Source organism: Neomonachus schauinslandi, chromosome 10 (genome assembly GCF_002201575.2).
Source record: "Neomonachus schauinslandi chromosome 10, ASM220157v2, whole genome shotgun sequence".
Taxonomy (NCBI): Eukaryota; Metazoa; Chordata; class Mammalia; order Carnivora; family Phocidae; genus Neomonachus; species Neomonachus schauinslandi.
Genome location: NC_058412.1, coordinates 107,370,962 through 107,513,396, shown reverse-complemented (window position 1 = coordinate 107,513,396; position 142,435 = coordinate 107,370,962). Strand labels below are relative to the sequence as shown.

General features: G+C 45.0%; 3 protein-coding genes, 1 non-coding gene and 1 pseudogene across 6 annotated transcripts; 2 read left to right on the top strand and 3 right to left on the bottom strand.

Moving 5' to 3' along the window:
• Positions 1 to 29,862: 29,862 nt before the first annotated feature.
• TRNAE-CUC lies at positions 29,863 to 29,935 on the bottom strand. Its single transcript has one exon. It is a non-coding gene; the product is annotated as a tRNA-Glu (tRNA).
• A 14,986-nt stretch (positions 29,936 to 44,921) lies between these two features.
• On the bottom strand, positions 44,922 to 52,846 carry TMEM230 (transmembrane protein 230). Of its 3 annotated transcripts, XM_021689041.1 has the most exons (5): positions 52,758 to 52,836; positions 52,252 to 52,342; positions 50,687 to 50,807; positions 49,242 to 49,364; positions 44,922 to 45,993 (listed from the first exon to the last, which is right to left on the bottom strand). In XM_021689041.1, the coding sequence occupies exons 3-5, from the start codon at positions 50,783 to 50,785 to the stop codon at positions 45,853 to 45,855; spliced, it is 363 nt and encodes a 120-aa protein (XP_021544716.1). In that variant the 5' UTR covers positions 50,786 to 50,807; positions 52,252 to 52,342; positions 52,758 to 52,836; the 3' UTR covers positions 44,922 to 45,852. The 3 variants fall into 3 exon arrangements, with proteins under 3 accessions (XP_021544716.1, XP_021544718.1, XP_021544717.1); XM_021689043.2 differs by lacking the exon at positions 52,252 to 52,342 and having other exon boundaries at positions 52,758 to 52,846; XM_021689042.1 differs by lacking the exons at positions 52,252 to 52,342; positions 52,758 to 52,836 and adding an exon at positions 50,241 to 50,319 and having other exon boundaries at positions 50,687 to 50,765.
• Positions 52,847 to 53,456: 610 nt separating this feature from the next.
• Positions 53,457 to 59,865, bottom strand: PCNA (proliferating cell nuclear antigen). The gene is made up of 6 exons (XM_021689067.1): positions 59,464 to 59,865; positions 58,503 to 58,600; positions 58,281 to 58,348; positions 57,347 to 57,541; positions 54,824 to 54,947; positions 53,457 to 54,738 (listed from the first exon to the last, which is right to left on the bottom strand). Exons 1-6 carry the CDS (start codon positions 59,682 to 59,684, stop codon positions 54,659 to 54,661), a joined length of 786 nt encoding a protein of 261 aa, XP_021544742.1. The 5' UTR covers positions 59,685 to 59,865; the 3' UTR covers positions 53,457 to 54,658.
• Positions 59,866 to 70,014: 10,149 nt separating this feature from the next.
• Positions 70,015 to 127,917, top strand: CDS2 (CDP-diacylglycerol synthase 2). Its single transcript, XM_021688923.1, has 13 exons — positions 70,015 to 70,167; positions 113,445 to 113,581; positions 114,827 to 114,923; positions 115,684 to 115,781; positions 117,696 to 117,835; positions 119,358 to 119,416; positions 120,473 to 120,555; positions 122,495 to 122,582; positions 123,100 to 123,168; positions 124,079 to 124,231; positions 125,783 to 125,902; positions 127,051 to 127,154; positions 127,410 to 127,917. Exons 1-13 carry the CDS (start codon positions 70,111 to 70,113, stop codon positions 127,540 to 127,542), a joined length of 1,338 nt encoding a protein of 445 aa, XP_021544598.1. The 5' UTR covers positions 70,015 to 70,110; the 3' UTR covers positions 127,543 to 127,917.
• Positions 85,984 to 86,492, top strand: LOC110579327 (annotated as a pseudogene).
• Positions 127,918 to 142,435: the final 14,518 nt, after the last annotated feature.

Sequence of the window (142,435 nt, the reverse complement as noted above, 5' to 3'; positions counted from 1 at the left end):
CTCAGTCGGTTAAGCGTCTGCCTTCGGCCCAGGTCATGATCTCAGGGTCCTGGGATTGAGCCCCAAGTAGGGCTCCCTGCTTTTGGGGGGCCTGCTTCTCCCTTTCCTTCTGCCATCTTCTCTCCCTGCTTGTGCTCTCTCTCTCTGTCAAATAAATAAATAAAATCTTTAAAAATATATATATATATTTGTTCATAATAAAGAAAGATTTAGAGAAAAAGAAGAAAAGTGAAAGAATTGGTAAGAAAGCACACAAACAAAAAACCTGTTACTATCTGCAGATAATATGTGAGTAATGCTGTGTCACAAGTTATCCCAAATTTTAGCAGTTTAAAACCACAAACACTCATTATCTCATACAATTCCTGAAGATTAGCAGTCCAGAGTGACAGAATGGTCCTGGCTCAGGGTCTTTCCTGAGGTTGTAAGCAAGTCGTTGGCCAGGGTTGTAATAATATGAAGGGAGGAAAATCCACTTCTAAGCTTATTCACATAGCTACCAGCAAGAGGCTTCTGGTTTTCACCATATGGAGCTATCCATAGAGAGGGCTGCTTGCACAACATGGCAGATGGCTTCTTTCAGAGTGAGTGATTTGAGAAACTGAGAAAGAGATAGAAAGGCCAAGATGGGGGCGCCTGGGTGGCTCAGTCGGTTAAGCGTCTGCCTTCAGGTTGGGTCATGATCCTGGGGTCCTGGGATCGAGCCCCGCGTCAGGCTCCCTACTCAGCGGGGAGTCTGCTTCTCCCTCTCCCTCTGCCCCACCCTGCACTTGTGCTCTCTTTCAAATAAATAAATAAAATCTTAAAAAAATCCAAAAAACAAAAACATGGTGAGATACAATTTACATCTTCAGACTGGCAAAAACTAGCAAGCTTGCCTGTATTAATCAGGAATGCATTAGGCTGCAAGTAACAGAAGATCTAACTAACAGGATCTCAGACAATTACGAGATTCTTTTTCTCACATAACAAGAAGTCTGGAGAAATCTGGAGGTAACCACCCGTGGGCACCAGTTCAATAGCTCAAGCACATGATTGTAAGGTACCTGGTGTGCCTCCTGGAATCTCACCCAGTTTTAAAGCCAGAATCAAGGAGAAGAACAAAGCTAATGCACTGATCCTCTTTGAGAAGCAAACGCTTTAACGTCTGTCCAGCCGACTTTTGCCATATGAAGGATCTCACACATCCACAAAAGAAGAGAATGATATAACGACACTCTTGCACCTGAAATCAATTCTTCATGGTGCCATTTTGCCAATTTTGCTTCTGCTTCTTTTTCTTGAATAAAGCATGGGAGGTACAGGATCCAGAGCTATGTTCCATGACTACCACAGACGAAAGGGAGATGAGAAGGTGGGTATTTGCTTGTCCCATCTCTGCAATAGAGAGAAAGCAGGCAGAAAGGGCTAGAACACGACCCAGTTAGCCAGCCCACAGTGTCTAAAACAGCAACGCAATCAAAGGCGGCAAGGACTTGAGTACAGAAGAACACTTGCATACGGTTGGCATGAGCACAAACTGGCTTGGAAAACCCTCTCCTCGGTGTTTGCCCTTGTGAAACACTCACACGTGTGTGCAAAGACCTGCGAATTTCATTTCCACTTTTCTTTGGCTCACAGCAAAAAATTGGAAACAGCCTAAATGTCACTCAGTAAGAGAGCTAAGAAATACATTTCACAATATGCCATCAAAGGAATACTACACAGCTATTAAAATGAGTGAACTCAGCTGCAGTCTATCAGCACAGATCAACCTTTAAGACTCAATGCCGAGTTCTAGGGGCACCTGGGTGCCTCAGATGAGCGTTGGACTCTTGATTTCATCTCAGGTCATGATCTCAGGGTGGTGAGATCAAGCCCGGCATTGGGTTCCAGGCTCAGCAGGGAGTCTGCTCAAGATTCTCTCTCCTTCTCCCTCTGCCCCTTCCCCTCCCCACCCCCCTGTTCCTCCCGCCTCAAATAAATAAATAAATCTTAAAAAAAAAAAAAAAGACCCAATGCTGAATTACAGAGGCAAGTTGCAGAAAGGTACATAGAGTATACCATTCATGTAAAATTAAATGCACACAAAATGATTGTGTGTTTCTGCATTCCTGCATCTGGAATAAAGGTGTACATAAAATACAGGGGAGGAAACACCAACTTCATAGCAGCTGCTGGCTCCAGGAAAGGAAAGAGAACTGAGGTTGGGTGGGGGGGGGGGGGGGGGGGGGGGGGGGGTAGCGTGGGAGGAAGAAACCATACCTTTCTTGTTTTAAGGAAAAAAAAATAGTTGTGAAGCAAATTTGTCAAAATGCTAACATTTGTTATATCTGAGTTGTATGTTCCGAAGTGTTTGCTGCATTATTTTTATACTTCTTTGGAAATTTAAAATACTTTGTAAACTAAAAATTGAGGGAAGAAATGTGACATTTCTTACAAAGCAGCAGGGCTCCCTCTTTCCTGTGTTAAAATGCAGATGCTGAATCAGGAGGCCTGGGCTGAGGCTTGGGGCTCTGCATTCCTGACAAGGTCTGGTGATGGGGTGCCACTGGTCAAGGGCCCCAATTTGAGAAGCAGTGTTCTAGAAAATTCTGCCCCAGGTCTCCTTAAGTGGAAGCGAGGGGCCCAGCCCGGAGATCGGAGGCTGCAGAGTCAGAGGATGCCTGAGGCTTTCCTGCCTATTTTAGGACAAGCTAGAAGCTTGACATGTCCTAGAAACCCTCTTTTAGCCTCCGCTCAGCTGCCTCCAGAGACTTTCCCACCCTCTCTCCTTTTTAACCTGCTCATGGATTATTTTTTCGTGCATGGGTTTGGCTTCGGTTTCTTTTATATCTTTGTAAACCACCCTCCTTTCATTGTGCTTTGTGTTTCTCCCTTGATTGTTCTTTTTTAAAACTCCTAATCTTACTTTGCAGGATTTTAAACTATAGTCTTACCCTGCTTTGTCTTCTTCCCTGGCCTTCTTCAGCTTCCGTTTTAAAACCACCCCTGTTTTATTGATCTACTCTATCCCTTTATTTTCACTCCTTTCTCTCCCTCACTCCCCGCTTTCTTTTTCCTGTTCTATTTCTTTAGGTTCCCTTTTCTCTCTAGCTCTTCTGATTTAATCCTCACTTTTTTCATGCCTACCCCTGGTGCCCCATCGAGGCAGTGGGTTCACTGGGTGACAGACAGCACCAGGTTACCTGAGTTCAATTTCTGCCTCCATCCCCACTGGCTGTGAAGCGTTGGGCCAGTAGCTGAACTTCTCTGGGCCTGTTTCCTTGTGTGCGAAGCAAGAATAAGAACACATTTACCTTACAGGGTTATAGGGGGGACTAAAGGTGTTACTACATTAGGACAGTGCCTCGCTCTGAATAAGCACTGTAGACACATTACGTCCTCTTTGTATTTACGTAGTCTGGCATTCAGGCTCCAAGATGGTCCCCAGTGATCCTTCCCTCCTGGTATTCCAGCCCCTGCGTGCTCCCCTTCCTATGGAATGGGGTGCGTGGTGACCTGGGTAACGAATAGAACGTTATAGGAATGATGGTGGCCGGCTTAGATCATCTTGGACACCTTGTGTCACTCCCTCTGGAGGACGCCAGCTGCCATCTCCTGGGGGACTGAGGCCTTGCGTCAGTCACCATGGGAACCATGAAAAGGTGGATCTTCCTGCTCCCTGAAGACTTCAGAGGGCCACAGACCCCTGAGAGACTGAGGCAGAAATGCCCAGCTAAGCTGCCCCCCAAATTCCTGGCCCACCCACAGAAACTATGTGAGATAATGAATGTTTATAGTAGTGTTAAGCTGCTAAATTTTGAAGTAATTTATTATGTATTAACAGATAACCCATATATGTAGCTTTTAAAATTTCTCATTGGACTCAATTTTTAAATGAAGATTATTTTCTGAACCCACATTTTACTTATTTAGGCCTCGTTTTTTTCAATTTCTCAACTTTCGTCGTGGTTTGAACCCCCTTTTCTTTTCAGGACTTACTTTCACAATGACTGGAAGGGAACGGGGGACAGAGACTTTTTCATTCCCAGCTGCCCTCTGGCTCCCTGCAACTCCTCAGCTGGGGTGAGGACAGTCCTGAGAGCCTCTCCAGGTCTCTCAGAAGACTGGGGAAAGTGACCACTTCAGTTCTCCATAGGACCACAGGCCCCAACACGCACATTTGTTTTGCCAAGACAATGTTAGGGGCCTCGAGCCCACAAGAATCCTGTGAAGAACTACACACCAAGAAATCCATGAACTTGGATCGGGGACGCCCAAGGTAAGAGCCCACAGGGGCCAGGGAGGAGCCAGGTGGCCTGGGATCGCAGCTTAGGCGTCTCTGGGAGGCAGCACAGGGGTCCGGGGTCATATCCTGGGAGGGTCCATGCAGGAATTGGTCTCAGGAGCTTCAAAGACTCTTGGTTCTCTTTTGTAACCTTGGCTGCCAGACCAGTCTAGCATGGCTGGACATATCCCTGCCTTTTAGAGTATGGGCCATCTTTCCACCCAGGGGAATCTTGAGGCAGGATTAATGGCTGAGACTGGCAAGTGACCCTTGGCAGCACAGCATGGTAATAGGGGCATGGGCTCTGGAGTTCAAGTGGAGACCCTGCCACTTGGCGACCTGCGTGTCCTTGGCAAGTGCTTAATCTCTTTGTGACTCGGAGACCGCTCTATATATGGGAAAACAATAGATCAATCACATCAGGTTATCATGTGAGATTTCAAGGATGTCAAACGTACAGAATGGGGCTTGGCTCAGCGTGAGGGCTCAGTCAGTGTAAGTAAGTTCTTCCTTACTCAACCTTGGATGCACCTTAGGAGCACCTGTGGATGGGTAAAAACCCTCCGTGCTCAGGCTGCACTTACATCAGAACCCCTGGGGGTTGGGGCCCAGGCTTCAGTGTTTTTTAAAACTCCCCAGGTGATTCCATTGTGAAGAGAGAGCCTGAAGAGAAACCCTCACATATATAGGCAAATGATTTTGACAAGGGTGCCAAGATCATTCAATGGGGGAAAGGACAGTCTTTTCAAAATATGTTGCTGGGACAACTGGATATCCACATGCCAAAAAATGAAGTAGTCCCTTACCTAACACCATATACAAAAATTAGTTCAAAATGGATCCGAGACCCAAATATAAGAGCTAAGGGGGCACCTGCGTGGCTCAGTCAGTTAAGCTCCGGACTCTTGATTTTGGCTCAGGTCATGATCTCAGGGTTGTGAGATCAAGCCCCAGGTCAGGCTCCCCGCTCAGCGGGGAGTCTGCTTCTCACTCTCCCTCTGCCTCTTCACCCAGCTTGTGCTCTCTCAAATAATAAAATAAAATCTCTCTCAAATAAATAAATAAAATCTTAAAAAAATTTTTTTAACTTAAATAATCAACCCTAGAGAGAACATATAAGGTACTGTAAATTGATTTTTGGTGAATTATGTGAAAGGAAAAATTAGATATATCCCCCCATTACTGATCAGTTATCCTAATGTGATTTATTGGATAAATCCTTCCCTGTTCTTTGTGTTATGTTGTTGAATGTGTTATTTCCGTAATTAAAAAAAAAAATTCTTCTTTGGGTTGCCTGGGTAGCTCAGTGTATTAAGCATCTCGGCTCAGGTCATGATCCCAGGATCCTGGGATCGAGTCCCACATCGGGCTCTCTGCTCAGCGGGGAGCCTGCTTCTCCCTCTGCCTGCCACTCCCTCTGCCTGCCACTCCCCCTGCTTGTGCTCTCTCTCTCTGTCAAATAAAATAAAGAAATAAAATCTTTAAAACAAATCTTCAAAAAAAAATTCTTCTTTGAATCTGTGGATTCTTTTATAATTCCCTGGTCTTTTAAATCTTTAATCTTTAAAGTCTTGGATATTTATGTGATCACTCCTTAATGATACACTTGCCAGAGATTTGTTTGTTCTATTAATCATCTCAAATAATTCATTTCTTTAAGTTTATTTATTTTTTTAGTAATCTCTACACCCAACGTGGAGCTTGAGCTCATGATCCTGAGATCAAGAGTCTCATGCTATTCTCACTGAGCCAGCCAGGCACCCCTCAATAATCCATTTTTTGAAGGTCTGTTTAACAAGCTTCATTTTTTAAAATATTTTTTTAAATAAGAAGGTTCTGTAGCTTCAACCAAGCCTCCATCCTTAATTCAGACCAGTGTGAGGTAAGTGATAATCAGATAATCTAGGTGACCTCGTGCTGTACCATCCCGACATAGCCCCTGAAAAAGACCATCATAATAAATATTATTTAACAGTGGCAAAGTTTGAGCCAAAATTTTATTTTATTTTATTTTTAGATTTTATTTATTTATTTGACACACAGAGAGAAAGCACAAGTAGGCAGAGAGGCAGGCAGAGAGAGAGGCAGAAGCAGGCTCTCCACCGAGCAGGGAGCCCGATGTGGGACTCGATCCCGGGACTCCAGGATCATGACCCGAGCCGAAGGCAGTCGCTCAACCAACTGAGCCACCCAGGCGCCCTAAAATTAATTTAAAAATTAATTCAACAGAAATGAGTTTATTTTGTATCTACTATTTTATTAGGTGATGCTTTTAACTGATCGATTTCCTTTATTTGTGTTCCCTAGTTTTATCTCATTGCAGTTTTCTCAACTTCTTGAATTATATTAATTAATTTATTTTCATTATGTCTTTTTAATGTTGAAAACTTTTTAAGGTATGAATTTTCCTCTAACTACAGTTTTGGCCCTATTGCATAAATTTTGATGTATAATTTTGTCATTTTTATTTTCTCAAAAGTTGTGATTTTTCTTTCTTTGTTGTCTTAAAATGTTACTTAGAAGGGTACCTTCTAAAGTTTCCCAAGTAGTTAACTTTTATTTTTTTAATTTAAACTTTTATTTTTCATCTGCAGATTTGATTGCTTTATAGTCAGAGAAAATGGCCCAGATGTTTTCTGCTTTTGCAAATATACTGACTTTTTTTTAACCTCTTTTTTTTTTTTAAAGATTTTATTTATTTATTTAAGAGACAGAGAATGAGAGAGAGAGAGAGAGCACATGAGAGTGGGAAGGGTCAGAGGGCGAGGCAGACTCCCCGCCAAGCAGGGAGCCCGATGCGGGACTCGATCCAGGGACTCCAGGATCATGACCTGAGCTGAAGGCAGTCGCCCAACCAACTGAGCCACCCAGGCGCCCCATTTTTAAACCTCTTTAATTTTCTTTTTTGTAGTCTAATAAATAATGCATATTTCTAGTGTCCTTTGGGTGCTGAATATAATGACCCAGTCTATGTTTCTAGGAGACATGCTTTGATTTACAATTAGTAAATCAATTTTATTAATTGTATTATTCAGAACCTGTTTAGTGTTATTTATTTCTTATCCTCTTTGATAGGCTAATACTGAAAATAAATAAAATTTCTATAATGACTGTTTTGTTTATTTTCTCTTAAGACTTTGAACAACTTTTTTAAAGATTGTATTTATTTATTTATTTTAGAGAGAGAGTGGGAGCAGGGGGAGGAGCAGAAGAAGAAGGGGAGAGAATCTCAAGCAGACTCCAAACTGAGCAAGGAGCCCTACACAGGGCTCAGTCTCAGAACCCTGAGATCATGACCTGAGCTGAAACCAAGAGTCAGGCGCTCAACTGACTGAGCCACCCAGGTGCCCCTAAACAATTTTTATTTCCAATATTTTAATGCATAGAACTAAAATTTTGAATTTTATCAATGTCACCTTGTAACCACCTTGACTCTTCCCTGATTGATGTCCGTTTACTACCTTTCTTTCTTTTTATTTGTATTTCTCTGGTATAATTTTTACTTTTCTTCCATTTTTACCTTTTTGTTACTTCATTATAGATGTAGCTTATAAACAGCATATAGTTATGGTTTTGTGTCCTAATCTGCAAATCATTGTCTTTTAATAATAGAGTTTAATCAGCTTATATTGTTACAACTGATGCAATTCATCTTATTTACGTATTGAGGTTTTTTTCTTATGCTTTTTCTTTATTTTCTACCTTTTGCTATACGGACCGCATTTTCTATTCTTTCATAATGTCTATTATCATAGGAAGTGCATATCCTATTTTCAGTCCTATTGGTGGTTGGCTTCATATTTTTCGAAAGTTTCATTAATCTATGGTCCTCTGCCAGAGTTAGGAGTGAAACTATTTTGGGGGACCATCCTAAAATTAATAATATAATCCATGTTTTTTGATCAACATTATTATTACTAAATTAGTGTATTTCATATTGTATATATTCTTTCCATTTTTTTTTGCTTTGGCATTTAATGTTGAAATCAGCTTTATAATAATTATGAGGATATTTGATTTGGAGTGCTTGTGCAAATCCACTCTATACCATGACTTCTCCATTTCTGAGACTTTAATTTGCTTCCTCTTTCACCCAGCTGCTGTATTTCTTTAAAGATTTTATTTATTTATTTGAGAGAGAGAGAGATTGAGAGAACAATTGGGAAGAGGGGCAGAGGGAGAAGCAGACTCCCCACTGAGCAGGGAGCCCGACTTGGGACTCTATCCCAGGATGCTGGGATCATGACCTAAGCCGAAGGCAGATGCTTAACTGACTGAGACACCCAGGTGCCCCAAGAATGTTCTTCTTTTCCTCTCACACATGTGAAATCCTTGAGTCACAATGTATGCCTTCATAAAATTCTACAGATGCTGCTATTAAGACCAGGTTGATACTTATTTCTTTGTTAGTATCCCCATCTTTTTTTTTTTTTAAGATTTTATTTATTTATTCATGAGAGACAGAGAGAGAGGCAGAGGCAGAGGGAGAAGCAAGCTCCCTGCTGAGCAGGGAGCCCGATGTGGGGCTCGATCCCAGGACTCCGGGATCATGACCTGAGCCAAAGGCAGATGCTTAACCATCTGAGCCACCCAGGTGCCCAGTATCCCCACCTTTTCTACCTGGATCCTATCTTTTTCCTCACAGTTTAGGTACTTTAATGGGATGTCTTTAAATCTTCTTGCTGATTCTATTCAGTAAACAGTAAGGTCTTTAATCTGCATATTTTTCATCTCAGGATAATTTTATTCTCATATGACTTCAGTTATTAGGTCTAATTCACTTGTTCTGCTCTCCTCCTGAGAAACACTAATCATATCCATGATAGCCCATCATGCTAGGGATTTAGGGCTCATATTTCAGAAAACCCAGATTATCAATGGCTTAAAATAGAGGTGTATTTTGTTCACATAATGAAACATCCAAGGGTAGGCAGTTGCTAGTCTTGGTTCAGTGTTTTAAGGATGTTGGAATCTGAAGCCCTGATTCCCTTGGCCTTTCCCCTCATGGCCAAAATATGGCTGCTCCAGCACCAGCCATCACATCCATGATCCAGCAAGAAGAAAGATGAAAGAAGACAGAGGGAGGAAAGGATTTCCTGTATCAGGAAAGCAAAACTGTCCCAGCAATCCTCAGCAGAGTTCAGCTTAATATCTACTGGGCAGAACTATGTCACAAGTCCACTTTTGTGTGCAAGAGAGATGGTGAATGTTGTTTTTAATGCCACTTCCAACAAAACTAGGACCATGTCAGTACAGAAAAGGAGAGCATGGATATTTCTGTTGTGTCTCTGGCCCAGCCTTGTGTTCTCCCACCTCTAATCCTTTGTAGCTATCATCTTCTTGGGTCTCTTTTCCTACATTCTAGGTGAACTTTTAAAGGGCATCTTCCAAAATAGATTTTAATTCTATTCTTGCATTTTCGTTTTTTTGGTCATAATCTCTGATCTTATTATCTTTCCCCTTCTAACTTATCCTACTCTTTTCATCTCAGTCCTTTCTCTCTGTGTGACTTTTTGCTTGCTTTTCAAAGAAGCCAGAGTTTCTCTGTGTCTCCTGTTATGGTGGACACTTCTGTGGGATGCCTGCTCAGCCCATCAGCCTGCCCTCTTCTCTAAGAATAGGCTCCTGGCCTTGGAGGATGATTTTAATACTATGACATCCTGCATCCTTGACTTTCGCGGAGTGGACCAAGGGCAGGCAATTGACGCACACTACCAGATTAGTTGATCTCCCCTGGGAATATGGAATTGGAATTTAAAACAGTATTTTAATCTGGGTGGAAATAGGAGATGTTATTTTAAGAGTGTGAGGCAGCCATCCAATGGGATGCTGGTAGATGTTTAACACCCAACTCCTCATGAAAATAAATGGGTAGATATATATAACAAATCTTAATGATGTGTAGCATACAATTTACATATAATAAAATACATAATACTTTATTGCAAATCTCACGTAGCCAATTGATTCTAACAGAAAGCTTTCATTGATTTTTCCTGAATTCTTATATTTGTAGCAAAACTCTAGTCACGAATGAGGAATTGAAGATAGTTCCAACATGACTGTTATGAACATAAATTCTCATTTATGTTATCTTAGGAAGACAAAAGTAAAACAACAAAGACATATATCAAAACTTTTCTTGTTAGTCGGATATGAGGACTTCTTTGCTGAAAAGGGTAATTGTTTTTGAACACTGAATGAATATTCCCTCAAATTTTTGTGCTATTCCTAAAGCAAAGGCTAGGGTGTGTTTTTTTTATTTTATTATTTTAAAAAATATTTTCTTTATATATTTGACAGAGAGAGACACAGCGAGAGAGGGAACACAAGCAGGGGGAGTGGGAGAGGGAGAAGCAGGCTTCCCGCCGAGCAGGGAGCCCGATGCGGGGCTCGATCCCAGGACCCTGGGACCATGACCTGAGCCGAAGGCAGACGCTTAATGACTGAGCCATCCAGGCGCCCCACTACGGTGTATTTTAAAGTCTATCCTGCATTAGTGACATTTCACCATTACTTTTTAAGTTTTGGACAGTCAACAAAATAATAAATCAAGGCTTGATTTATAATGTCTGCCAATTTCTGTGGTGTAAATATTCCCACCATGGCTGAGTTCAAACTCCGAACGTGAGGTAACCAAACGCAGAGTTAGAAAGAGATGCCCAACGGTATGCCATTATACACTATATCCCACATATGGACGCAATAGTCATACACAGCCTCCGGATAATAGAAAATGTAGTAAAATCCATAATTAAGAATTGATGACTTTTGAGTATTTATTACCCTTTGTTTTTAATATAATTTATTTAGCTTGAGTTTATCTAATTTTATTTTTAATGATAGGCATGCTTAACAGCTGGCCTACAAAATTCTTGCAAATAGGGTGCCTGGGTGGCTCAGTCGTTAAGCGTCTGCCTTCGGCTCAGGTCATGATCCCAGGGTCCTGGGATCGAGTCCCACATCGGGCTCCCTGCTCAGCGGGAAAGCCTGCTTCTCCCTCTCCCACTCCCCCTGCTTGTGTTCCTGTTCTCGCTGTCTCTCTCTGTCATATAAATAAATAAAATCTTAAAAAAAAAAAAATTCCTGCAAATAACAGTCGGCTTTCGAGAGTCTGTAAGGACCAGCTCCCACACCTTGCAGCCATCCTCCACCATAGGCCTGGGCAGCAGAGAAAGCCAGTCTGCAGAACCAGAGGGAGAGAGGGAGGGGTGGGAGGAGGAGGGAAAAGAGAAGGAAGAGGAAGAAAAGGAGAGTGAGAACAAAGCAAGAATACTAAGAAAGGCCAAGAAGAGCATTGCTGGGGGATCATGGCCCACATTCCTGACTTGTCCCACTGCTTGGTTCCAGTGCCTTCTGCAGCCCAGGCACTCCTGCATTTCTATATCATAAAGCTGTACTCCATATCCTTGTCCTAAATTCTCTTTTCTTGTGTTTTTCATACTTTATTAAGAACAATTTGCTAGGGCGCCTGGATGGCTCAGTCGGTTAAGCATCTGCCTTCGGCTCAGGTCATGGTCCCAGGTCCTGGGATCGAGCCCCACATCGGGCTCCCTGCTCAGCAGGGAGTCTGCCTCTCCCTCTCCCACTCCCCCTGCTTGTGTTCCCTCCCTCGCTGTGTCTCTCTCTGTCAAATAAATAAATAAAATCTTTTTTTTAAAAAAACACTTTATTGGGGCGCCTGGGTGGCTTAGTCGTTAAGCGTCTGCCTTCGGCTCAGGTCATGGTCCCAGGTCCTGGGATCGAGCCCCGCATCCGGCTCCCTGCTCTGCGGGAAGCCTGCGTCTCCCTCTCCCACTCCCCCTGCTTGTGTTCCCTCTCTCGCTGTGTCTCTCTCTGTCAAATAAATAAATAAAATCTTTAAAAAAATAAAGAACAACTTGCTAAATCCAAACCAATTTAAGATTAAGACTTGCTGTTAGTGCGCTGAGTTATATGTTGAGGATTTTTTAAGGATTTTTTTTTTTTTAAGATTTTATTTATTCATTCATTAGAGACAGAGAGAGAGAGGCAGAGGGAGAAGCAGGCTCCCAAGGAGCAGGGAGCCCGATGCGGGACTCGATCCCAGGACCCTGAGATCATGACCTGAGCTGAAGGCAGACGCTTAACCGTCTGAGCCACCCAGGCGCCCTTTTTAAGGATTTTTTGAGGATAAAATATTTATATCAATTAATAGTTGGAATTACAGTGAGAGCAACCTGGGGTATAAACGTCCTTAAATGTGTTTGACCCAAAGTGCTCTGCGACATGTGGAGTGCTTGACCTTAACACCATGCTTCCTGCCTGTGTGTTTGCTTGATATTGAGTTATGGACTTTTTTTTAAAACGTAACATTTAAATAAATCTTTCTGGTCATGAATTTTTCTTGATTTCGACTGAAGTACAGAGGTGAATGGAAGGGCGGTGTAGAATGAGGTCGAGTTTTCTGGTTTGTTTTTTACGTATTTTTGCAGTTACCTTTAGTGACGATTATAAGGTGTTACACTTGATTTTAGCCAAAATTGTGTACAAATTACATTGTCAAAATTCGAGTCTTTCCTTTAGAAGGGAGATGTCGGATTCATGTGGGAAGATAACAAGGTGAGGATGTTTTTGTTCTTTTTTTTTTTTTTTAAAGATTTTATTTATTTATTTATTAGAGAGCGAGCGAGAGAGAAACAGCATGAGAGAGGAGAGGGTCAGAGGGAGAAGCAGGCCCCCCGCCGAGCCGGGAGCCCCATGTGGGACTCGATCCCAGGACCCTGGGACCACGACCCGAGCCGAAGGCAGTCGCCCAACCAACTGAGCCACCCAGGCGCCCCGAGGTTTTTGTTCTTAAGTGAAAGACTAGTTTAATGAGCACACCCCCCCCCCCAATGTGTGCACATCATCCACCTTCAACAATTACTAACTCCTGGTCCATTTTGCTTCATACGGACTCTTTACCCACTGGATTATTGGAAAGCAAATGCCAGACAAAATGTCATTTTCATCCACAAATAAGGACATTATTTTAAAAATGTATTCCTAGTCTTAATTTGTTTTATGTGGTTGCATTTAATATTAGCATAATATTCTTTTTACAAGTTTTATTTATTTATTTAAAGATTTTATTTACGTGACAGAGAGAGACACAGCGAGAGAGGGAACACAAGCAGGGGGAGTGGGAGAGGGAGAAGCAGGCTTTCCGCCAAGCAGGGAGCCCGATGTGGGGCTCGATCCCAGGACACTGGGATCATGACCTAAGCCGAAGGCAGATGCTTAACGACTGAGCCACCCAGGTGCCCCTATTTATTTTTAAAGATTTTATTTATTTGAGAGAGAGAGAGAGAGAGCCCAAGCAGGGGGTAGGGGCAGAGGGAGAGGGAGAAGCAGACTCCCCACTGAGCAGGGAGTCCGACATGGGACTCAAACCTAGGACCCCGGGATCATGACCCCGAGTCGAAGGCAGATGCTTAACTGACTAAGCAACCCAGGTGCCCCTATTTATTTATTTATTTATTTTAGTAATGTCTACACCCAATGTGGGGCTGGAACCCACAACCCTGAGATCAAGAGTCAGGCTCCTCCCACTGAGCCAGCCAGGCATCCTTAGTATTCTTAAGCTTCCTCTATTGAGAAATCCTGGGGGGCCTTGGTGGTTATGAATGAATTAAGCCAGATGCCCAGGAAAGACCCCTTTCCTTGTTTAAGCTGTTCAAGTTTGCAACCAGAACAATGTGTAACACGAATGCGGTTTCCTTTGTGTGGTGTGCCCAATTCCAGTCAGGCTTTTTCGGAGTCCCCCAGAGTCATTCCCTTTCCTCAGTTTTATTTTTCATTGGTCCAGCAATTTCTTTTCTCCTTACTACTTTTTGAACACCAGGTTCAGAGTAGATTCCAGGAATCTGTATTTTATATTATTAATTTTTTTAAAGATTTCATTTATTCGTCAGGGATCAATATTTATTTATGTATTTATTTATTTATTTTTAAAGATTTTATTTATTTTAGAGAGAGAGAGCGAGCACAAACAGGGGAAGCTGCCGGCAGAGGGAGAAGCGGGCTCGATCCCAGGACCCTGGGATCATGACCTGAGCTGAAGGCAGATGCTTAACTGACTGAGCCACCCAGGCGCCCCCCAGGAATCTGTATTTTGATAATCATCTGGGTAGTCCTGACATCTGATACATTTAAAAAACACCGAGGTGGAAGGTCTTTAGTGCTCGACCAGGCTTTGGACGGACTCTCAAGGATTTCTCTTTGTGTCACCCTCTAGGCCATCAGCATATCCTCTCAGGTTTATCTTAAAAACGTATTCAGGGGGGCGCCTGGGTGACTCAGTCGTTAAGCGTCTGCCTTCGGCTCGGGTCATGATCCTGGGGTCCTGGGATCGAGCCCCGCATCGGGCTCCCTGCTCCGTGGGAAGCCTGTTTCTCCCTCTCCCGCTCCCCCTGCTTGTGTTCCCTCTCTAGCTCTGTCTCTCTCTGTCAAAAAAAAAAACAAAACACGTATTCAGGGTCTGATCCTTCCTCACCAAATCCACTGCTACCCCCCTAGCCGAGACACCCTCTTCTGTCTTCTGGATTATTGCCTGAGCCTCCGGACAGGAGCCCCTCCCCACCGTTGCTTTCCTACCGTCTATGCTCCACACCACAGCCATACTGGGTCCTTAAAAAAAATCAGAAACCATCTTTCTCCTGCTCAAAATCCTCTGTTAGGGACTGACTTGTGCCCCCTCAAAGTTCCTATGTTGAAACCCTAACTCCCAGTGCATCAGAATGTGACTGTTAAAGAGGTAATTAAGTTCAAATGTGGCCGTTAGGGTGGGAAGAGGACATTTGGACACCGACACACACAGAGGGAGGACCATGGGAAGTCAGAGGGAGAAGACAGCCGTCTGAAAGCCAAGCAGAGAGGCCTCAGGAGAAACTGATCTGCCCACACCTCGATCTCAGACTTCCAGCCTCCAGAATTGTGAGGAGATCCATTTTCGTTGCTTCGGGTCCCCCGTCTATGGTACTTTGTTGTGGTAACTGCAGCAAGCTAACGTACCATTGGAGAATGGCTCCTGATCTCACCTCAAGAAAAAGCTTACCAGACTAGGTGCCCGCTACTTGGGAACTCGTTGTTTCAGCAAGCTGGCAGGCCGAGGAATTGCCATTGTTACACGGAAATGAGGTCAACACGGTTACTGTTGCCACAGGAAAAATCCAGCATTGGAGGGAAAATTAGTCACCAATAAATATTAACCTTAATGATGGTCAAATCAATTAAAGGCTCATCGTAGAAAACTTAGCCAACACTGCCTCCTCCCCCTTCATTGCAGATCTTGGGAACAATTCTTCAGCTTTTTGTAGACCAGCCAGGACCACACGCATCGCCCTTAGTCATCAGACCTGGCTATTGATGGCAGATTAAGAGCTGAAATACAGCAACACTTGTGATTGCTCATTTTAACTGAAGGACCATAAATCTCTAGCCTGGTTGCACTGTTTCCACCCGAGATGTCACAACTGCTTCAAGGAGGCCAGGAGAGCAGGTGGCCGGTATCCCACCCAGGAAATCAGCTGGTTCTTGCCATGGCGGCCGTTGTTCTTAATGACGAGAGGGAAGACAGATTTAAGTGAACTGTTTTGGGGAGGGGGGGGGGGGGAAGGAAAGGAGAGACGGTTTGGGTGAAGAGCATAAATGAAGATGTAGCGAATGTTGCTGGTGCCATCCAGATCCTGCTGACATTCTTAGTTTGCTGGTGCAGCAATAACAGAATACCACAGACTGGGGGGATTCCGTGATAGAAATGTGTCTTCTCACAGCTCTGGAGGCCGGGGAGTCTGACATCAAGGTGTCAGCAGGATTGGTTTCTTCTGAGGCCTTATCTCCTTGGTTTGCTGATGGTTGCCTTCCCACGGTGCTCTCACAATGGCTTCCTCTCTATGCGTGTGCACATCCCTGGTGTCTCTCCGAAGGTCCTAATCTCCTCTTCTTATAAGGACGTCAGTCCGATTGGACTAGGGTCCGCCCTAATGGCCTCATTTTAATATAATCACCTCTTTCGAGGCCCTATCTCCAAATACAGTCATAGTCTGAAGTCCTGGGGGTTAGTGCTTGAGCATATGAATTTGGGAGTGGGATACAATTCAGCTCATAACACCTGCCTGGTGCTTCTCATTCCCAGTTGCTCTGAGTGTCTGTTGCTAATGACTTCCAACTGTCCCCTTCTCCAGGGAATTTTTCTTGGCCAATCGGGGTCCCCTTGCCTGAGTGGTTACTCTTACCTGGTTGTATAAAAGGCTGGCCCTCTTGGCTTAAGGTGAGACCAACACAGTGGTGCTAGCCTTGCTACAGAGCTGTCTTTGGGGTCACGCTAAGGCTAGATTCCACCTGAAACCACAACTTTCTCAGCTTCTTCCTCTGCACCATTCTGCTTCCCTCACTTCCCTTCTTCTGGTGGCACTCCTCCAGTTAGTCGTGTACACCTGAATCCCTGCCTCAGGCTCTGCTTTCTAGGGGACCTGATGTAAGACAGTGTTATCTTAGATCTTCTTTAAGATTATTCAAATTTTGACCCTAGAATCTAAGAATGGAAAAAAGAAGTCACTGCCATTATATTTTGTCTCCTTCATCTTTGAAACAGCCCCTGAATCTGGCCCCTCCTCTTCATTCCTACAATCACAAACCTAAATCAGGGCATCATCACCTCTTGCCTAGACAATAGCTCACAACAAGGCTCCCTGCCTCTGTTTCTCCACATTTTCTTCACAGTGTCTTCTTATAAAACTATTAGGGTTAAATTTGGTCTGGCTTAAAACCTTTTCATACCTACCCAGCTTTCTCCTAATACCACTCTCCATCACTTACCCTTCTCTGCCTGCAGGAGACAGTCCATATTCCTTAGCATGGCCTTCAAGGCCCTTCCCACCTGGCCCCTCCTCACCCTTCCAGTCCCCAGACTCAGCAGATGGGGTGTTAATTCATGTCACCTGCCCTCTCTACCTAGAATGAATGCTTTTTTCCTACCCTTGCATCTTCACTGGGAAAAATTTTGCTTTGTTCCCAAGGACCCACCACCTATCTATGCCCCCTTCCTTGTCTGCACCCTCTGTTTCACTGCTCTGTTATTCGTTGTATGTGGGGCCTCTCCTGCTAAAATGTGGGCTCTCGGGAGAGGAGAAGCTGCATGTTTTGTCCTTGAACTCTCAGAACCTAGCACAGGGCCTGACACATAGCAGGTACTCACCAAATTTCGGATGAATTGAGCTGAACGTGTCTTAGTGGCAGAAGGAACCTGATTAGATATCACCTCACACTGGTCAAAATGGCTAAAATCAAAAACACAAGAAATAACAAGTGTTGGCAAGGATGTGGAGAAAAAGGAGCCCTGGGGCACTGCTGATAGGAATGCAAACTGATTTCAGCCACTGTGGATGACAGTATGGAGGTTTCTCAAAAAATTAAAAATAGAAATACCATATGATCCAGTAACTCCACTAGTGGGCATTTACCCAAAGAAAACAAAAACACTAATTCAAAAAGATATATGCACCCGTATGTTTATTGCAGCATTGTTTACAATAGCCAAGATATGAAAGCAACCCAAGTATCCATCCACAGATGAATGGATAAAGAAGACATGATATATACGTATACAGTGGAATGTTACTCAGCCATAAAAAAAAAGAATGAAATCTTGTCATTTGCAACAACATGGATGGATCTAGAGGCTATAATGCTAAGTGAAATAAATTAGTCAGAGAAAGACAAATACCATATGGTTTCACTTACATGTGGAATTTAAGAAACAAAACAGAGAAAGATAAAAAGAGATAAGCCAAAAAACAGCCTCTTAAATACAGAGAACTGGTGGTTACCAGAGAGGAGGTTGTAGGGGGGATGAGTGAGACAGGTGATGGGGATCTCAGACCCCCCACTTTAAATTCATTGAATCAGATTCTGCATTTTAGCAAGAGTACACTTATCATGATGACTACTGAAGAATGTATAGATTGTTGAATCACTATATTGTACACCTGAAACTAATATAATACTGAATGTTAATTATACTGAAAAAATTTGTAAAGATTTTATTTATTTATCTGACAGAGAGAGAGCACAAGCAGGGGGAGCAGCAGGCAGAGGGAGAGGGAGAAGCAGGCTCCCCGCCAAGCCGGGAGCCCGATGCAGGGCTTGATCCCAGGACCCTGGGATCATGACCTGAGCCAAAGGCAGATGCTTAACCGACTGAGCCACCCAGGTACCTCAATTATACTGGAGTTTAAAATATTAAAAATTAAATTAAAAGAATTTTAAAGTCATCTAAATGTGGAAAAGAAAAAAATAAGGTGTACATAGAGACTTAAAAAAAAAAGCTTTAGCACCTGCCTATATATCCCTAAGTGATATAATTTAGTGTTTCCTGTTTTTGAAACTTATGGAACAGAAGGATGCATGTATTCTCTTTGTCTTGCTTGTCAGTCAGCATTTTGTTTGTGATATTTATCTACACACACCTATAGTTTTGTCATTTTTATTATCATGTAGTATTTCATTAGGAATTTACCACAATTTATCCATTTCCCTCTTCAGAGATGTTTGAGTTGTTTTCAGTTTGGAGCTAGCATAAAATGCTGCTGTGAACATTCCTGTCCATGGGTCTTGGTGCACAAGTGCGTGAATTTCTCTCTTATGTGTACCCAGAAGGATACAAGGATGGAGGATGAACGTCTTCAATTCCAATAAGATGCCACACAATCTTCCAAAGTGGTTATACCTGTTTACATTCCCACCAGCGGTGTAACAACGTTCCTGTTTTCTATAGCTTTATCAAGTCTTCGTAACGTCAGAGTATATGATTACTGATTATTTTACACAAAGGGGAGAGTAGTGCATAGTTTATTCTCCAACCTTGCCTTTTTTAAAAATATAACAATATGTCTTGGAATTTATGCCATCTAGAAGACATAGACATCCATTTTCATGCTTACATAACACTCTATGGTATGAATGACCTTTTTTTTTCCATCTAGTCTTGAATAATACATCATTTTCTACATAGAGACTTACAGGGCAAAGATGGCCTGTATTCACAGCTCACCCCTCTGCCCATGGCAGACATTATTAGTTGATCACGGCACTCTTTCCCACTGAGCACAAATGTAGCCTCAGATTCTTTCTTGGCAAAGTACTCTAATACCTTCCTATTCAAAGTGTAGTTCCAGGTCTGGCAGTATCGGCTTCACTTGGGAGCTTTTGTTGGAAATGCAGGATCTCAGACCCCACTTTAAATTCATTGAATCAGATTCTGCATTTTAGCAATATTTCCAGGTGGTTCGCCTGCACCAGGAAGTCTAAGATGTGCGGGAGTAGGCAACCTCAGCCAATCAAAGTCGTTGGATGAATATGAATGTCCTCTTTAGTCCAGAGGCACACTTCAAGGCTCTGTCCTTGGTCCTTTCCAAGCACTTATCTGTGCATGGCATGAGCACACAGGGGCAGGCTGCTCTGATCTGCTGAGAGTAAGAAACACTGGATTGCAGAATCAGAGACGAACACACTGAGAAGTCAAAGTGAAGGACTGACTCTAACCATGGAATAAATAAAATAAAATTTGACCAAGACAAAAGACTTCATAGGAGTATATTTGAGAATAGGGCAGCATGGCATATGCGATCTGTTCTGGAGCATTAACCCAGAGTCCCACAGAAGGGTTCCATTCCAGATTAGTTTGGGGAACACAACCATGCTTTTCCCTCCTCTTATAAAGTCAGTTAACACACTAGCAGATACAGAGGCTCTGAGATACCACAGTAGTCAGTTATCTTTGTTTAATTCAACAGTCCCCAAACAGAACCTTTTCTGCGTATCACCTATTAATGCCTACAGAATTGGTGTTCCATGGAACCCAGTGTGGGGAACTCCGGTTTGGGGCTTAGTTTACAGTCTATGAAAAAGACAAAGCAAGCTTGGAAACACATAAAGGGAAGTACGTTTTCAGGGAGAGAGGGGGTGCACAGCTCCCTACAGTCTGATGAGCACCATGTTGACTTCAGAGGTTTGCTAAAGAGGGACACTGAAAGGTTCAAACATCTCCAGAGATGAGCCCCAGGACAGAGTGGGCATGCCACAACAGTCCTACTGTGAATGTCTAACTCAGAGCAGACTTTCCTTTCCTGTCTCAACATGTGATGACAGTGATGAGGTGAGGTACAGAGGGCAGGACATTTGAACAGCTTTAGAAGCCCCTAGAAGATGGACAATGCTTTGAGGGAAATCCCCTCCCTCCCCAGGGATTGCTAAGTAACTGCTATCAAGTTTTTACTGGAGCATCCCTCGAAAGAGGAATTAAAATGTCTTTGAGAGGGACCAGAGAACAGACCAGAGACAGGTGAATGAGCATTACAGAAAAGTGGAAAGTCATACAAGTTGTATCCTCTGACCACTAGGCAATAGAATTACAAAATAATAAGAAAAATTTAACCAAAAATTTGTTAACTTGGAAAATCTTATGAAAGCTTACTCAACGATTCTTGGTTTCAAAAGGAAATTTTTAAAAAAATTATAAAGTATTCAGAAATAAACAATAATTAGGGAGCTACATGTCAACATCTGGGAGATGTGCTCAAAGCAGGACTCGGGGACAATTCATACCCACAGGTGCATTGATAACAAAACCAGAAAGACTGATATTAGGTGAATTGAGTTTTCAACCTAAGAAGCTGGCAGGTGAACAGCAAAATAAATCCAAAGAAAGTATAAGCAGAAATTATTCAAGATAAAAGCAGAAATAAAAAAAAGAAAAGCAAATGAAACACAATAATAAATTTGATCAAATAAACTCAATGCTAATTCACTGAAAGAATCACAATAAAATAGACATTTCTGAAAAATGTTATCAAAGAAAAAAAAAGACAATAAAAATCAATATTTGTAATAAAAACAACAAAGCATAGATATTTCAACAGATAAAAAATATTAGGTATAACTTTATAGTAATAACTTTGAAAGTTTAGACAAAAGCTATGAGTTTTGTGAATGAAATACAAATATTCAATAAACATATGAAAAGATGGAAAATATCATAGGAAAGCAGGTTTGGTTTCTTCATATGCAATAATTTTCTAACGAATTGGAATGGTCCATGAACCTCATGACCTAGGTTTCCAGGAAAGGAATATCATAGGCTTAGCTGCAGGTTGACCAGCTGTCAGGAGTGATGAAGGTGGTGCTGTTAAGAGGGATTGGAATAGAGAATTTTCTTTCTTTGATTTCCATGATCCACCTCCCGTAGCTGTTTGTTGTTTTTTTTCCAGTGGCCCTTGTTATGGGCAGCAAAGTTGCTCTGACAATCTCTTAGAGACTAGTAGGCAGCTGAGAGGCAGTGGGTATGGCCAGGAGGCCAGAGCAGAGGCCCCTTACTGCCACCAGCTTCCCAGGTTCCCATGTGGGGATGCTTCTGGAATAATTGGGTTAAAGTCAGGGACTGTGTAATGACTGGGCTCGGAGCAGGGCTCTGGCGTAAAGGGCAGGAAGTGTCCAGCCCACAGACCAGACCACAAAGGTTGTGACTCACTGGTTGTGTGGGATGCAGGTCACGCCCTGATAGGCCGGATACCACAACTGTAGGTCAGATTGGAGTTGCACTGGAGATGGGCAGAACCAGCATGAGGGGTGGGCTGTGCTGGAAACCCCCATCCCTGTGAGGACCAGAGAAGTGGGAACTGATCTGAGCAAGGGGGAGAGGGACCACTGTGCCATGGACGGAGCCTACAGAGTTTCCTGTCTTTGGCCTCTGCCCTCACCCCTAGCTCTGTTCTGCCCACACACCCACACTGACCCAGACTGGGAAACCTCACAGCCTTGCCCAGTCATGGTCAAGCCAATCATGGCCAGCACACCAAGTCGGTGACATGTCACTGCCACCCTGACGGGCCTTCTGGACTGGGCTGGGACTGGCCAGCCAAGTCCTGGGTACTGGCCTTGGGCCATTTCGCCAGCCTGTCAGGAGGAGTCATTCTTCCCTGAAGGACACTGCCTTCCCTGATGGAGGATGTGAAATGCTTCTCTGTCCTCCTGGAGTTCTGAAGGCCATCCCAGCGGGGGACAAGCCTGGGGAGTAGAGACAAGAACATTTGTTTAAAAACAAAAAAATGCCAAAACCCCAAACATGCCCAAAGAACCTTCTTCCGGTGTTACTCACACCTGTGATTCATGGAGTTGACGCCTGGAACGTTTCTGGGATCCAACAGAACATCACCGACCTGGGTCAGCTCGCAGACAGGAGTGTGCTCATCTCCCCACTGACTTCTTTGTTTCCAATCTCCGCCCCCCCTACCAGGGTCCCCAGTTGCCAGCCCATACAGATCTGAGCCCCCATTTACAGCTGCTAGGCGTTCCCCGGTGACCTCAGATGGAGCTAATATTTCAGCAAGTCTTGGTTTGAGTTCCAACAGAAGTAGATCTGGGGGGCGCCTGGGTGGCTCAGTTGGTTAAGTGACTGCCTTCGGCTCAGGTCATGATCCTGAAGTCCCTGGATCGAGTCCCACATCAGGCTCCCTGCTTAGCAGGGAGTCTGCTTCTCCCTCTGACCCTCCCCCCTCTTGTGCTCTCTCTCTCTCATTCTCTCTCTCAAATAAATAAATAAAATCTTAAAAAAAAAAAAAGAAGTAGATCGGGTATAGGTAATTTGGAAGTGATTCCAGGAAGCAGTGGGGAAGTGATCCAGGGAAGGAAGGAATTCCAAGGAAGAGAAGCCCGAAGAAGTGGTCTTGACACCCAGAACTCTCACTGATGCGGAAGAACAGACAACCCCCCCCCCCCCCCCGCCCCGCTCCGCTCGGCCATCCTCTTGTTCCAGGCGAGCCAAGGGCCGTGGCAGGTGGCGCGCTTCCACCACAGCGGTTCCACTCATCCAGGTGTAAGCGGAAAGCAGGATTTAATTACTGAGTGGGAGAAGAGTCAACAAAGATTTGCATGAAAGCATTTTTGTCCACTCCGGGCAAACCCGACAGGTTTCGTTAGTTTGCTGTGACTGGCGATGGCGGCTGCTCTGGAGCAACAGAGGAAAACAAACAGGCTTCTCAGAAGATGCTGGGTTTTTTGGTTTGTTTGTTTGTGTGCTTGTTTTCCTTATTTGCTAGGAGCCGGCATTGGCCCCGTTTCCAGGTGAATGGCAACAGGGTGGTTGTCAGGAGGTACTTAAAAGTCAGACGATCGGATCCTTAGATGCCCCAGAAACGACAGGAAAACTCGGAAGTGAGAATGTGTTTGGCTCCCGTCATTAGTGAATGTCTTGGCTCCGGAAATACGCATCACTGGGCTCCATGTGGCTTAACGCAGGGCTGCGGCTAGTCAAGAATACACAAACGGGGGCGCCTGGAGGGGCGCAGTCGGATAAGCGTCAGACTCTTGATTTCGGCTCAAGGCATGATCTCGGGGTCGTGAGACTGCGTCCCACATAGGGCTTCATGCTGGGCATGAAGCCTGCTTAAGATTCTCTCTCTCTCTCCCTCTCCCTCTGCCCCTCCCCATCACTCTCTCTCTCTCAAAAAAAAAAAAAAAAAAAAAGAGTACACAAACACACTGACCGAAACAGGTGTGGGTATGGGGATATGGGGAGCTGGAGAAAGATGGGGACATAAATAGGCATATAAGGATGTATGTTTTTAATTACAGTGATATATATAACAAGATCAATCTAGACACCAATATGTGCATTTAGAGAGACACCCAGAAAAATACAAAGAGGTGTTACATATATATATGTATATATATATATACATATATATATGAAAGTTTATTACCTGTGTGTGGTGAGATTGTTCATGGATGTTTTCCCTTCCTGCTTATCTAATATATTAGATATAATATAATATATTATCTAATATAATACATTATCTAATATATTCTGCTTTTCCAAAAGGAACTTGCATCATTTGTCCAAAAAGAAGCATTGTTTTGTTTTGTTTTTTGTTGTAAAGACTGGAAATATGGAAAAAGTCTACAACAGTGTGTAGGAAGGCTTCAGACTGGCAGACACCTTCACTTATCTCCCATTTAGTTGGTGTTGAGGCAACAGATGGCTTCCAGCGTTAGGGAGGAGGGGAACTGGTTACCCTGGAAAAAAATTAAAGCTATGTCTGTGGTCCAAACAGCTAATAACGTTCCTCGCTCTGTTTCTTTCTTTCCAAGCAGCAGGCTTTGATGACTATCCAGTGTGCGACTGAGCTGTTCCAGGATTCTCCATGGTGTTCCTCATCCCAACAGCTCTTCACATGCACGTTGCTTCCAGAGCCTGTGGCATGTCCTTTAAATAAATCACACAAATTTGTGTGATAGGTCCGTAATTACATGGACCCATTTTACTGTAAACAACTTTTCATCCTTTGAGGGAGGATTTGAAAGATGAAGCATCAAATGTTACCGCTAACCGTATGTGGGGACTAAGATGGTTTAGAAGAGGCATGGTATTCTTTGTTCGGTGCTGTGTAAAAATTATCCTAAACTTAGCAGCTAACACCTACAACCTGTTTTGGGGCATCCGTCTGGCTCAGTCAGTAGAGCATGCAAATCTTGATCTCGGAGTGGTGAGTTTGAGCCTCACGTTGGGGTAACGGTTACTTAAAAAAAATTTAAAAACTACACATATTTATTATCTCATACTTCTTTTTTTAAAATTTTATTTATTCAGTCATGAGAGACAGAGAGAGAGAGAGAGAGGGGCAGAGGCAGAGGGAGAATAGGTCCTCTAAGAACAGGGAGCCCAACGCGGGACTCGATCCTGGTAGATCCCAGGACCCCAGGATCACAACCTGAACCGAAGGCAGACACCCAAGCGACTGAGCCACCCCGGGGGCCCCTATTATCTCACACTTCTGTAGATAAGGCATCTAGGCAGGCTTGGCTGGGTCTTCTGCTCAGGGTCTCACAATTTTGACATCAGAGTATGGGTAGGGATACAGTCCTATCTGGAAGCTCTACTGGGGCAGAATCCACTGCCAAACTCTTGCAGGTGTTAGCAAAATTCAATTCCTTCCTGTTGAAGGACTGAGGGTCCTGTTCCTTACTGGCCATTGACTGGGGGCCTCTCTCTTAGTTCCTTAATGCTGCCCACATCCCTTCTCATGTGGTCCTCAAAATCTTCAAGCCAAGAATGGCACATCAAGTCATTCTCATGCTATGAATCTTTCTTCTGCCTCTTTTTTAACGAAGATTTTATTTATTTGTTTGTTTATTTGTTTATTTGAGAGAGATTGAGAGCACTGGAGAGAGAGAGCAAGCATGAGTGGGGGGCAGAGGGAGAGGCAGAAATTCTGATACCTGCTACAACAGGGTAAACCTTGAGGACATTATGCTAAGTGAAATAAGCCAGCCACCAAAGACCAATCTTGTCTGATTCTTCTAATCTGAGGTACTGGGAGCAGCCGAATGAACAGAGCCAGAAGGCAGAGAGGTGGGTGCTGGAGCTGAGCAGGGAGCCCAATGTGGAGCTCGATCCCAGGACTGCGGGATCATGACCCAAGTTGAAGGCAGACACGGAAGGCTGAGCCACCCAGGTGCCACTTTCTTCTGCCTTCTGCTGCTGCTTTGTAAAAGGCTCATTGTGATTAGATCAGAGAACCTCCTGTGTGTTAACATCTACGAACTGGGAACTTTCATTACAATTGCAAAATCCCTTGGTGTGCCTGGGGGGCTCAGTCGGTTAAGCGTCGGCCTTCAGCTCAGGGCATGATCCCAGAGTCCTGGGATCGAGCCCCATATCAGGCTTGGTATGGAGCCTCCTTCTCCCTCTCCCTCTGCTGCTCCCCTTGCTTGTTGTGCTCACTCTCTCTCTCTCTCTCTCTGTGTGTGTCAAATAAATGAAGTCTTAAAAAAAAATTGCAAAATCCCTTGACAGCAGTACCTAGCAGTACCTAGGTTAGTGTTTGACTAACTAGGGGATGAGAATGTGGTATGGAGAGAATCCCATCTTTAGAATTCTGCCTACCGTAGGCATAAAATAGGCAGTTCAAGATGGACCAAATGCCCCACTTGAAAACATAACTTGAAATGTTATTTTCAGCATACTGAGAAATTATTAAAATAATGTTAAATAATATTGAAATTTAAAGTAATATATATTATAATTTAAATATTAATATAAATTATAAACATTATATATCATTTAAATATTAATTATACTTTTAAGTAATGTATTTGTCTGCTGTTAGTTCAACAGATAAATTTCTTTTTTAAAAAATGAGCTTGGGGGAGGGCCTGGGTGGCTCAGTCGTTAAGCATTTGCCTTCAGCTCAGGTCATGATCCCAGGGTCCTGGGATCGAGTCCCACATTGGGCTCCCTTCTCAGGGGAAAGCCTGCTTCTCCCTCTCCCACTCCCGCTGCTTGTGTTCCTGCTCTCGCTATCTCTGTCTCTGTCAAATAAATAAATAAAATCTTAAAAAAAATAAAAATGAGCTTGGGGTGCCTAGGTGGCAGAGTCGATTAAGCGCCTAACTCTTTTTTTTCAGGTTTTTTTTTTTTTTTATTTGACAGAGACAGAGAAAACACAAGCAGGGGGAGTGGGAGATGGAGAAGCAGGCTTCCCGCTGAGCAGGGCGCCCGAAGCGGGGCTTGATCCCAGGATCCCGGGATCCCAGGATCCCAGGATCCCAGGATCATGACCTGAGCCGAAGGCAGACGCTTAACCAACTGAGCCACCCAGGTGTCCCTGGGGGTGTAATTTTATTCTCAGCCTGGATGGATCAAGCTGGGGCTGAAACTTCACCCCAGTGGCATCCTTGCTGGGCCCTCCTCCCCTTCCCTGTCTTGCTCCCCCTTCCGCATTCCCTTACAGGTTTCACCTGGGAGCACTTTCTTCATAAATCACTTGCACCTGAATCCTTGATTCGGGGACAACCTGATCTACACCCAAAAGGCTCATCAAGATGCTCATTTCGTTACTGGGACTCACTGAGTACTGACTGATTGACTGATCTAGTTATATAAAATACATATCAGTGATGACATCATGATGTTGCCCCAGCATCCATTCCCCCTTTATCACCTGCACCCAATTTTCTTTGGTTAAATTGTCACTCTCCCATTCTCAGGCATGTAGCTTTGGGAGATCAACCCCTACCTGAGCTCCCACATGGACCCCAATTGATTTAAGACAATCAACAGACTCCATTCCTCTGGTTATAGAGATTAGTTGCGTTGTGGGCAAGTAACCCTAGCTGATCCAGTGGGGACCTGAGGAGGCATCTGCTTGGGTTGCCAGGAAGGAAGGGGCTCCTTTTCAGAAGGTCCAGAAAGAGAGGGTGGGCTGGTGGTGCTCTCCCCTGTCTGGGAAGGGACACAACCCCCAGGGACAGAGCTGAGAGGCGAAGAAAGAGAAGCTAGGGCAGGTCACACCATTTGAGCCCTGGATAGAAGAATGTTCTGTTACGGGAGTCTCCAAATTCCCTTTTATTATTTAGCCAATTTGAGTCAGATTGTTTTTCTTTTATTTTCATCCTTAAGAGTCCTTATTTGCACCTTAATGATTCATTGGCTTTTTCTGGAAGTGGCCCTATTTTGAGATTATTTTAAGAAGTTCCTTATACATTCTGAATGCTCCATTTATAAGGTTGAAGTAAAAGGAAACTTTTCTCCTGGGGGAATTGGTGTTTAATGGTCTAGAGTTTCAGTTTTGCAAGATGAAAAGATCCTAGTGATGGGTTGCAAAATGTAAATATATTTAACACTACCAAATGGGACACTTAAAAATAATTAAGATGGTAAATTTAATGTTATGTAATTTTTTTACCACAATAAAAAAATCATGCAGAATATGAGCTTATAGGGGTGCCTGGTTGGCTCAGTCTTTAAGCGTCTGCCTTTGGCTCAGGTCATGATCCCAGGGTCTTGGGATCGAGCCCCACATCGGGCTCCCTGCTTGGCGGGGAGCCTGCTTCTCCCTCTCCCACTCCCCCTGCTTGTGTTCCCTCTCTCGCTGTGTCTCTCTCTCTGTCAAATAAATAAATAAAATCTTTAAAAAAAAAAAAAAGAATATGAGCTTATATATTTATCTAAATGCTGCAAGCTGTACAGTTCAAATGAATGCATCTTATGGCATGTAAATTATGTCCTGGTAAAATGGATTTTTATTTAATTTTTAAATTTTTTTATTTTTAAAGATTTATTTATTTTAGAGAGAGAGAGTGCGCAGGCGTGCTTGCGCACAAGTAGGGGGAGGGGCAGAGGGAGAGAATCTTTAAGCAGACTCCCCACTGAGCAGGGAGCCCAACACGGGGCTCCATCCCACGACCCGTGAGATCATGACCTGAGCAGAAACCAAGAATTGGTCGCCCAACCAACTGAGCCACCCAGGCACCCCATGGTAAAATTGATTTAAAAAAAAAATCATTTCCCTACAGGGGCCCAGCCTCATGACATCCTGTAAGTGTACCTTTCATAATCGTTATCAGGATTTCCAGCAACGGCTCAAGCACCCAACTCCATCACCGGACAGGCAGTGCTGTGGTTTAGTTGTTATCACGCCCCCGGAAGATAACATGATGCAGTGATTTGAGGGGCAACCATTAAATACTGTTGAATGGATATACCCACCAATGTGTGGATGCCTGTTCCATATTCTCTTTTTTTTTTTTTTTTTTTAAGATTTTGTTTATTTATTTGACAGAGAATGACACAGTGAGAGAAGGAACACAAGCAGGGGGAGTGGGAGAGGGAGAAGCAGGCTCCCCGCTGAGCAGGGAGCCCGATGCAGGGCTCGATCCCAGGACCCTGGGATCATGACCTGAGCCGAGAGCAGACGCTTAACCGACTGAGCCACCCAGGCGCCCCTGTTCCATGTTCTCTTATTGATACCCTTTAATTCATTTATTCGGTCAACAAATATTTACTGAGCAGTCACTGTATGACACGTACTGTCCTAGGTGTTGAGGATTCAGTAGTGACCAAAACAGACAAAAATCTGGGCCCTCATGGGTTACATTCTAGTAAAGGAGATACACATAAATCGTATAAAGGAGCAAATGTATTCCACGATGGATGGTGATAAGTATTAAGGAGAAAAATCAGTCAGGATAAGGGGTAAGGAACAAGGGGGTTGAGGGTTAGCATCATTGAGAAGGTGACATTTGAGGGAAGACTTCACAAATGAACCACAAATGTCCACCTTAGTGTTTGATGGACGTGTAATGTGAGGCAGAGTAGGGAGAAAGTTGCAGCGCGAGGAAAGGGAGGATGCAGACGCATCAGTTACATATGGCGGGGGCAAGCTTCACGGGTGTGCGTTCTGTGTGTGTAGTCACAGGGACCCAGGCTCAGAAGGACCCCATGCACGCTTTAATGCTCTGCTGTCACCATCTTGACCATTTTTAATAGTTTTTAAATAAGGGACCTGTAGTTGCTTTCTTTCTTTTTTTTTTTTAAAGAATTTATTTATTTATTTATTAAGATTCTATTTATTTATTTGACAGAGAGAGAGACAGTGAGAGAGGGAACACAAGCAGGGGGAGTGGGAGAGGGAGAAGCAGGCTTCCCGTGGAGCAGAAAACCCGATGCGGGGCTCAATCCCAGGACCCTGGGATCATGACCTGAGCCGAAGGCAGACGCTTAACCGACTGAGCCACCCAGGTGCTCCCCAAAATAATTTATTTTTAAGTAATCTCCACACTCAGTGTGGGACTCGAACCCACAACCCTGAGATCGAGAGTCACATGGTCTACCGACTGAGCCAACCAGGTGACCCTCAAGGGATCTGTATTTTCATTTTGCACTGAGGCCCACAGATTACGTAGCTGGTCCTGCATACAGCACTTTATTCTTTCAGATAGGCAATGCCTTTTCTCCAACACTCCCTTTGAAAGCACAGATACTCCCAGAAAACATGAATGATTTGCATTTCTAATACATGGGTGTGAACTGTTTTTCTTCTGATGGTTGTGAAGTATGAAACAACAGTTGTACTAGTCACGGTAGCTGCGTAACAGAAACCCCCAGACCCAGTGGCTTAAAGCAGCAAAGGTTTATTTCCCTCTCCCACTATGTGTTCCTTATGGGTCAGCTGGGGCCTCTGCTGTGAGTCATCCTCACTCCCAGACTGAGGCAGAGGGTAAATGAAAACATGGGAAATTGTGTAATGGCTCTTAAACCTTCTTCTCAGAAGTGACACCCATCTTGTGAGATCAAGCCTGTGTCCCATTGGGCTCTCGATGGGCCTGGAGCCTGCTTAAGATTCTCTCCATCTCCCTCTGCCCCGCCTAAAAGAAGTGACCCCCATCACTCAAACTCACATTTCAAAGGCCAATGCCAATCACATGACGACACCCAGCCTGAAGAGAGGAGGAAATCTAATCCAAACAGGGGACCAGGAGAATTGGGCAGATTTGTTAATCGGTTGTTCTAACACCATTTTTTTAAAAGATTTTTATTTATTTATTTATTTGAGAGAGAGAATGAGAGAGAGAGCACATGAGGGGGGGAGGGTCAGAGGGAGAAGCAGACCCCCTGCTGAGCAAGGAGCCCGATGCGGGACTCGATCCCGGGACTCGAGGATCATGACCTGAGCCAAAGGCAGTCGCTTAACCAACTGAGCCACCCAGGCGCCCTCTAACACCATTTATTAAATAATCCATCCTTTCTGTCTTAGTTTTCATTGTCCATTTATCGTGTACGAAATTTTTATTGATCTTCAGGCCTCTCTTTGGGTTGTTTTTCTGCTCCACTGATTTCCCTTTTGAGGTCTGTGCAGAGTTACTATTTTAATTTCCGTAGCTTTGTAACGTCACTGAATATCAAAGAGGGTAAGTCCTTCTTCAGGGTTCTCCTCTGACATTTTTTTCTGGCTATTGTCATCCTTTAATTTCTAGACTGATTTGAGAATCACTTTGTCAAGTCCTCTTGCCCCTCCTGTGTGATTTTGATTAGAAAGGGATTGCACTGGAGACAAATTTACATCTCCTCACAATATAAAGTTACTAAGAATAAAATCTAAGCATCTCAGTAAGGTCTTATGATGTTTACCAAGTATATTCAGTAACTGCCTACTAATTTGACCTCCAAGTATTTTGTTTCATAGCCTTTGTGAATGACACCCTTGCTGTATTGTTTTCTAGTTTTCATTCTAGCCCAGGAGAAGAGCTCTTGATCTTGATCTTCTTTGTAACTGTTTTATCCTACTGAACTTCCTTATTACAAATGTTTTGTAAGTTGTAGTCTGTTTATTTACAAATTATGATTAATCTTTCACTTTCTTCATTAAAAAACAACCACCACCGCCCAATCTTTATACTTCTCATTTCTGCAGCAAGAGTGAAACTTGCGGGGCGCGCCTGGGTGGCTCAGTCGTTGAGCGTCTGCCTTCGACTCAGGTCGTGATCCCAGGGTCCTGGGATCGAGCCCCGCATCGGGCTCCCTGCTCTGCACGAAGCCTGCTTCTCCCTCTCCCGCTCCCTCTGCTGTGTTCCCCTCTCTCACTGTGTCTCTGTCAAATAAATAAATAAGATCTTAAAAAAAAAAAAAAAGAGTGAAACTTGCTGTGTGACTGATGCAATTTTCATTTCCATTATTTTCTGTGACCTCGTGACCACTTCTCTCCAGCCTGGCAGCAGCCAGGGTGGTCTGTACCCCCTGGCTTCGGGAAGGGGTGACACAGCAGAATGCACAGGAAAGGGAAGCCAAGTTCTTGGAGTTTTTTTAAGACTTTATTTATTTGAGAGAGAGAGAACGAGCGCGTGAGTGGGGGGAGGAGCAGAGGGAAAGGGACAAGCAGACCCCACGCTGAGTCCAGAGCCCGACACTGGACTCCATCCCACGACCCTAAGATCATGACTTGAGCCCAATCCAAGAGTCCGACACTTAACTGACTGAGCCACCCAGGCACCCCACGTTCTTGGAATTTTTCCTTTTTGAATGTCTTTACCGGATTTAGAAGACCGGAGGAGGAGGTGACAGCCTTTACACCAGGTTCCTCAACGCAGCCTCTGACCTCTGCTGGCCCTTGAGCCGTTTGGCCCTGGCCCATGCTGAAGTAAGTACAGATTTGGAGAGGACTCATTTAGAAACTTTCCTAGCAATTTGATGTCGCCACAATATCCAAATGCATGATCAGCCGACTGGCTTCACTGAACGGTATGTGGACCAAAAATATTGCTCCATGACAACTGGAAATGAAATCAAAGTCCTTCACCACAGACTGATCTTTAGATTCGCTTCTTCGGTTGATGTGCTTTAGTTGAGTGCTTCTTTAGATTAACCAGCAGGCTCTGGATTGAGAGGAAAGAAGAGAGTTAGAAGGAAGCAAGCAGGTCTGGGATGTCCCCCGTCCCCGTGTGGCTGCATCCTGGCCCCCACCCCCAGAAGCATGGCCATAAATGCAGGGCGGGGGCTGGGAGAGGAAAGCTGCCAAAGGGAGAACAACAGCTATCCTTGACAGACTGGGAAACTGCAATCGGAAGGGGCCCATCCCTTTTTCTAAGTAGAGCCTGGGAAGCAGCAAGATTCTGTCATTTCTTTGAGAAATGAAAGGGCTCTGGGCAGAGCTGGACGGCTGGATTGGAGGCGGTCCACACAGTTCCCACGCATTCCAGCACGTGGCGGGGAGCAGCAGAATAATTTGCTGGGTGTCCAGAAGGAGCCCACAGGCAGCGAAGAACCTTGGACACTCCCAGTAGGTAGGCACCGGGGCCACCTGATGTCCTCATGGGCCCAAAGGGGGTGCAGAAGGAGCTGAGCGACAGAGCCCTTAGGAAAATGTGCAGCTGAGAACAAGGGACACCGCAGCTGCATGTGTGGACCAACACCTAAGGTCTAGACCAAAGTACATCTCGGCAAATACTGGTGTAAAAACACAAGGGCCAGCTGCTTCCCCTCCCCGGAGGCCTTGGCACCACTGGACACCCCCCTCCTGCAACCGAAATGACAAACCGGGCAGCGAGGGGACACTCCCGTCCTGACCAAGAGTACATTTCAGTCGCCTGGTGGCCTGGTGACTCACGGTTGGAATTCAATAGAATTATTTAAAAAGCAGAAAAAAAATCTAACACCTTACCTCTTGCAAACTTCAGTCAACGAACCGAGATTCAAGCCTACTTTTGCTTTGTTTAACCAGAATGACAGGTGTTGAGGATACCTTTCCCTCGCTTCTGATTTTAATGGGAATGCATCTGGTATTTTACTGTATGGCATTTGCTATTGATTCCTCATGTATTTAAAGATCTTATTCTGAAGTAATCTACACCTAACGTGGGACTTGAACTCACAACCCCGAGATCAAGAGTTGCACCCACTGAGCCAGCCAGGCCCCCCTCTTTAATGTTTATCTATGAAGATGGCTACAGAGTTTCGTTATTAAGTCAGGAATAGATGTTGAATTTTGTCTAATGTCTTTTGAGCATCTATCAAGAGGGTCCTATGATTTTTCTCTTCTAACCTGTTAAGGTAATGTAGTACACAACAGATTTTCTTAATATACCTTTGACTTTGGGGGCGCCTAGGTGGCTCAGTCGGTTAGGTGTCTGCATTTGGCTCGGGTCATGGTCTCAGGGTCTTGGGATCGAGCCCCATGTTGGGCTCCCTGCTCAGTGGGGAGTCTGCTTCCCCCTCTGCCTCTGCCCCTCCCTCCGGTCATGTGTGTTCTCTCTCTCTCTCTAATAAATAAATAAAATCTTTAAAAAAAAATTCACCTTTGACTTTGCCTGTTCATTTTAACTCATAGCTGAATTTGAGCTTATAATTTATTTACAATTTTCAAATCAACATTTATAAGTGAGTTTTGTGTGTACTTTTTAAAAGCATTCATTTGGACAAGCTGTGATAAGGGGGTTATACTACGTTTATAACATTTTCTCATGCTCTAGATTATAGAATGTAAAAATTATGGGCAGCCTTTCTTGAAGGTTAGCTAGAAAATTTCCCTACTATTGTCTATCTGTGTCCCACATTTGAGTGAGTAAGACCTTTGAGGGCCTTCTTCCTATTCTCTAGAGTTAGTGGGTCTATTTGGGTTCTCCATTTTTTACTGAGTTGATCTTAGTAACTTGTTTTTTAAGATTTTTTAAAAAAAATTTATTCATTTGATAGAGAGAGAGAGAGCTCATGAGCAGGCGGAAGGGCAGGGGGCAGCGGGAGAGGGAGAAGCGGACTCCCCGCTGAGCAGGGAGCCCAACAAGGTGCTCTATCCCAGGACCGTGGGATCATGACCTGAGCAGACGCTTAACCAACTGAGCCACTCAGGCGCCCCCAATTTTAGTAACATTTTATTCTAAAAGAACATTTCATTTTCATGTTTAAATCTCAGAGCAAGTTGTACGTCACATTCTTGGGGCGCCTGGCTGACTTAGTCAGTAGAGCATGTGACTCTTGAGCTTGGGGTTGTGAGTTCTTTAGTAATCAAAAGATTACTTAAAAAAATAAACTTAAGGGGCGCCTGGGTGGCTCAGTTGGTTAAGCGACTGCCTTCGGCTCAGGTCATGATCCTGGAGTCCCGGGATCGAGTCCCACATCGGGCTCCCTGCTCGGCGGGGAGCCTGCTTCTCCCTCTGACCCTCCCCCATCTCGTGCTCTCTCTCTCTGTCTCATTCTCTCTCTCAAATAAATAAATCTTAAAAATAAATAAATAAATAAATACACTTAAAAAAAAAAAGTCGTCCCTAACATCCTCTTCTCTGAGTGTTTACCCCTAAGTCCTGAGTTCATCTGAAAGCAGTGTTTGTGGACTCCAGGTGGCCCCTCCGATGTCCTCTCCAATCTCTCCACAAACATGAGTCTCTTCTTGGCACACATTTCCCCTGTTACTGGAAGCAACGCTCCTCTCATTTTCCTCCTCCATTTTCTTTTGTGTTCCTGAATCTTTTCATGTGCCTCTTTTCATCTTTACCCAAAAGAGTCTGTTCTTATCCAGTGTCAGGAGTTTTATGGGCTTGATCAAAGGCTGGGATATTCTGTTCTAATCTTGTAGCCTACAAGAAGGAAAGTCATACTTTCTGTGGGTTATTTAGCAGATTTAGAGGATGAGCTGAGAGTGAAGAGAAGGGCCAGACCCCCAGCTGGGGTGGGGGACAGGAGGCTGGCCTATTTCCCCTGGCACAGAGGGCTCTCCAAGATCTCACCTGTCTCCCTCCTCTCCCAGACCCCTCCTGTCACAATGTACTGGCCAGAACCAAGTCAGGCAGCTCTCAGGCGACATCTGCTTTGTCGCCTCTCGCCTCGCTGCCCGTGCCGCCCCATCTGCCCAGGATGCCCGTGTGGTACTCCCTGACTTGACAGGCGCTTCCCTGAGTTTTCGATTTCTAATTATCTAAGCCATACATGTATGTTTTGTGTGCTTTTCTGTATATGTATTCTACTTCACAATGAAGACAGCTGAAAAAGAATCTGTATATGGTTTTATATATGCACTTTTTTTTCTGAAAGAATACAACGGCAAATTCGTAATGGAGGGCGTTTAATTTTTTTTTAATTAGTACAGTTCCATATTTAAATAACTGATTGTTCTTCGAAGCCTGGGAAATGACCAGGTAGCAGGGAAACCCCAGGTTGACCCCAGGTGACCAGAGACACTCTCCCAGTCTTGGCTGTGTCCAGACAGATTTCAACATGCAGCTGTCTCCTTCCTAGACCACAGACAACCGCGCCTTTGACCTGCTGCCTTCTACCCTCATTGTAGACCGTCAGTTACTCACCGCGTTTTGAACCTCAGGACCTAATCTTTGCCAGGTCTGGTTCTACCGGGCTTTCTAAGGATCTCAAAGAGCAGCAGGATGGTCTTAAAAAACAAAACCAAAAAAACCTTTCAAACACAGTTCGTTCTTTTTTTAAAAATTTTATTTATTTAATTTTTTTTTTTAAAGATTTTATTTACTTGACAGAGAAAGACACAGCGAGAGAGGGAACACAAACGGGGAGCGGGAGAGGGAGAAGCAGACTCCCTGCTGAGCAGGGAGCCCGATGCGGGACTTGATCCCCGGACTCCAGGATCATGACCTGAGCCGAAGGCAGTCGCTTAACCAACTGAGCCACCCAGGCGCCCCAAACACAGTTCGTTCTAATCCGATTTCCCTTAAAAAAGAAAAACGAGTCTTTTCCAGGGTAGAGATTTGAAAAAGAAGGAAGCTATTCCTGTTTTGAGAGTGTCAGAACATGTACTTCTTGAGCAGTTTTGGTAAACAAGTCAGTGAGTGAAGCGGTGCTTGGGTCTCCTGATTTGGCGAGGTCAGCAGAAGTGGGAACAAAGGCTGAACAACTGGGGCTAATCATAGAGAGGGCAGGGTGATTGGAGGTCCAAGCAGCAAGCTGATGACGCTGTGGATGACACCAGCTTATCTGAATGCGGGTGGTGGGAAGAAGGCAGAATTCAGGCCCTGAAGGGCTTGGGGGGAAAGAAGGAAACATGGGAGCAGCAAAGCCCCTGAGGTATGGGAATCCATGCATAAAAAAATGAGTTAACTATCTCTCCTCCCCAACTCTAAGCCACAGGGCAAAATTTACCCCAGTACCCTGGCAGGAATCTGGAAGTCTGATCTTTGGAGAGAGTTTGTGAAATCAGGCTTTTTGACTGAGAAGCTGGGAGATACCATTTTATAGCCGAGGTGCGAGCAGCCAACTGAGAACAGGGGGCTAAGTAGAAGTCGAGACTCCCAGCCTTTGTTGCCAACTTGGTTCCCAAGTGCTGGTGGGCAGCCCTGCTATCTGGGAAAGACCAGCCTCAGGGAAAGATCTGAAGTCACTGACCATGAGTTCTCCCCAATGAATGGCCCAGAGAGATTGTCACGCAGAGGATCCATCCCATGGTCAACAAGGCGGTTCCACAGGCACAGAGCTGTGCTGGGTTTTGTGTCCTCACTCTTTAGCATGAGCTGACAGCCACGGATCACCTGAAAGGTCGAGACTGAAGCAAAGAAATAGAAAAAGCAACCTAGAGAAAAGCCCGGCATGCAGGGAGAAGTTTTAAAGTTCACCAAACCAACCATGAAAATCCTCAAAGAGATTCATCCATTCGTTCATCCTTTCACTCAGCGAAGACTACTGGTGCCCAATGTACCAAGCATCATTCCAAGGTGCTGGGAACATCAGTGAACAAAACAGAGGTCTGCCCTTCTAAGTGGGGTGGGGTGAGGGCGTGGAATGGAATGATGAAGAACACACAGAGTAAGTAAGTAAAATTAGTTAGAAAGTGACAGTTGCTATGGAAAAGAAGAGTTAAGCAGGAAAAAGGAGGCCAGGAGTGTGGGTGCTCTAGGCATGGAGGGACAGGAGTGTGGGCAGGTTGTAGTATTACTCATGGAGGCCACGGCAGGCCTTACTGAGAAGATGCAATCTGAGCCAAATCTTGAAGGAGGGAGGGATTCTGGGCAGAAGGAACAGTCAAGGCCAAGATGCTAAGGTGGGAGTGGGCCTGGAGAAGTCAAGGAACACTGAGGAGGCCAGTGTGGCTGGAGCCGAGTGAACAGGAAGTAGAAGAGCCAATGACAGGGAGGCCAGGGGGAGGACAGATCACGTTGGCCTGCATCAGTCACTGCAGGGACTCGGGCTTTTCCTGTGAGTCAGATGCAGAACCACTGTGGTGTTTTGAGAGGAATGACATGATATGATGTATTTTTAAAGGACCATTCTTTATTTTTCTTTTTTTTTTTTAAAGATTTTATTAATTTATTTGACAGAGAGAGAGACAGTGAGAGCAGGAACACAAGCAGGGGGAGTGGGAGAGGGAGAAGCAGGCTCTCCGCTGAGCAGGGAGCCCAATGCAGGGCTCGATCCCAGGACCCTGGGATGACCTGAGCTGAAGGCAGACACTTAACGACTGAGCCACCCAGGCGCCCCGTCTTTTAAAAATATTTTATTTATTTATTTATTTTAAAGATTTTATTTATTTGAGAGAGACAGAGACAAAGCATGAGCAGGGGGAGGAGGCAGAGAGAGAGGGAGACGCAGACTCTCTGCTGAGCAGGGAGCCCGACCTGGGGCTCAATCCCAGGACCCTGAGATCTGAGCCGAAGGCAGACACTTAACCAACTGAGCCATCCAGATATCCCTCTGTCTTTTTTTTTTTTTTTAAATAAGCTCTACACCCAATGTGGGCTTGAACTCACGACCCGAGGTCAATAGTCACATGCTCTACCAACTGAGCCAGACAGGTGCCCTGATTAAGTGAATATTTACATTGATAATATATTGAGATAAGAAAAGATTTTATGGCCACAAAATAAAATTTTATTGCCATAAAAAGAACACCCAGAACATTAAAGAGAGTGTCTGGACATTAAAACCATGATAGCAAAAAACTAAAAAGTATGACAGAAGTATTGGAAGACAGAGTTAAGTAAACCTTCCATAAAGGAGATCAAAAAGACAAAATATGGAAAAAGACAAAAATATGAAAAATCGGAGAGAAAAGATAAGGACCAACACCTAAAGAAACAATTCCAGAAACAGAAAGCAGAGACCCTAGAGTGAAGGAAATTATCAAAGAAATTAATTTCAGAAAATTCCCTAACACTAAAAGACACGAGTTTCCAGAGTGCCTGTGCTGGAGAAAAATAGGCCAACAACAAGACATGTCACTGTGAAATGTCAGAACACTGAATGCCATCCTACAAGCATCCAGAAAGAAAAATAGTAGCAAAACGAAGAACCTGGAATCAGAGTGGTACCAGACATCTCCACATAAGTCCTATGGGAATGCTGAAGGCTCTGCAGTCACATCCTCACCTCTGGGGGACAAAAAGGAGGTAGAGAAAGGGCAGCAGGCTCCAGAGAGAGTTCCCGATGACATGGACAGAATACCAGGGGATTCATATAGAAAAGGCGGAGCCTGATTTAGTGACAGCTACATAGAAAATCACATAAACAAATGAAAAAAGATTGTCAACTTCAGGGAAAACTAAAAGTTGTGCCTGAAGGGAGAAGTAAGTCATAATATATGTCCTGCCTAAGCTGCAAATAGGGTTTATATATTCTTAGTCACATCACAATGTTTAATATTGACCCATTCAAAACCACACAATTACATGGAGAAAACAGGGCTTGCACGTATGTGAGTAGGATAGGAGACAGTGAGGGCATGGGGCAAAATCTCCATTTTCTACCAGATAAAGTCAGTTGATTAGGCTTGAAAAATTGTGAAGTGGTAATATATCATGTGGAGAGCTCAAAGTCAATGCAAAGAGATTCAGCTGGAAGAACCTAAGGTGGGTGGTTTGTCCCTTGGGGAATGGGGGAGAAGGCGTTGCTAAGAACAACTGATTTTCGTAATAAGCCTGGTTTAACTAACTTTTTATGATATGTGCACTGATCGTTTTGAGAAAAATAAAAAGTTTAAAAAGAAAACTACCATAGTTTCTTGTTCTTTAGCTGGTCACAACCTAGTCCCATGTAACCTAGGCAACCTTAATCCCCAACTCTCCCAATGCCCTGCCTGGACACAACACCCATTACCAGTGGGGTGGGGAGGGGGGCAGCCCAAGTTCACCCAAGTTCCCTCCCACCTGCCCTAGGTCTAGCTTGAGTCCTGTCTCCACCAGACCCTTTCGGAGCCTGCCGAACCTCCTTTCCTCTCCAATCCACTTAGCAGAGCAACAATTTTCTAAATTATTCATGGATGAATATTACTTTTTACATTGGTTTAGCTAGTTCAGATATGGAGCTCTCCTCCCTAAGTAAGTTGCAAACTTCTGGCAGAAGTAAACGATTCCTTTTTGATGTCTGGCAAATGTCCATAGTAGGTGCCCAAAAAACACTTCATGAATAAACTTAAAAGTAGAATTCAAGGTGAATTAACAGACAGATTTCAAACAAAGTCTGGAGATAAAACTAAGGTTAGATTAAAGCTGTGACTGATAATGGCTAAGGCATCTAGAGGACCTAATTGTATCAAGATAGAGCGGCCTTCAAAGCTCTGTGGTCTACTTTTTTGGTTAATGTTTAAGTTGAGTTGTTTTAATAAAGAGATATTTTGCCCCCAAAGTACTCTCAAGTTCCAAGTTTTGGTGACCCGGGCCTTGGAAAATAAATGTACTCTATTCTGCCAACAGCCCTGGGAGAGCAATACAGCGCAAGACCATCTTGAGTCAATGTTCAGAATGAGCAGGAGTCCTTAATCTTGGGCCCATTCAGTCCATGCTCCTCTGGTCCCACTGTGGTTTCACTCCCATTAAATGGAGAAAATACCTGGCATTTTCTGACATCCCCAAGAAGGGCAAACTTGGCGCTCTTAGCAAGTACCCTGTCAATATGCTCTGAAGTCTTAAAACGTTCAGATCATGGCTGAAGGGACAGGAGCCCGCAGCTATATCCAGAGATCTGACTCAGCCCCAGCTCCTCGTGCCAGTCATCTCCACTCTGCCAGGCCACGAACCCTGCTAGCTGTGTTGGTGATTCGGCTATTGCCACCTTTTCAGTTGTGGTCCTGAGGGTGGTGGTCTCAGAGCAAACTCGGTGGATATTAATCCTAGAGAAAACCCTCTCGAAGGACTAGAACCTTAGCCAAGACTGGAGCACTTTCTAGTTGGCTCTTCTCCCGTTAGGGAAAGGAACGAAAGAATGGAGGCATTGGAGACCCACAGAGCCAGGGAGGAAAGTCAGCACCTCCAGTGTTCAGGGGCAGCTCCTGAGCCGCAAGGCCTGCCTCCCACAAACGCAGGAAAACATACCCTGCCTCTCACTGGGTCCTAAATTACACAGCTCCTTTCCCCTAGCCTTCAGAGCACTTGAATGTGCTCTCACTCCTGCCATGGACCTTCGCCATCTGTGGGACTTGTTTTGGTATCTCACTGCTCACACGAAGCATCTTCACAAAGCCTTCCTGTGTTGTGTCCATGCCGTTTCTGTGAAGCTTCCTCGAGACACTGGGAGTTACTGGGTTGGCTGGAGAGTAACAGGTGGATCAAGGAGGAGGAGCTCTAAATTCTGGGTGCCCCCCACCCTCAGCCATTGGTGCTGCCAGAGAAGGTCCAGGCCCAAAGGGAAGAAATGGATTAGGAGGCACAGGGAGCCCCAAACCAGTGCTTCTCAGGCACCGACCTTACAGGTCTTGTTTAAACGCAGGTTTGGATTTAGCAGGGCTGAGGCAGGCCCAAGATTCTGCGTTTCTAACAAACTCCTGGTCCGCAGGCCACGCTTCGAGTAGCAAGGGGCAAGACTGAGGAGGGAAAGTGGAGAAAGAGGTGAAAACAGGGCCCATGGGAGGAGAAGTGAGGGAAAACAAGCTCCAGGAGAGGCGGTCTGCGAGGGCTCCCTGCAGGGCCTCCTGCGGCAGGGGCCTCAGTGGCCCGTGAGGGCTACAGTGGGGTGCTCTGGTCCTCTCCCTTCCCCTCTTGTTCCACGGGACTGGAGCACATAGCCTCCCAGGTGCATGCTGGGGGGGTGCCAGGGGCTGGAGACCTTCTCATTCCCTCCCTTGCCTTGGCTGGGCCCGACTGCCATGCTAGCTGGGGTGCCCAACTCCATGGGACAGCAGATTCTTCAGGTTGGCCCCAGGGATAACAGATGGGTTCTCTCCCCTCCTGAGCTTCACCCGAGGAACTACTCCCTGAAGCCAAGGGACTGACCGTCTTCACTTCCTCAAACAGCAGCTTCCATTAACTGAGCGCTTACTGGGTGCCAGTCTGTGTGTGAAGCGCCCTCCGACACGGTTTTATTTAATCCGCACATTTACCCTCGCAGATGGGAACTGGCTTATCCCCACCTTAAAAGGAAACTGAAGCTCCAGACGCGATTTGCCCAACGCCTTACAGCTAATAGGACTCTACCCTCCCCGCCCTGGCACTAAACCATAACTGAACGCGTGAGGCCAGGAGCCTGGGGGATCATGTCTAGGAGAGAAGCCTCGAGATAGGAGTTTAGATGACACAAGACAACTATGGCGAATTAATTTGGTTTATAACCCTTTGAAGGTCAAAACTGACTGTCCCTCGACCAGCTTCCCTCATTGAACCAGTAACAGAAGGCTCTTCTGTGTCAGCCGGCAGGGACACCCCAGGGCCCCGCCGGATGGAACGTGCAGGTGGTTGCGAACTGGGCTCAACGGCCTGAGCAAAGGGTGCCAGGCGGAGACTGGACTCACCAGGTGGCACCAACCAGTCTGAGGAGGAGCCGGCCTGCCAGGCAGCTGACGAGAGGGTCATTCAGGACCATCTGAATCGAATAGTTCCAGCCCAACTGTCCACACCTCGAAGGAACATTACATAGCATCCTGGGATGGAAATGCACTTCGAACTTTGGTTCATTTAATAAACTGAAGTGCCCCCAAACACTGTGCTGGACTTTGTGCAACCCTAAGACGCACTCTTGCCCTTAACAAAAACAGTTAGCAGATTGGGCACACAAGCAGCCAAGCAACGGTGAGGACTGTGGTGAACTGGACAATTCTGCTCAGACGAAGCTGCTTTACTACCTTGCTCCAGGTGGTTGTAGCGTCTCAGTACAGAAGAAAAATCTAGTGATTTTTCAAGAAAAGCCCCAAATCAAAATGCGAACCCTTCCATTTTTAAAAACAAAATGCAGGCCGACATCTGTGTTCACTAGTTTGCAACCTCCGCTCCTCACTGACCATGCCCAATTTTTCCTGTTATGCCTTTAGCACCTCACACGACGGGGCAGAAGGAATCAGTCAGTATGCGGCGAGCGCACTGACCAGGGGAAGCCTATCCAGAGGCAACGGGTCTGAATCTCCGTCATACATAAAACATTTGACGCAACCCCAGAGGATTTTTAGCCTTGGAAATGATGAACGAGAGGTCTAACAGTTGTTGCAAGTAAGAAAATCCTTATAAAGCTAGAGCACATGGCTTAACCAACATTGGGGCGGGGAGAAGACTGCTTTTACATAAAATATACATTTAACAATTGACTTAGGTCCCCACTACTGTCTATGGCTCTGCCCATCCCCACCCCTTCTTTACTTGCCCGGCCCTTAAAGGCACTTGGGCTTTCATATTTGGTAAGGGCAATTCAGGCTTTGCCTTGAGTCCCGAATGTCCAACCTATTACCTAAGAATATTATCCAACTTGGTTTTTTTTCAAGGATTAAAATCAAACAGTATGCAATAAAGGTGCTTAGCACATCTGGGCAAAGGTTTCAAGAAACATTCACCGTTGTTACAAACGTTTAGATGTTTTCTATAAAGAACCAAAATACACACTTACTGTCAATGCAGTTACAGGGAGTCTGATTTTGTCTTAATAAACAATACTTGAGGGGCACCTGGGTGGCTTAGTCAGTCAAATTTCGGACTCTTGACTTCAGCTCAGGTGGTGATCTCAGGGTGTTGAGATCGAGCTCCACGTTGGGCTCTGCGCTGAGTGTGGAGTCTGCTTGAGATTCTCTCTCCCTCTGCCTCCTCCCCTCCCCCTGCTCGCTGTCTCAAAATAAATATATAAAATCTTTAAAAACCCAAACAAATAATACTTGAATAAACAATCCCACTGGAATGAGATTATGAGCCTGAATGTTCACATAGAACAGCAAGGGCCATTTGTTAGGGGACATCAGAGGGGAGGATTAGGACTTTTATGGTCTCTGCTCTTGGGACCCTAGGACTACATGCACAGCTTGGAAAACTATATACTAGTGTAGATTTTTAAAAAGAATGTGGCTGATCTCCATGGATATGGAAAGAAATAGCAAACAGAGTAAGTGAAAAAAAGGAAAATTATAGAAATATACAATGGAAGTCTGAGTTTTAAAAAGGATGGGTTTATGTGCTTAGAACACTTCTAGATGGGTGTATAAGAAACTTCATTAGACAACCTTAGAGAATGGGTTGGGGAGCAAATGTTTACCTTCTATCGCAAGATGCTTACTTCTCATTTTATGGCCTTCAGTTCCATTTTGAGCATTCTCCCCTTACCAGAAGCATCATTATCCTTATAACAAGGACCAAATAGGGGTGCCTGGGTGGCTCAGTCAGTTAAGCATCTGACTTCAGCTCAGGTCATGATCTCAGGGTCCTGGGATTGAGCCCTGCTCAGGCTCTACGCTCAGTGGGGAGTCTGCTTCCCCTCTCTCTCTCCTTGCTCGTTCTCTCTCCCTCCTTGCTTGTTCTCTCTCCAATAAATAAAATCTTAAAAAAAAAAAAGACCAAATAATTTGGTTTGGCCAAAACCTTCTGGTCTGAGTTTTGCCTTACAAACAGTTCCCATGATAAAGCTTTATAGATCTCTTTACATCTCCAGTGTCAAGGCCCAGGAACTTCAATAGAGTACTGGGCTCCCCGGCCTCCTCTCCCATTACCAAATGCACCTAACTCTGGAATTTGCTTCAGGTCACCCCCCCGTCCCTCATTTCCTGAGTCCTAGGTGTTTTTCTCATATGCACTCACTCTGTGAGTGGTATCATTCAGCTTTTAGATATTGTCCCCATAATGACTCCCTAATTTCTAGCCCTGGCCTAGACTCTCTCCTGAACTCCAGATCCATGCTTTCCAATTGCCTACTCAACAGTTCCATGTGAATGTAGAGTACACATCTACAATTTAACACACCCAAAAGTGAATTCACCTTCCCCAATAAACTTGTTCCACCCACAGCCCTCCAAATCTCAATTGATGGCCCTTCCAGGCTTCTAGTCGCCCACGTCCATAAGCTCATAGTAAGAGGACAACTGAAAAGCAGTCTGACCCACAAGGCCAGTTATCTAAAAATGAAGATGGCCCTGGGTACTGGGATCAAAGATCTCATATAATCATTAAAATGTTTTCTGAAATATACTTGAAATTAACTCACTTTAAGTCTAGGTTTAGATTTTGGCATTTTAATTTCTTTTGAGTATGTCACTTTGTGCAAGCTAGGAAACAGAATCAAACTAAGGCAGTCTAGTCCATCTAGGGATCCAGGTTGAGTCTTGCAGTCTTCAGCAGAATGACATCATAATGCAAGGTGCTAACAACAGGTTTATAATCTCTAAATAACAATCACTTATCTACATTTTTTCCTTAGGAAACAGCCAAAGTCCAGTCCTTAAAGGCATGATATACAGAACATCCTGATCTATAAAGAACAGAATAACCCAAATTATGTTGGCCAACTTACTGGTGGACCAAATCAAAGCTGACCAAGGATTGGTGAACAGAGAAGGCGTTTACCTTCTGCAAACTTGCTCTGAGATTTTAAAAAAGTCCTGGCTGCTGTTAATAAGAAAGCAAGTAAAAAATATTACAGATGCACCCACACTGACATTTGATTTGCCAAGGTCTTCCATTAGCACACACAGTGAGAGATGAGTGTAGGGGTAAGATACTTAGATGTTTTCAAGATAAATTACTAGTAATATGAAATCTGACATATTAAATTTTTCCATTTGCTACCAGAACTGACAATAAGGACTATTTAAAAGAAATGCTGAACTCCAAAAAGGGTGGCAGCAGTAACACTCTCCACTACAGGATAACCTCCTGCTTTCCCACACCATTAACACCGCTACTCTTCCAAGATACATACTAGTGTGGAAAAACTTGTCAGCTTTTGCCAGAGCCAGGAGATGAAAAATAGAGCATGTCCTAATTAGTTAATTTGTAATTGTAAGCTCTGTTGACATCTTGAGGATGGCCATTCTTTTGTTTAACATCTGCAAACTGCAGAACTCCTTAGCCCTTAGCCAGTTTCTGCTCAATATCTTAAAGCTGGTCTCAGTCCCATCTGTGACTCTTCTCAGGGTTGAGGGTTGGTGCTAGTCATCAAAATCTGGAATGTCATCGTAGGAGTAACCCCGGTAGCCTTTGGATGCATAGTAGGCGATGCGAAGGTGGTAAAATCCTGGCAGGAACACCAGGATGCCAATGATCAGGACGGGAACAGCCCGGTCTGCCCCCTGGTGGCAGAAGGTGGCAAACACATTAGTACCATACAAATTACCAATTTTAAAATAAAACAAAGCCATAGGTTCAACCCATACATCAGTATTTTACACTCTTCAGAGCATTTCCTTTGGGTAGTATGCTACCAACGGAACAGGTTTACACCTCTTTTCCTCCTGATTATAAAATGTAGAAACTCTAGGGGCGCTTGGGGGGCTCAGTCGTTAAGCGTCTGCCTTCAGCTCGGGTCATGATCCCAGGGTCCTGGGATCAAGCCCCACATCAGGCTCCCTGCTCCGTGGGAAGCCTGTTTCTCCCTCTCCCACTTCCCCTGCTTGTGTTTCTGTTATTCCTATCTCTCTCTCTGTCAAATAAATAAATAAAATCTTTAAAAAAATGTAGCAAAACTGCAAAGCACTAAAAATTATAAAGTAAATAAATTGTCCATCTTCATCCATAGATATTTCGTTTGTTTCCTTCTTTTCTCCATTCTAGTTTCTAGTTGTGAACACACCATACCCTGTGCCTTGTTTTAGTTTCTTAGTGTAACAAGCAATTGCCAAAATATTATGAAAAGTTCGGCACTGGGGGTGGGAGATAGGCAAAATGGGTGAAGATAGTCAGAAGGTACAAACTTTCAGTACAAAACAAGTAAGTTCTGGAGATGTAATGAACAGCATGGTGACTGGAGCTAATAATACTGTATTGCGTATTAGCAAGTTGCTGAGAGTAGATCTTAAAAGTCCTCATCACAAGAAAAAAAATTCTAACTATGTGTGGTGATGGATGTTAACTAGACTTATTGTGATCATTTTGCAATATAGACATATATTGAATCACGTTGTACACCTGACACTAACATGTTATATGTCAACTAATGGTGTCTATCATTCCACTGTAATGGATGCACCACAGTTTTACTTAACCACCCCCCTACCGACTGTTGGATACTTTGTCTCTCACTTTTTGTAACTGTACAGAATACCACAATAAACTTCATTGTTTTCCTTGGCCTTTCAGATTCTACTGTATATTCCCAGGAGCACAATTCACAGGTCGAAGAGGAAGAAATGGTGTTAAGTGTTTTTATCAATAGGGCTTCAACTATTTGGGGAGTTCCAGGAGGGCAGGGACTTTGTTCATCCCTGGATCCCCAGCTGTGCCCAAAATATAAATGTATTAAATGAATGAATCCACTCATAAAATTGCTCTGCCTTGTTTTTAGGTACAGTTTTAAATGTTTATACAGTTAAATTTATCCTCCTTTTCCTTTGTGATTTTTCCCATTAATTTTAAGCTTTCCCTCATCTAAGGTAAACCCAATCTAAAAATCTCTCTTTTTTTTTCAAAGATTTTATTTATTTGTCAGAGAGAGACAGAGAGAGAGCGAGAGAGAGAGCATGCGTGCATAAGCAGGGGGAATGGCAGGCAGAGGGAGAAGCAGGCTCCCTGCTGAGCAGGGAGCCCAATGCGGGACTAATGTAATGTTACAGCAATGATTCTCAAAATGTGGTTGATGGACCACCAGCATTACTGGGAACTTGTTAGAAATGCAAATTCTCATCACCCACCTATAGACCTGGAATCTCTGGGAATGGAACCAAGGAATCTGTGTGTTAACAAGTCTGCCAGATGATTCTGATTAACATCGAAGTTTCAAAACCAACCTGCCTTAACAAATACACAGCACCTCCTATGATATATTTTTTCTAAAAGAAAACTAAACCTGAATCTAAGTAAGTCTCTAAATCTAATATGAAGTCAAGGTCAAAGATATTAATACAGCACCCATAAACTTATATAAAAACTGTTACAGATGCTACTTGAGAATACCAGCAAAATAGAGGTGCCTGGGGGGCTCAGTCAGTTAAGCATCAGACTCGATTTCGACTCAGGACATGAGCTCAGGCTTGTGAGACTGGGCTCCATGCTGGGTATGGAGCCTGCTTAAGATTCTCTCTCTCTCCCTCTCCCTCTGCCCTCCACCACTCTCATGAGCTCTCTCTCTCTCTCTCTCTCTCTCAAAAAAAACAAAAACAAAAAGAATACCAGCAAAATGTAAATCTGGTATTTGGTTTCATACACAGGAAAAAAAGGTGGGGGAATACATGAAGCAAAATGTTTATAACTGTTGATGATGAGTGGTAGACACAGAGGGGTTTAATACATTATTTCATTTACTTCTGTTTTGTTTGAAATATCTGTAATAAAAAGTGAAAAAACTCCAAACCAAAAAAACAAAACTTATTAGTGATTCTCTTAACATCTTTATTTATAAAGCAGTCTTTTATAAACCACACAAGGTAAAATGATATTTGCTGCATGTGGATGTCACCTCCACTCTCAATATTCATATCATTAACAGAGTCCTCTGGAATTGATATTGTATACTGCAATGAAAGTTAACTGAAGGCACAGTCCTGAAGCTAGATGTTCAAACACAGATTGCACCAAGTAAACACCTGGTGACCATATAATAATTTTAAATAGATAAGAAACAAAGGCAAATCAGATTCACTTCTTAAAAACCACATGCAGCCATTTTATTGCAACAGTGCTACTATTCCCAATTTCTATAGTGTCCACAGTTTTTCAGATGTTGGCTGTGTTCCCTCTGCAGAACAATATGACCATCATCCCCTGGCCTGGTGTGTGTTGAAGAACAGACATGACTTGTGATCATTATTAGTTCAGATCAACTTGGGCACTGTCTATTAGTGTATGTATATAGCCCGAGAAAAAGAACCACCAAATACCACTTTAGGTTTTGAAGATAACACTCGGAAGCATAACAAGAACTCCAACCAAACCCAACGTAAGAAGGATCAGACTCATGAGTCACAAGCCCTGGTTTGGTCAGTGGCCCCAGACCTATAGAAGCCTCACTGTTTCTCCCCAAACCTGGAATGTCTGTGGCACTGCAAAATTGCAGTAACACATTCTACTCCAGGTACAGCCGTTATCAATCAGGAATCCTCAATGCAAGGCTCGGCTTTGCTGTTCTAAACTATCACAGTGGGAAGATTGCTCGACATCTCAGAGGGAAAATGCGCCTACCTGCCCCCACACACCTCACAGAAACCGTGGGACAAGCATGTTCTTGCTCAAAAAAAGAAACATATGCTTTGTTATCAGAGAACAAAATCTGAAAGAACACTCTTTTCTTCTTTCTGCTGGCAAATCCTGTACTAGATATGAATATAAAACAATAGAGCCCACTTTAAAGATTTCATGGCACATTCCCACAAACCCTTCAACTTACCCCTTTGCTGATATAGCCAGCCAGCAGAAGGGAGCCTATGATTATGAGAAAGGCGCCAATCAGAAACAGCACTGTAGCAAGCGCAATGGCCTTATATGGGATCTTAGGAGGGCTCTTCTTAAACTGGAAGAGAAATAAACAAAAAAGGCACAGCATTATGAAAATACCAGGACTGAGACACTTTAAAGCACGGAGAATAATAAGAACCAAGGTGGATGCTTTGTGTGTCTTGAAGGAAGTCCTACTACCCACTAGAGCTCCGGGAGAGAACGGCAAGGGACAAACAGGAAGTGAAGCTCTAGTTATTGCTCTAACAATCACTCAGAAGAGTTCCAGCAGAATGTTACTCTTTCTACTTCTAATCTCATTCCACATACCATTCACCATAAGAAAATATCTTCTTACAAAAACAAAAGACACTTTAATGGTCACTCATTGATTAAACATGTATTTATTAAATGCTTGGCACATGGAAGGTTGTACTAATCTATAGGGATTCAAGAGTGAATATCATGGTCTGGAGAAGTAAACAAAACTAGTTATTTCTGGCATTCAAAGTTAAGTTAGCATACAGTCAAAGGTTTTAGAAACAGCTTTTTCTAAAGCACTAGTTGCCCACCCCATGGATCAAGTAACCTAACTTGTTAATAAGTTCAATTCAAAGTTAAGATTCAGAGACAAGCTTTCTAAGGTTTGCCTCATTTCTGTATCTGACCTAACTGGCTGGAAGCTTCCCAGATGTCCTTTCAAAAGAAAAAAACAAAAAACTTCTCTCCTTCAAGTATGGGTCCGAAGAGTGCAAAGAGTCACTGATTTGTTTATATTTAAAGGGATGGGTTCCTGCCTCTTCCTCCTTAGCCCTGGTTCCACCTAAACTATTCTAAGGGGAAGTGGTCAAAAGGAGATGCTACACATTAAGTATTTTATAAATAATGAATCAGGGTAGAATACAAACTTAACAAATATTCTGTTTTACTTACTGTTTGCCACAAAGAATACCTTTAATAAATTGGATCTCATGACATCAGGAAAGAAGGAAGATTCCCACAATCTGCTGGCTTTAGCAGCTAGTTTCTCCCTTAAAAGACGAACTGGCTTTGACTAAAGTGTAAACGAACCAATGACACAGTCCTTAAAAAAATTCTATTTAACAAAACACAATCTGAGTATTTTCCAGAAAAACTAAATAAAATACATAACTACTGGGCTCTGGCGTTACAACTAAAAATTCTTAGAAATGAACAATATTTATATTTGTTTGAAACTGCTCTACCAAGGCCCCTCCTTCTGCAAACTATGGTTGAAAGGGTCTCAGAGATAAGTTTCCTTCTTGCTGCTCCTTCTGATCCCCATGGACAGTTAGCAAATCCTCCACCTGGAAGGTCTTCCTGCTAACTCAAAAGAAACAGAGCCAGCCAGTCTCATCAGCTCCCTTTGGCATTTACCTGAAGGTCAATGTAGCCATCGTCTGTGCTGGAGAGCCTGGAGTATTTCACTTTACTACTGGGGATTCCAGTAGCCAGGTTGGTACGGGATGGCATCATAACACACTGACACAGCTATAGTCTGAAGACAAAGAAAACTGTCATTGTATGCAAGTGACATCAGTGTGTTACATATATTGGGAGTTTTGGGCTGAGATGTCATACTAAGCAACTGGCAATTTATACTCCATTGCACTTAAAATCAGATATTCCTTTGACAAAGTGAAAACATTCTCATTATGTATCTACTCTGGCTTGTCCTGGTAGAACGAGAGTCAAGACATTTGCCAAGAAACAGACCTCATGTTTATCTTGGCACCAATATTCCTGTGCCTCCTAATTTTTCCAAAGCCTCACACAGAGCAGGTGAGGAGTGGTGACTTAAATCTGAGTCTGACACCTAAGTCCACATTTTCAGTCATTCTGCTATAGTACTGCCTGGCCCCTGTCCCTGTTTCAGGAAAAAGCAAAAAGAGCATATGCTCAAATGATTCTCTTACTTGCCAGGGACGGAGAATGGGTAGGATATGGAATACACTCACATCAGCATTTTGTTGATCCCCCTTAATGGGTATCTTTCTTTTAATGCAAAAAATCTGTAGAGCTTCCTGTAAATTTGGCTATCAGCACTATCAGTACTGGTAATCAGCACTGTACCAGTGCCAATTTCCCTGCCTCTCTGCCCCACCCCAAGCACTGAAAGTAGTGATTTCATTTTCCAGATTACGTCTATAGCTTCCTAAAAAAATAAATAAATAAAATAAAATCTGGTTTTTGTTCAAAATATTCAAAACCAACTTCAGTAATGAAATCATGGCTATTTTGTCACTAGTTGAAGAGATAGTAGATAAGATTAAAAAACAATGACATTTAAATGGGGGAAAAATTTGTAATTTGTGCACTTTTCTGCCATAAAATCACAAAGTTATATGAATAAAACAAGTAAATCTATTTTGATTGTGAAGCTAATTCTAAAGGTGAAGTGGATCCGTAAAAAGGGAAAATTAAGTATTTCACAATAAGGACAACATTAAAAAAAACAACAACAACAGAAACCATAAAGACTTTGCCTTCCTCTGGTATGATACTTTGTAAATAACCATCATCATTATAATAATGTCAGTTAATAATTACCCAGTGTTGGTGAGATACCAGGTACTACTCTAAGTGCTTTCTATATACTTTATCCCAATTATTGAGCCGTTTTAAGTGGCCCGCAGTCAACCTAAAATAACTAGCATTATGATGGAATTGGTGCTAAATGCAAATGTCCCTTTTTATATTATATACCAGTGCAGAAATCAAGTACTGAATCCACAATGCTAATTTATATGCTTTTTTGAAGTTAGCTCAAACTGCATCAAATACTAGGTTTTTAAGTGTTGCGATCCCGATTACATGATAACCTAAATTTAATTCTACAAAATTTAAAGTCCAAACTACCGGTATGTGGGGGTTTTGAGGGCATTTAATCACCTCTGATTTGTATCGTCTTTTTAAAAAAAGTTTACATACTCTGCCATTACCTATTCATACACCCGTATCAAAACATAAAAAATCGCAGGATGTCAGGGAGAGGAGAGACGAATGCTTACTGGCGGCAAAGAGTTAAGAATTCTGCAAGAGGAAGGAAAAACGTAAACTGAGTACCAGTCCAAGTTCCCAAAAGGCTTTTTTTTTTTTTTTTTTTTTACCGGTTCCACCGCAACCCCCAAACTCCCTAAACACGCGAGGGTTGCAAGACTTTAAAAGCATCAGTAAAGCATTCAGCGCAGTGCCTGGCATTATGCGCCTCCACACACACTACCTTCCTGCCCGTCTCCAAGCCTAGCCAGGAAGACAAATAAAAACCGACGTGAATTTAGACGGAAACAAACAAAACCGGTTTCTGGGAGGAGGGCAGCGGTGACCCGGGCTGGCGAACGCTCCACACCCAGACGCGAAGTGGATTTCGGCAGGGAGCGCAGTCTCGGCCCCGCCGGGCTCCTGAGGGGGGCGCTTCTGTTCCCGCCCCGCCGCACACACGCCTTACCGGAACGCCGCGCCAGGCCGCCCGCGCGCCGACAGCTCGCTCACGGTTGGCAGCAGAGACGCCCGAGGCCTCATGGCACGCCTCACCTAACGGCCACCCACCCCACCCACCCACCCAGCTCGGCGCCGGAAGTGGCACGCCGAGCGGCGGCGCGCCGGAAGTGGCGTCACCGGGAGCGACGTCCTCTTATTCCACTCTTCGAAACTTCCCGTTTCGGTCCTGCGCTAGTGGGAGCGTCCTGCGGGCGGCATCGGGGGCTCTCGGGAGGCGCCGGCGGAGTCCCGCCCTGTGGGGTTGCGGGAGTCGCTGCGCACTGGGTTTGCTGCCGGTCACCTCCGCTGGGTTGTGTAGGTGCCTTGGGTGACCGGCCGCCTGGGTCACAGTCAAGACTCCGGGTAAACCGGCTACTTGTTCCCTTCCCTGATCCCTCCGACAGTGCTGGGAGCTCAGTGGCACCCATGGGAGACGGAAGCCAAGACAGTGAAGCTGTGGATGACCGGAACGGCCGGGTCTCCCAGTCACTGCCCAGGGCTGTGGGCCTTCCCCGCAGGCGCGCCGCGGTCTCTGCTGGTCAGTACCCCACCACTAGTCTCGAGTGGCCCCACATTTTTGTGCTTCAGTTTCCCTCTTCACCATCGGGCCTGACCCAGGTAAGAGGCCCGCCCACAAGGGACATTTTGCAGCACGTGAAGCTTTGTAAATGTCAGATTTATTGAAGTGTAATTTACACACAATAAAGTACAATTGGATGAGCTTGACAAGTGCATACAGTCTTGGACCCATCACCAGTCTCTATTAATGTTACATCATTCCCAAAACTTCCATCAGGCTCCTTTGCAGCCAATATCCTTCCCGACCCCCAGGCACACAGAAGGTAATGAACCTACTGGGTACAGGGAATTCTACCGTCCAGTAACTAGAACTCAGTCCAGATACTACAAAAAGAAACCAGTCATTTAAACCACCAAGCACAAAACACACCAGGATAAAGAACTTTAATGAAGCAATTCTCAATATGTACTATGCCAGCTTGTGGCTTTGTGGCACAATTAGTAGGAACATTTAAACAGTCCGTTTCACAACCGCTAGGATTAAGTCCCCAAAAAAGGCTCCTTATATTAGAAAAATTATTTTTGCACATATTGCTTGGGCCCTATCACAGATCTACTAAATCTTGCAAGATTCTTTTAAAAGGCTCCCTAGGCCAAAGAAACACTGCCCTATAGCAATGCTAGTCTTCTAAAGTCCACACAGCTTCGGGTACATAAAGCTTCTGAAAAAAGTGTTAGTTTTTGCTAACAAAATTGACAAAATAACAATATATCTAGGACTTGGTCTACCCTCCTGTTCATTTCTTGAACTCAAGTTAGAAGAATACCAAAATAAGTTTGACAAATGAATCCCCAAAAATATCTTGTCACCTACTGTATTTGGAATACTTTTTATTGCTATATCTAATGTATTTTTATCAGGCTGCTCTAGACTGGAAAAATAAGCACATTTACATGAAATGGTAGCTTGAACTGAATTCCCTAGGATAATTGCAATAGTCATGGTCCAAATGAAGGCACTGTCTTGTGATGTTTGAAATTCAAATAACTTTTATTTAAATTGAAAAAAATTCTTAAAACTGTATTTAAGAATCAAAACCCTTTTGTTATGAAAATCACAAGTATTTTTGGGTAAGGCAGAAATATTCCTAGGTTAACAAGACCAGATTTGACTTTGGTCTTTATTCTTTAAACAAATTGTAAAGAATGAAGGAAAAAATAGGTTATTTACAGAAGATATCTACATATGTATTCAGAGGTACAAATTTGGTGACAGACTCAAGTACATGCTGGCATCTCAGAAGCAGTTCTTAAAGAGCTTAACTTTCTTTTCTTGGATTTTAAGAATACCTAAGATCCTTCTTCATCCTCGATCTTGGGAGCCAAATAGTACTTTAAATGTCCCATGTCAGCAATTTTATACTCTACAACTGAAAGAAGACAGGAACATAATTAATTATTGAGAACTCCACTATACCATCTACAAAACAAGATTCAACAAACCAATTATCTTACCAAGGGGTACATCTGCAGACATACTGAGTGTTACTGTAGGAGAGAGTGGAGTGGCTTTTGTAAAGAAGTTCAGGTATCTCAGTGCAAAAGTTAGCTGAACTGGCTCATTCATCTCTATGGTAACCTGAGACAAAACAAAAGATTAATCATATTGAAAAACATCAAGAAAGTTGCAACCCATTAGTTTAGAATATATTTAAAGATTTATTTATTAGAGAGAGCGCATGGGTGCACGCAAGACGGGGAGGGGGGCAGGTAGAGGGAGAGAAATCTTCAAGCAGACTCCAGGCTGTGTGTGGAGCCCAAGCAGGGTTCGTTCCATGAGATGACCTTAGCCAAAACCAAGAGTCAAACACTTAACTGACTGAGCCACCCAGGCACCCCTAGAATATACGTTTAAAAACAAAACCAAAAAACCCTTTATTGCTTACTTTGGAGAGTGATATGAAACTAACTTTGAGGACTGGTAAATCAAAAGAATCAAGTATTTAGGAAGGGAAAAATGAAACAAGATGAAACCAGAGAGGAGGACAAACCATAAGAGACTCTTAATCTCAGGAAACAAACTGAGGGTTGCTGGAGTGGGGGGGTGGGGTGGGGTGGGAGGGATGGGGTGGCTGGGTGGACACTGGGGAGGGTATGTGCTATGGTGGGCACTGTGAATTGTGTAAGACTGATGAATCACAGACCTGTACCCCTGAAACAAATAATACATTATGTTAATTAAAAATAAATTAAAAAAAGAATCAAGTATTTAGTCTGCCTTTCCCATATGAACTGTAGCTCAGGTACAAATTGTAAGAGAAAGCTTCTCTTTATGGGAATGTTCCTAATAAATAAATCAGATAATAAATGAAGGAATAAAATGTATTAATACATTACAACCCTAATGACCTAATGATTCTAAATGATTATTATGGCTGCTAAGAAAATATACGACACTTCATCCCTACTAGAGGTACACATACCACCATCTGTAAAGTATTTTTGGTCTCTCATTCCCAAAACAAAGGAAACACTGAGTATCATCAAGCCTCTTAAAGCTGTAGCTACCAGTTTCTAGGAAATACAGGTTAGAGGAGCGTATTTATTGACATAAGGAATACAATGGGCAAAATCCAGACTTCGGTAAAACTCAATGACAAAGGATTTGCTTCAACAAATTGTAATGGAGGGGGTAAAAAAGAAATTGAATGGAGAACCAATAGATTAAAAGAATTTGAGGGCCTATCATCGAACTACAATGTACAGAGCTTATTAATCTTAATTCAAACAACTTTGAAATACCCAAGGAAATAGGAAAACACTGAAAAATTCTTGATACCAAATAATGTCATAAAATGCTCATACTTCAGATATAAAAATATTTATAGAAGAACTAATTTGAGGGGCGCCTGGGTGGCTCAGTCGTTAAGCGTCTGCCTTCGGCTCAGGTCATGATCCCAGGTTCCTGGAATTGAGCCCCACATTGGGCTCCCTGCTCAGCAGGAAGCCTGCTTCTCCCTCTACCACTCTCCCTGCTTGTGTTCCCTCTCTCCTGTCTCTCTCTCCGTCAAATAAATAAATAAAATCTTTAAAAAAAAAAAAAAAAAAAGAACGAACTCGAGATTAAAACAAAAATCCAGAATGGCAGCAGAGTTACAATATAATTTAGGAGACCAATAATTCAGAATTAGCCCCTGGACTTTTGCTACTAATATTTTTAAGTCTTCATTTAAACTAAGGATTGACTACTCACGCAAGGGACTAGAATATCTGATATTTACTATAAACTTAAAATGTCAGACACTATGTTATGCACTTTGTTACCATATTTAATCTTAATAATCCTATGAGGTTAGAACCTTCAACTGTCCTTAATTTACAGAGTTAACTGATGTTTATTTAAAGGCTAGCAAGGCTTTTTTTTTTTTAAATATAATTACAAAATATTAGTTTATAAATATTATTTAAAAACACTTGATTATATAGGAAAACCTTAATTTAAGGATATTTAGTAATTAGAGTGTTCTTTATTTTGTCCCTAAATGGGGTTCTCTGGGCCCCCTACTGGGCCTACTGTATAGAAAGTTAATATAAAGATTACATAAGAGCTCCTAAAGTAAATTTTTACCTCCAACTAGATCCTTCTGTTGAGTTGCAATTACCTTGCTATAGACTGAAGTCTGTGTTCCTGCAAAATTCATGTTAAAACCAAATCCCCATGTGATGGTACTTGGAGGTAGGGCCTTTAGGAGGTGCTTGGTGCTAGTACCCTTCTAAAAGAGACCCCAGAGAGCTCCTTTGAGCCTTCTATCAGGTGAGAAGCCCACTGTCTGTGAACCAGGAAGCAGGTCCTCACCAGACATCGAATCTGCCAGCTTCCTGGCCTCCAGAACTGTGAGAAATAAATTACAGTTGTTTATAAGTCATTGTCCATGGTACTTTGCTATAGCTGCCTGAATAGACTAAGGCACAACCTAATGTTAAGAAGGGTTACAATGCTCTTCAAAGTATTTTCTGTTTACTTAAGAAACTACTTACAGCTTCCTCCTCCTTATCGACATTACTTGTTTGTGACAACTTAATATTTCCATTTCCTAGTTCTCCACTTGCAGAAAATTTCACTCCATCTTTTGCACAGGAAATTACAACAGCATCTCCAATATGACTGAGATCTCGGCATATACGTGCAAATTCGCCAGAAGGCATCTTTACTACACAGCTATACTCTTGTTCCTATTTAAAAAATAAAATAAAGTTCAGTTGCTGGAAATTAAAGATTTGGCATTCTCATTTTCTGAAGACTCCGCATCTAGACAAGAATTCAGAATTTAAGATTTCCTGATTACTTTGAAATATCACTCATTGTGTAATTTCCTAACATACTCTAACACTCAAAAAAATAAATGTAGATATAAAACAAGTATGTCATAAGAATAATCATACTAAGAAAACTAAAATTAAGAGTTTAAACCTTTAATGATAAACGCACTATTCAGGGAAAAGAGCCTCCCCCTAATCACCTTCTGGGCTAAATCAAGAGGACATTCATGGCATACAAATGATGATGGCTGTTCAAGGAGGCCCAATTACTTACCAAAACAAAACAAGAAAATAAGATACTAAGGATTTTAAACATCTCAACATCTCTTCTCTCCTTTTATGTTGATAAACTTAACCTTAATGAATTTCTGCTAACACAGCTTTAAAGTCTACTCTTAAAAAGGGGGGGGGGATGGAGGTTAACGCAAATACACATTTAGCGCAATGAATTCAACCAATGATTCATTTTAGAGTACTGCAGTTTAATGAAATTATAAATGTCAGTATAAATACTAAAACCCCACTTTGGAGCATGTTATCAGCAGATATATAGAAGTTCTGTTTGAAACTGGGCTTTAAATGGTATTATTAACATTATCTTATGTAACTATCATGACTTGTGTACAGTACAGTCAGAAACTTTGATACTCACTGGAATTCCAAGTTGTTCAACATCTAAATCCATTAACTTCATTTCATAGTCGGAAACCTTTTCTTGATCTACCAAAAGAAAGCAGATTGAAGAAAAGCATTTAAGTTTATGATGTTAAGTTCTACGATCATCACAAACATTTTCTTAAATTTCTCACAACTTTGAGAAATGCACTGCATTTAAATTTCCTCCAGGATAACTTAGTAGAAGGGTATGACTTACTTGGAGCTTCAAATACTAGTGCCAGGGTGTCCGCATTATCTTCGGCCCTTAGTGTAATGATGTCTTCATTGCCAGCACATTTTAGTATTTTGGACATGCTAGAGCACAGAAGACACAGGATTTAAAATCAACACAATGTTCTCAAGATCGATTTCTGACGCAATTAAAACAAGGAGTTGCCATTTTTACCAGGGTCGTCTGAGGAATTGGGTGAGTTAGGTAAACTGATCCGGCCATTTTGTAATGCAATTTTGCAGTATTTATATTTTAACAAGCACACACCCTACCACGAGCAATTTCACTTCTGGATATCAACAGAAGACTATGAATTGCAAATCCCTTTGATGGATGAAACAAATTATTCGGTCGCGACGATCATGAAAGATGATCTAGGATACTCATTAAAACACACTGCACGTAGTCGGGGTATTTCTCATAAGCCTTAAGATTTAAACATGTTTATATACTAGACAAGTAGTAATAAAAAGTTGAAAGCCACTGCCCTGGAGAAATTTTAAGTCCAGGAACTCCGGGTGCTCACTGCAACTTTATAATAATAAAAGACCAGAACCAACCGATTGTCCCTAGGTAGGCTGACAGAACTAAGGCACATCATAAAGCAGTTAAAGTCAATCAAGCCAAAGGTTTCTCATCCAAGGTCGGCAGCACTTAATGGCCAAAGAGCTGTGCAAGGCTTTTCCTGGCATTGCGAAGAAGCCCGTCATTTTCCCGCCACCACCCGCTTTGTGACTTTGGCGCGGAAAAAGCCGGTTCGCGCGGCTGCCAGCGCGGGCTTTCCGAACCGCGCGCTCCGCTAGATCCCGCCCCTCGGCGTCGCAGGCCAATGAGATAGCGCAGGTCGCCCATGCCAGCCAATGAAGGCCTAGCTAGCAGGCGCTCCCGCCAAGAGCAGGAGGTGGGGGTGCACGAGAGCCCGGCTCTCTGCTACCCCGGGGCTCACCTGGTGAGGTTCACACCCATGGCCAAGTTGCGGTCGCAGCGGTACGTGTCGAAGCCCTCGGAACGCAGGGTGAGCTGCACCAGGGAGACGTGGGAGGAGTCCATGCTCTGCAGGTTTACGCCACTCGAGCTTATGTCCCAGCAGGCCTCGTTGATGAGATCCTTAAGCGCCTCCAGCACCTTCTTCAGGATGGAGCCCTGGACCAGGCGCGCCTCGAACATGGTGGCAGAATCACAACGACGCAGCTACAGGCGGAGATGAGGAAGTTGTAGCCGGCTTGGGCGTCAAACGATAAGAGCGAGCGAAAGTCTGAGAGGCAGAAGATCACACCCAGCCCGCGGAGCCTGCAACCGTTTAATAGCGCCGCGTCTGGGAGCGCGCGCTCTCCGCCTCTGCGCCGCGTGTGGATACGTCACCACGCTGCCCCGCCCATTGCCTGGCGGAGAGACTCTAGGGCCAATAGTGTCCCTGATCTGCATGTAGCCCGTCCTCCCTGAACATCCATTGGAGGGTTGGATGCAGGGGCGGGGCCTCCGCCTCCTGTAGGACTGCCTTCTTTTCCCTGTTCTGAGAACCCGGACGCTAAACAAGTCTAGGCTTGTGAAGGCCAGACCCGGGTTGGGGTTCTTAGAGTTACAGTTTTGTGCTGCCTCCTCCACCTCCCGCTTCAGGGATAGAAAGATTTTAGCCAGTGAAACGCAAATCCAACCTACCAGGAGGAAAACGCCTTGCAGCCTGAGTATAGCTGTTTTAAATATGCATTTTATTTTTGCTATTATAGAAGTGATGTGCTCCTAAAAGTCAAAAGGTAAAGAGGTGTACAGTTATGATTACAAAATTATCTGCCCCCTCCCCGCCCACACGCACACCAAGCTCGTGTTGTTTACTGTATACAACTTTCTAAGCTTTCTATTCTCTATACAAATTTTTTTTTAAGATTTTATTTATTTATTTGACAAAGAGAGAGCGCGAGAGCGAGACAGAGCAAGCACAAGCAGGGGGAACGGCAGGCAGGGGAGAAGCAGGCTCCCTGTTGAGCAAGGAGCCCGAAGCCGGACTCGATTCCAGGAACCCGGGATCATGTGCAGGCGCCCCTACACAAATACATTTTTAAAAAACAAAATGGGTTCATACCAGAAACACTTCTGCGATGTATTTAATAAGATACGTTTAATTTTCTGTCACATACCGCCTCTATATAAGCACCTCTTAAAACAATGGCATAGTATCCTATGCATGTAACCAAATTTACCAATTTCTTGTAATTACAAACACTTTTGGGCACTTAGTTGATTTTTGTGAGATCGACTCCTTGAAGTAGCATACGCATTAAAGTTTTGATAAATGTTACTAAATTGGCCGCTGAAAGATTGCAATTTACCTAAGACTGTGGACGTGCTCATTTCCCCATATTTTCCTAACTATAGATATTACCAATCTTGTTTTAAAATCAATGCTTATTCGGGGCGCCTGAGTGGCTCAGTCGTTAAGCGTCTGCCTTGGGCTCAGGTCATGATCCCAAGGTCTTAGGATCTAGCCCCGAATCGGGCTCCCTGCTCAGCAGGAAGCCTGCTTCTCCCTCTCCCACTCCCGCTGCTTGTGTTCCCTCTCTCGTTGTGTCTCTCTCTGTCAAATAAATAAATAAAATCTTAAAAAATAAAATAAAATCAATGCTTATTCGTGTGAAAATGTCAATTTGCATATTAAAATATTTACAGGGGGCACCTGGGTGGCTCAGTAGGTTAAGTGTCTGCCTTGGGCTCAGGGTCCTGGGATGGAGCTGCACAGGCCGGCTCCGCTCAGCGGGGAGTCTGCTTCTACCTCTTCTTTTCCCTCTGCTCCTCCCCCTGCTCATGCTCTCTCTCTCTCTCTCAAATAAATAAGTAAAATCTTTAAAAAAAATTGTTACAGGTTGGGTAACTTTCATATATATATTTTTAAGAGTGATCATTGTATGTTTATCTTTTCTATTAAACTCTTTCCTGTTGATTACAAGGAACACTTTATATATTAATCATTTCTCTATTACATATATTTTCCCTCCCTCCATTTTGTTATTTTTCTTTTGCTTTGGTTATAGCATTTCCCTTTAGTTGTATTTGCTATCTTAGCTTGGTCTGTAGAATTAGTTTTTCTACTATGTATCTTGATGTGGATTTAGTTTTATTTATGCTGTCTAGAGAGTTTAGTGTCCCCAAGTCAGAAGATTTAAATATTACATCAAGTCTAGAATATTCTCAACTATTATTGTTTCAAATATTGCCTTTCCCTAATCTATTCTTTCTCTCTGGCAATTCTTTTTTTTTTTTTTTTAAAGATTTTTATTTATTTATTTGAGAGAGAGCACATGAGAGGGGGGAGGGTCGGGAGGGTCAGAGGGAGAAGCAGACTCCCTGCCGAGCAGGGAGCCCGATGCGGGACTCGATCCCGGGACTCCAGGATCATGACCTGAGCCGAAGGCAGTTGCTTAACCAACTGAGCCACCCAGATGCCCCCTCTCTGGCAATTCTAACGGATGAATCTGTTTCACTGAAAGCAAGATAACTTTAAGTTAAGATGCACCATTGTTTTCATGTAGCACAAGAAAAAAAATGTCAAACCGTCACACATTGCTTTATCATTTAGAATTTCTATTTTGTAATTACTGAAAGAACTTTTAGATTATTTAAAATATTTGTATTGTATATTACTCTTTAGCATACATAAAAATATAATCAAAGTGAATTAAGGCATTCTTTTCTTTTTTTTAAAAAGATTTTATTTATTTATTTGACAGAGAGAGACATGGCGAGAGAGGGAACACAAGCAGGGGGAGTAGGAGAGGGAGAAGCAGGCTTCCCCGCGGTGCAGGGAGCCCGATGTGGGGCTCGATCTCAGGACCCTGGGATCACGACCTGACCTGAAGGAAGACGCTTAACGACTGAGCCACCCAGGCGCCCCAAGGCATTCTTAATATTTCTCCACATTCAGTTTTTCACAGTTGCTGATACTGCTGTGTTTCCATATGCTAGCATACTCTTATCACAGGTGTTGATGCAGCTTTCTCAAGAGTGCTACACTCTTGTCTCTGGAATCTTTTCCAAGTCTGTGCCATCCACTTGTAAATTAAAAAAAATTTTTTTAAGTCTTTAAAGTCAATTTAAACAAAAACACACAAGAAAGCAGTTCACTTATTTCTCCCACTCCCACCCCCTACCTCTGTTAACCACCAATCTGTTCTCTATCTGTAAGCTCAGTTTTTTATTTTTGTTTTTGTTTTTGTTTTAGGTTCCACATAGAGATTTCTTTTAGGTTCCACATAGGTATTTGTCTTTCGCTATCTGATTTATTTACTTAGCATAATGCCCTCAAGATCCAACCATATTGTTGCAAATGGCAAGGTTCATCCTTTTTTGTGGGTGAATAATATTCTGGTGTGTGTGTGTGTGTGTGTGTGTGTGTGTGTATCACGATTTCTGTATCCATTAATTCATCAATGGATACTTAGGTTGTCTATACCTTGGCTAGTGTAAATAATGCTGCAGTGAACATGCAGATATATATATCTCTTCAAGTTAGTGTTTTCATTTTCTTTGGATTAATATCCAGAAGTAGAATTGCTGGATTACATGGTAGTTCTATTTTTAATATTTTGAGGAACTTCCATACTATTTTCCATTGTGGTTGTACCCATTTACATTCCCACCAGCAGTGCACAAGGGTTCCCTTTATTCATCTCCTTGCCAACATTTATTTCTTTTCTTTTTTTTTTTTTTGATAATAGATGTGAGGTGATATTTCATTGTGGTTTTGATTTGCATCTCCCTGATGGTTATTGATGTTGAGCATCTTTTTATATGCCCGTTGGCCATCCGCATGTCTTCTTTGGAAAAATGTCTATTCAGGCTTTTTGCCCAATTTTTGAATTGGATTGTTTGGTTTTTGTTATTGTGTAAGATTAGCCCCTTATCCTTAACATGATTTGCAATTATTTCCTCCCACTCAGTAGGTTGCCTTTTCATTCTGTTGATGGTTTCCCATTGGTAAATTTTGATATGAGCACCTTCTTGCTTTATGTATGATCAACTATCCTTTGCATACATTTTAATATCAAAACATAGTAGTTTTATCCATTTGTGAGTATTTTGCTTTCTTAGTTGTCTCAGAGTCTTCATTCCTTTGCAAAATGTGGGATTGGCTCACTCCAGGGAGGACCGTTTGCTTCACTAATAACAAATGTATGCTTGGCTACTCTGTTTCTTTACTTTTTGCTTACATAATAACATTTTGGTTTAATGCCAGATAAAGTGTAATCAATTTGAAGACATTTTAAATGGCAATTAAACTCCACCCAGGTGGCACCCACATTACACACAATCAGTTGAAATGAGGGCATATGAATGGCAATGACCTGCGGTCAGAGAAAGCCTTCCAAGGTAGTAGAATTTTATCAGAAAAGCTAGCTGTTTGGAGAACGGAAGAAAGAGTATTCTAGCCTGAAAGAATAGTATGTTGAAAAAGGACAGCATATATAGAAGATGTTCAGGTAGTAGTTTGTTTTACAATTCAAAGATTTTTTTAGGGTAATTTCCCCCAGTTTTATTGAGATATAATTGACATATAATAGAACTAAAATTTGATATGTCTGGGACACATTGATAAAAGGAGAGACTGGTGCAAGGTGAGGTTGCATAGGAAGCAGGAGTGGGAGCTCATAGGACTTCGCAAGTGCAAGGGAAAATTATCAGATCTTTGACATGATCTAATTTGTGTTTTAAGAGGATCACTTTAACATCTGGTAAAGGTGCTATTCCAATCAGCGAGAGAAACAATCTATTAAGTAAACTATCAAACTTGATTAAATGTCTAGGAAATGATAAAGCTATAGACTCTTCCTAATAACTGTTCACCAAAATAAATTCCAGATAGATTAAATAATTAAAATTGAAATAAATAAATTCAAAATTCAAATCAATACTGGCTCAGGGCATGGGGCTCTTGACCTCGGGGTTGATCCCCATGTTGGGTGTAGAGATTATTTAAAAATAAAATCTTTAAAATTTTTTTCAAGTAAATATAAACCCAGTAAGATGTATAAAAGTCTTTTGATAAATATTTATGAGATCTTGCTATGGGCTTTAAACATAAAAGGAAAATCCCATAAAACTAAGGAATGACTACGTAAGTTTTAAAAACTTCAGTATGGCTAATGTTTCCAGGACAGAGAATCCAATTCAAACTGATCAAGAGAAAAGGGGACTTTATGCCTCCAAACAAAAGCCAGAAGTAGCTAGCTTGCAGGGTCCACGGCTCTGTCTTAGTAAGTATATGAACAAAATGGTTAGCCACATTAATAGACAAAAAAGTAAATTAAAGGGTGACAGAATTTTAATCTACCAAATTAGTGAAAATTATGTCACCATTCCTTATTAGGAAGAAATCAAGGAAGTGGGCACTTTCATACATTTAAGATTAGAGTATAAATTGTATAATTTTTCTGGTGGGAATTTGGTAATGTGTATGAAAGCTTTCCAATTTTATTTATTCTTTGAGACCCAAAATCAATCTCTAGGATTTTTTCCTAAAGAAGTAATCAGAGGGGCGCCTGGGTGGCTCAGTCGTTAAGCATCTGCCTTTGGCTCAGGTCATGATCCCAGAGTCCTGGGCTCGAGCCCCCCATCAGACTCCCTGCTCAGCGGGCAGCCTGCTTCTCCCTCTCCCACTCCCCCTGCTTGTGTTCCCTCTCTCCCTGTGTCTCTTTCTCTGTCAAATAAATAAAATCTTAAAAAAAAAAGTAATCGGAGGTACTTACCAAGATGAAGCATGTTTAAGAGTATTTCTTTTTTTTTTTTTTTTTAAAGATTTTATTTATTTATTTGAGACAGAGAGAATGAGAGAGAGAGAGAGCACATGAGAGGGGGGAGGGTCAGAGGCAGAAGCAGGCTCCCTGCCGAGCAGGGAGCCCGATGCGGGACTCGATCCCGGGACTCCAGGATCATGACCTGAGCCGAAGGCAGTCGCTTAACCAACTGAGCCACCCAGGCGCCCTAAGAGTATTTCTTATAGAGGGGCATCTGGGTAGCTCAGTTGGTTAAGCATCCAACTTTTGATCTCAGCTCAGGTCTTGATCTCTGGGTTGTGAGTTCAAGCCCCATACTGGATTCCACACCAAGCCTGGAGCCTACTCACATTAAAAAAATAAATAAATAAATAAAACAATTTATAGAATTATTAAAATTTCCTCTAAAGTTGGAAATAACCTTGAGTTCTAACAAAATACCATTAGGTAAATTATGATAAATTGTAAGATGGCATACCAAACAGCCTTTCAAATACCATTCTTAAAGAACATTTAATGATAAAAAGAAAAGTCAGGTTATGAAATGGTGTAAATAGTAGCATTCCAGTTTTCTAAAATTGTTATATCTAAGTGTAAGTGCATGGAAAATAGAATGAAAATGCAATAATGTAAATAGTAACAGTAATTACCCGAGGCTGATAGTACCACTAATAATTTTCATGTTTGCTATTATACTTTTCTGCATTTTCCACACTTTCTAGATTAATTGTTGATCAGAAAATATTAATGAATGTTGGGAGAGAAAAATGCTGTAAACTCTTATATAATTTCTGGCAACTTTACTCATATAATTTCTGGCAACTTTCTTTATAAGGTGATATCATGTATTAGAGTGATTCTCAAGTCTAGCTGCCCCTTAGAAACACCTGGGGAGGGACACTGGGTGGCTGAGTCAGTTAAGCTTCTGCTTTTGGCTCAGGTCATGATCTTAGGGTCCTAGGATCCAGTCCTGCATCCAGCTACTTGCTCAGCGGGGAGTCTGCTTCTCCCTCTCCCTCTGCCTCTGCCTCCCTCACCCCCCTGCACCGCTCATGCTCTCTCCCTCTAATAAATAGAATTTTTAAAAAGAAAAAAAAAAGACCTGGGGAGCTTAACAACAACAAAAAAGCCTATTCCTCTAGGCTCCATCTCCAGAGTTTCTTATTTAGTTGGTCTAGGGTAGGCCCTCCATTAGTATCTTTTAGAAGCTCCCCAGGTAATTCTAATAATTAATCAGGACTGAGTAGTAGTTTCATCATGTGTGATCAATAGATGAATATTTGCCTAAAGCCACCTGCGCCTCCACGTAGACTATTGGTTTGAAAAAATGTGACCTACAATTTCGCCGACAGGAAAACGACATTATAATTTAGATGGACTGTCTAATGATTGAGGAGGTCTGTAAGTTTGTGGGAGGGCAGAATTTGCATTTTTGAAGCTTTAAGAAGTTTGACAAATCTGTAGAGTGCACTCCCAATTCCATTTTGCATGTTGCCTCATTAAGCTGAGTTTAGCTATCTGAGAACACTTGTCAAAGTAAGAACTAAAAAGGCGATACGAGGGCGCCTGGGTAGCTCAGTCGTTAAGCGTCTGCCTTCGGCTCAGGTCATGATCCCAGGGTCCTGGGATGGAGTCCCACATCGGGCTCCCTGCTCGGCAGGAAGCCTGCATCTCCCCCTCCCACTCCCCCTGCTTGTGTTCCTGCTCTCGCGCTCTCTCTCTCTTTGTCAAATAAATAAATAAAATCTTTAAAAATAAATAAGGCGATACGAAGGGCAAGATAAAAAGCAGATAAAGTCTGTTTGTTTATTGACAATTTAAAAAAATATTTATTTGAGGAGAGAGAGAGGAGAGAGAGTGAGTGTGAGCGAGAGTACAAGACGGGGGAGGGGAGTGAGGGGGGAAGCAGGCTTCCCGCTGAGCAGGGACCTGACAAAGGGCTCAATCCCAGGACAATGGGATCATGACCAGAGCCGAAGGCAGATGCAGGCCGACGCTTAACCGACTGAGTCACCCAGGTGCCCCCGTTAATTAACAATTTTTAAAAGAAGTTGCTATTTATTTTTTTAAAGATATTTATTTATTTCACACAGAGAGAGCAAGAGAGAGAGAGCACAAACAGGGGGAGCGGCAGGCCCCGCGTCAGGCACCCTGCTCAGTGAGGAGCCTGCCGCTCCCCTTGCTTCTGCCTGTTTTTTTTTTCTCTCAAATAAGTAAAATCTTAAAAAAAAAAAAATCAAAATTTTTCTTTGGGCTGGAGATAGGGGGAGATTTTTACTTTTAATTTCTTTCTACAGTTTATAGAGAGAGAGACCCTAAAGCTTGCTAAAAGGCCTATTAGTATGACTTTCAGGGGTCTGAATACCTGCTCCCTGTTCTCTCCAGCGCTAACTTCAGAAATGTACTTGGTTTAAGCTCATCCTGGGAAGACTGAGAGGAATGGCTGAGAAGTTTGTTCAGGCCAAACTGTAGGGGCTTATCTACCCTAGTAATCATACTGTGCATTCTGAAACTTTGATTTATATGCACTGTTCTACCAGCTTCCTTATATTAGGCTGGATTTGAAAGGCAACAGCTGAGCTGGAGGGACTGATGTTATCTTTCACAATTAACGTACCCTAAGGGTGAGGATATGGATACATCTCTATCTACCTCTATCAAGGATGACCTTGTGGCTTTTTCTGTGTTGACATCCTTCCTACATCTTTGAGATAATAAACCTTGCTTAATTTACTCGAGGTGTCTGATCTTCAGATGAAGAAGTAACCACTGACATTGGTCAAAATGGTGGTCAGTCCTCAACAGATTAAAAGAGCTTTAAAATGACCATTACTATGCTATTTACTTCTATAAGTAACATCGAAACAAATGACAAAATACAAAAGCAAATCTTTCTATACATAAATTATGGCCTGAAAGGAGTGGTCTGTTTCTCCTCCCACAAAAAACCCATCAAGTCTTTGTGCAATGTGTTGGTAGCACAGCCGGTGGTCAGTATTCCTCCACACCTAGGTTACCGTCACTGTGAAGCACTGTTGCAGAAGCTTGGGAATATACTTACAGAAATCAAGAAAATAGAATGCCTTTCTCAGAGTTCTCACTACTTTACCCAGAACCCACAGCTAAGGTCAAAATTGCTAACACGAAATTGCAACTCCTACATGTGCAAGTTTCCTTGTTAAATTACCGTATGCTTAGGGGAAGGGACCTCATATCATACTTGTTTTACATCACTCACAAAGCAGAGAATAGGGACCGGTGAAGGCAATGTTTGAACAACACAGGTATTAACAATGAATTTAGGAAGGCAGGTAGTACGTACAATGGTTATCGTAGGCTTTGGTAACAGATCTTGTGTTCTAATTCATAGTGGGCACTTTGTAGTTATGAGACCTTGGTTGAATAATTTTCCTTTAGGATAATTTTTTTTTTAAAGATTCTATTTGAGAGAGAGCAAGAGAGTATGAGCGGGGGGAGGGGCAGAGGGAGAGGGAAGAGACGACTCCCCACCGAGCAGGGAGCCCAACGGGGGCTCGATCCTAGGATCCTGGAATCCTGCCCTGAGCCGAAGGCAGTCGCTTAACCGACTCAGCCACCCACATGCCCCTCCTTTAGGAGAATCTTTAAATCCATTCAAGTACTAGGATATGTCAGGTACACAGTGAACATCCACTATGAACGAAGCAGGCAGCATTCCTGTCCAAGAGAAGGTCTTTCAACAGTCCAGAAGACAGAAAAGAAATTTGAAAAACCGTGGAAGATCTTATCTGTAAAATAAAAATCGTATCTACTTCCCGGCAGAATAAATGAGATAAAGCGATTATTTAGTTCAGTGGCTAGCATAATTAATGAGTAAGTACTTGGCAAAGCAAAGCCGACTAATGTTTGGGTTTCACTTCCTTATCACGTGAATCTCTCCTCTTACACGGCGGCGCCCCGCCTGAGCGGCTCTCAGGACCCACCACAAGGCCTGTGGCTGGCTCAGATGAGTCTCCTGCCAAAGAAGGCTTTGCGGGGTCCCGATGTCTCCACACCAGGAAGGCCTCGGGGAGGTGGGAGACTGGAAGGGGACCCCAATCAACCCTGCGAGACAAGTGGCCCCGCGCAACCTCCCGCGCGCTCCTTCCTGCGCACGGAAGATGCCACCCCCAACCAGACCCCAGAGCAGACACTTGTTAGGCCCTGGCGATTCCCAGGGTTTTCCACTTCAGGGCCTAACAAGTGTCTGCTTTGTATGCGTGAGGGGCAAGCCCTGGCTATGGAGGACACGAAGCCGAGAGTACCAAGCTTCCTCCAGGTTAGACCTTGGAGGACACCGCCTCTCGCCCCCAGCTACTTACTTTACTTCTGGGATCCCGGGCGCCAGCGCCAGCCGTCCGCTGTCAAGCCGGAGCTCCCATTGGCTAGTCTCCTTCGGAAACACACGCCTTTTCCCGCCTCCTCACGCAGCTAGTCCAATGCACGCTTCTCCGTTCCGCTCCGCCCCGCCCCCACAACGCCTCCTCCCTGATGGATTTTCACCATTGGTGGATCTCTGCGGTCGTGATGGCGGCGGTGCGCGTGCGCGCTTGCTCCAGGGCCCTCCTCCCTAGCGGAGCGAGCGGGGCCGGTGCTGGAACAGGCCGATCGTGCTCCGCCCGGGTGAAAGGGCGGCGGCGGCGCTGGGCGGGGCCGAGTTCCACGGCCCGCGGCCGGGCTGTGGTGGGTCCTGAGAGCCGCTCAGGCGGGGCGGGGCCGGCCGAGCGGAGTCCGCGCCTACCCGCGCTGAGCTGCCCGCTCCGGCGGCTGCGCTGCTCGCCTGCCGCGACGTCGCGCCGGGGTCTCCAAGCATGACCGAGCTGAGGCAGAGGGCGGTCCGGGAGCCGGACGCGCCGCCCGAGGACAAGGTAGCGGCGGCGTCGGGGTTGGCGCGGCCGGGCAGCGGCGCCCCCCGGAGGTTCGCGGGGGCCGCGCGCAGGGGTGTCGTCTCGCTCTCTGACCCTTTGTCGCCGCCGACAGCGGCCCCGGGCAGCGCCGAGAGTGTTTGGGTGGGGGCCTCGGCGGAGCGCGCACGAGGGGGCGGTAGGTCGGAACCCCGGCTCTGGGGTCTGGTTGGGGGTGGCATCTTCCGTGCGCAGGAAGGAGCGCGCGGGAGGTTGCGCGGGGCCACTTGTCTCGCAGGGTTGATTGGGGTCCCCTTCCAGTCTCCCACCTCCCCGAGGCCTTCCTGGTGTGGAGACATCGGGACCCCGCAAAGCCTTCTTTGGCAGGAGACTCATCTGAGCCAGTCTAAAGCTCTCTGCTCCCCTTTAAAATATTATTTGGGCGAGGAGGCGGCTATCAAGACAAGGCCATGGGATTTGCCTCTTAGGAGATTTCAGTTCTTTCTTGAAAGTGAAATCTATTGGTTTTAAATTAAGCAGAGAGGTCTCTTGACTCACGTCGTCCGCAGGTATTGGAAGGTGTACTCCCAGTATAGGTTTCCTGCTTCAAGTGTGGGCATTGATGGGGTAGAGCAGGAAGGTAAAAAAAAAAAGAGGCCATCTTGGCGGGGACGCAGCTGGTTGGGGGGTGAGGGATGAGGGGGGTAGACACCTTTCATTGAAGTGAAAGATTTGTGTAGGGGAGTTGAGGAAGGTGGAGAGTGGTTGGTTCGGTGGACGTTGAATGACAGCGTAAGGGTTGGGGCTTGGCGGTAATATTTCGAGCTTCAGGAGCAGTGTGTTTGGTGAATGGATCTGGCAGTGGTGTGTAGAATGGACCGAGGGAGCCTGGGTCAGAATGGAAGACGCTGGTTAACTTGGGGGTTGCCAACGGGTGACCTGCACATGTTTTCTTTGGTCACATGCTATTTTAAAAACCAGAACGTTTCTCCTAACAGTCTGAATTTCAGGCCTATGTGGATAATTGGAAGATCTGCCATCATAGTCCCACCTGATTAACATGGGGCTGGAGCTGAGGACTGTTGCCACCAGTTCCTGTTGTCCTACACCAGGCCTACAGCACCCACTTATGTATGTTGCTTGCAGGTTTTGACAACTGGAGGAAAGGAACGTCAGGGAAACACCAGGAAGGAAGAAAGCACAAAATCTGGGGACAGGGTGTCAACAGAGCAGTTATACTAGAACACATGTTGGGGGTGAAAGATAATAGGGTGTTAAACAAGTTTTTTGTTACTGCTGTTGACACTGGATCATTCAAGGAGAACTCTTCATATTAATTTTTAGAATAAATTTTGGAGAAAATTCAGGGTTCCAGTGCAAGCTTAGGAGTCACTTGCAGAGAAACGGTACTTTGAAATCTCTTATCTTCCCATTAAATATCCTGGTTGGGCCTGAAAGAACTCTGCCCTACCCTGCATATACTAGTTGGTGAATATTTAGATGTATAGAGGTTGTATAGCCCTGTTTAAGATTTAATGTTACGGGACTTTGTGGCCTAAAAGATGTGAAGAGAGGGAGACAAAGAAGGCACGATAACCAGTGGGCTGTATTTTTTGAAAAGCTATTTGTAATGGTTAGACATACTTACTGGTGAAAACAAAAACACACACTCCATGGGATTGTGAGGTGAAAGTTTTTACCCTCCCCACTCAATTCCTTGGATCCATCTCCCAGAGAAAAAGTGCCAGTTGAGTCTTAATTACTTTCTCATTCCCATGTTTTAGGTAGGGAGAACATGAGGAGCTGTCCAGCTAAAGGTACCTTAAATTTTTACAACTGCACTTGAACCACTTATACAATGACAGAATGCCTGGGGTTGTGAGCTCCACTAAGTGCCTGTTCCCTGAAACACAGCAGCTACTGCATTCGGTTAAAAATCTGATTGATGTAGTCCATTAACCCAGAACAAGGCACTCAACTCCTCCTCTGCCCCATCACTCAGTATTTTTGAACTACCATGTATGGTATTTTTAATAATAAAGATACATTTTAAGAACTGTGAAATGCTTTATGTGCCTTTGATGAATGTATAGAATCTTTAAAAATATTTATTTCATAGTTTGAAAAACCTATTTTCATGATTCTGGCTTTGCTGATATTCTTCTGTTAAAACTTAAGAAAATTAGAATAAAATAGGGGTTCCTGGGTGGCTCAGTGGTTAAGCATCTGCCTTCAGCTCAGGTCATGATCCCAAGGTCCTGGGATCGAGTCCCACATCAGGCTCCTTGCTCAATGTGGAGCCTGTTTCTCCCTCTCCCTCTCCCTCTGCCTGCCACTCCCCCTGCTTGTGCTCTCCCTCTTGTTACCTCGCTCTCTCTCTGTCAAATAAATAAAATCTTAAAAAAAAAAAAAAGAAAATTAGAATAAAACAAGGCTATCTCTTTAAAGAAATGAATTGTGAAATGAGAACTTTCTTATTTCATAGTAGAAGAATTCAGAAAATAATATCAGGTCAGTTCATTAAAAGAAGTGGAACACATTTGAAAGATTCTTTAAAATGTTCCATTTGCTTAATGGTTGTGGCAAAATTGTTTTGTAAGTAAGTAATCATTAGTTTCAAAATAATCTGGAGAATGTGTTTATTAGAAGTCAGAAGGTATTTTGTTATATTTAGCATCCTAGAATGGAATTTTCAAAGCCAATTGCTAATAAAGGAAATGTTTTCCACTGGGAACCGTGCTTATAATTTTAAAGTCCCAAAGCACAGTATTGTTGCCAAATTTAAGAAACTTGGAATTTAAGCTTTGAGAATGATCCTCTTTGTGCCCAACCATGTTTTTCCAATGGAGGTTAGGAAAGAAAAAGTTGAAACATGGGCCAAAAGATTGTCATCTTAAAATTTATGTTGGGTTTGGCATTTCAGGAGACTTTGTTTTGGAGGTTAGAGTGAAGGCTCTGCTGTATTTAGGTGCTGGAGTGCTACTTAAATTAGAGCTTTACTTGTTTCAAGGCTTCCTTTGTAGATGGATGAAGCCAGCATGGGAAGGAAATAGTGACACCATTTAGAAAGAAGAGTTTAAAGTTTAACTGAAGACAGTCGTTAGGAGCAAGGACTGTGCCACTTACCAGCTGTGTAACTTTGAGCAAGGCACTTGTAAAAGCCTCTGTTTGTCCATCCCTAAAATGGAGGTGATAAAGTAGCATGTGCTTCAGAGGATATTCCTTTGGATTAAATGAATATGCATGTTACATAGGTAGGGCAGGAATTGTCACATTGTGATAATATATGAGCTAAGGTTGTTTCTGGCTGAAATACAGTTTTATAGAAAAAAATAATAGTCACCTTCCACTCTTGTAAGATGATTAAATCATCAAGTTATGAGTGCTTGGAGTAGTTTTTCCCTATTCATCACTTTTTAAGGAAAGTGTTACAGACAGGGCTTGGCCTTCTGTGACCGATCTTTTTTTTTTTTTAATTTAAAAAAATTTCTTAAAAGATGTTTATTTATTTATTTGACAGAGAGAGATACAGCGAGAGAGGGAACACAAGCAAGGGGAGTGGGAGAGGGAGAAGCAGGCTTCCCGCGGAGCAGGGAGCCCGATCCCAGGACCCTGGGATCATGACCTGAGCCGAAGACAGACGCTTAACGACTGAGCCACCCAGGCGCCCTGGCCTATCTTTTCAGTTCATTTCCTTGCTCAATTTTTCGGTGTTCAGAATCACAGGCAGGCTTTAGCCGTAGAAGCAGCATTGCTGTATGCAATTATCTTCCCTTCAGTGCACTAGCTCTAATATATTTGGGGACAGTGGTGAGTTATTAAAAGTGTTTTTCTGATTTTTAAGAGTGAATTACTGAAAAAATGAAATCTTATTTTAAGAGCTATAAAACTACAGATGTAGGAGAAATGCTCTATTTCAACTTTTTTTCTTATTGAGAAATACTTTGGGTATTGAAAAATCAGTAAACCTTGACTATGGTTCTTTTTTTTTTATTTTTATTTTATTTATTTATTTTTGAGAGAGAGAGAGAGCACATGCATGAGCTCCCGCTGAGCAGGGAGCCTGATGGAGGACTCGATCCCCGGACCCTGGGATCATGACCTGAGCTGAAGGCAGTCGCTTAACCAACCGAGCCACCCAGGCGCCCACCATGTTGCTTAACCGACTGAGCCATCCAGATGCCCTTGACTATGGTTCTTAAACAGGGAGAGAAGGTACAAGATTTGTCACGTAACCCACCATTTTAATTTTATTATTTATTATGTTGATCAAAGTGTGTAAGTTTAAAAACGCAACTCCCCATTTTGTGACTACTTAAAATTAGTTTTTTGGGGGGGCACCTGGGTGGCTCAGTCGTTAAGCGTCTGCCTTCGGCTCAGGTCATGATCCCAGGGTCCTGGGATCGAGCCCCGCATCGGGCTCCCTGCTCCGCGGGAAGCCTGCTTCTCTCTCTCCCACTCCCTCTGCTTGTGTTCCCTCTCTTACTGTGTCTCTCTGTCAAATAAATAAATAAAATCTTTAAAAAAAAAAATTAGTTTTTTAAAAAAATTTTTTTAAAAAGCTAATTTTGGGGGCACCTGGGTGGCTCAGTTGGTTAAGCGACTGCCTTCGGCTCAGGTCATGATCCTGGAGTCCCGGGATCAAGTCCCGCATCGGGCTCCCTGCTCGGCAGGGAGTCTGCTTCTCCCTCTGACCCTCCTCCCTCTCATGCTGTCTGTCTCTCATTCTCTCTGTCTTAAATAAATAAATAAAATCTTTAAAAAATAAATAAATAAATAAATAAAAAGCTAATTTTGGTGTGCCTGGCTGGCTCAGTTGGTAGAGCATGGAACTCTTGGTCTCAGGATTGTAAGTTTGAGCCCCACGTTGGGTGTAGAGATTACTTAAAAATAAAATCTTTTTTTTTTTAAAAGAGCTGATTTTGTTTGAAATGTTTTGTGTTTGTACTGATTTGTGATATTTCATTAGAATTTATATCTTTTAAAAATGTTAAATTGTTCTCATTGGTTATTAGAACTAGAAAGATCTTAGAAGTCATTATTTGATAGGATACCATATCCCAGAGAGTTTACTTGCTCAAGGTCACACAGCTTGTTAGAGGCAGAATGGGTCATAGTATGGTTTTCTTATTTCTGATTTTTGTCTCATTATGTTGCATAATGCTGCCCGCAAGGGTACAGAATTAATTTACAGACCTTAAAAACATACCCAAATAGCACCTATTTTTCTTATGTGGCTGTAAAAATCAGAAAAATAGCAAATGAATCTTTCAAAATATGTGTGTGTGTGTGTGTGTTTGCAAATTCTCAGTAAATGTGGAGATTCTGAGGAAAAAAAATTGGCAGAAAAAGTTGATTAGGTCCAGTTTTCCCAGTTACTGGTGGTTTATATATTCTGAAGTCCATTCCTGGGAGCAGCCATTTGGGTATCTTTGAAAGGAACTCCCAGTGTGGTTGGGCTCCTCACACTGAGCTGCACATGAGGCTGCTTTGCGGATGATGATTTTCAGTGTCAGAACCATTTGTTCCAGCAATGATCAGTCACTCAGTATTCAACACACCTTCTCCATAGAACATTCACTGAATCCGTGTCTGCTGTATACAGTCTCTGTTAGCTCTGAGGGAGGGCTGGTGTCTGTGTTCATGAAGAAAATGTTCAGGATTTTATACCAGTTTTGGCTCCAAATCTCCAAATATTTCATTCTTTCTCCATTGATTTGAAGAAATATAACTGAATGCACAAAAATGAATCTTGTAGCTAATTTCCCAGTTGCAAAAGGATGCAAATAATCATCCTTTAAACTGTTTGAAAGAATGTGAGCATCAATAGAGTTAACCCTGCCCCCCCATCTGCAGGGGATATGTTCCAGGACCCCAGTGGATGCCTACAACTGCAGATAGTACCGAATCCTATATCCACTGTGTTTTTTCCTATACATACATGCCTGTGATAAATCTTAATTTGCACATTAGCACAGTAAGAGATGAACAACAATATTAAAATAGAATAATTGCAACCATATACTATAATAAAAGTTATGTGAGTGTGTTCTTTCTCAAAATATTGTTCTGTACTCGCCCTTCTTGTGAAGATGTGAGATGATAAAATGCCTGTGTGAGGAGATGAAGTGAGGTCAATGATGTAGGCGCTGGGACTTAGAGGTTGGCTACTGTTGACCTTCTGACGATACCTTAGGAGGATCACCTGCTTCCAGACCCCAGCTGCCTGCTGGTAACTGGGGCCTGGGAAAGCAAAACTGCAGATAAGGGGACTCCTGTGTTTCTGATTTGTGTGCTCTTCCATTTATTCTAGGATCCACCCAGGTGGAGTATACTGAACTCGTTTGCATTTCCAGTAGGCATGTGGAGTAACTGCTGCACACGGCTTCGTGTTCCCCGTGCTGTGACAGTCTCCCTGCCTTTCCTGACCCATGCTGGAGGCTGCTGGGTGTGAGAAAGCACAGCCTTTCATGTGCTATGCTGCCTCTGGTTTGTGAAAGAGACCTAAAGACCCTGACTCATGATGAGTATTTTTGCCAGGGTCAACTTGGAAAAATATGAATTTGTTCCTGGCATTGGGCAGAGTTCTTGCCTTCCAAGCCTTGTGGCATGGTGGTGTGGCGCCAGCGATGGTAGGCTGGATCCATTAGGCAGCTCACCCTGCCAGTCTCCAATCTTTGTTCCCATGCTGTTTGCCCCGACAGTGGGGATGGCATAGGGCCCACTAGGTTGAGTGACCTTTTCAAGAAAGTTAAACTTCATTGTGTCATTTTGACTGGCAGTGCATGGTTCAGAATTTGAAAGGTGCAAAGGGTACGCTGTGAATTGCACCTCCCCTCCTCCCTAGTGCTCTGCAGACGCAGCCTCTTGAGCCAAGTTCCGGTGCTCATGAGTACCTGCTCTTGGTGCAGGACCTGATATGTCCTTCCAAAGTCAGATGTCCTTTTATTACCGTTTGGCACCAAGTCCTTTGTATTAGGGTCACCAGAGGGCCAGCCTGGGGCTTCTCTGTGAAGACTGTGCTGTGATTTTGAAAGAGCCGTTGAGGGCGCCTGGGTGGCTGAGTCATTAAGTGTCTGCCTTCGGCTCAGGTCATGATCCTGGGGTCCTGGGATCGAGCCCCACATCCTGCTCAGAGGGAAGCCTGCATCTCCCTCTCCCGCTCCCCCTGCTTGTGTTCCCTCTCTCGCTGTGTCTCTCTCTGTCAAATAAATAAATAAAATCTTAAAAAAAAAAAAAAAGAAAGAGCCGTTGAGACGTGGGATTTACTGGCAATACTCTCTGCTCCTGGGTGCCTGATGGTGAGAGGATTTCTGTCATTGACCCCAGATTCCTCAGTGGGCGATTCTCAGAGCCTCCTCCCCACAATCTATGTCCTGCTAGTCCTGGTGGTTTCAGTGATGTTCAGGACATTCCTTGGTGCGTATCCCTTAACCAGTGACTATCTCAAATCTGACTTCTCTTGTTCTAGACATTGGCCCTCTTTCTGTCTCCTCTGCAAGTAGAATCAGATCTCTAAGTGGCTCTAGGTTAAGTCCATTGGTCCCTGTGTCTTCTGCTCCCTCACCCCGTCCAGGTCACAGGTTCTAACCAGGTGTTACCTGGATTCCTTACCTGTTGCTCTTGCGTATTTCACATAGTTCAGCACTACTGAGAACCCTCTAAGTGAGCTCCATCCCTTCAGGATTTGTACTCAGTCACTTCTAGTTCATCTGTCCTTTCTATCCTCTAACAGCTCTGAAATCACCCTGCTAATTAGAGGGGAAAAAAGAAAAAAGAATTATGGCTGTAGAAGATTATAAAGTCTTCTCTCTTACCCAGTCCCTTCTCTTGCTTGGTACCCCTGTGATATCAGTCTTGGCTCTTGCTGTTTCCACCTCCTGAATTGTGCTTTTTCCCTGTCACCCCTCTCCCTACCTCTACCTGTTTAAATCTTATTTTCTCAAAATCTGTTTTAGCTCTTCTCCATCTCGTTACTTCATCAGGCATATATTTATTGTAGAAATCGCAGAAATGTATACATATGAGAATGAAACCCACCAACAATCCCATCACGCAGAGAAACAACCATTGTTCAAATGCATGTGGTTGAGCACAGCTGTAATAGTAGTTACCATGTATGATCTGACAGCTTGCCTTTTTATGCTCTCAGAAGCATTTTCCCACATCGTTAAGGTTCTTTAAGTTCTTTATAAGCAGTATTTCAAACTTTTTCTTATTATGAAAGAAACAGATGAAAAAAAAAAGATATTCATTGTAGAAGCACCAAAAAGAAAAGAAATCACCTCAAGCCTGCCATTGAGAGAGAACCACTGTCGTTGATGTTTTGGTGCGTAGCCTTTCTTTTTATATGCACTGCACATTCATGGACTATGTATACTACTGTTTTATAACTCATTTTTTTTACTTAAGAATATGCCCTAAACATTGTTCAAGTCTGTAAATACATAACCAGCATCATTTTTAATGTCTATGTGTCATTTCATTGTGTTTCTGTACCTCAACTTATTGAACCAGTCAGGCTTTTAAGTTGTTTAAGTGTTTTGCTCTTATAAGCAAGCTGCAGGAAATACCCTTGTTGAAATAAAACAAAACACAAAAAACCCTTTCTGCACATGCATATCCTTAGATAAGTTCTATGTTTAGAACTGCTGATTTAAAAAGGGATGTACATTGTCTAAGCTTTTGATACAATTAATATATTTCCTTCCTGCCGTAAATTTGTAGCCACCCTAACTGCATGAGAGTGTCTATCTTTGTGGTCTCTCCTTCCCCACAAAGACATACTGAGTATTCACTTGTTTCCTGATTTTATTTTATTTTATTTTATTTTATTTTTTTAAAAGATTATTTATTTGAGAGAGAGAGAATGAGAGAGAGCACATGAGAGGGGGGAGGGTCAGAGGGAGAAGCAGACTCCCCGCCAAGCAGGGAGCCCGATGCGGGACTCGATCCCGGGACTCCAGGATCATGACCTGAGCCGAAGGCAGTCGCTTAACCAACTGAGCCACCCAGGCGCCCTTGTTTCCTGATTTTAGAAGAGGCATTATTATAGCCTAGTGGTTACAAGCACAGACTTCTAGTTGGACTGCTTGGTTTGTAACCTGGCTCCCCCAGTAATTTGCCTCAATTTTCTCCTCTAAATAATGGGGCTTAGAAAGAGGTTGTTCTGAGACATTATCATGCTTTTCCCATAGGAACTGTACCTTAGAGTAACCAAATATTTGATTAGAAGTGTCTCTTTATGGGCGCCTGGGTGGCTCAGTTGGTTAGGCGACTGCTTCGGCTCAGGTCATGATCCTGGAGTCCCTGGATCGAGTCCCGCATCGGGCTCCCTGCTCGGCAGGGAGTCTGCTTCTCCCTCTGACCCTCCCCCCTCTCATGTGCTCTCTCTCTCATTCTCTCTCTCAAATAAATAAATAAATAAATCTTAAAAAAAAAAAAAGAAGTGTCTCTTTATAGAATAAATGAAAAAATAATATATTCAACTCCCCATTGAATTGATAGAATGAGACCATAACCATCAATGCTGCTACCATCAGACAACCAGATACTGTGTATCTCTTGATGGAGGTACAAATTAGAGGAGGAATCTTGTCCAAAAATCATACTTGAGCCTGATCAATACTTTAGTTCTAAGTGCTAGTTTACAGGAAATTCAAGGGACAAGAGAACACACTGAAAAACACCACTGGACAATTGACCTGGTTACTTTAGAAAATATGTGGCAAGGAGACATCTTGCCCCATTTTAAGAAAAGCGGAGGCAATAGATATGATAAAACCTACACATTAAAAGACTTAAGGTATATTAATGATTTCAGGACCTTATTTGGGTCCTGATTCAATCAAACTGCTATGAAAAAAATTGAAAATTTTGGGTAAATTCAAATATTGGAGATTTAATATAAAGAAATTGTTCATTTTTATAGGTGTGATAATGGTATAGTGATATTTTAAAAGCCCCTAATAAAGAAAACACTAACTGTAAAAGAAAGAGTTGGTAAATAGAGCTACATCAAAATTAAGAACTAAATGAAAAGGAAATCTACAGATGAGAAGGAAGTCTACAGATGAGAAGATATAAAAAATATATTTGACACAAGACTCATCCGGAATCTGTGTAAAGAATTCCTACAAAATGAATATATAAAAAAGACAATTAAATGGGCTCTTCATATGATCAGTAAATATATAAAAATGTGCCCAACATCATTAGTAATTAGGGAAGTGCAAATTAAAACCCACAATGAGATTCCACTGTACACGCATCAGCATGTCTAAGATTAAGAAGACTGAAAATACTAAGGGATGGCAAGTATGTGGAGTTCATATACTGTTTGTGGGAGTATAAACTGGTACAACCACTCTGGAAACTAGCAAATATTTACTGAAGGCTATATATAGGGGCATCTGGATGTCTCAGTCGGTTTGGTGTCCAACTCTTGGTTTCGGTTCAGGTCGTGATCTCAGGGTCGTGAGATTGAGCCCCGTGTTGGGCTGGGTTCTTCGCTCAGCTTAGAGTCTGCTTGAGATTCTTTCCCTCTCCGTCTGCTCCACCCCACCCCACTCATGTGCGTGCTCTCTCTCTCTCAAATAAATAAATAAAATCTTAAATAAAACCTACATATATACAAATCCTATGAATATTCATAGGTGATTACCTGATAGAAATCTGTGCATAATGTTCATAATGTTCACTAAAAGACAAGTTCTAGAATATTGAAAGCAGTGTTCTCTGCAGTAACCCCAACCTGCAAACAATCCAAATTGTGAATAATGCTGCCATGAACATGGGTGTATAAATATCTTTTGGGAACTCTGCTTTCAGTTATTTTGGGCATAGACCCCAAAGTGGAATTGCTGGATCATATGGTAATTCTGTGTTTAATTTCTTGAGAAACTGCCACACTGTGTATTCTTATATTTTGGGAATTTGTTTTAATATCTAATAATGGCAAGTATTGATTAATGTAACTTACATAGATAACTATTGAGATCTTCAGTAATAGCGTAAAGAGGGGGGCGCCTGGGTGGCTCAGTCAGTTAAGCATCTGCCTTCGGCTCAGGTCATGGTCCCAGGGTCCTGGGATCAAGCCCCGCGTTGGGCTCCCAACTCAGTGGGGAGTCTGCTTCGTCCTCTCCCTCTGCCTGCTGCCCCACCTGCTTGTGCATGTGCGCGCGCTCTCTCTGTCAAATAAATAAATAAAATCTTTTAAAAAAAGTGTAAAGAGGCCTTGAGATTTAAAAAAAAAAAGGCAAGAACTGCAGCCTTAATGAACTGTATTACTCACCAAGGAAGAGAAGGGTTGAAGCAGTCATTGCTAATGGATGTGGATGAGGTGGGTGATACTCTCCTTTGCTCTGCAGTGTCCCAGTTTGGAGGATATCTTATATGGTCAACCTAATAATGGGATCCATTATCAAGCAGATCGTCAGACTGGGTAACCCAGTCACGTTTGGGTGGTGTTGTAGTAGAGCTTCCTGAACTGGCAAGCTTTCATCTTCTTGTAGACCATGCTTTAGGATGAAAAAACTACAGAATAGAGCTTTATTATACCCCTGGTTGTTACGTTAAAAATTTCTTTGTATGGTGCTATAAGACATCAGGCCATTTTTTTTCCTAAAAGAAAGCCTCTTATCATATAGTCACAAAGCATATGTTGCCAATGTGACCACTCTCAAAATACCAGTAATTTTGAAGACCATACATTCCTTTTGAATTATGACTAATGATTTGATATCTGTTTAATGATTCTGACCTCCTCCCACTGTTATTTGGAATATAACTCAAAAATTTCCCCATGTATTGTTTTGTTAAAAATGTCAAATGGGGGTGCCTAGGTGGCTCAGCCATTTATGTGTCTGACTCTTGATTTTGGCTCAGGTCGTAATCTCAGGGTTGTGGGATCAAGCCCTGCGTTGGGCTCCGTGCTCAGTGGGGAGTCTGAGATTCTCCCTCTCCCTCTGCCCCTGCCCCCCCCCCCCCGCTGTGCTCTCATTCACTCTCTATCCCTAAAAATAAGTCTGTAAAAAAAAAAGTCAAATGGATTTTTGAGACACAAATGTTTGTTTCCTATATAAACATTGACTGAAAACATCATGTTGAGGATCATGTGCATTGTATGTAGTTTGCATATTAACAATCTTTGTGTGTCTTCCCAGGAAAATGCTAACTGGGGAGGGTTTGCAGGGCGTGCTTGCTTGATCCAGTCTTTTCTTCCAGTCTGCAGAACATACCACTTACTCCCAAGGCAGGCGGCAGCAAGCCCATCCAGTTGCTAGTCCTTGAATGCAGCCCAGAGTTCTGTATCGCAGTTTGATGTCCAGTAGTCTCACTGGGTCTGGTTACCATGCACTAAAGGTTATCTTCCATCCCTCTCCCCTTCAAGGACAGTTGTGGAAGAGGGTCAGGCTGAAGGGGGCAGGATAACCCAAATAAGCTTTCCCATTTGGACAAGGAAAGAATGAGCAGCAATGTCTTGGCTTACCTTTCTCCTGACTAGGAATTTGTCTGAGACCTCTGTGTGCTTAGATGGGGCCTGCTGCTTGATAGGCTTCATTTTAGGTTGAGCAGATGGGGAGCCAAACCTCCTAAATCTCATCTACCATCCTGTATGTCAGATCTCAGTCCAGAACTCCTCCACAGTAGCAGAGGGCAGAGGGCTTCTATTTTCTCTGGAGCCTTTCTGAAGTATATGCTCTTGGCTACACTTTCTGTTTTATTTTCCTCCATCTTAGTTCTTCAATCTACTTTGTTATCTAGAAATTTGTTGAAATCTCATGTATGTGGTTGGTCCCTGTCCCTTACTATTTCTGCCTAAAAGGCCATGGTTTTATTCCTTACTATGCTTATTGACATTCAATTCAGTGGGATATTGAGGTCAAAAGGCATGTACTCTGTCTGCTTTTATCAACAGGAAATTTTCAGTTTTGAGAGACTGAGCTGATCTTACATTAGAAGCAGCCTGTTGCAACACTTTTGTTGTTCCGTGTTTGGGGTGAAGGATAAACATGGTTCCTCTTGATTGAATTCTGGGCTTCCGCTCTTGACATTAAGAAGGGCAAGAGTTGACAGCTGATCGTGGGAAGTACCTGTGTTCGATTGGAGTTGGCTGATGGAGGAGAGGACCCTGGGTAGGAGATCAGGGAAGAGTCAGGAGAGGGTGGTGTGCTACCAGATCCTGAAAGAACAAGTTTTTGAGAAGAAAGAACAGCTGTGTCAAGTACCATGGAGAGGTCAAGTAGAATGAGGAACAGACAATGTTATTTCCTTGCCAATGTTATTTCCCACAGTGGTCCAAAAATCTTTTCATGGAAGATGGTATCTCAGAAGGTGATAGGACCTAAGTTTTTCTGAACAGTAAACCTTCATACATTTCCCATTTTATGGATTTTGCTAAGTTCTTATGATATATTTTAAAAAGATAAATAAAATCTTTTAATAAATAAAATAATAAATAAAATTTATTTGACAGAGAGAGGGAGAGAGCGAGCGAATGCAAACAGGGGTAGCGGCAGGCAGAGGGAGAAGCAGACTCCCTGCTGAGCAGGGAGCCTGATGTGGAACTTGATCCCAGGACCCTGGGATCATGACCTGAGCTGAAGGCAGATGCTTAACTGACTGAGCCACTCAGGAGTTCCGGTCTTATGATATTTTTAAGCCTCTGTTACCTTATGAAATAACTAGTACTATGTGTGTTTATAACCTGTTTCTTTAAACATTACTGCAAAGTCTAAGGCTTCTGTACCGAAAACTAGTTGCTGTCCTGTTAAGCTGCAAGTGACTGAAAACCACAAATGATAGTGGCTTAAACCAGATAGAAGTATAAATACACTTCTTCCTCACATGTCAAGGATTCAGATTCCTTCTCTCTGGCTGTTCCATCATCCTGAGTGTGTGACTTCCACCCCTAGTACAGGATGGCTGCAGAATTCTAGCCATCACATCCATATTCCAGCAGACAGGAAGAAGGGAAAAAGAGAGAAAAGGCCTGTTCCTTTCCTGTAAGGACTCTTCCTAGAAAATGCACTGTTTTTGCATCTACCCTGTTGGTCAGAACTCTGTCACATGTCCTTGCCTGGCTGCAAGGGAAGCTGGAAAATGCCCTTTCTAGGTGGCCATGTGCTTGACTAAGCCCTGGGGTTCCTATTATAATGGAAGAAAAGGAGAATAGATGTTGGGACAGAGAACTTTGAGCACTTCCAAAGGCCTGAAGATGCCCATGAAAAATTGGCAGGCATTCTACAAAGCAGTGAAGAAGCAAAGCTGTGGGAAGACAAGGGTGGAGAGTAGAAATGTCCACCTGTGGCGGCCGAGGGTCTCCTCTGGTGGTAGTAGGCAGCCGGCTCACTGACAGCCAGACAAGGAGAAAAGAGGGACTGTTTCACGGTTTGAGGATGGGAAAGTAGAGCAGGGATCAAGCACAGGTAGCTGCCTGTGGCTTAAAGGGAGAACCCTCCAGGCACAGGCCTTGAGGATCTGTTGGTGGGTGGTCCATAAATGTCTGGCAAGCAAAGGAATAATATCTAGAAAACTCCCTGTATCTCAGTAGCTCCCAAGACCCTGAGATCATGACCTGAGCCAAAACCAAGAGTTAGATGCTTAACCGACTGAGCCACCCAGGCACCAACTCCCTTTTCTTAAAGTCATCTTTATCCTCAACATGAGGCTCAAACTCACAACCCTGAGATCAAGAGTTACATGCTCCACTGACTGAGTCAGCCGGATGCCCCTAAAATGATGATCTTAATTCTTACGAAATTTTATGGAAATGACCTGTTAAAGATAGCCAGCAGTGGTGCTGCTTTAACTAGATGACTTCAGATAAAAATCATCACACATGCAGCCTCTTTCCACCATTGCAACAGAAAAGTACATTCCCTAGATGTTGGAACAGTCACTTGCTGGCGGGGGTGCAGGTCCTGGCAGCTCTCTCCTGCTGCCTGAAGGGCCTAACAAGGAGGCCATGGCTAGTTTCTTAGTGTGATGGGGCACTTCTCTTTGGAGAAATGTATCAGTTACTGATAAATTCAGTCTTCAAAATAATAATATATAGTATTCTAAATAAGAGGTCGTTGGTGGAAAAATAATCAGTTGAGGAATGGTCCGATTATGTCACATATGGAAGCAGGCTCAGGGGGACTGACCAGCCGGCCTCCATTCTGATTGCCTTTAGCCAGTTTCTCCAGGGGCTTCCCTCTGAAGGCATAAATCATAAATCTTCTGTGTTCCCTTTGACTGTCGGTGTGTAGTGTCCCATCCTACTGTTTGAGTATGAGGGTAGTTTGTAGAAGCGCAAAGGTCAGGTCTCCTTCACTGGCCACTTTAAATAGAATCTCCCGCCGCAGTCTAGTCTGCCGTGTTGAGGCTGACGTCTGTCACCCCCTATAGTTTTGGGAGAGCAAGGGCCACATGGGCTTTGTTTTTTCACAGGGATGTCATCCAGACTCAGTTTTCTCTTGAACAGTTGTCATTTCTATCTCCAATCTGCTCCACAGAATTCTCTGTACAGAGAATTTTCAATTTTCACATAGTGGTCTGTTGAAAACACGCTACAGGAGAGTAGCTATTTTGAGCACTGCTGACAAAGAACCATTTCTTCCAGAGATATCAACCTTTTCTAGAGGCTTTTTATCAGACAAGCAACATCTCCTCATTCTAGAGGGTCCTGCTTGATTCCTAGTTGCTGTGGTTGGACATCCTCTTTCCTAGGTCTCAGGAAGAATTATCCGGATTACAGGGTTTGGTGTTCTAACACACGACTCTTACATTTCTCATTGGACTTAAATATCCAAGATATGAGCTCTCTGTCTTTTGTGCCCTGGGAGCAGTTCTCCTGCCGCAGCCCCTCATCCCCTGAAAATGTATGTCTGTGCGAAGTTCCTCTCCACCCCCTTGGGCAGGAGCACCTCTCAGCTGTTGAGCCGATCAGTGTCTCCAGCGGTGCTAAAAGCACCTGGAGACACTGACAGATGAGAGCCTCAGCAGCTTGGTAGCCCCGTGTCCCCTGACCTCACTTATTCCCAGCCGCAGCTGAACCAGAGCCATTTCAAGGGAAGTTCATTGGGGCTGGGGCTTTCACGGTAGGGATGGCTGGCTCTGGGGCTGGAATTGGGACTGTGTTTGGGAATTTCATCATTGGTCATGTCAGGAACCTGTCTCTGAAGCAACAGCTCTTCTGCGCCATCCTGGACTTTGCCCTCTTGGAGGCCATGGGGCTCTTTTGCCTGGTGGTGGCCTTTCTCATCCTCTTCACTATGTGAAGGAGCTGTGTCTCCATCTTTCTCCCGTGTCTCGTCTGCCCGGTATGTTCCTTTTCTTATACCTCCCCAGGCAGCCTGGGGAAAGTGGTTGGCTCAGGGTTTGATAAAGGGAAGACAAATAAATACTGTATTAATAAGATAAAAGAAAATCCAAAATCTAAGAATGAGCTATTATTTGAAGTTGAAAAACCAAAGGCTTTTAGTGTCCAGGGGATCAAAAAGGGGATGGAAAACCAGGATGGTTTGAGATTTTTCAAGGCCCCCTTTTTTTCCCAGGGAAATTTGGCCCAGGATTTCCATCTTCATTCATCACAAATGTCTCTTAGCCTTGACGAGTTCAGTATAGATAATGTGGTTGGGGAAGCTGACCTCGGGCTGGTTGTTTTGGTTACTTTGAAGAATCTCATGTTGCCTCCTATGGTTATCCATGTGGGACTAGGGCTTGCTCGTCATTCTGACTTGTTTAGCACTGCTTGGGCGGGGGCAGAGGGAGAGCTTGTGGGGTGGTGACATTTGAGCTGAAGGAGCAGGAATGTGTCTGGAAAGATGGACCAAGAATAAGTGAGGGGTCCCAGTGGGAAGGCCTGAGGGCCAGGCCAGAAAGTTTAGGAGGAAGCCAGTAAAGGTGTCAGCACAGAGAAGTTGAGAGGCTTAGATATATCCATTTGGTGCTTTTTTTAAAGTATGGAAACAAAACTTGTTTGGTGGAAAATGTGGAGGTGATGGAAAATATTTAAAAATTTAAACTACCTTTAATTTTACTACCTAGAATATAACTGCCGCTAACATTTTTATTGTGCCCTGCTCATCTTTTTTCTATGGATGCTTGGTGTTTTTCCCTATCTTTGTTAAGTAGATCATATAAGTTGTTTCTTCTTATAAGGGCATGATGAACATCCTCATGTAAATGAGGTATTTCTCTAGATACCCACTTTGGGTATATTTCTCATCAAGGAATGACTAGATCAGAGGAGATGTGAACCATTTAAAGTTTCTTAATACATATTTCCAAATTGCCTTTCAGAAAGGTGGTACTAATTTACATTTGCATGAGTACTGTATAAGCGTACTGGTTTTCTCCAAGCCTGGTCCACCGTGAATGTTCTTTTTATCTATTCAGTCTGATGTGAGAATATGGCTTCTATGGCCATTTTTTATGTCATTGATTATTAGTGAGGTTAAATAAGCATACACGTTATTTGTATTTGGCAAATTGTCTCTCGCTGATTTTTTTCTATTGGCATGGCCACATTTTATTGACTTGTAAGAGGTTTTGTTTTGTTTTTAATAGGTAAGGAAGCTGAAAATCTAATTTTTCATAGACACGCTGCAGTGATCACCTAGCAGGTGTTTGAGAGCCAGGGGGCGCTGTTCAGCAGGGCTGTGATGTTATTACATGTCCTGCTCATGCAGTGACCAGCTGGTGACGTGTGTATATATATCTAGAGGCAGGCTTCCTGGATTATCAGAAGTATTGGCTCCTGTTTTACAGGGATGAGCAAAAAGGCCTGAACTTCAAGTCAGAATTGAACCCAGGTAGGCTGAATCTGAGTTCCATGCTCTTTGCTTTAGCCATTCTGCCTCCCTGGCCTCCATAGTCATTTCCTTCCATGGCTTGGCCAAAGAGCCCCTAACACAGGAGGACCTGTGAGCATCTCAGGGTTCGGCTGTGGGGGTGGGAGAGCACTTGCCTCACTCTGCACCTGTCTTGGAGAGAGGAGGTGGGGTAGTGGCCCCAGAGTTCTTTGGGGCCTGCATGCTGGAAGCAGGGGCATCTCAGCACGGGCCCTGGAGGCTGCACCACTGTGAGGCCTCTGTGGCATGGAGCCCTTACCCACTGATGTGCACTTCAGCCCCAGCTTCTCCGTGGAACCCTCTCTGCTCCTGCACCCCATTTCTTCATCTTCCTTCCCTCTCCAGTCTTCCATGGAAATTGACTGTCCAAATTCTGGTTAGTGCTGTCTCATCAGCAAATAGAGTCTCTGGAGTTGGGCTCCTTGACTTGGAGTTCTGTAGCTCCCACGAGATTCAGTAAAGGATATGTGTTGATCTGTCATGATGGTTTCTGGCAGGGAGGCAAGACTGAGTGTCCCTGGGAGAAGAAAGCTTGAAGGCACAGCCCTCCTGCCGACTTGGTCATAAGCTCCTGGTTACTGTCAGACTTGGCTGTCCCTAGCACATATGGTTGTCAGAAGGTGGAGTGGTGCTAAGTCAGCTGTGAAGATTAACAACTGGCTAGGCAGTGAGAATCGGGCCTTTGGTTTCAGGAGGAATTTGTTGAGCTTAGTGACTAGAGTTGGAGAGCAAAAAAGAAAATATTGGCGTGTCAGTATTTGTTTCTAGTACTGAAGTACCACATTATGTTAACATGATGTGTACCCCTTTCAGAAGTAGCCTGACTTCTGGCACCATATTTTATTTTAGTTTTTGCTAGTTGTGACCCGCTGAACTGATTTTAAGACCCCGTAGGTTTCAATCCACAGCTCGAAAAACACCAATACCCCTGAGATAGGTATTGTTTCTTATAGATGAAAAAGCTGAGGCCCAGAAGGTGACACAATCTCTCCTAAGATCACACAGCTAGTACCAGTTCCCCCTTTCCCATTCTTCTGGGGTATTCTTCTCCTTAAGATAGACTTGCTTCTTTGGAAAGTCAGTTGCAGCCTTTTGTTTTGTTTTGTTTTGTTTGTCTGGTTTACCACTCCCTCTTACTTGTGTTTACGGGATTGATATTCATTATTAATGTAGCTTTAGTGAGTTCCAATATTACAATTCCTAAGTACTGAGAATGTTTTTGTGACTGTGAGTAGTATACATTTGCATATTGTTTTGGGAAGCTGTGTAGTTTGGAGGCTTTCATGGCATTCATCCTCTGCATCCCCCTAATAGAATGAAACTCTGCAGGTGCATAGATGGCATGCAGGTGTGACAGATGAATTGGACTAGGTGTAGACAGCTCCCCACTGTCACCAGCCACAAAGCATGCTGACTCGCATTTCCTTCTCTGTGTGTAGAAGCCTATGGATAGATTTCTTCTCGCCCGATGTCTCCTCAGGCTGCAGAATACCTACCTGCAGGGCCTAAGTGTCCTGTCAGTCCTGTTAATCTCAAGCCTTTCTGGTCGAGAGCTTATTGCTCGCAGCCAGGACCTCTTGGAGTAAATGGCTCTGCAACAGCAGGGACTGATGTTTAACAGTGCATGCCTAGAAGCCCTTGTTTGGGCACCGAGTCTGAGGACCCTCTCGGACTGTGAATTGCTCACTCGCTGTGTACATTCTTCGGTCAGGCCTAGTTCTTAGAGCCTGGGCCATCTGAGTTCTCCATCCTTGATAGAGTTATCTGGGAGTGAGGCAGCTTGGAAACACTCTGAAGACAGGTCTGCAGATAGCCGGTGGCCTGAGACTGAGGGAGGATTCTCTGGGATTCAAACTTGAGCACTAAGCACCAAGTCTGTACTATTGGGGCAGACAGCATCTTCATTTGTTAGTGCCTGAGTCCTGCCCAGGCAGAACAATAGAGATTCCAGGCATTGAAAACAAGATAGCAGTCCCCAAATGGAGTCACTTATGCTAAGCCTTACATCACCAAACTGAAACTTAATAATTAGTTTCGGCTCTTCCAGAAATGGAATCTTAAACTAGTCAGAAGTCATCTGACAGCACCAGTTAGGTAATCTGCCTGATAGACCCCTGTCATCCCCTAAAGGAAAATGACCTCACAGTAACCAGTCTGCTTTGGCCTAGCATGACTTCCGTATTCCTACTCACTTCTGCCTATAAAAGTCTTTTCATTTTGTACAGCTGCTCAGAGCTCCTTTCTGTCTGTTAGGTGGGATTCTGCCCTATTCATGACTCATTGAATAAAGCCAATAAAATCTTTAAAATTTACTCAGCTGAATTTGGTTTTTTAACAAAGGAACCCTAGGATGATGTCGTTAAATAAGTGTCCTCATTACAGAGGTGCATAATAGTCTTTGGGTAGAAGATTTGCAACCCCAAACATTTATAAGAAAGCCATTTTTTTTTTTTTTAATTGATGAAGCAGGTACCTTTTGGTTATCTAGAAATTTCACTGTGGATTAGTGGATTTTTCCTTAATACCAGATAACTGAGGTGTTAGAGTTTATTCTATTCACCAAACCTCAGCTTCTCAGCTGAGATGGAGTTGAGTGGGGACAACAGCCAGCCTGTTCACAGTGTGAAGACTGGAGTGGCCACTACAGCTGTGCTTGTTACACAGATGGTGAGTAATTTTTTTGGATGACCCATCAGTCTGTCTTTGCATGGAGTGACAACCAGTTTGGCAGGGGCTTAGCTTCTGGAAGCCCAAGCTGCAGGAAGCAGGTATTTCCCTTTTGCAAAATTGCTGGACAGAAAAGCAGTCGGCAGCTGCTGGACCTTATTTTCTCATTCTGCTATGCACCTTGGTTCTGGATGTTTGATGTCTCATCCTTAGAACATTCTTAAGAATTTCTCATTCCTTCCACTTACGGAATTTGCAAATCTGGGTGAATGCTGTGAGCTGGTGCCATTTTGTGCAGAGTGGCTGGCTCTGTGAGAAATTATGCTTGCCATTTTAACCTACAGACTCAGGAGTGGAGAACTCCTTAGTTGTTCCTTAACCTGTCATCTTCTCTCTCTTCCTCCCTTTGTGAAGAAACCTGTATTGAGGACCTCGTATATAGGCCATGGGGATGTCGCAGTGAATAACCCAAGTCCCTTCCACGTGGACTTTGTGTTCCAGTGGGGGAGACAAATGTGTAATAATTTCAGGTGGTAGTGATGTTATGGAGAACAAAGCAGATATTTTTTAATATGAGGGTAGCATTTTGTTTTTTTAAAGATTTTGTTTATTTGACAGAGACAGCGAGAAAGGGAACACAAGCAGGGGGAGTGGGAGAGGGAGAAGCAGGCTTCCTGCAGAGCAGGGAGCTCTATGCAGGGCTCGATCCCAGGACCCTGGGATCATGACCTGAGCCAAAGGCAGACGCTTAACGACTGAGCCACCCCGGTGCCCCGAGGGTAGCATTTTGAAGTGTTAGTATTAGAAGGGCCCTTCCATTAATGAATCTGATTGGCTCAAAGGACAGATGTGTTCCTACTCTTCCTGGAGCATTTTCCATTACTCAAGGGAAATGTGCAGAGACTTATACCTTTTGTAGGGCAGGACTGAACCATTTAGGGCTCTGAAAGGTTTTACTCTGCCCACTTAGTCATTATTCCTGGCAACATTAATTACTGTCTGCAAATACAGCTCATGACCACTCTGGGTTTTATGGGTGCCCCCGGGGGTCTCCCTCACCAGCCTCCCTGGCCCCAGTCATTTTAACCTTTGGGAAAAGGCTGACAATGCAGCCCTTTCAGTCATTAGTTGGATTTGTATAGCTGTAGCTCTAGGGTGGTCTTCCTCATACAAATGCTGGCACACCATTATTCTAGGCTTTGTCAATAAAGGTTGATGAATTTGATTAAAATTTAATGAATTTGGGGGCACCTGGGTGGCTCAGTTAAGTGTCCAACTCTTGATTTCAGCTCCGGTCATGATCTCTCCGGGTCATGAGATTGAGCCCCACCTGGTCGGGTTCCGCACTGGGTATAGAGCCTGCTTAAGATTCTCTTTCCCTCCCTCTGCCCTTCCCCATCACTCCTGTGTGTGCACTCTCAGTCTCTCTCTCTCTCTCAAAAAAAAAAAAAAAAAAAAAAAAACCAAACCAAAACAACAACAAAAAAACCAACATTAAAATTCAATGAGTTTTAAAAAGACACTTATTTAGCTTTTACTAGATTTAAGGCAAGGGGCATTCAAGATAAAACAAAGATGAATAATGCAGTCCCTACTTTTGATGAGCTCGAAATCAAATCAGATTATGGCAAGTTCCCTCTTAACATAAATACCAATGGGCAACAAATGGTGTGAGAGAAGTGTAAGTAACATCCTGTGGGAACTTTATTGGTAGGAGATAAAGCCAGTGGGAAGGATGATCTGTTAGTTTCCTGGGGCTGTTCTAACAAATTACCAGGAACTGGGTGGTTTGAAACAACAGTAATTTATTCTATCAATTCTGGAGGCTGGAAGGCTGAAATGAAATTGTTGGCAGGCCTGCATTCCTTTCAGAGTCTCTAGGGGAGAATCCATGCCTCTCCTCTTCCCGGCTTCTGGTGACTATTGGCATTCCTTGGCTTTTGGCCACATCTCTGTCAGTGCTCTCTTGAGATTGCCTCTCCTCTGTGTGTCCAATTTTTCTGTGCCTCCCTCTTATAAGGATACAGGTGATTGCATTTAGGGGCCAACTGGATAATCCAGGATATGCCTCCTTTCAGGACCCTTAATTCGGTCACACATATAAGGGAATATTTACTTTTTTTTTTTTTAAGATTTTATTTATTTATTTATTTGACAGAGAGAGACACAGCGAGAGAGGGGAACTCAAGCAGGGGGAGTGGGAGAAGGAGAAGCAGGCTTCCTGCAGAGCAGGGAACCCAATGCGGGGCTCGATCCCAGGACCCTGGGATCATGACCTGAGCCGAAGGCAGATGCTTAACAACTGAGCCACCCAGGTGCCCCGAATATTTACTCTTTTGCCATGTAAGGTAATATCCACAGATTCTTAGATCAATTTATTTTGAGGGAGGGGCCATTTTTTATTCCTGTCTGCTACAGATGAGAATCAGTAAAGACCTTCCTTGAGTCTTGGTGGCTTCTAAGGTGGGACTTGAAGCATGAGCAGGAAGGAGAAAAGGCAAGGAGCAAAGGGGGAGAAGAAGGAAGGGTGGGATGTAATCAAGGCCAACGGGTAGTTAGTTGTGCTTGGATGGAGCATGTGGTGTGTACAGGGTGTGAAGGGCCTGGAATGGAGGTGGTTTATCTTTAATTCACTAGGCAAAAATGAGTGGAGGAGGGGTGTAATCAGAGCTGTGCCTTACGAAGATTAATCTGGGACTGTGTGCAGAATAAATTAGAGAAGGGAGGAATTGGTGGAGAACCAATTGGGAGGCCAGTGTAGTAGAGAAAGATTGACATGCAGACGTCAGCAAGGTTACTAGCAGTGGGAATGGGAATAAGGGAAGACCCTGTAGTAAGAGGGTCTTTAGTTTGAGAACTGATGAGGGTGTGTGTGTGTGTGTGTGTGTGTGTAGTGGGGGGGGTGTTAACAGTTCAACTAAGTAAATTTTTTTTTTTTAAGATTTTTTATTTATTTGAGAGAGAGAGAGAAAGAGAGAGCACATGAGAGGGGGGAGGGTCAGAGGGAGAAGCAGACTCCCTGCCAAGCAGGGAGCCCGATGTGGGACTCGATCCAGGACTCCAGGATCATGACCTGAGCCGAAGGCAGTCGCTTAACCAACTGAGCCACCCAGGCGCCCTAAACTAAGTAAATTTTTAAAAAGATCTAATTGGCTTTTATTACATGATTCATGAATTGGGCAGCATCCCATCTAGCAAGCAGAGGGGAGCTCTGAGCAGAGTTGTATGGAATGGAAGGTTTTTATGGGGGCTGGGGGTGGAAGAAAGTTACTAGCAAAAGGATTGTTCCAGGCAAGGGGAGAGAAGCTGGGGGTCTTCTCATGCAGATTACCTTATCTTCCTTTGGGGGATAGAGAGGGTCCATGTGGCAGACCTACCAGCACTGATTAAAAATTCCTGACCAACCAGTTAAAACTACATTTCTGGGGGAAGTTGAAACTGCAATTAGATTCGATGTTAAGCTCTAGTTTGGGAAGTTGGTGTAAGTGATGCCATTTGGGGCCTGTGGTTTTCAACAGGGGGTTGGAGACAGTGGTGAAGATCAGTGTTCCCCATGGAGTGCATCTCAGGTAAATTAGGGTCTTGAAGGAAAACAGAAGGAAGAGCTGTGTGGGTTAGAAAGGAGGTGATGAGTTTGCACCTATCAAGTTTGAGGTGCTGGTTGGACATCGAAGTGTCTTATTGGCAGGTTGATATATAGTGCTGTAGCTTGGGAGAGAGGACATAGCTAGTGTTATGGAGGATGAGTCCAAAGAAGAGAGGCTGATGGCAGTGGATCACTCACTAAGGATACGATGTACAAACACAACCTGCATTTAAGAAGTGTGGGGAAGAAGAACAGAAAAGATGTGATTGGAAAGGAAGAAAACTAAGACTATTTTAGTTGTAAACACAGGAAGCTGCTCAAATTTGATGAAAAAGGAATTCATTGGCTCATGTAACTTAAAGACCATGGGAATTCCAGCTTCAGACCTAATTTAATCTAGGGGCTCAAAAAAAAAAAAAAAATCTAGGGGCTCAAATGTCACCAAGCCTTGGTCACACTCTTTCACATTGCTTTTGTTTTCAGGCTTCACATGGTTGTAAGATTTTCCAGCAGGTGAAAATCCCACGGACAAGGTCATGCCTTCTTCCTGGGGGCTCCAGAAGAAGTACAGGGAATCGCTGTGATTAGTTTGTGTGTCCAGTGAAAACATACAAACGGTGACCCAAACATATTTATCAATATTAGCAAAACATATTGGTTCTTGAATGCTATCATTTTGTCAGTAGATAAATGGTTTAAGGCATGTACAGTTTTAAGTAGTAGAGATTTTAGAATTTCTGGTAGGGCTGGATTGTAATGTTGTCCAAACCAGTGTTCTCTTTGTATTAAGCCAACAATGATTAGATTTCCTATTGTTTTTCTCTCTCTGGGGCCAATTGTTGGCTATCTCTGGTCAGTTTTTCCAAATTATCATTTGGGAGAACATCCTTTTGGAACATGACACAAGTTAGGCTGTTGGTTTCCTTGAGAATGGTGTTTTTGGCAGAAATTTCAGCAAGATGTTCGATTTGGCCTCCAGGGAGTTGAGTCTGGGATGCCCAGAAACCTTAGTAGTAGCCAGAGCAACCAACAAAAGTATGGCATCTAATAAATTTTGGGCATAGCAGCCATATTTAATTTTGTCCCCGTCGGTGGTAGGGACACCTAGTTGTTTCCATAACATTCCAAATCATGAGTTACCCCAAAGGCATAGCAACTATCAGTATAAATATTTACCGTTTTACCCTGAGCTAAGCTCAAGTAAGGGTATCTAACTCTGTCTTTTGGGCTGAAGTAGCTGAAGGTAAAGGTGCTGCCTCAGTGACTTCAAAAGGAGGTCACACTAGCATATCCAGCACGATATTTACCATTTTCATTCTATAAAGAAGAATAGTCAGCAAACCATGAAAAATTTGCATTGGTTGTAGGAATTTCCTGTAAATTTTGCTGGGAGCCAAGAGGTAATCTCTTAACATTAAGCAATCATGAGGAGTTTTGTCTGGATACAAAAGTAGTCCTTGTTTCCAGATCAGATGCCCTAAGGATAGAACCTGAGTTTGAGCAAACTAGGGGGGAAAATATACATACTTATATATATTATGTATATACAATCTATCTATCTATCTATATATATAGATTTAGAGAGAGAGAGAGAGGGAGAGAGATAGGGAGGGGAAGAGGGGGACTTTATGTTCCTTTAAGGCCAAAAGTGTTTTGTTTTTTGTTTTTTTTTGGAAGATTTGATTTATCTGTTTGACAGAGAGAGACACAGTGAGAGAGGGACCACAAGCGGGTGGGGGTGGGAGAGGGAGAAGCAGGCTTCGTGCAGAGCAGGGAGCCTGATGCGGGGCTTGATACCAGGACCCTGGGATCATGACCTGAGCCGAAGGCAGACGCTTAACAGACTGAGCCACCCAGGCATCCCTTTTTAAAGATTTTTAAGTAATCTCTGTACCCAGTGTAGGGCTCGAACTCACAACCTGAAATCAACAGTCATATGCTCTACCCACTGAGCTAGCCAGGTGCCTCTAAGGCCAAAAGTTTTAGCAGGTGAATGCTGTCTCCTGTGAAGAGGTTTGAGATAGGGAGAAGAGAAGCAGAACATACACATATTATAATCAACAAGAGCCTGCAGAAAACTTTATATCCTCCAAATCAGCTTTTAAGGTTTGTAAAGAGTTAAGAAGGACTGCCTGTGTAACCTGGGGCATTACTGTCCAGGTTTATTAGTGTTCTTCCCAAGTGAAAGCAAGAAGATACGGATTATCCTTATGAACTGGAATGCTAAAAGTGCACTATATAGAACAATTATAGTGAAGAAGGATTTGCTTTCAGTGGGGACAGATGTCAGTGTATGGGGGTTAGGAACAACAGGGCGCCCAGGGATAATGTTACTTATTGCTCCGAGGTCCTGGACTAACCTCCATCCTTGGCCACTGGGTCTTCTCACAGGTAAAATAGGAGCTCCCAGGAACTAGTGCAGGGGATGATAAGGCCCTGAGTCCCGTGGTCTCTTGTTACGGGCTTGATGCCTTAAAGGGCTTCTTTATTTATAGCGTATTCGTTCTGGAGGAGAGGTGGTGAGGGATTGGTTTGAATCTTGATGGGAGGCACGCTGTGAATTCTGCCAATATCAGTTGAGGAATCTGCCCATAAAGAGGGTGGTAGCTGACCCGATGGGGACAAATGAGCAGTGTCCCCAGACTCCCCCATCGTGCCACCAGAGATGGAGCAAATAGAAGATGTTGAAGGGTCATTTAATCCACCTGGTTGGCGATTTTGATTCTAGAATGATTTCCTTCTTTTGGGAGAAATTCTGGCACGATACTTTTCTAAGAAATCTTGGCCCAGCCAATGAATGGGGTGGAGAAAGTAAGGAGAAAAGGGTGGGAATCTCTCAAAGGGCCTAAACAAAAGGGAATGGGGCAGAGACAGGAACCTGTTGAGGTTTATGAGAGGCCCCCCACTATTGGAGCTGTTTTCGTGCTCTGATGCCTGCAGGGCCTGCTTTCCAGGAGTGGTGCTGAGCGCCGAGAATGTAGCTCTGGGGTCAGTAAGAGAAAGAGATTCATTCTCAGTCTGGACAGTGGTTTCTCCAGGCCAATTAAATTAAGAGGGGGGCCTGGGAAGAGTCCCTGTCAGTTGTTGGAGCCCTGGTACTGGGAATTAGGAGGACCCTGGAAAGGCTGGCTAGAGGGCTGAAGGCTTCTGGAATGCTTAAGTTTGTAACAGTCTTTTTTCCAGTGCCCAAGCCCTTTGCACCAATAGCAGAAACCGGGGGGTTTGGGTCTGTTTAGGGGCCTTCATTTGCCAGAGCTGAAAATTGAGAATTTTAGTTCTTTCTTTCAGGTGACCCTGCTGGGTGTGAGTGAGCTGGTTTGCCAAGCTAGCTAACTCTGGAGTGGACTGAGTTTCCCATTCCATGCTGGTCCTTCAACTAAAAGATCCTGGTTCTGCCTGTTAGTAAATGTAGAGTTAGAGTTAAAGGCTACCCAGGTGGATTCAGCCTCTTACGGAAGCCCAGAATCTTTAAAGACAATTTGGAGTTGGTTATAGGAGTTATGACCAGGTTCATCAGGATTTTGTGTGCAAGCCTGAATTTCATTCCAGTCAGCAGGCTTAGGAAAAGCTACTGTAACTGCCCGGTGGAGATTTCCAGTGAGCGTTCTAGAATCTTGCCAAAGTTTTAGGGGTTTGTTTTCTCTAAATCTTTTAGGATGTTCTCATGGGGCTAGTTTCATCCAGCATTTGGCCTGGTCCTCACCAACAAGCACATGGCCAGACTGATACAAATCTCAGAAACCGGGGTGGTAAGTTGGAATAGCCCTGTTAAATTCTTCAGCAAACATGGATCCTGAGTCACTTTAGGAAACTCTTTAACTCTGGCTTGCAGTCTGACCTTGGTCCAGGGAACATAAGAAATCTGGGGTTTATTTGGATCCAAAGACTTAACTTTAAAGGGGCAGGTTTTATTACCTTCAGGAAAGCAGGGAGTGGGAAGAGGTTCAGAGGAAAAGGGAAGTTCAGTGAAAGGGTTAGTACGAGGGGGGTGATGTAGAGAAGGTGGGGACTGAACACCAGATACATTGGAGACAGAAGACAGGAAAGGAAAAAAGAGGCCTCGGAAACCCCCCTTTTCTCCTTTGCTTGCTTCCATTAGTCTAGAATAGGCGTTTTTAGATTCCTGGTAATATTTGGAAGCTTCAAAATCCCCAAATCCCCAAATCCTATTCAGTTTTGACAATGTTAGAGCCGTAGCTGCCCAATTCAGTTTTGAGAAAGTAAGTTTGGGGAGATTGAAAGTTCTCTATAATGGCCACTGAAGTTCTAAATTACTTTTGTTTAAGTTGGTCCATTTAGTTAGAAAAAGAAGACTCAGAAGCCATTTAGAATTCTTTCCATGATTTGCTTGCCTCAGTTAATTTAGAAATGGTATTTTGCACAGATGCAAACTTAGAATCCTGAAAATGCTTGGAGGCCTCAAGGTACCAATTAAAATAGGCATCCCATTCAGTTCTCTCTCTCTCTCTCTCTCATTTAAGGAGCCATAGCTTTCTAATTTAATTTGAGAACAACAAGTTTGGGGAGATCGAAAGTTCCCCATAATGGCCATTGGTGCTCTAAATTACTTTTCATTATGTCAGTCCATTTGGTTATAAATGTGCATGTGGAGGGACCATAGTTTTTAAAGATAAAACCAGCTAGGGTCCCGGAAAGGGGGCACCCTCAAAGCATTCTGATGACTGGGATCTCATATTTTAGAGGTTATTCTCTAGAGCAAGGAGAAAAATTCCTAAAAGCACAGTTTCAACAGGAAGAACCTGGTTCCAGAAGGAATCAGGCTGAAGGCCAGGACAGTTCCAACAGGATGTCTGACTCTGAAAAGAAGAAAGACTGAAGGCCAAAGGAGTCCTCTTGTAAGAAACAAGGCCTTAAGATAGATTTCAAATAAAGCCTGGAGAGCTTGGACACAAAGTGGAGCTGGAAATCCAGGAGAAAACTTAGCTTCACTTCACACTCCAGGGTCAACGAGAAAGCAGTGAGCCCATTTGGCTCTGTGGGTACAGCACCTTGGGTTTACCCACCAGCCTTGGAGTTTTGGGGGACCGTTCCTGGATCCCACTTTTTTTTTTTAAGGTTTTATTTATTTATTTAGAGAGAGAGAGAGCATGAGAGGGGGGAGGGTCAGAGGGAGAAGCAGACTCCCCGCCGAGCAGGGAGCCTGATGTGGGACTCGATCCTGTGACTCCAGGATCCTGACCTGAGCCGAAGGCAGTCGCTTAACCAACTGAGTCACCCAGGCGCCCTGGATCCCACTTCTTATCACAAGTAATGTTAACATTAAAAATAAAAGTCATTTTGCCAGCAAAAATGGGTTTGCTCGGGAATAACTGGCAAATGATAGGCAAGTTCCCAGAACAAAGAAGAATGGTCTTTTATAGAGGAGAATGGGGGAAGATAGCAAGGCTGTTAGAAACAAAAAGTCCATGGGACTAAACTGGGAGTTCGAAGTATAGTGGCTTTTCATTGGTTGAGTTGGGACTGTCTCTCATTGGCTGGGCTGTGGCCTGGGAAGAAAAAGACCCTTTCTTCCTCCCGCTGAGACAGTAAAGTAGTAGTGACTTGACCTACTGACTTGAAAGGTAGTCTCTTCCTGTTGGGTCTGCACTTGGCTAGGAGTTACGGTAGGGCATGAGAGCTTCCCCTGCTGGCCTCCTGACTTCATTGTGAACAAGATGTCCTTTCATTAATTTTCACGAACTGATGCACATTTTAGAAAGATCATTCGCTGTGAGGAGAAGGGTGGGTGGAAGGAGCAATTAGGAATCCACTGTAGATGAGAGATGTTGGGGCTAGGACGAGCCTAGTCACTGTTGAGATAAAAAGGATAGACTTGAGATATATTTTGGCTGTGGAGTCAACAGGACTTGGATTTGCAAATAATTTGCAAATTGAGTTGCAAATAATCATGGAATTCCTTGGCTTAAACCATTCTCTGTCCTCGCTCCTCTGTGCCTTTCAGGAGTTGGTCATCCTCAGGCTCTCCTGGAGGTGCAAGCCAGTGCTGGTAGTACCTGACTTCCTTTTTCCTCAGGCTCGTGAGGGCGAGAGAGCCCAAGTGTCTCTCCCCGTGGCCTTCTTACCAGATTCTAGAACTATATTTCGATTGTACTGTCTTAGGCCAAGTGCCTACTCTAAAACAGTCGTGGCTTCGGCTGGGGATAAAAATGCCTCTTCAGGAACCTGTCGCTGTGAAAAGGGGGATGAAATTAAAATAATTAGCTTGCACAGGCTACTGTGTGCCATCTAGGAAGAGTGGAATGGATTTTTGGAGGGAGCCACCTGCATGTCCGGTATCTAGGGGAAGATGAGGAGAGAGGAATTAAGCATCACTCCCAAGTTTCTGGCTTATACAGGATACAGATTGTGGTGTTAAACTTGTCAGCAAGGTGAGGCCTCAGGATCACCAGTCTTGTGGGTACCATCTGTAGTTCTGTTTAGCTAGTTATATTTGAGATGCCTATGAGAACTTTCTGGTGGCGATGTCATTAAGTATTTGGGAACAGTAGTTGTGTCTGGCACTGGAGGAGGGGTTGAGGTTGGTGGAATTGGAAATTAAAGCCAAGGGGTTGGATGATAATACTTAGGGAGAGAGTGTAGGGGGTCTAGAATCTGACCAGAACTGGTCCAACATTTAGAGGTCATGGAGAGGGAAAATAGCACAGAGACTGAGAGCAGTCAGTCAGGTAGAATGAGAACCTGGAAAGTATGTATCGTGGGAGCTAAAAGAGGAATGTTTCAAGGAGGAAATGGTCAACCAGATCTAATATTGCCAAGAGGTACGAGATGAAGACTGGAAATTCCATCCAGTTTGACAGCATCGAGGCTGTTTTATTTACTTCACATGTTAGAAATTTCACGATTGTTTTAGTTCCCAGAGCCTGGGGCATCACACTGAGGCCATGTTGCTTTTTCTTTCTTTCTTTTTTTTTTTTAAGATTTTATTTATTTATTTGAGAGAGAGAATGAGATAGAGAGTATGAGAGGGGGGAGGGTCAGAGAGAGAGGCAGACTCCCTGCTGAGCAGGGAGCCCGACGTGGGACTCGATCCCGGGACTCCAGGATCATGACCTGAGCCGAAGGCAGTCGCTTAACCAACTGAGCCACCCAGGCGCCCACCATGTTGCTTTTTCTCTGCTGAGATACTGGATATCTCAAAGTCACTTGCACTTCAGCAGACCAGGCAGCTACCCACCCCCCACACTTTTTTCCCCTCCTAACCTTGTTATTAAAGGAACTTTTCTTTTCTTTTTTTTAAATTTTTTTAAAAAGATTTTATTTATTTATTTGAGAGAGAGAGAGAGAAACAGCATGAGAGGGGAGAGGGTCAGAGGGAGAAGCAGGCTCCCTGCTGAGCCGGGAGCCCGACGTGGGACTCGATCCCAGGACTCTGGGATCATGACCTGAGCTGAAGGCAGTCGCATAACCAACTGAGCCACCCAGGCGCCCTATTAAAGGAACTTTTCAAACACAAAAGAATAGTTTAATCAATTTCCTCGTACCCACTGTGTGGTAAGGGCGTGATAAATACTCTTTCCTTTTAATTATTGATTTTCAAATGATCTGGTGTCCCAGCAACCTTCAAAGGTGGCCATTGTGGCTTTTTACAGTTCTCGTTATGAACTCACAGATTTTCATATACTTGTGTTTAAATCACATTTAGTCTTTTAACACTCAAATTATCCCATCTTCGGTGATCAGGAGTCTTTTATTTATTTATTTTTTAAGATTTTATTTATTTATTTGACAGAGAGAGACACAGCGAGAGAGGGAACACAAGCAGGGGGAGTGGGAAAGAGAGAAGCAGGCTTGCCGCGGAGCAGGGAGCCTGATGTGGGGCTCGATCCCAGGACCCTGGGATCATGACCTGAGCTGAAAGCAGATGCTTAACCGACTGAGCCACCCAGGCGCCCCGAGCCTTTTATTTCTTTTTTTTTTTTTTAAGATTTTATTTGTTTATTTGACAGAGACGGAGACAGCGAGAGCAGGAACACAAGCAGGGGGAGTGGGAGAGGGAGAAGCAGGCTTCCTGCTGAGCCGGGAGCCCGATGTGGGACTCGATCCCAGGACCCGGGGACCATGACCTGAGCCGAAGGCAGTCGCCCAACCAACTGAGCCACCCAGGCGCCCGAGCCTTTTATTTCTTAAGTGGCTTTCTCGTTTTCCTATTTCATCTTTTCCCAGGCATCCTTAATGATTTATCAAAAAAGCCATTTCACATCGTTGCTTTCATAATTTCATCTATAGTCAATACAACAGTTTTGGGATTGAGAACACTGTTAAATTTTTGTTTCCCAGTGGAGAAATATTGGAATCTATTTGATTAGCACGTATTTCCGTGACTATTATGAATCAGGAATACCAAAAAAGTGACAATATTCCAATATTATAAACAGTTCAGAGTGCTTGCCCACTTACGGGGGCAGGAGAAGTTGGGGCACAAGACACTGGGGACATCAGCTGTCATGTCCACTTACCTTGTCACCTTTGTAGTAAGCACTGTTGGAGATGGGGGACACTGAAGTGGGTACCGGATGGCAATTTATGATTTAGAGGCTCCTCAGATATGGAACTCACTAGCTGGTACTGGTTCCCCTTTCTGGCAGAGGTCTAAGGAGCATACTTGAGCCCACTTTTGGTATTGTAAATATATCTTTCTTTCTCATCTTAGTAGATTTTTGGGTAGTATTTGATATATTCTCTTTGAAAGAGTCTTTTTCTAATAAAGAGGAAACTTTTTTTTTTTTTAATTGCTTTCTCCCTCAGTAAGGCTGAAGACTCATTTTTCCTTAAATGTTAAATAAAGATCCGTGACTAGGGAACAGAAAGTAAGAGGACCTATTGGACTCCAGCAGGGCTTCTAGTATTTTGTGCTCTGAATCTGTAAGACAATGGAAAAACAAGTGATCTCATCAGGACAGAACCTTGGGCAGAGCCTTCTGGGAGACGGAGGCCATTTTTCCACCTTTGGTTGTCTCTGACCTGAATGAAAAACGTCTTGTAATGATGGGTACTAGATTAGAGTTGTATGCTTGTTCTTTTAGTAAACAGATGCATTTACTCCAGAGGGAGGTTTAGTGGGGAAGGTGGGAGAGAGTGTTGGGAGAAAGGAGAATTCTTGTTCGTTCTCTGTCATCCAAACTCTTGGTTTAACATATGAAATTGGCATTTTTGAGGAGGTTGAGACCCAGTCCTGTGGTGTGTGAATTTGAAAGCCTTGCATTCAGGCAGGGTTCCTCTTCTGTTACTGAACTGTTCTCAGAAATACCTCTATTACAAATCCTGGGCTTTTTGAATTCCCCCATAGCACTTAGGATACATTTGGCCACAAATGACTGAAAATCCAGAATAACAGTGGCTTACCAAGATAGGAGTGCTTTTCTTCTCATGTAATAAGCAGTGCAGGCCCTTTTACTTTGTTTGTCCTGCTTCACAGTCATCCTCCATTGCTGGTTTTTCCTCATTGTCAGCTCTTTCCATCTTGTTGCTTAGTCATTCATAAGAGGTGGATTTCACCTAGTAATTGGTTGTTGGAGCTCCAACTAGCCAGTCTTCATTCTAGATAGTATGAAGGAAGAACAGTAGGATTGCACACAACATCTCTGCTAATGATTCATTGGCCAGAATTGGAAAACATAGTCTTGGTTCTAAGCCCAGCTAAAAATCAGGGCTTCTGTGACAATGTCTAAGGAAGAAGAGAAGATGGACAATGGGACCATGGGCTACAACCCTGTGATGCCTCACATAGTACTTGTTTTGTTTTGTTTTTAAAGATTTATTTAGGGGCACCTGGGTGGCTCAGTCAGTTAAGCATCTGCCTTTGGCTCAGGTAATGATCCCGGGGTCCTGGAATTGAGCCTTGCTTTGGGCTGTCTGCTCAGCGGGGGAGTCTGCTTCTCCCTCTCCTTCTGCCCCCTCCCCTCACTGGTGCTTTTTCTCTCGCGCACTCTCCCTCTTAAATAAATAAATAAAATCTTAAAAAAAAAAAAAGATTTACTTATTTGAGACAGAGCGCATGTGCACATGGGCACTGCACATGACTGGGGGGAGGGACAGTGGAAGAGAATCTTCAAGCAGACTCCCCATTGAGCACGGAGCCCTACACAGGGCTTAGATCCCACAACCCTGAGATCACAATCCCAGCCAAAATCAAGAATCAGACGCTCAACCGACTGAGCCACCCAGCCACGCCCCCTCGCCCCCCCCCCCCCGCCATGTAGTACTTGTTAAGAGCACAGAAAATGAGTTGCTCAGTCACCCAGCTGTCTCCCAATTCAGTAAACCCTGGATCCTCTCTGAATGATTGGCTGTGGCCCCTTAAGCAGATGTGGTATATGACCTACTTAACTGTCTTCTCTGTTGTGAGCCCCATGCCAGATGTTGGGTATACTGTGGTGAGGAAATCAACAGCAGGAGACCGTGCAGTGTGGGGTGTGCTCTTGAGAAATTATAGGGGGGCCACTGGGGCACACAGGAGTTGGGGAAGGCTTGGAGAGAAAGGGATCTCTTAGCCGGGATTCGAAGGGTAAATTAAATTTGACCAGAAAGAAAAGAGATGGGTGTCCATAGAAGTGATTTGCAAAGACTGTTCTAGGTAGGAACAGAATGAACAAAAGTCCTAGAGGTGAGAAAGTACAGCCTGTTCTAGGAACTGTCTGTACTTCAGAATGGCTGTGAGGAATGAAGCTGGAAGGGTAAGTAAGACCTTGATCTCAAAGTGGCTGGTACACCATTTAAAAAAGTGTAGACCTATCCTGTAGTTGTCTATCCTTTAGATTACCAGTGGAAAATTGCCTCCATTTAGACCACGGTGCTCCAGAAGGAGTCCAGGACAGAGAGTGACATGATCAGATTTTCTTTCTGGAAAGGTCCTTCTTGGTGCAGTATAAACAGTAGAGGGGAAGTAGGAGTGGACTCGAGACTGGAGGTGAGGCGGCCAGTTGGGCTGCTGCAGGTTCCCAGTGCAGAGATGGTGTTGGCTTGAATTAAGGGAGTTACAAAGGTGACAGGAAGGAGTAGATGGAGTGGAAAGGTTTTTTGGAGCTATTAACAGACTGGGTGATAGATAGTTCTAGGGGCCGAGGGAGGAGCCACCAAGGATGATGGTCACAGTTCTCACCTTAGAATTCAGGGGAAAGGATATAATTTGGTTTTGGACACATGGAGGAATTTAGTTGTCTGTGGGAGACAAGGGGAGACATCTAGTACATTTGGATGAATGGCAGAGGGAATGAGATTACTTGGGGAGAGTGGGTAGTAAAGAGCAAGAGCCTCAGAAGAAACCCTTCGGAACCCCCAAATTAAGAGGCAGGAAGAGGAAGCTGCCAAGGAGAAGGCTGGCTAAAGAAGGCCCGGCTAGAGAGGCCCCTGGGAAGGATGTGCTGCGTGGAAGCAAAGGAAGGGTGTGTCTTCTGCATTGCCTGAGTGAAGGCGGGGTGGGGGACAAGAGTGCTGTGGGTTTAGTGATTAGGTCTGTGGTGAGGGGAGAGTGCTGCCGCAGAGTGGCTGGGCAGGCAGGTGGCTTGCTGTGGCTGGGGAATGATGCAGTCAGACAGGGGGTGGGTTGTCCACAGCTCTTGCCAAAGATTCACCTGTGAAGTAGGGAAGAAAGTGCATTGGGTGGATGAGCTGTCAAAAGCTTTTTATTGTTGAGCCTGCTTACCTGATTGTAAGTAAGGGCCTGTGATGAGGGGGAGGGGAGGAGCCAAGAGGGAGGGAGAAAGATCAGTGGTGTGAGGTCTTAGAGGAGGTGATAGCAAAGGGCATGGTGTGCACTTGGGCATGTGTATCCCAGTGCAGCTGTCCCGGGAACGATTGTCCTTCCGAGGGAGCCCTGTCTGGGCCTGTGGCCATCAGTGGTATGCAAAGGCCCCTGTAATAGTGTTGTCTGGAGGTGAAATGGTTCATAGCCAGAGTCGGGTTTTTAAAAGCTGAGTCCCCCTCGCTTGCATCTTTTCATGTCCTTTCTCTGGAACCCTTTGGTGTGGAGTGCATTCACCTGTGGAAGTACTTTTGGTGAAGCAATCCATCTGGAGTAGCTGAATGCATTTTCTATAGGTCATACTGAGGCTTATATGAGACTTTGGAGGACAGGGTATGGCTGTATTGGGGGATGATTGTGAACTTTCAGAGTAGGACTTCTCTTTCTTATTTGATCTTTTGTTTAAACAAGTGAACTTGTCAAATGGGATTAACGTTAGAAAAAGCTAGAAATATTTGCTATTGCTAACACTACACACACACCCACCCACACACACACCCCTACACACACACCCCTACACACACACCCCTTACTTGACTTTCTTAGTAAGAGGGACACATAGGTCTCTGATACTCTTATTGAGGTTAAACCTGTTTCTGGCAATTTCTCTCCTGGGGATGTGTCTGTAAGTGGGGGAGTGGATTGTCCTGGCAGCGGCCACAGGGTTTAAGAAGATGGCAAGCCCAACATTTAGCAGAAAGGTTAGGCTCAGCCTGATGACTTTCTTCCAGGATAAGGTTTGCGATTTGCATCTAAAGCAGCGCAAAACATAGTTTGTGTGAATTCCATAACTCACCGAGTAAATGAAACTTATGAATTTTAATGCATTGCCAGTGGAAAGGTCAGAGTTGTTGGAAGCAGAACCAGCCAGTGCCCTGAGCACTACCTTTTAATGAAATTTCCCTGACAATGAAAAAGAGAAGAGCCTAGTGGATGCTACCACTTTCTTTCTTTCCCTAGTTTTTTGCCCTTCATGGGCAAACATGAACAAAATATTAATATGTTTTCCTTAGCAAGGTACAAAACTGAGTTGGCATCTGGTAAAGAAATGGGGTGTGGAGTAGGGTGAGTACCCTCTGCCCGGAGTCTGGTGGATACAATGTCAAGGGCTCCTGGGTAGCCTGGCCACAGCCACACTTACGCTCTGACCATCAGCCACTTGTGGGTGTCACTGTAGAGTCTTGAGAAACAAGGTCAGAGGGTGTATCCCGACACCAACTTATGACCAAAAGGGAGCCTCGTAAGCTTTTGTAAGCCAAAGGCAGTCCTTCGGGAAACACGGAATTAGGAAGGAGTGGGAAGAGGTAGGATTTTCTACCCAGAGAATAAGAGTGAAAATGAGCTCTGTGAGTGCAGGTCCCTCCCCAGGCCAGGAAAAGCCAGGCCTCAACCACAGGGAGCTTCCCTTTCCACCCCGCTGCTCCCCCTGGCCCTCCCTCACTGCCTTCTCTTGCTTCCATTGAAGGAAAGCTTCTGGGCTGTGCTGTTTTAAGCCTCATGTCAGGGCTAGGGTTGGCTTCTGGGCAGTTGTGGGCATAGAGGGGCCCTGGAAGGCTGGTAGGGGAAGCCTTTCCGAGCAACAGTTTCTCCAAAAATGTCAACAGGTCTTCGTTGAGCCCTTGGTACCCAGGACATTCCCTCTGTCCGTCATCAGTCAGACTTTCTGCTTTCCCTTCGGGGTCTAAGTGAACCAGGAGGGCCTAGGAGGGAGCTTTTTTCTTTCCTTTTGAAATTTCTTTTGTTTCCTGTTTACTCCAGCATCAAGCCCCTTGGGGAATGGCTAAGGGACTGTAGAGGATGGCTGTTGACTGAGATAGAATCTCAGAGATAGGCTATGCTCCACTTAACCTCTGATCTGGGCCTTTGGGTTGAAAGGGGAGGGACTGCCTGGGAGCTGGGCTGAGACAGTTTAAAGCAGCAAAGCAGCTTCTCCCTGCTGCCCTCCCAGCAGGGAGGGAGGGGGCCGGAATGGGACTGGACTAGTCTGGTCCTGCTGTGAGGGCCACTGGGGAGGCAGGGGCGTGGGTCCCGGCGTGCGAGCTGGAAATCATGGTGGGTTCTGTCACTCAGTGCAGTCTGGATGCTTTGGTCTGTGGTAGGTCAAGTAGAATTCTCATTAACTCATTAGATCAACAAGTCTTTGGGTGCCTGCTATGTTCCAGGCACTGCTTAGCCCAGTGGGAAACAAGGAGCCTGTGACCACTGAGACACCGTGAGACACGTGTGTGTGCTGAGCCATGTGCCCCAGCTTGCATGGACTTACTGAGTTATACACGTGTACTGGTAGGCCCAGTATAAAGCATGAGCAGGAAAGAAAATACAAAGGAGATAAACAGAAGTTAGTTGTAATATTTCTTCCCGCACTTCCGCAGATTGTGTCGCACACATCCCACTTCAGAGAGCACTAGTCCGCGCTGCTGCCTTTGTGTGTCAGACCTCCCCGTTCCACAGTCGCTTTGGGGAGTGGATCGTTTTTGAGTTGGGGGGCTGCCTATTGGATGAATGGAGGGCATGAAAGAGGAAGCAGGCAGGCCGATGCCGAGCTCACTTAACTGGTGAGCACACGGGCCCCAGCAGGTCCTGATAGCCGCCGTTCTTCCCACTCCGCCCTCCCTGGGAAGGGTGCCCTGGTTGCCTGGAGAGGGGGAGGTTAAGGTTCCTGTGCTGCTGTCCTGTGTGCCATGGTCAGGATACTGAGGGGCGGGGGTGGCAGTGTTGGTCTTCAGCCCCTTTATAGTTTTCACAGACTTTTCATCGGTGTGGCATTTGATCATTCTAACAGCCGTCCAAGATAAGGGATCCTTTCTCCACTGGGAACACCAGAGATCGGAGGCCTCCGGGGAGTGTAGTGAGCATCAGAGCTGGGCCCTGGGCCCTGCTCTCCCTGACTGGCCGCTGCCTCCTCCTGCAGAAGCTCATCCTCTGTGTCTGGCAAACTTGTCATCCCCTGGAGGAGCAAACCAGTGTACCTCTCAGCACCTCCGACTCTTGGTCCGGCATGTGCCACTTTTCTTCTGGGCAAGAACTTGGGCTCCAGGCCCCTGGCCCCTCGGCATCCCTGCCCATGATGGAAGCTGCCGCTTGCACTTGGCTGCTTTTACTCAGTCATAGGCAGCCGAAGAGGAAGTCCTAGCAGTCCAAGTGAAAGGCCTTTTCCTATGGGGTGGGAAGGAGTCCGAACACCATAAGCCTCCAAGTTCTCTTCACTTTCTGTTCCCTTGGCCTGTTCTCTTGTGACATCTACACCCAGGGGTTGGGGAGCGGGGGACTGGGGGTCAGGAGCCCAGAGAGCCGGCTGTTTTGCCTGTTCCCTGTCCACGTTTTCTGGGCTGTGCCCTTGCCCCTTGCACAAGGATTTGCCCTTCCTCCGTGTTGGGTCCCATTGCAGCTTGTGAGGGAGTGGTTGTCCGGGTAGGTGCTGGTCTCCTGCCCGGGGGGGGGGGGTGTGTGTCCAGGTAAGGGCTTGGGGGATGCTTATTCAGTGACCTGCATCAGGCCCAGGACCCTGGGGTTACTTGCTTAAGAGGCAATTAAAACCTAGAAAGTTACTCTCTGTCAGGCTTTTTCCTTTAGGGTATTTACTTCATTTCTTAGTTGTTCATCTCAAGCTCCTTGATATCTTGGTAATAGTTAGAGGGTTTTTTTGTTTTGTTTTGTTTTAAGATTTGAGACAGAGAGAGAAAGAGGCAGAGGGAGAGAAGCTGACTCCCCATTGAGTGTGGAGCCCGATGCAGGGCTCGATCCCAGGACCTCGAAATCATGACCTGAGCCGAAATCAAGAGTCGGCCACTTATCTGACTGTGCCACCCAAGCAGCCTTTATAGCATCTAGAACTATAGATAGTTCTCTGTCTCTTGTACTACTTTCTGCGTCAGGATACCTCTCTTCCCTTCACCCCTTCTAGCAAGGAAGGACAGGAGTTAGATAGGGTGATACTGCAGGACACAGTGCTGGGCTAACGCTCATAAAAGGATGTGGAAGGGCCAGAGAGGCTCAGCACCGAGCTGGAGCTCCCTGCTCCTCCCCTGCAGGCGCTCCGCCTGGGCTCCTTCCTGCCCTTCCTCGCCTGGGGAAACCAGCAGCCTTTGTGAGTCTCCTTGACAACAGGATGGATAAGTTAAAAATAACCTTGTGCTGGGGCATGTGTGTGTGCGCGTGTGCATGTGCTTGTGGCTGGATACGTGCCCTCTCCCCTGCTGGGCTCCAGCTCAGTCCCTGTGGCTTCCTGATGCTCCTGGTGAGCATCTGTGCGAGGCCTTGGTGGGGCCCAGGTGCTCACATGCTGAAGCTCCTCAGCTTAGGCGTCAGATCTAGATAATCCTGCAGCATTGTTACTTCATAGCGCTGATGGTTGCCACTGGGGTATGGGTGTTAATGTCACCATCAAGAGTGGAAAGCTTTTCTGAATGCCTCAGTCTTCATTCACTCTAAGTGGAGAGGGATAATCCCAGAGGCATTGCTGTGTTTCAGAACCTCTCGGGTGCTGGAATAGGTCAGAGCCCTGGATGGGAGTTTGGCTGTATCTCTTTAGGGAAGGAGGACTCTTTCTGGGCCCGTTTGATATGGTGAGGGCACTGCACTACAGAGGCACTTGCGTGGCTTGTCCAGAACCCCCTGGCTGAGCTGTGGCAGCCGAAGGAACAGTGACCCTGTCGTCAGAAGCTAAGGCTCTTGCCTCTCATCCTACTGATGAGGTCATCTGGATAGGTCCTTCACCAAAGCCCCTTATTAGCAATCTTACACTAGTTAAAGCCCTCTGTTTTGTGGTGGTATCACAGTTGTAAGTTAGTTTAGAAAGAGCTGTTATTTCCCTGAGGTCAGGGGCTGGGTAGCTCTTTACCACACCTAGAATTAATTCCTGGCTTCCTCTCTCCATCATTTTTCCATCCATTAGTAAGTATTTTGCTCTCTACCAGGCATGGGGAGGTCATGAGAAAAAGGTGGTCCTTGTCTTTCGGGAACAAGAGACAGTTACAAAAATCTTCCCGTCAGTCTGCACTGTGGCCAGTGCCCAGAGGGAGAAGGTTAGGAGAAGGAATGACTGGGAGAGGGGTGGGGTTAGAGGAGGCTGGGAGAACATATTAGCGACACAGTGTACTTAAGGCTGGAATGTATGGGATGCTCCTACAAATCCAAAGGAAGGCTTAAAACTCAGTAGAAAAATGGTCAATGACTTTGATAGACACTTTACAAAAGAAGATATCCAAACAACCAATAAACATGAAATGGTGCTGGATTTCATGTACTTCTTAGAGAAATTCAAATTATTCAACTTAAAAAAAAAGTGACCGTTTTTTGTGTTCGCACACATATATAACGAAATCTTTGAAGATGTGTTGAAACATCCCTTTGCCATTTCTAGTTTACTTCATTCTGAATTTCTTACCGAAAAGTAAGATGGGGTCCCCAGCCTGAGCTCCTCACTCCTGTGTTCGCGGCTGCGGCCCCGCACTCCCACACTCCGGGTCCGCCCTCTCTGCGTGCACTGGGCAGCGGGGGGACCTGGGAGCCTGGGTGCCCTGCGGTTCCCTGCGGCTCCCTGCGGGCTAAGGTGCCGCTCACTGAGGCACAGCGGTCTGGACTACACCCAGATGAACGCGCTGCAGCAGCTTCTTGTGCCACCAGTTCAGGCATCGAGAGAATGACAGGAACGAAGACATCCTGAATTCCCTCAAGCACATCTAACCCGGCGTTGGGTTCGAGCCCACCTCCGTCCTTTTTGAGAAGTGCGAGGTGAAGGGCGCTCAGGTGCAACTCCTCTTCACCTTCCTGTTCTGCCTGCCCCCAGTGACTGTGCCACTGCGCTCAGGACCGACCCCAAATTCATCACCTGGTCTCCAGTTTGCTGCAACGATGTCACCTGGAACGTCATGGTGGGCCCAGACGGCGTGCCTGTGCGCAGTCCAGGCCCCGCGTTCCAGCCATCGACATCCAGCCTGACTTCAAAGCCCTGCTGTGCTAGGGTACCCCAGGGGCCCAGCTGTGCTAGGGTGCCCCTCCTGTCTGCTGCCTGGCAGTCACAGCGCTGCCCTCTGGGGATTTCATCCATGACAATGTTTCCTCGAAATCTGCGTGGAGGAACGCCTGAGGTCCAGGAAAATCCCCTGAGATGGGAGCTTCTTGTCCATCCCAGCCGCACCCCTTCTCCAAACCAAGGCTCCTCACTAGTAAAGTGTCGGGTGTCAGAAAAACAGTGGATTCCAAGATGCTTAAGTGAAAGGATAGTGGGATGAACACAGAGAAGTCAGAAGACCTGGGTTAATAGGAGATTTGGGGCCCACCATTGAACTTCACAGAGCCTCTGTCTCTTCATTTGTAAATAAGGATCTTCCTGTCTCCCTTCCTTCCAGAGCTTCTCTGAGGTTCACAACAGGTATGGGAAACATTCTTACAGCTGTTGGGAGCTCTGCAAATACAAAGCAGTATTGTTCGACTCTAATTCGAAGTGATTTGATTTCTCTTCCATCTCTCCCCAACAGCAGTGGTTCTAAATTCCTGTAAGAGATAAATGCCCTGAGTAGTAAGGTCCCAGGATTTAGAGCAGCCTGCCCTTGGTACTTTGGATAGAGAGCCTATTGCTGGCATGACTCTGGTCCCCTCGCAGGGGCTGGCAAGCAGGGTGAGTTTCTAACATGGCCGGAGGCTGGATGGCCACTCTGTGGGTGACATCGCAGGGTCCGATGGTGCCCAGGGCTGCGTGGCAGGGAAAGGACAGCGGCACCCCAGTCCTGGTGAAGCCTTGACTCTAGTAAGCAGTACTGTGTGGCTTCCACACTGCCTGGGGCTGGCCTCCTCATGGTGTGCTCTTGTGGAGTCTGGAAGTAACACTGTGGACTTTGGGGAGTCCTGTGGGGGACAACAGCCTGCACACCCAGCTTTTCTCTGAGAACCTGGCCAAAGTCACAGGCCACTCTGGGGGCACTGAGAGTCCAAACATGTTGTGGCAGAGCAGGGACTCTGCTGCATGATTTAGGTGTTGGTGGAGAGGGGTTTTTAGAGGTGGATGCATCTTTCTGGTGCCAGCAGCCAAACCCTTCTAGGCACTAAGCCTGGCAGCAAGGGCAGGGTCAGGAATGAGGTCCTGATGAATTTCAGGCCTGCCTCCCCTTTTGCTTTGGATACAAAAGAGCCCCTTTCTCCCTCCTCTGGACTGTCCACTCCCCTGCCCCCGGTAAGGCAAGGGGGATTGAGCAGATTGTGGCTGTTCCTCATTCCCCCATGGTACAGATGCATGCCTCGCTTCCAGCAGAGAGTTGGCCACCTCGGCACATGTCAGAACAGTGTCGGGATCGCTGTGAGTCCCATCTGTTCTGTCACCTGACTGTGCCAGGTCCTCAAGCCTTGTTGGGGGGTCTTTTCCCACAGATTTCCTATGACAGGCATGTACTTCTCAGTATCCTCCTAGGCATTTTTGACCTTTTCCTCATCTGTTTTTTTTGCTGTGTAGGAATCGGAGTCAGAAGCAAAGGTAGATGGAGAGACTGCATCGGACAGTGAGAGCCGAGCGGAAGCTGCTCCTTTATCAACCTCTGCAGATGATACCCCAGAGGTCCTCAACAGGGCCCTTTCCAACTTGTCTTCAAGGTAACCTGGCTCCATGATGCAGATGCTTGCGAGGGCCTTGCTCCAGGTCCGAGGGCCGTGGAAGACCCAGAGCCCTCAGACAGCCTGCGGTCTTGTGACGTGAGCCCACTGCTATCACAGTGTGCAGGGTGGGCCTGCCCAGCGGCAGTGGCCACAGTCTCCCTGCTTCTGCTCAGGCCTCCACTGAATGTAATCTAGTACTTACTGGCAACTATGAGCAGAGCCTAGAAGGATCTGGCCCTTGGAGGGTGCTGTTGGCGGGGCTGAGAGATATAGTAGTCCGTGGAGGAGGAAAGTGTAGACAAAGGGGTGGTGGTGGGCAAGGTTGCTGACGCCACATGTGAAGGGGTTTGTGACTAATAGATGGGCTGCTTTTCACAGAGGAGCCCAAGTTTCTAGGTCAAAGTTTTCCCTCTCCCACACACATCCATTGTGGACATTCCTTAAATTCTCCCAGAAGAATTGAGAAATCTCAACTCGGGTGAATCCAGGGTTAAAATATTAGTCCCTTGAGACTTTGGTCCTCCAACACTGGCTATGTGAGCAGATTAAAAATGCAAACGTTAAGACCCGAAAACGTTACCTGAAGGTGTTTCTATGTGTGTCTCGCACACATGTGTCTCTTTGAAAGGTGGTATTGTGCAGTGGTCAAGGGCATGGGGTCTGGAGCCAGACTCCCAGGCTTCAAATCTCAGTTTGACCACGTCACACCTGTATGATTTGTGCATCCATTTCCTCATCTGTAAACGTTAGTAGTGTTGAGGCTTAAATGCATTAATATATGCCGAGTCCTTATAAAAGTGCCCGATGCATCTTTGTGATTGTTATTATCGTTGGTTAATGTTATTCTCACCATAAAGATGCAGGGGCAGAGTGATGTAGGATTCTGCTGCCGGAAAAATGTGCTTTGTTTTTTCTTTGGATAGAGAGCCATAGAAGCCATCCAAGTAGATACAGAAGTAGGGTACCACATTTCCCTCGGGACTTTTGCCTGATCCCTTTGTTAAGATACAAGCTGGGTGTATTTTTCTGTAGGCCTTGGAGCACCTGCTGAGTTTGGTGTGGGTGAGGTAATGGCTCTGTTTGCCCTACTTCTGCCTGCATCTGGCTAGTACCTCCGCCAAGGTGAAGGAGGTGCTCCTGGAAGGGATTGACCTCTCCTCCCAGAAAGAGCCATCCCCTTGGGTTTGTGCTTTGCTTCTTTCCAGGCTCCTAACGTATTTTCTCCTTCCCCTCTTCTGTTAGATGGAAGAACTGGTGGGTGAGAGGCATCCTGACTTTGGCCATGATTGCATTTTTCTTCATCATCATTTACCTGGGACCAATGGTTTTAATGATCATTGTAAGTGCCATTTGCATGCTGTTTTGGTTTTGCCTTCGGTTTTTCCCACAGGATCCATCGTCTTAAGTGTAAGGTGTTGGGTTGGTTCTGGGAATCAGTGGGAGTCCGGGCTCCTCAGACCACATCTGCCTTAAGAGTATCTGTGACTTCTCCCCTTCTAGGAGCCAACTGGAGGGGTGTTGGCACCAGCCAGTTGTGTGTGGTTAAAGATATCTCTTCATTTTAAAAGTGGATATTATAATTTCAGCTGTTTGTTTAGCCTGTGACCCCGGCTATGACTCTCTGTGACTCTCTTGTTTTGTTTCTTGTTTCCCTGGGGCCTCACTGTGGGGCTTAGGACTTTGATTTAAAAAATCCCAGTCTGCAGCACTGCTCTCTTAGGCTTCCTGCTGTCATGGACAGGGTCAGATGACTAGCGGCTGACTGCTGAGCAAAGCAGTTGGGGCTTTTCAGGTATTTCTATTCAAAGTCAAAAGGGGAAGAGGTTGATTGAGTCCAGGGAGGTACAACAATAAAAAGTTAATTGAAGCTTCAGGGGTGCATATTTCTCAGATCTACTCGTTGTGACATAAAGGACTGCACTGCCAAAGGGGTGCAGAGTGAGTGAGAAAGGAGGAGGAGAGCAGAGTCAGTGTAGGACTGATATTCTTAAACGTGATAGTTTTTCTTCAAGGCCCATGACCCGTGTGCGGGTTTCTGTTTCCAAAGATGGTAAGAACTGGGGAATTAGCAAGTATTCTGATTCTTTTGTGTCTTGCAGGTGATGTGTGTTCAGATTAAGTGTTTCCATGAGATTATCACTATTGGCTACAACGTCTACCACTCCTATGACCTGCCCTGGTTCAGAACCCTCAGCTGGTAAGCCCTCTAGCCCCACAGGGGCCCTTAGCAGATTTGGATGACAAGCGTTTTGTGGTAGATATTTACAGTCATGGTGGATAGGTGGGGAGTGATGGCCACTGACTCACATAGCACCTTTAAGACCCAAGTATTTTATGTGGCTAGCCTGTGAGGGGTGTTTAGTAGTTGCCTGGGGTCTCGAATCTCCCACACTGAGTGCATGTGTGAGCACGTTTGCCTTGGTATTTGGATTCATCAGACTTTGCACAGTGGCCCCCACTTCTAGACCAGCATATTTTTTATGCTCTATCCCAGCATCCCGTGAGAGTCATCTGTAGGTTGTCAGTGCTGGTGTTGCTATCTCTAGAACTTGGTTTCCTCGTCCATGAGACAGGTGGTTGAGACCGAGTCAGTTGGCTTTGGAGCCCTCATTCCTCGGATGGAGGTGCCTTAGGGGCCAGAGTGGACAGGAGTGAGCCTGAATGCAGAGGATCTGGGCTCCTCAGAGAAGCTCTGTTCCCTCTCTCCTAGAAAACGGCTCAGCTGCCTTCAAGCAGAAACAAAATCAAAACCTGTAACCCAGGTGATGTCTGAGATCCTTTTTTCTGATCTGACACTCTGCTTTATTGGCTGCAATGTCCTCAGGGGACACGCGAGCAGAGCTCCGCGTGGTGCCAAGAGGTCTTGGGGTAAATATGGACCCTTCTCACCTTCTGTGCTGGGATGCAGGGATTGGTTCCATGCCGTAGCAGCCTGAGAGGAGTGGTTCAGGCCCCAGCAACTTGATCATGGCCAAGGGAGCTGACATGCTCAGACTTGGGCTGGACACATCCTTCCCAGAGTTGCTTCCCCACCAGCCAGCCATTCACGCTGCCCCGTGGTCTCCACATGGGCCTGTGCTTGCCACCTGGGTTAAAGTATAGGTATCTCTTGTGGCTGTTCTGTAGCTGGCAAGCGGTATTTTAAATTTTGTTAATACACTCAGGATGTCTGACCTTCGATTGTGGTCACTGACCAAAGGGAGTGTTTTTCGTGTAACAGAAAACAAATCCAATATGAGAGTTCTTGAACCTCCACAATTGAAAAAAAAAAAAGAGAAAGAAAGAAAATGGAAGAGAGAAGCTCTCCATTCTCTTTCCTACCTCAGGATCCAGTTGAGTATGTAGAGTAGGCCTGCTTGCTCCTGCGCTCCGAAGCACCACTGAGGCTGCAAAGGTATATGAGCCATGGCTTCTCCCTTCCCAGAGCTCGGGGGAGGAGGCAGGTTATAAACAAATGAAGAATTAATGCTGGTGAGAGGTTTATTTGTCAGAGACAGGCTTCGGGGAGGGAGATACTCTGAGACAGAGCATAATTAATTGCTTAGTGAAATGACCAAATACTCATATTATAGAAATAAACATGGGGGGAGGCAGGTACCATGTTAGGTTGTGCAAGGTTTTATGAAGACAATGGTATTTGAGCAACGGGTGACAAAACGGGTAAGCGAAGAGGATGTCCCAGGCCGGGGGAGACAGGAGCGAAGCAGATGGTGGCAAAGCCAGAGTAAACCACTGTGATAGGTGTGCGGGGGTTCCTGGAAGAGTGGAAATAGGATGGGGAGGCGGGATGAGCCACTCTCTGGAAGGTCATCTTACGGTTGGAGTGTTCTTAGATCAGGTGTGGTAACTTTACAAAAGAAGCAAAAACTGAGTCCTAAGTTTGTGATAAATGGAGAGTGAGTGAAAGCTGCCACAGATTTCCAGATGAACTTCTCAGCCACAGGGTCCCCAGTGAACAGGGAACCGTGGTCGGCTTGTCCCTAGCAAACTGCCTCCGGGGGCGCAGGGGGCGGGTGGGCTGCTGGTCTGATCCTTGGGGCTTCCTGACCGCCCCACTATAAAGGAGAGGCCGCATGTGCTCCCCGTGGCAGTGACCTGTCTCCATTTACAGGTACTTTCTCCTGTGTGTAAATTACTTCTTCTATGGTGAGACGGTGACCGATTACTTCTTCACTCTGGTCCAGAGAGAGGAGCCTTTGAGGATTCTCAGTAAATACCACCGGTTCATTTCCTTTACTCTCTACCTAATAGGTAGGCACTCAGCGGTTCTTCTTGTGTTTGTCTTGTTTTTGTATGTCTGCTGAGTAGAAGGAGGGGAACTTCTTGGTGAATGCACGGTTTTGATGATGTGAAGTCCAACTGTGCAGGGCAGCAGAGCTGAGGGCTCTGCCTTAAATGTGAGTCATAGCAGCTCTTGACTAAGAAATGGGACCCAGGGCCTTGAGTGGCTGTGGGGACTGCAGTCTGTGCCACCCGTCCTTGTGTCCCAGCCTCTGTGGGAGGACAGCATAGCACGGTCCAGTCCTGACTCTCCTGTTGGCAGAGATTCTGCGGTGTGATCAAAAACCAGCAGCTATCTTTAGGGGAGTCACCTGAGGAGCCGCATGAGGGACATTGCAGTGTGGTGGAAATGTTACCCATCCGTGTTGAAAAGGGCTCTGTGACTTCAGAGGAGCTGGGTGCTTAATCTTTGGGTCTCTTTTGTAGTCTGGAGCTAAAACAGCAGAGGTACTGGGAGGATTTAATCAGATACATTAAAAGTTGACAAACAGTGAGGGGCTGTCAATGTAAACTCAGTCCTACCTGAGTGTTGAGTGTTAATGCTAGTGTTTGTCATAGTTGCCCTCAAAGCCAGTTTGAGGCACGGGAGAAATTTGTTCTGACCTAAATTTCAGTCTGACCTATTTTTGATCAGCTTGATAGCAATACGTGGCTCTGTGAATGACACCTGGCCATTAAAATAGAAAATCCAAAAAAAAAAAAAAATAGAAAGTCCACTGCCAAGGGGTCTGTTGCTGTTGAGCATAGTCAGTGTGCCTCAGACCCTGAGACTGCCCCCCACTCACAGAGGGAGGCCAGGGGTCTGGAATAGCCAGCCACATGCTCTCTTCTGGGCAGGGCTGTGTTTGAGGGGCCCAGCCACTCCTGCAGGTAGAAGTCTCTTTCCTTCCTGGAGGACTGTGGGGGCCTGCAGGTTTTATTTTTATTTTTATTTTGCCACCATGTGGGTCAGTGTGAGAGATGTAAGGCCCTGACTCCATACTAGATAGATCCCACCCTTAGCCAAACCTATAATTTAGGACAGGGGTCAGCAAACTTTTTCTTAAGGGTCTAGATAAAATTTAGGCTTTGAGGGCCATAGGCTCTTTGTTGCAACTCTTCTGTTCTGCCTTTGAGCATGAAAGGAGAACCCCAGACAATATGTAAACAAACGGGCTGTGTTTCAGTAAAATTTTATTTATAAAAACAGGTGGCTGGCCTGAACTTTGTTGGTTGACCCCTGCTCTAGGATCAAAATGTTCCTATCTGGTGAACAGTGTTCTAAATTGAGTGTAGTCTGCAAGATTTAAAAATATTGCCTTCCTTTGATTGTCTTGAAGGAGTCCATTTTTGCTTCTGACTCTTACTGTAATAAGAGGTTTATTCCCCTGGGCTTTGGAATTGTGCACTGCTTGGAAATTGGCCAAAAGACCATTTAACATCTAAAGGAAATGATTAGGACAAAGATAATGCAGAGTGTGATTCATTTTGCCCTTTCTCCTCCTCACACTAGGATTCTGCATGTTTGTACTGAGTCTGGTCAAGAAGCATTATCGACTGCAGTTCTACATGGTAAGCGAGATGTATGTGTGTGTGTCAGAATTCTTGGCTTAAGGGAAGCTCTGCAGAAACTCAACAGACCTCTATGCTTTCTGTGACAAATCAAAACTCTGGAATGCGGTCTGTTTTGTGTGCATAGAACCTAGAGCATGAAGGGGTGTCCCCATTTTAAGTTCGGCGGCTCTGCATCACTCTTACTTAATTTACACCCCAAGCAACCTCTCCACTAGGACATGAAGGTGGCTTCCAAGTAAGGCTCAAGGTGAAGCTTCAGGCAATGCCCACAGATATCCTACCTGCTACATCTCCCCCTCAACTTGAAAACAACCCCTCACTGAGTGTCCCAAGCACTCAAGCAACATTTTTTTTTTAAAGATTTTATTTACTTGAGAGAGAGAGAGAGAGAGAAAGAACAGAGGGAGAAGGACAAGCAGACTCCCCACTGAGCAGGGAGCCCGACGTGGGGCTCGATCCCAGGACCCTGAGATAATGACCTGAGCCAAAGGCAGGCACTTAACGGACTGAGCCACCCAGGTGCCACAGCACGCAATTAACATTTATGGAGAAAATGAGACGTAGCGAGGCTTTCAGAGCGTAGAGGGACTTGCTCACTAGTGGGCCCTGTGGTCCCTACTTTTGGTGGTAATTGTAGCTGGGGACAAAGTTAATCCCAGATGCCTGTTCTGTACCTTTTTACTTCCAATAAGAGAGGTACAGAAGCAGACATATTTTCTGTTTTTGGTGTGTTTTTTTTGTTTTGTTTTGTTTTTAGCAATTTTCTATTTGTTATTGCTGTTATTTGAAGTTCCTTTCAGTATAACAGATAGGTCAAATGTATTTTTTTTTAAAGATTTTATTTATTTATTCGACAGAGAGAGACACAGCAAGAGAGGGAACACAAGCAGGGGGAGTGGGAGAGGGGGAAGCGGGCTTCCTGCTGAGCAGGGAGCCTGATGTGGGGCTCGATCCCAGGACTCTGGGACCATGACCTGAGCCGAAGGCAGACGCTTAACCAACTGAGCCACCCAGGTGCCCCAGGTCAAATGTATTCTTGATCTTCTTTTGCAGTTTGGTTGGACCCATGTAACATTACTGATTGTTGTAACTCAGTCACATCTCGTTATCCACAACCTGTTTGAAGGAATGATCTGGTGAGTGATGTCAGTGAGGGAGATTTTCCCTTTTATTTTGTGGGTTTTCTCATGTCCAGGTAGACTGAGAACCCCTGCTTGCCTTCTAAGCCAGGGGTTCTCACCTTGAGCTACATCAAAATCGTCTGCAGGGCTGGTTACAACATAGATCACTGGGCCTCACTCATGAGTTTCTGCTTCAGTAGACTCAGTAATGAGAATTTGAATTTCTGGTACATTCCCAGGTGATGCTGCTGCTGGTCAGGACTTATACTTTGAGAATCGATGTTCTAGACTAACAAGTACATGGATAATTAAAGAATGAAAGACAATGCAACTGTATAGCAACAGGTTTGCAAAACTAAAGGAAAATGTCCTGATCTGGTAAAATGTAAACTACCAAAAGTCATGAAGAAGAAAACTTGAAAAGATCACTAACTGTGGAAGAACTTTAAAAATCGCCTAAAGAATCCACACCTGGGAAAAAACAACCAATGATAATAGCAGAGTTTTATCTACCCCTTCATACTAAAGCTAATAAGCTTAGGGAGGTAGAAAGAAGAATGTTAAACTGATTTTCTGTAATGATTACAGATAAACCATTGTAAATAAACTATTAGCAAATAAAATCCGACAAAGTGTCAAAAGAACCATATACCCATTACTTAGTAAATTTTATTCCAGAAATGCAATGGTTTCAGCAGGAAATCTGTCAGCATTTATGGAAATCAGCAGGCTGACTGAGGAAGCTGGATGATCTTGGTGAAAGGTGAAGGCATATCCTAGTTTATATAAGAGGTACTGAAGTGTTATGCTTAAGACCCCAGACTGTGCCTCTGTTCCCAGATCTCAGACTGAGGCTATAGTAATACCCACCTCCTGAGGAATAAATTAGTAAATATATGTAAAGTGCTTAGGACAGAGACTAGCTCATATAAATGTTGGCCTTGGGCATTATTACGTTTAAAACAATGATAATAATGGCCTGGGGAGTTATGCAATCTTTCCCTTTCTTTCAGTTTTTGTTAGGTAATTCTAAGGAATGGCTCATGATAAGTCCTTATCTTTAGGGTCAAACATGACATGTGGCTCTACAGTGAATCGATTTTAAAATCTCTGGTTGTTGGTTTTCATGCTCAAACTATAGGATTAGGTTAATTGTGGGTGTAGAAAATATGAAGAGCAGAGAATATGTGCTAGAAGTCTCGATCAAGTAAATGATGTGCGGGGTTGGGAGGATGCAGATGCTCCCATAACAGACAGAAAATATTGCCTCCAGTTGATGGGTCAGGAAGTCAGAGATTTATGTATATTATGTTAAATACAGAACTTAAAATAGAGGACATTTTTAAAAAGTGATGGTCAGAGATGGAGAGTGAGGAGAGCAGAAGGATACAAGTGTGGAAATGGCCTCCTTTTTCATGGTGGGGATCAGCAGGCGGGGGTGGGGGGCTGGGGGGTCAACAAGATAGCTAGCTGTGTGGGTTGTGGTTCTGCGCTCAGCGTAGCCCTAGGGAGAGGGAGTGCTCATGAGAGCTAGTCATAAACCATTCACCAAAAAAGTAGGTAAATTATGAAATAGGAATGAGTAAAGGTAGTTATTTTGGGGGAATGGAGATAGGGACAGGGAAACAAGGAAAACTTTCTCTTCTTTACAGTTCAAATTTGTATTACCACGTGCATATATATTTCTTTATAACAAAAAAAGAACAAATGGCATTTTGTAGAACCCCACCTCCGTTTATTCAGGAGCCATTCGGTAAAGATTTGAATGTCTGCTATGTGCCAGGTACTAGGTATGGCTTGTCTGGTATTTTCTTTCTTTCTAGCCTGTTCCTTCATGGATAACAAGTACTTACGGGTTATTTTGGTACTGGAATTGATGAATGGCATTGTTTTGTTGACATCTGAGGTATTGTCATCTGGGGAGAGTTGATTTTTACTTTGGTTTATTCCCTAGGTTCATTGTCCCCATCTCTTGTGTGATCTGTAATGACATTATGGCCTATATGTTTGGCTTCTTCTTTGGTCGGACCCCACTCATTAAGGTAAATGGGTCACCCTAACATGAAATATCACTGTGAGGGAGGGGTGGTGCTTTCCGTACAAGTAGATCAGCTTGGGACAGAAGAAGTATCTAGCTTGTGTGAATGTCTTTATGTCATCCTGGAGAAAGTCTGGCAATAACTTAGTTTTAAGAGAAAAGCCAAAGGAAGACAACTATTCATAAACAAAAAAAAAGCTGACAGAGAAAATATCTTTATAGACGACATAGGCACATTTTGGGGGCTCAATCTGAATTTGAGTGTTGTCATTTAACTAGTATTCTATTTTATAATATAATTAAACTATTTGAATGACTAATTGGGACAGAATGGAAACTGAAGGGTATCAGGCCAGGAACAAGAAGACCAAGCACGGGGTTGTTTTAGAAGAAGAGGTTAACAGAATGAGGTGGGCCTTTTTTTTTTTTTTTAATAGTAGGAAGGTTTTAAACAAGTAATCGTTGTTCCCAAAGCCAGTTGTCAAAATGCCCCTTGTTAAGAATTTGCTTTCTGTCCATAGCTGTCCCCGAAGAAGACCTGGGAAGGCTTCATTGGGGGCTTCTTTGCTACTGTGGTGTTTGGCCTTCTGGTAGGTGGTGGTTCCCTGCTGGGTGGGGGAGTGGACAGAGACCTCACACCCCCTTCAAAGCTTGTCCAGGGCTAGAGAGCTTGTTTCCTGAGGCCCAGGACTCTGTCCCGCTGATTGGTAACGTTGCCCCCCTGAGGGGCATGAGCATGGCATGCTCTGTAATTGGCCCGGGCAGAGCCAGCTGTCCTTGACCTGCCAGTTTTCAACAGGGTCTTGGCAGCTGAGGAGCAGGGCCATGTGCACCTGCACTCCCCTCATGCCAAGGCATGGTGACACTCAGCAGGTAGCGTTCTCGTCCACGCATTTGGTATTTCAAGGTTGAGTGATTGGCAGCTGAGAGTAGGAGATGAGGTGAGCTCTGCCACTCCGGTCGAGGTTGTCTCCCATGTGTGCCCTGTGGGAAGAGGATGATCTTCCCGCCCTTCCTGGAGCATTCCCTGCTTCTGACCATCCGGCCAGCCTCTCCTTTTTCAGGGGTGTCCAGCCGTCCTCCAGTACTGATACCCTTACTTCATTGCTCTTCCACCTTCTTCCTCCGGGCTGGCTGTCTCTCACTGTACCATTTCCTGAAATTAAGAGGTCCTGAGAAGAAGGGACCGTAGCTCCCCTAAATGGGGAGAATCTTCTTGTAGTTCTTTGCCCAAATTCCTTCAGGTCTTTCCTGGATTTCGACCTGGGTGTTTGGGCAACTCTGTGTAAAGCCTCAGCAGGCCATGAACCTCTTTTTAAATCCTTTTCCAAATTCAGGCAAAATACTCCTGTAGGGAAACATGAACCTCTCATTTAGTGCCCAGCTCGCAGTTAGCAGGGTGCTAGGCACTGTGAGGGACCCAGCCGAACCCCATGGGTGCCGCTTGGGCAGGCTGGCTGGGACTTGTCTCTTCTGCCCGACTCTGCTCTTCGTCCTCAGCTGTCCTATGTGATGTCCGGGTACAGATGCTTTGTCTGCCCCGTGGAATACAACAATGACACCAACAGCTTCACTGTGGACTGTGAGCCCTCGGACCTCTTTCGTTTGCAGGAGTACAACATCCCTGAGGTGATCCAGTCGGTCATTGGCTTGGTATGTGCCGCTCACGTTGGGCAAGCTACCCCTGCTTAGGTAGTGACTACAGAGAGAACCCTCTCTCCACTGCTGCCACTCCCTCAAAAAAACCTAGCTTCCTCCCTCCACAATGCGCGGGCCCCAGGATAGAGGAGACTTGTTCAAGTCAGGTGAGGGTGAGGGCAGAGGGAGACCTTTCATCTCACTGAGGTTCCTTTAGACCGGTGGGTCTCAAACTGTGCTCCCCAGGTCCCTGGGGAACCCTGAGATCCTTGCAGGGGGACTGTGAGGTCACAGTTACTTTCATCAGAATACAATGACATTATTTGGCTTTTTTGACTTTGTTGACATTTGCCGTGAATGGTGCAAAAGCCGTGGTGGGTAAGCTCACTGATGCTCTAGTGTGAGGGAGGGCTGTGGCAGCAAACTGGACTAAGTCATGGGATTCTTCATGCCACACACTCGCAGTAAGAATAAGCCAGCTCCTCTCGAGAGTGTCTTTGATGAAACTGTAACGTGATTCATTTTACTAAATCCTGACCCTTGAATACATATCTGTCTATACTCTTGTGTACCCAAATGGAAAGTGTGCCTAGAACATTTCTGCCAGATACAGAAGTCCAGTGCTCACCGAAGGGAAAGCGCGTGCGCACCTGTTTGAGTTATGAGCTGAGCTCGCTGCTTTTTTATAGGGACGTACTTTTTACTTGAAAAGAACTGACAAACTATAGTTTTTCAGCCTTCTCTATTTGACAAACAGTTTTCTTGAAAAGGAACGAGGTGAGCCTCTCACTTCAAGGAAAACACCTGACAGTGATTGTTACCGATGATAGAATTTGGCTTCCAAGTGAAAATTAGTATTTTGGAAAGCGTATACCTGCCACTGGAGCTTGACAGCTTCCTAATACTTCAAAGCTTTGTGGATGAGAGCTGCAGTGATTTTTTTTTGTGTGATTTTTATAGTGACTTTAACATATGATGATTTTAACATAGGATGTTTTGACATTGTAATAGCAAACTGTGTCTACACTTGGAAGACTTATATAACTTGGTGAACCATCATTTTCTAAATGGCCAGTGCATGATGTTAACACCTGTCAGGTGTGGGTCAAAGAGCCATTCAAAGTGCAAGATACACCAATGGATTTTAATGTTAAGAGCACAAAAAGTTCATTCATAGGATCTCAAATTCCACACTGCACCAAATTTTTAAGAAACTACCACTTGTCAAGTTCTGGTGTAGTGTCAGAGAAGAATACTCATAATTATCTGAAAAGAGGTTGCTAAAATACTCTTCCTTTTTTCAGCCACTTAATTTATGTAAGGCTGGATTTTCTCCACATACGTCAACTAAAACATCATATTGCAACAGACTGAATGCGTAATACTGAATGTCCTCTATTAAATGCATTAGAGATTTACAAACAAAATCCTGTTTTCTTTTTTTCTTTTTCTTTCAAAATCCAGTTTTCTTACTGATTTTGTTTTTGGAGGGAAAATAGAGTTCATTTCATAAAGAGTTATTTATGTTAACAAGGCATCTTGACTGATTTCATTTATTCTTCTCAGACAACAGTCTGGATGTACCCCTTCCAGATTCACAGCATCGCCCTCTCCACGTTCGCCTCGCTCATCGGCCCCTTTGGAGGGTTCTTTGCAAGTGGATTCAAACGAGCCTTTAAAATCAAAGTAGGAAAACACTCTTTTCTGTTCCTCTCAATGTCTCCCAGCCTGGTCTCCTCCTGTCCCACGCCTTCAGCTACCACCTCCTTCAAAATACCAAGCTATAAACCCTGACTATTAATGCGTGCTCTTCTTCACCCATGGTGGGTATTTAGGCTGGTTAATTTAAAGTACATTGTTTCTGGGGCACCTGGGTGGCTCAGTCTGTTAAGCGTCCAACTCTTTTTTTTTTTTTTAAGATTTTATTTATTTATTTGACAGAGAGAGACACAGCGAGAGAGGGAACACAAGCAGGGGGAGTGGGAGAGAGAGAAGCATTCTTCCCGCGGAGCAGGGAGCCTGATGCGGGGCTTGATCCCAGCACCCTGGGATCATGACCTGAGCCGAAGGCAGACGCTTAACGACTGAGCCACCCAGGCGCCCCAAACATCCAACTCTTGATTTCAGCTCAGGTCATGATCTCAGAGTCCTGAGATCAAGCCCCACATCAGTCTCAGCACTGGGCATGGAGCCTGCTTAAGATTCTCTCTCTCTCTCTGCTCCTCCGCTCCTCCCCACCCCATCACATGTGCGCTCTCTCTCTCTGTGTCTCTCTAAAAAACAACAATAACAACATTGTTTCCAAGAAAATTCAGTATAGTTGACCCTTGAACAATGCACTGATCCCTTCCCCCTGCCCCCGTCCTCCCATGCAGTAGAAAATTCACATATAACTGTTGACTGGAAGAATTACTGGTAACAAACAGTTGATTAACACATATTTTGTATATTATACATATGATAGACTGTATTCTTACGATAAAGTAAGCTAGAGGGGAAAAAATGTGATTAAGAAAATTAGAAAGAAAATACATTTACATCACTGTACTGTATTTACTGAAAAAAATTCATGGATATGTGGACCCATACAATTCAAACCCCTGTTGTTCAACTGTTGATTTTCAGTTTATTGTTCATACATCTTGTATCTTTCTTCAAAAGAATAATTTTATCATAAGATGGTGTCCTATTATACCCTCGGCATTTGAACCAATACTTACTTTCTGTAGCCCTTAGCTACTCAGGACAGTAGCTGGGCCCTGAGGTGGGACCATAGTCCAGGGTTTGGGGTTGGCCTGGCCCGGGCTCACCAGCCCTGCCCCTGCCTCTAACAGGACTTTGCCAACACCATTCCTGGCCACGGAGGCATCATGGATCGCTTTGACTGCCAGTACCTGATGGCCACCTTTGTCAACGTGTACATTGCCAGTTTTATCAGGTACAGTGCCTTTCCATCTGAACCAAGTTGGTGGAATTTTAAATGTGGTGAAATTCTAGATTTTAGCTACATATCAGTGGGAGTGAAAAGCATCCCAAACATGAATATGGTTTTCAGTTGCTACTCTGTCTGGATTCTCTGAGGGTCCCCCAGCCCTCTATGCATAGGGAAGAGGGAACAGTAGCCGTTTGGATAATCAGGCCCTAGAAGCTGCTGGATCCCCGCTCAGCGCTGTTTCCTCACATTCTCTTCCAGGGGCCCCAACCCAAGCAAGCTGATTCAGCAGTTCCTGACCTTGCGTCCAGATCAACAGCTGCACATCTTCAACACACTCAGATCTCACCTGGCTGACAAGGGGATGCTGACAGCCACCACAGAGGATGAGTAGGGGCCCCAGGGCCGAGACAGCAGGAGCAAACGGAGCGAGGGGCTGGGCTCCAAGGCAAAGCCCCACTGGTGTGACTCAGTCAATGACAAGGCTTCAACTCACTGTTTTTTTTTTTTTTTTTGGTAGAGTGTTTTTTATTTGCGGGTTTTCAAAACAATCTGTATATATAGTCTATGTGCTTATGATTTGGGTTGTGGGTAAGCTACAGCTTTGAGTTGGAAAGAAGTCACAGGGATCAGACCATTTGGGTTTTTTAAACAAAAGTTTTAACCTGGAAGACAGTGTTGCCCAACTGGGGTACATCTGCTTGGTTCTTCTTACTCTCAAGCTAGAGTTTCTGTTGCTGGGCTCGCTAAGAGAGTGGATGTCCATCTGTGGCTGACCAGTTCGGGGGCACCCCCTGGCCTGTCTTTGTAGCTGACAATCCCCCCCCCCAAGCTGGGAAGAAGTGCACGGCTTGGATGTCTTTGCTACTGGAGAGCTTTCACCTGGGCTTCTCGAGAATCCCTGCCCTGGAGCGATGGGACAGTTGCCTTCTGTAGGCTGGAGGGACAAAGGCTGATTAATTAGGTAAACATCCTACCCACAAAGTCCTGTGGAGCGTGAGCTCTGCTTTATGATATGGGTTCACCTTACTTCGTCACAGACTGAAAGAAGGCTTCAGTATTTTTTTTCAGGAAGCACGAGAAATTATTTATAATAGTCTGAAAAAATACACTGTACTATTTCAAGTGTATGCAATGGAATGTACTGTTACGAGCCCTTTCCCGCAGGTTGTCGGCTCAAGTGGCTCCTCTTGGGCAGTCCAGCTAACTGTCTTTTCAGGGACGATGCCGTTCATGTTTGTGCTGTAGACTTGTTGCTGCTGAATCCTTCTGGGGGGCCCTCCTGTTAGGCAGGGAGCAGGGGGCTTCTTGTTCATGCACCCTTTGCCTGACCGACCACCCTTGTAGCTGCTGTGTTGGGTATATACTACTCTTAAGGCAGGTGTGTATGTGTGTGTGTTTTAAAAATCACTTACTTCTTGCAGTGATTTCAGTTGTACCATGACTTCTTCACTGAAACCACAAAATCCTGCTTACAACTCTGGAAACCTAACCCTATTAGAGGTGTGACTTTTCTGAAGATTACATGCACATTTATATATATATATAATGTGACCAGTTTAAATGTAGATTGCATTTTATTGAAGGGACCTTTTTTCTTTTTACACTGTGATATCCCCCCCACCTCCCCCCCCGCCTGATAATAGGAGTGAGGTTGACTTTGGGGAGACAAGTTCTTTGTCAGGACAACAAGCAAGGGAGGATAGGAGAGAGAACCTGGTGCCCAGAGGCGTTCAGTTATCCCGTGCCATGGTGGTTCTCCTTGCCAAATGGAGGGTGCGGTGACTTGCTTCAGCACCTTGGTCTGATCCTGGTTCATTCTGTTTCTGTTTAAGTCAGCCGTCCTGCTTCCCTGAAAGCTCACAGTCAGCTCAGCTCACTGCCATGTCCGGTGCAGGGTGGCAGGCCCCTCGACGTGGCCGCTCACGGTCCCTGTGTGGCTCGCCCCACCTGCGCTGCACTGACGCATCTTCTGATGCTCAGGCCCCCTGAGCTTGTACTTCCGTTTCAGTGTGTGGCTTTTCTGGTTCAGGGCTGAGGGCCCCTTAAAAACAAAATGTGTTTTTGCGTGGTGTTTCCATTCTGGCTGTGTGACCCTGGGCGCAGGACACATCCCTCTCTGGGTCCTTGTTTTCTGAGTGCTCCCCTAATTCCAGTATCGAGTCATGTCCTGGGCACCCAAACAGCAAGAGCTTTCAGGCCATTTCTAAATGCTTGTCCTTGAGATGACTCAGTATCTCACCAACAAATCTTAAACAATGGAGGTCATTAGTAACACATCTAGTTTTCACATTGAAGAATGGACTTGGTTGCTGAAACCAGAGACAGGAGGGGTTGTCTCTGTTGCCTTATTCTGGGCATACAGTGAAGGCCTTGATGGTGGGGCCCAGCAGCCCTTGAATAAGGCTGTCTTTGGGATCGGCGTGCCTGGCACAATCCTTTGTGGAAGTGGTCGCCGAGGGGAGCTCTGGGGTCCTGGGAGACTGAAGCTGGATGCTCACTAGAGCTCTAAGCAAGAAGCCCAGAGGGTCAGCTTGGGTTTTATCTTCTATTTTCCCCACTTGCTTTCTGGTCAAGGAAGAGGAATTTCCTAGCCTAGTAGCCAGGCAAGTAAAGCCACCTCATGTCTCTATCTACACACAGTGTTTTTCTTTCTCCCATTTATTGAGATATTTCACCACACAGACAAGATACAAGAGACTGTTTTAACATACCCCTGTGCAGATCTTCATGAATGGCATAACTTGCTTCAGATCCATTTTTGTGTGTGTGAGAAATAAAATGTGACAAACTGTGTGCTCTCCTTTGTTGTGACTTCAGTTTCTCCCTTCTACACATGGTTTGATGTTTGCCACTTGTTTTTGCATCATAAATATCATGCAGTCCTGGTTTAGAGACTTTTGTTTTCTGCTCTGATTCTTCTTTCTCACAGTGGCCTTCTGAGGTGCCTCAGGCAGGAGTCCTGAGCACCTTACCGGTGAGGACGTGAGGACGCTGAGGGCCAGAGCAGCGAAAGCGCTTCCCCAGGGTCACGTGGGAGAGGCAAGCCTCACTCCACCTTGCACTCTGCTCGCCAAGACAGGGATCATCCCTACCCCCACTTGCTTTTGTGAAAGTGGTGTTAAGTGTGCCAGGAATTCTGCAGCATCCAGTCCTCAGGCCGAGGACGGCCCACCTGTGCACCAGGTTGGAGTTTACAGGGGGAGCCGATGAGCAAGGGTGTCATGGAAACCAGGGAACGTCTGTAGAGGGCTGGGCCTGAGCCTCCTCCCTGGGGAGCCCTCATGACTGCTCACAGAACACCTGAGTCTTTTCCCCTTACAAGTGCTTGCCACCCCCTTAACCACCCTCAGCGTTGACAAAGTACACATGTATGCTTTGCTTCTGAGAGTGAAACGCCCTAAGGCAGCCTGGGTCTTGTTTGTGTTTATTATTTTTTGCCTGTTTCATATTCTGAGCATATTAGTAGCTACAGTATAATTATATTTAAAATGTATTTACTCTTAGTGTTTATTATATTCTTTATTTCTAGTTCTATAATGTATGTCTGAAGTTAGTGTCTCTTTCACTTTTAGAAGGGGTGAAATGTAACATTTCATCTTACACAAGTGGACTTTGGAGCCATTTTCATGGTATTTATTTTTTTCCCACTGGGCTTCTTCTCCTGTAACTTGACTTATATTTTTGGAATCTTCCTGCGTACTCTATTTTAAAGGAAATTAAACAGACCCTGATTTGAGTCTAAGCTAGTTGCTGAGTTGGCTAGAGGCTGATCTGAATGGATCCTGGAGTTCAGATCTTCAAAGTGTCCGTGAGTCCCCAGCAGGCTCAGAGGCACCCCTGATGTTGATGGGGCTGGGCAGCAGAGGGTGTGAAGGACTCAGGGCAAAGTGCGTCACTGCTCAGAGAACTCAGCAATGGCCTTGCTCTGTAAGGAGTCTGCCCTAGGTCAATTTCTAAGCAAGTAGCTTTTCATTACTCTACCAGATGTGATCCATCATTTCTGGAACCTCTTCCTGTGTCCATAATATCTTCGGCACCGTCTCGGTCTTTCAGACTAACTCTGTGCCCACCTTCCTTTCCCGTTGTGAGGATGTGCTGAGTAGCATTGAGTGAGGAGGTGGGTGGTTTCACTTGGACCCAGGGTTCCTGTTCTTCCAAAGTGAGGGAGGGGAGGAAGGGCTAAGAGGAGGATGTCCAGGTGGATGTCTAGACATCACCAGACGGTAAACCGTGGGCAGACTCATGGTGCTTGTCTGTAGCAGGGGCTCTGAAGGAGCAGCTGGAACAAACCAGCAGCTTCCCGCGGAGAGGGGCTAACTCTTGGGCAGAGTCTCATTATCCTGTCCTTTCTTGGTCAAAACGAACTTCTTCCCTTGATCGCTCTCCACACAGTTGCCCAAGTTTCCAGTTTTTGAAGACATTTGCCACTCCCACTGCTTGACTTGGTTTCCCTTGTTGGGTTAAGACCTGATGGCCTGATGTGTAGAAGGTGCTGCTCTTTGGACCAAGTGATGATGAGGGAAGGTCTCTTCTAGGCCCACCTTCTCTTGGTCCTGGACTCTGCTCACCCACATCCTTGCAGAGGGCGGCCCTCTTCTCAGCGAGGAACAGTTCCAGCTGCTGACTGCTTGTTCCACCGGACAGTGACCCTGTCTTTCTGTTCCTCCTGGCTCTGCCCTGCCACTCCCCCTTTCACGTCACACAGCAGTGACCTTACTTACCTGGGCTCTCAGCTGGGTAGAGGCTATTCTTACCTGGGGTTGTCTCCTGATTGAGACTTTGACCTGTTTGTATGTGGACTGTGTTTTCAAGGGTAAAGAGATCACAGCTGTGAGGGCAGTTTGGGAGGTATACTTCAGATACTGAAGTGTTGGGGTTTGTAGAACATGTGGGTGATTTATGAGACCAGGGGGCAGAATATGTGGCATCTAGGATTTTATGGCCAGTGGGTTTCAAATCTATTGGCCATTTGAAGACCCTGTCCCATCTCCTCCCTCTCTCCACCAAATGCCTATCTGCCGAGGCTCCTTTTTGTTCTTGAGCCAATAAGATGCCAGCAGTGTGTTTATTAATAATAATTGCAATAATAGTCATAGTGCTTAATATGTGCCAGGTATAGTGTTAAGGGTTTACATACATTATCCCCTTTAATCCAGAAAACAACCTTTGATTAGGTATTATTACCCCCATTTTATAGATAAGGAAACTGAGGCACCATGACAGGCTGATCTCGGTGGTTAAGGAGATAGACTTAGGGCTCAGATGACCCTAGGTTTGGGCAGGTTACTAGGTGTAACTCCAACCTGGTGGGGTCTGAGAGTAGCACCTCCCTCTTGGGATTGTTGTGAGGATTTTATGAGATAACGCATGTAAGCATTTAGCACAGTGTCTGGCACATAGTAAGCGCTCAATAAATGGTAGTTACTTTTGTCAAACTCAGTGAGTAATTTGAACCCAAGTTGGTGTAATGCCAGAGACTGGGTTCTTAGTCACTGCACTGTCACCTGCCCTGCACACAGCCTGGGTGTTCACAGTCCAGAAGATTTTGAGAGAAGCCATCCAACCTTAACACCCACCTACAGCATCTGGGTGCGTCATACTTTTCCTTCCTTTTGTCAGGCTGGCCTTCTAAATGGATGGTCAGAAATTCTCCACTCTTAGTTGGAATGGTTTCCTTGAGGTCTTGCCCACTTCCTGTTGCTCCTGGTCTGGGCTTTCCTTGGAGAAGGAGGCCCTTACCTCTTGCCTGATGGGTGCCTCCACTCCATGAGAGGGGAGGGCCTGTGACTCGCTCTGGACCCCATTTTCCTCTGCCCAAGGACTATGCTCTTTGCACACAGCTCAGCGGTCTGCAGCCGTTCCCTGTATGGGGGGACCTCGCAGTGGGGGAAAAAACAAACCTTCTGTGTGGCAGATCATAGTACTGACAGAAAGCCTAAAAGCCCTGCCCACACCCTCACAACATAGCCAGTCAGGGGCCTTGTGTTTTGTGCTTTCTTACAAGCATTAATGGGCTAGAAGCAGGTGACCTCTTGAGGATAGATGGTGTGGGGTGTTTCTGTTGGAGTCTGGGCTAGCTAGAATCAAGGTTAAAGGATCAAATGGGTGTGTGATGAATGAAGGGAGAACAGGCATTGGATTGTGTGAAAAGTCTTTCACTTAGTTTTCCAAACGGAGATGGGGACTTGGGGAGGGCATGGGTGTGCGGTGGAGGATTCTTTGCTTTGGAGGAATCTTGTTGACAGAGAATCCCTGAAATTCTCAAACCAGTGGGTTAATGATAACGACTACCGATTGACCATGGACTGTTTCCTGGGTGTTGCTGGGGAATGAAAACCAGACTCAAAGGCCCATTGTATTTCAAGAATGGTCTCTCTCCTTCAGTTAAATAGTGAAGTACTGACTATGACAGGAATCAGGAGGAGAAGGTCGTGGAAGAGTTCGGTAAGCAGCTGCTGTAGCAGGCTGATCCTGGCCTGCCCTCATGCCCTTCTGGACCCGCGTTTGCCAGGCCTGGCACTTGTTCCCTTTACTCTTGCATCTGACGGACCCAGGCTGTTTTCTGCCTGTAGAGAAGTGAGCTCTCAACTGGGGACAAGGGCCATCTGGTTATCGGGCTGACGATGCCCCTGTGTCAGTCTCCCAGGCATTGGGCAGGGCCTGGCTCCTTGCAGCCTTAACCTTTATGTAGCGCTCAAGGGTTTAGATGGGCTCAGCCGCCTGGTGATTCTGTTCCAAGTGAACTTGTGTCTCTCTTATTATCCCCATTGCTGTTTTTGTCCTTGGCTCCTGGAACACGTCTGGTTCTCACCTCCATTTGGTTCATGGACTGGGCTTGCTGCCTTGGTGCCTAGAAACACCAGAATAGGAAAGGAGTTAAGAATATTTTCTAGTGGGCAGAATGTATATACATGTTTTTCTAAGAGTGTCCTTCGCGTGCTGCTTCGTTTTCATACACAGAGCGTCATGTTGCTACAGCTGGGTGTCTGGGAACTGGCTAGAAAGGGAAAGAGCTGAGCAGACATCAGGGCCAATAAAACCAAAGGACTTGGAGCCAAGAGAACAAGTCAGGACAGGACGCAGAGATGTGTTGTTGTCCAGCCAGAAGACTGCCGAGGAGCCTCAAGGGCAAAGGAGAAGCCAGGAGTCCTGCAGCTGAGGACAGACAGACAGAGGCCAGCCCTGTGTTTTGGGGGTGTGGGGACCAGAAACAGAGCTCAGAAGCCCATCCAGGAAGATTCAAAGCTCATGGATTATGGACTCTCTTCTGGAGCTGATGCTGATACCAAATTTTTATTTTTATTGATGTTTAATACTTTCCAAAAGAGGAGGGGAAAGCCAAAGTGGGCGAGGTAAGAGGCCCCTCTGTTGGAACCCTGGGAGCTCTGTGCTTGTTGGGTGAGTTGGGCGCAGCTGTGGACCTGCTCAAGTCTGTGTGCTCTGAGGATCTGTTTAATGGGAAAGCTTCCCCCACACAGAAATGGCCTCCCTGCCCCATTGGGGAGTTTGGGGAGTGTGAGGCAGTCACCTGGGGCCGATCACCGCCTGTGTCTGTCACTCAGAGGTTAGCCTGGATGGACCCTGCCCCCTCAAGGTCAGTTTCTCTGCCCCTCCCCTTGTGTGGTGTGATTCAGTAGTCTCACACGGATAAGCCGGGTACTGACATTCGGTTTCTGGGCCCTCAGACACGAGTGACCTTGGAGCAGCTCTTGGGTGTGTGTTGAGCTCACTGGACAGTCCCTCAGGCCTCCCCAGATAGCTGTGTGTCCATGTGTGTTGCTGTGCCCTTTAGCTGACGTGGGGGTTCATGGAGTCCACGTGTATTAGCCACAGCTGACCTTTCTGTGTGTGCTGTCTGGTCTGTGTTGAACAATACATGTAGATTCTTTTTCAGCGCAGTTCCAGAACATCCTATATTGTACACTGGGAAATATTTACCTTATTTATATACCTGAATGTTCCTGTTACACAAATAAACGTCTATTAAATTCTGTATTGCTTATGGTCTCTGCTGGGGGAGGGGTGCCTTTTGAAGGCCATGGGTGCATATGGACTTGGCTTGAGAAGGGGGGTTTGTGTGGAACCAGCATCCTTTCCCAGAATGCTGCCGACCACTGCCTGCTTTTTTTTTTTTTTTTTTTAAGATTTTATTTATTTATTTGAGAGAGAGAGAATGAGAGACAAGAGAGCAGGAGACGGAGGAGGGTCAGAGGGAGGAGAAGCAGACTCCCCGCTGTGCAGGGAGCCCGACGCTGGACTCGATCCCGGGACTCCAGGATCATGACCTGAGCCAAAGGCAGACGCTTAACCATCTGAGCCACCCAGGCGCCCCTCACTGCCTGCTTCTAGAGACACTCTGCCCTTGGCCTTCGTGACCTACTCTCTTGGCTTTCCTCTTGCTTCCCTAACTCTTCCTCCTCAGCCACTTTTCTATCTTCTTACACCCGTCCATCAGACCATGGCACTCTGCCCGAGGCAGTCTTCTCCCGACCACTGAACTCTGTCCTGTGTTCTGACCCACTCCCAGGGCTCCAATGACCACACTCACCTCCACAGTTCCCAAGTCCACATCCTTAACCCGCATGGGCTGTGAGGCCTCTTCATGTGGACTTTGCACAACCAAACCCAGACCCTGGCCCTTTACCCACACGTGCCCCAGTGTTGTGTTCCACAGAGTTCTGTTCCATGGTCAGTACCTAGGAGCCATCTCATCAGTAAGCACGGCCTGCCCATTCTACCTTCATCCTGCCTGCCTGCCGGCTCTCCGCAGCCTGGCTACCTCCACCCGCCCAACCCTTCCACTCCAGCTGGGGCAAACTTTCTCTGCTGGGTGCCTTCCTGCGGCCTGAGGGCCAAGTGGAGGCTTGTTCGTGAGTTCCCCCGTCTGTACCCTCTGACGCCACACCGGGCCCTGTTCTCTCATAACCATGCTCCGTGCATGTCCCTGCTCTGTCCCAGCCACTCTCACCTCCTTGCTTCCTGCCAGATTTCTCTTCCCCTCTCGCCCTGCTTCCCCCACCTGCCTAACTCCTACTCACCTTACTGTCCCACCCTAAGACTCTGCTTTCCCGGCAATACTGTGGGCCTGGTGGGGGGGTTGGAGGACACCCCGAGTCTGCAGTCCTGGGATGCACTGGGCCAGTCCCACCCGGGCTAGCACCTTGGACCAGTGGGACCCCAAGTGTTTGCCTTTTGCAAGGGGCCTCTGCCTTTCTCACCCACAGGGACCCTAAGTGGGGGGACCTCTGGAATGAATTGCTTCCCAGTAGTCAAGGTGCAAAAAAAACTGCACTTCTCTTAACCCAACAAAATCTCACTCCAAGCCTTGGGTTTCCAAGGTTAATGAGAAAGCCAACATTGGTTGTTTTCTCTGGCTGCCTGCCCCTCTGTTATACTGGGAGCCGTGGGCTCGTGTGGTGCTAGAGAAATGGTGGGGGCCTGGATCTCCTGTCCCTTGCTGAAGGCTCTTGTCGTCCCGGCCTGTGAGGTCCATCTGCTCGCTCTGAGGAGGCCCCAGTCAGTGGCATCAGGGCCTCCCTCCCTTGGGCGTCCCTGCAGTCCCCGCTTCTGATGTCCTTCTACCTCAGAGCCCCTGTGCTCGGGTCTGGGTGACCTCCATGCCTTCAGCAGGTGCTCCTGGAGTGTCCGCTCTGTGCTTGGCCCGTCTGGACGCTGGGGATGCAGCAACCAAGTCCCTGTCCTCATGGAGTTCATTTTAGGAGAGCATGGCAGACGCATGAAAAAGATAGTATATGTTAGTTAGCTGGAGGAAACGTAGCCAGGAGAGGGGAACGCCTGTGGGGAGCGATTGTTTTAAATAGGGTGATTGGGGAAGACCTTGCTACCAAGGTGATGTTCGGGCACACTGAAGGGTGTCGGGAGGGTGTTCGGGCAGGTGCACAGCAAAATGCAAAATGTCCTCAAGGAGCTGCAGTGATGGATGGAGCAGGGTGAATGGGGAGAGGCTATGGTAGGAAACGAGGTCCCAGAGATAGGGGGTTATTATGCAGGGCAGGGCCATTGGCTTTTACTTTGTGCGAGATGAGAGCTGTTGGAGAGTTTGGAGCCAAGGAGTGATTTGATCTGATGTTTGTTTTCAAAGTCACTTGGTTGCTGTGCTAAGAACAGATTCAGAGGGGTGGAAGGAGGAGGACCAGAGTGGGGACACAGCAGCAGCCGAGGCAGCAGAAGACAGTGGCTCAGTGTGGGTGGTACAGTGGGAAAGGGCAACATCATCAGAATTTGCTGGAGGATTCTACATGGCATGGGAGAGGAGTGAAGGATGGCTATGGCACTGTTGTCCTGGGCAACTGGAAGAATGGTGTCACCATTGTTTTGGGCTGAGGAAGGCCGAGGGAGAACAGGTTTGGAGTGGGAGGTGGGGCAGAGAGGGGAGATCAGGAGTTTGGTTTTGGACACAGTAGGTCTGATGTGCCTGTGAAATATCCACGTGGGGATGTCCAATCCGGGGGAGTGGCCACGATGTGGATATTATTCTGCACCAAGAGGCTAGATGAGACCATTGATGGGGAAGAGTTCAGGTCCAAGCCAAGCCCTCTGTTCGTTGTTCTGCACTTAGGGATCCGCTTCTTTTCAGCTATGGCCCTTGCCTCCATCCCTTCAATGAGATGGTCTCATTTCTCAGGGAGTCTCAGATAGTCCAGCTCTTGGGCCAGGACAAAGGCCTGGATGGAGTTTGTCTTCAGATGGCCCCACTCCCACCTGACAGCAGAAGTGGCCGCTAACTTCCTCCTGGGGAAGAGAGCCAGAGTTTTAGAGGCTTGGGTGCCCTTTCCTCATGAGGGAGGGGTGCCATGACCTTTTTGGTCTCTTGGGAGAAGGTGGCAGAGGTAAACAAAGCAAGAGTGACTTCTGTATTTGGATATTCAGAGGACAGGCCGTTGGGGTAGAAAGCCCCAGAGAATGGACTGATGGCCTGATGGTGACATCATCACAAGCCATTACCTCCCCATAAAAGACATTGCTAGTTCCAAAATCAATCAAAGCCCAGGTTGCTGTCAAATGGGATAAAACCATGTCACCATTCCTTTAATGCCTCTTCTCAATTTTAACAAGAAAGCTCAGCACATTTTCAGGGTCAAATGCACGTCCATCTGAGACTAGGTTCAGGGTTAATTCTGATTTCTATTTGAGGTGATTGAAGCTGTTACTCCTACAGCAAAGATGGGCCCTCTGATTTTGTTCATGTGGTCCTGATTTCTCTGAGATTCAAAGAGCCTTGGAGGTAGTGCTTTCTAAGCCAGTGGTTCTCAAGCTTGGCTACACGTTAGAATCACCTGAGGAACTTGAAAAAGAATCTCAGTGCCCAGGCAGCACCTCAGACCAATGACCCCAGAATCCGGGTGTTTTAAAGAAATTCCCTGGGTGATTCCGATGTGCAGCCAAAGTTGAGAACCGGTGGTTGAAACTCCCTCTGGTGAGTCTGTCCCCTCTCAGACGCCCCCTCTCCCCCTGCAGGTGGTCAGCACCCTCTTGGGGGAGCATCTCCAGTGGAGAGCCCCAGGGTGCCAAGGTGAGGTGAGCCTTCTGGATGAAACACTGGGATGGTGTTGCACACCACGGCCACAGTGTAGAATGATGTGCCTCCTAGCACCTCCACCCAGAGCTCATTCTGTCTTCTTGCATCTCAGAGACTGAGTCTGCTTCTATTTTGCTTCACAAATACCCGTAGTATTTGCTATGTGCCCCCAGGTAGCTCCTGTCCTTGCCACCCAGCCTTCTCTTCCCCAGCTCCCCATCTTCTGCCCTTCCTTCTTCCTTATGAGAAATGCCTTCTGCCCCTTCCCTCTGCTAACCAGTGTCTGGACACACACGAGCTTATCCTTTTTGAGGGTCCCCTCTCGTTGCCTGTAGTTGTGAATATGTGTGCACATTGGTGGGGCACAGGGGGTCCTGTGGGAACTGAGACCCCTAGTCGCTGCCACCCAAGAGGTAGCTTCTTCCTCCTCTCAAGGGTCCCCACACTATGTACCTGCCATAGTGGTTGTGATTATCGTCATGAAGAGGAGCCCGGGAGGGAGCCCTGGGGATCATACATTTGTGGTCTCCTACAGACTCCATCAGTTGCCAGCCACTGTCGCAGGAGAGCTATGGTTGGTGGCTTCCTGAAGGGACAATTATTTAACTTTTTATTCGAAATAATTTCAGACGTACAAAAAAGAATAGTGTAAAGAACTCCCTACATACTTCACCCGAATTCCTCAAATGTTAACATGTTACCAATTTAATTATTCCCTCTCTCTCGCTCTACACACACACACACACACACACACACACACACACTTTTTCAAATTGTTTGAAATTATAGACATCATGCCCCTTTACTGTTATGTAACCTTATTCAAATTTCACCAATTATTGCAATAATGTTCTTCATAGCAAAATAATACATATAGTTTGGACTGATCTAATTTATCATTGTCAGTGGCTCTCAGTGGCTTTGAGAATGAGAAATACCACCCCTGCCCCCGCCCCATGTCCCCCCACTGCTGCCACCACTTCCTGGTCAGGTCGAGTCACTCAGGAGGTGTAGGTGACCCGGGCGCCCAGCACAGCGGAGCAGTGCTGTCATGAGCCCAGCAGAGGGCAGCCGTGGGTCACAAGCCAGGCACAGGGCTTTGGTGTGAGACCCCGCTGGGTGGAATCCTGGTCCGGGGCCACCAGCTTTGTGCCTTGAAGGAAACACTCCACCACTCCGCTTCCTCCTCTACAAAATGGAGATAGTTGAACAAATCTGCAAAGCACTTGTCCAGGATTTAGCACCTACTATGCACCCATCAGAAACTTATTTGTGATACTACCCACCCTGGTCTGAGAAGTGAATTTCTGGGGGATGCAGGGGAAGGAGCTGGTACCCATGCTCCTCCGAAGGCAGGAGCAGGGCCGGACACCCGGGCTGGTGCACAGACCAGGCAGGAGGCTCTCGGGAAGGAAGGCAGAGGGAACTGAAGTTATCACAGCAGCTGAATTACTGACCCTGGGCATCCCAAGGTCAGTTAGATCTGAAATTCTCCCTGGATGCTGATTGAGCATGTCAGGGCATTGCGCAGATTCCCACGTGGTGCTGCAACCCCCCCTCTGCGGAGGCCTTCACAAATCCACAAAGGAGGCATGGCTGGTCTTCTTTTCCATTGTGGCTGGGAGAGTGACCGACCTTGTCTCCTCACTCCGTCATTTCCTGGTGTGACCTGATGTGACCTGGGGGCTTCGGGCAAGTTCTTTAACCTTTCTGTGCTTGTTTCTTCATCCGTGAAATGGGGGTGTTGAGAGCCCCCGCCCCATGGCATTGTTGTGAGGGTGACATGAGACCTTAGACTAGCTTCTGGCACATGGCACATTTTCATAAATATTAGCTATTATCATTTCATTGTTTCCCTCCCCCCTTCTCTTCCTGATCTGTGTGTTGGCCTTTTCAAATCACCCTGGAGATGGCCCCATGAGGGTGAAGGAGTTAGTTGGGGGGGGGGGTTGGCCCTTCCTAGCTTGAACATGTCCTGCTCACACTGAATTCCCCATAGCTGCCAGTCAACCTTGTAGGATTTTAAGCTGACCAAGGACTCCCTACCCACCCATTATCTATTGCTGCAAACATACCAGAGAGCAAGGGAGCTATAAAAAACAATAGGGCCATATCAATAAGAAGAGGCTGCCAAAGATGAGACATTCTGAACATCAGTAAGACTAATAACTACAGTTGATTGAAACCTATCAATTATGTTTAAATACATGAATTCAGGATGATACTTATGCTCAATGGATCACCACTGAAGGATGCTAGTCAAGGAAATCTATTTCTAGAACTTGTAAACAAAGGGGCAGAATCAAGCATTGATCCTGCTTTGTCTAAATAGATTGTACTAATGGAATAAAATACCTGCTGCATGAAGACGAACCAACTAGGAACCTAGGTAGTAATTTTGAAATTGGTAAATAAAGTGAAAGAATTAAGAGCAGGGAAACCAGACTGTGTACCTATGATCACCTGGTGTACGACCAAGGTTAGTGCAGTGAGGAAAGGATGGTCTTTCCCATAATTGTGGACTGGGTGCCCCTGTTTCCTGTAAGAGGCTCGCTGCTTAGCATAGGACAGAGGTGGTTATGGGGAGGGGGAGAGATCCGAGGGAGTGGGCACATAACTGGATAAAGGGTGTGAAGGATGTTTCAGAGGAGAAACACCTGAAACGCTTTCCCTCTCCCCACGTTGCAAATCAGAACTTCCCGTAGTGATGTCACGCTCCTCTGGGAGCTGAGAGCACCAGCCAGGGCTGACTGCTTTGGAGCATTTGTTTCTGTTATCTTTGTTTTGACAGCCTCTCTCTTTCTGGCATTTGGTGGGTGTCAGCATAATTAGGTTTGCAGAAATAACAGTGCTTCTTATTCTGCCCACTGAGTGCGATTGATTTGACTGTGTCATTTGTGTGTGTTCAATTCCTCTGTGAAAATGACTCCCCGTCTACACTGGAGCCTGAAGAACCAGAAGGGCTGAAGGGAGAACCAATGTGCTGGTCCTTTAAGCTGCTGCTTTTAGGTTGGGCTTCTCCAGGAGCAGACCCCGAGACGGGGAGGTTATTGGGAAGTGCGTTCAGGACAAACCTGCAGCCGTGTGGGAAGCAGACAGGTCCTGCCAAGAGGGGCAGCTGGGGCTCGATCCCCCTGCAGGAACCCGTGAGACTATGAAGAGCGCGTTCTTCAGAGTTGGCACCACCACGAGGTGAGGAAGTTCCTCCAACCTCCTTTGTCACCGGTTGAGGAGAGCTTCTGGGGGCATCAAATCCTCCAGCACACTGTACCCACTGTGCAATGGGCTAAGAACATTTCTGCAGCCAAAGGTAGCTTGCCGGCAGTGGGGCGCAAGCTCTTGCATAGGAAGCCATTGCATGCGGGGAACGGTGAGGGCCCAGGGGATATGGGTGGGGCCCTGGTGTCCTCGGCTACAATAGCTTTTGGGGAAGACCTGGGCTGCTGGACCTCAGGCCGGGACTGGAAGGGCAGGCAGACAGTCTTTCCAAGCATGACACAAAGGATGCCATTGTGGCCTGTAGCGGTTTCGTGGTTTGAGATCCTCACAACCAATTATAAAAAATAGCAAAATAATTCCCGTGACAGTTCCATCGCAAAATATCCCACTCATTTTTGATATTTCATTCAACTATTTTTTCTTTAAAATATCCAGCTTGGGGCGCCTGGGTGGCTCAGTCGTTGGGCATCTGCCTTCGCCTCGGGTCGTGGTCCCAGGGTCCTGGGATCGAGCCCCGCATCGGGCT

What these genes read in the sequence shown, in the direction of transcription:
- TMEM230 (XM_021689043.2), bottom strand. Translation starts at nt 50,785, where the DNA reads ATGATGCCATCCCGTACCAACCTGGCTACTGGAATCCCCAGTAGTAAA. An exon ending in ATGGCTACATTGACCTTCAG is followed by an intron (nt 49,365 to 50,686) that starts GTAAATGCCAAA and finishes TTTCTCTTCCAG; the next exon opens with TTTAAGAAGAGCCCTCCTAA. An exon ending in CTGGCTATATCAGCAAAGGG is followed by an intron (nt 45,994 to 49,241) that starts GTAAGTTGAAGG and finishes TTCTGCCACCAG; the next exon opens with GGGGCAGACCGGGCTGTTCC.
- PCNA (XM_021689067.1), bottom strand. Translation starts at nt 59,684, where the DNA reads ATGTTCGAGGCGCGCCTGGTCCAGGGCTCCATCCTGAAGAAGGTGCTG. An exon ending in ACTAGTATTTGAAGCTCCAA is followed by an intron (nt 58,349 to 58,502) that starts GTAAGTCATACC and finishes TTCTTTTGGTAG; the next exon opens with ATCAAGAAAAGGTTTCCGAC. An exon ending in TCGATAAGGAGGAGGAAGCT is followed by an intron (nt 54,948 to 57,346) that starts GTAAGTAGTTTC and finishes GTTTTGTCTCAG; the next exon opens with GTTACCATAGAGATGAATGA.
- CDS2 (XM_021688923.1), top strand. Translation starts at nt 70,111, where the DNA reads ATGACCGAGCTGAGGCAGAGGGCGGTCCGGGAGCCGGACGCGCCGCCC. An exon ending in ACGCGCCGCCCGAGGACAAG is followed by an intron (nt 70,168 to 113,444) that starts GTAGCGGCGGCG and finishes TTTGCTGTGTAG; the next exon opens with GAATCGGAGTCAGAAGCAAA. An exon ending in TCCAGTCGGTCATTGGCTTG is followed by an intron (nt 124,232 to 125,782) that starts GTATGTGCCGCT and finishes TATTCTTCTCAG; the next exon opens with ACAACAGTCTGGATGTACCC.